The 137,841-nt window shown below is 35.9% G+C and overlaps 1 protein-coding gene and 1 pseudogene across 3 annotated transcripts; one reads left to right on the top strand and one right to left on the bottom strand.

Moving 5' to 3' along the window:
- Positions 1-12,261: 12,261 nt before the first annotated feature.
- On the bottom strand, positions 12,262-59,782 carry LOC132298825 (uncharacterized; annotated as a pseudogene).
- Positions 59,783-122,826: 63,044 nt separating this feature from the next.
- On the top strand, positions 122,827-137,511 carry LOC132300754 (SKP1-like protein 1). 3 transcript variants are annotated; one of them, XM_059797977.1, is made up of 5 exons: positions 122,827-123,241; positions 125,308-125,519; positions 131,814-132,016; positions 136,022-136,126; positions 136,395-137,511. In XM_059797977.1, exons 1-2 carry the CDS (start codon positions 122,942-122,944, stop codon positions 125,467-125,469), a joined length of 462 nt encoding a protein of 153 aa, XP_059653960.1. In that variant the 5' UTR covers positions 122,827-122,941; the 3' UTR covers positions 125,470-125,519; positions 131,814-132,016; positions 136,022-136,126; positions 136,395-137,511. The 3 variants fall into 3 exon arrangements, with proteins under 3 accessions (XP_059653960.1, XP_059653958.1, XP_059653959.1); XM_059797975.1 differs by having other exon boundaries at positions 136,022-137,511; XM_059797976.1 differs by lacking the exon at positions 136,022-136,126.
- Positions 137,512-137,841: the final 330 nt, after the last annotated feature.

Raw genomic sequence — 137,841 nt, forward strand, 5'->3', positions numbered from 1 at the left:
GAATTAATTAAATAATTATTGAATTAAATGTGCTCCGAATATTATTAAATTACAAGGAAGAGAGGTTTCATAAGACCTACTATCTATCACAATTGCTTTGCAGATGTGGACTCAAAATTTTGTCATATTTAAGAAGAGATTTGAGAATCTCAAAATTTTGAGAGTCTATTGGAGAGCCTATTTCTTACCTCCCTCTTATATTTTGAGAATGAGAGCTCATGTGAGAGCCCATTGGAATTGCCGTAAGTGGCTCTTGTATCATCTATTGATTTACGGTTTATCCAACTGTCTGTTCATCATGTAGTCTACTTTGTCCATATTTGAAATTCATGTTATTCAGTAATTAAACTAGTCCCAAATGTTACATCCTCTTCCTAATGTGTATAAATGTTTTCTTATTTTGAATTGTATTAGATATGAGACTCTGGACTGTTAGTACAACGTATATCTAAACAGACGCATTTATATTCAATACTAGTGGGTCTAGATTTAAAATAACATGAATTTAACATGTCACTTAGAAATTTAGAATTACTTGTTGGATATAGCAACATATAAATATTGCAACTACACTTCTTTATATTATTTTAAAAGAAAATTCTATATCTGAGTTACAAGTATCTTTTCTTTCTAGGAGCGTAGTCCTAGAGAATCTCTAGAGAAATAAAATAATAATGAGACTGAGGATGTCTTATTTTTCTAGAAGCGTAGTCCTAGAAGTGTCGAGGGGAATGGGCCTAAGCCCCAAGGAAGTCACCTTCGAAACTAACCCGTCCTTTGTGATTGGAGATCCCATTAATTAGGTTCAACGGGTAGAAACAACCCGTATTATGTGACTTATTTAGAACACTTTCTTATTAGGAGTTTTCTCATGAAGATCCACTTCTACCCATTCCTATTGCACCAATGTTGTTTAGTGTGACGTTAGGAAGAGCATTGCCTTGAATGAGCTCGAGGCAAGCAAACTCTTGCAAGGTATTGGTCAAATGTACCTTTGGAGGACTCATTTAAGTGAGAGTAGTCGTGAGGCTGCGACTATGAGAATTGAGCTATTATCTAGTAACTCTCATGAGAATCAAGATACCAGCACATGACCATGAATAGCGTTACATCGCTAATTGAATGATTTCTATGTAAATTGGTTGATTGCATTGACAGAAAAGATTACAATTTATAATGTTTACAAAGGTATAGTTTCCTATAATTAAGGACGTATAATTGGAACCTGTATCAAAATAATTAGGGTAAAGTACAACAACACCTCCTGAGGTTTGCCAAAAAGACATACAGATGAAACTTAGCTTATTTTGGGACAAAGACACCCCCTTAAGTTTGATATAGTTACCAAAGACACCCCAATGGTGATGAATTGACATTTTTGCCCTTTGACTTTTATATTGACCAATTTTAATATTGAAATGACGTTTTTAACCTCATACACAAAACCATTTCTATCCTTCTCTCCTCTGCTCTCTCTTCCTCCGCCCCCAAAACACCAACACATACTCAGTCTGTCACCCGGATACACACACATATAAATATACACACCCATATATATATATATACACACCTACACACATATATATATGTATATACAGATATATATACATACACACACACACACACACAAGGCGATGACGGATAGCTACCTCTCCTACACCGTTGACCGACTCTAGATTCGCAGCTCGCCTTCGATTCCATCGTTGTCGTCGCTGCATATTGCCGACCACCATAACATCGCTGTCGCAAATCGCCGCCACCATGGCAGACCGTTCCCAGTGCTGCGATCTTACGCTGATCGTCATATTGCTTTCACGATAGCCTTTGCTGCTAGATTGGTGGTTGTGGATTTTGGTGTGGTGGCTGCACCAGTAGATCTGTGTCCGGCCTTCGATTCCGTCGACCCATCAGGTTGTTTCCAAAACCCACTATGTTCTTCGTCTTTCTCTACATCCTCACCATTAATTTTTCTCGCTAAAAGACACTGTATTGAGCTGCGAATCCGAATACCCATTTGAGATTGAGGCCCCTTGTTGAGGAATCGAACATGGGTTTTGCGAGAATGGAATCAGGGGATCTAGATTGAGACCTATCTTAAAGAACATTCTGAGAAAACCAAAGAGAAAGAGAAAGAAGAACTAGAATCTTGGGTTCTTCAAAAGCTTCGCCTTTGAGCTCTTTGAAGATTTTTTAGGAAAGAGAATGAGAGATTGAAGCAAAGATAAGGAGAGAGAGTTGATTATCTGAGAGGGAACTGAAATGTAACATTGCTTCTTTGACTTTGCCATTTCGCACATAGAAAGAGCTTAGGGAGAGAGGCTCTGTTGGTGATGAAATTGTGATGTTAGAAAGCTTTTAGAGAGAGAAAGTAACGGGTTTAGAAAGAGAGAGTAAAATGGTGTAGGCGGTGGGGATGGTGGTGGTTTTGGGGGCTTGTATGCGTTGGTGGTTGTGGAGATTGGTGCGGCGGCGGCAAAATCTGGTTAAAGGAGTGACTGGGTGCTTGGAGGATAATTTGGTCATTTAATTATTTTGATATTTTATAGTTAAAATTAATAAAATAGTGAAGGGTAATGTTGGCTTTTCACATGTTTTAAGGCTCTGTTTGGCTTGCAAATCTCATCAGGGGGTGTCATTGTCCCAAAATAAGGTAACTTGTATCTGAGTGTCCTTTTGACAAACCTCAAGGGGTGTTGATGTACTCTACCCAAATAATTAAGAAGAAACATCAAAATAATTAAGAAGGGATTATAAAGAGATATGGACAAAAAGTTAACTCTATACAGCCTGTACTTTCCTAAATTGGTGCTCTATTATGCCCCATAAGCGCAAGGATCCAAGAAGGATGCTAAGCTTGGGCCGATGAAGCTGAAAGACTTTGTGAGTAAACGGCTTTGTTAAGGAGTCAGCGAGTTGATCGGAAGTGTGAACATGAGAGACTCAAATCAACTTGCGAGCAACTTGATCACGAACAAAGTGAAAATCAATGGCGATATGCTTCATGCGAGAGTGGAAAAACCGGATTTAAGCATAAGTATGTGGCACCAATATTGTCACAGTAAATTGTTGGTGAATAAGAGAGAGATATACCAAGTTCACTAAGAAGATTGGTTACCTAGTTGACTTCAGCTGTGGCAGAGGCAATGGCCCTGTACTCGGCCTCAGTAGATAAATGGGCAATTGTAGTTTGCTTCTTGGAGCTTCAGCTAATGGGATTGGAGTCGAGGAAAACAATATAAGCTGAGGTGGAGTGGCACGAGTCGGGCATAACTAGCCCAATCTGCATCCACAAATGCATAAAGAGAGAGAGGAAAACGAGCAGAAAGGAAGACACCAAAGTGAGCAGTACCTTTCAAGTATCGAAGAACTCGTTTTACAACATTCCAATGAGAAGAGGAGAGACGATGCATAAACTGAGCTAACTTGTTAACTGCAAAACTAACATCAGGACGAGTGAGAGAAAGATAATAGAGAGAGCCAATCATTTGTCGGTACTTAGTTGGATCATGGCTAGGAAAATCGTCATCAAGCTTGAGTGATTCAGAAGCAGATAGAGGTGTATTGACCTACTTTTCCTAATGCATATTTGTTTTATGATGAAGGTCAAGAGTATCCTTTCATTGGGACAAGAAAAGTTCAAGAGCAGTTCGAGTAGTTTCAACTCTTAGAAAGTAGCCAAGTGCACCAAGATTTTTTAATAAGAATCAAGAAGCTAATTGGTAAGTAAAATTTTGAATAGCAACAGAATCACTTCCAGTAATAACAATGTCATCGACGTACACAAGAAGATACATGGTATTATGGCCGGTGTGACAGATGAAGAGAGAAGCATCACTTTTAGAATTGAGAAAGCCGTTGGCAAGAAGAAAAAGAGCGAAGTTATGTATACCATGCTTGGGGAGCCTAACGAAGACCGTAAAGAGCCTTATGCAATTTACAAACATAAGTGGGTTACTGAGAATCAATAAACCCCTGAGGTTGCTGCATAAAGACATGGTCAGATAAGGTGCCTTGCAAAAGTGTTATTAACATCCAACTGATTCAAAACCCAACCACGAGACACAATTAAGCTAAGAACAAGACGCATAATGGCAGGTTTAACAAACGAGCTAAAGGTGTCAGTACAATCAATGCCCGGTCGTTGATGAAACCCTTTAGCTACAAAGTGAGCCTTGTAACGAGCAATGGAACCATCAGGATTCCTTTTGATTTGATAAACCCATTTACATCCAACAATATTTTGTGTGGGAGAAGAAGGGACTAGGGATCAGGTTTCGTTTTTGTGGAGAGCTAGAATTTCTTCCTTCATGGTGTCACGCCAATGAGGATGCTTGTTGGCTTGGGTAAATAAGGTAAGTTCAGTTTGAAGAGAAGATGTGGTGGCCAAAGCAGTGGTATGTAGGTTAAAAGGAATTTTTGGTTTGCGTATATTATTCTGGGCATGGGTAACCATTCGGGTGGGTGGTGGCGGATTGGGAGGTTTGGGAGAAGGAGATGGTGCAGTAGTAGGAGAAAGAGGAGTAGAACTACTTCCTTGATTAGGAGAAGCACTAGGAACACCTATGTTTAAAGCATGAGTAAAGTTTTCTTGTGATAAGCGCTGAAAAGCGCGCATTTAAACCCCTTAAGCTTGAATATTCTAGGACCTTATTCTATCTTATTTTCTGTTTTAGTCTAATTTTATGTTTTTTACCTTTTCAGGCACTTATCCCCAAAATAAGTCAATTCAGCTGAATTAGAATATTAAAAGAAACAATCTCAAGCCTAGTGGAAGAAAGGAGCAAAGTGGAAGCAAAGTGGTGAAAAAAGCATTCTTCGATCGATCACACTGTGATCATTCCAACCATGCCATGATGGATTGAGGCCTTTGTCCTTATCCTCAGGAAAATTTCCTATTCGATCAATCCAACTTTTCCTTAGATCCATCGCTCTTATCCTCACCTACCATTTTTGTCCTTTTCCAAAAAATATCCCAGCCTTGTCATTATCCAAAAAGTGTGCCGCCATGGTTCGATCAATCCGAGCAACCTTGTGATTGATCGAACTGCCTCAAGTTGCATGAAAAATAGAGTTTAAACCAAATTAAAGGTGTGCTCGTGGTGCAATCATTTGGAGGTCCTAGTGCACGAGGTCTGACCATTAGGTGTGACATTTGAGCTACCTATATAAAGATTTTGGCTATTTTGAGTAAAAGAGGTTGGTTAGGTTTTAGCAAGAGGTTAGTTAGAGAGAGACTTGGCTAGAGATTAGAGAGAAAAATACAAAATTTGGGAAAGTTCTTCCACTCATTTAGGGTTTCTACCAAGAACACAAGGGGAGAAAGATGAATTCTACTATGGAGATAGCCCTTGAGGGTTGGATGACAACATCAATGAGTGGCTAAACCATTCTCTTGGGGCTAGAGATAGCCCTAAGCATGCCTCTTAGACTTTAATGTTTCGTAATTAATGGGGATTTGTGTTGTAATTCTTGTCTTGACATCTTATATATATAAATCTTGTTTCTACAATGATTTGTGTGGTTTAATACTTTAAATTGATCATTTAATTATATTCATATGTCTATGTATGTTAGAATGAATGTTCATGTGTTTATTTCTAGATTTTGTGACATTGATGCATGCCTATGTGTGTTGATATTATGAATCTAGTGATGGTCAAGACATGGTGCTTAAATAGATTACTATTGTGGTTTATTTGATGGTTCACACTTATTTCTTGATGGATTGTGCCACCTCCTTAGTTTAATTAGTTTAATTTTCATGTCACTAGCTTAGTTGTAGTGTATTGCCTTACTTTCTTAGACATGTAGACAATCCATTCTTTTTGTTTGATGTTCTATGCTTATGAATGCAAGTAGTATATTTCTCTAATTTAATGAGTATGCATTAATTGTGGACTTATAGAAGGATTAATGACTTAATTTTATTTAGCTTTTCTCTTACCCTCATCAAGCTGTGCAACAGCTTTAACAAACTTCGAAACAGCGCATCTGTGCCACGCACCTGGATGAGCAATTTTATTGGCCTTTCTCTTCTCCTTTAAAGCCATACCATTAAGAAACAAACATCATGCATATAATATTTTTAGAGAACTTAGCCATAAAATTACATCATTACAACGAAATATAATTACCTTCTCTTTTCTGGGAGCTCTTTTTTCTGGACCGAGCTTTTCATACTCTTCCATTAATCTTTCTTTTTTCCTTATCCACAGTTCTTTGTCACTGGCCTTCATACCATTCCATGTCATTTGGCAAGCATTGTGCACTGCATTCATCTCAGCCTTTAACATCCTTCCAATTTTGTTATTCGCTTTCCGATACTTTGCTATATAGTCAGACCTGTAATCATAATAAAGAATTTATTATCAACTTTTTAGACGACTCAATAGTTATTCAATGAATGTATATTGCATCAACAAACTAACTTTCCTACCATGTCCAACAATAGAAGATAATATGCAATACAAATTATCTACTAATTATGTTTTAGGCCTACCTCTGCGTTCTTCAGGTCTTAAACGGAATAATTGTAAAGATCTAGTTGATAAGGTTATTAAACAGATTTCTCATTGGAATACAAAGCTGTTGTCTCTTGCTGGTAAGTTGGAGTTGATTAAAACAATGGTGAATCCTATCTTTCTTTACTGGTGTAGCAGTTTTAATGTCCCTGTCACTGTGACAAATCAAATTCAATAATTATGTACACATTTTTTGTGGGGGAGTACTGCTCATGCTAATAAAATACATCTGCTGAAGTGGGATATTATTACAAATACAAAAACTAAGTGAGGTTTTGGCCTTACGAAGCTGTCTGATCTTGAAATAGTGTCTAGAGTTGTGTTGGCTTGGCACTTTTTACTCAATAAGGATAGGCTGTGGGTGTCTTGGTTTCGTCATAAATATTGTGCTAACTCATTTGTCTGGAATGTGGTACCGACAAGTTCTAATTCTGTCATTTGAAAGACTATTGTGGAGGCTAGAACAACTATGTTGACATTTGTTTCTTATCAAGTTGGAAGTGGCTAACAAATTATATTGTTTCTTGACCCTTGGACTGAGGGGTTAACAATTACACTAAAATTTGATCATACGCTGCCTAGAAGGTTATGTTTACACAGGGATGTTTTAATGCGGAGTATTATGCTGAATGGAGGCTGGAATTTTGCTCTGTTGGAAGATGATTTGCTTCTTCCTTTCAGGGCTTATCTTGACTCTATCAGTATTCAGTCTAAACCACATAAACTGATATGGATTGCTGAAGTCCTGCATTGGAATATGGAATTGTTTACAGCTGTTAACACAGTTTAAGAGCTTTTTCTCTGGTTTAATTCTCAGTACCAGAGTTCAATGGTTCTGAAAAGTTTATTTGCAGCATCTTTGTGGGCTATTTGGAAGGAAACAAATGCTAGATTACATTTGGATGTTTGCACTCTTTCTAATTTAGTGGCCACACACATGTTTTTTGATATTGTCACAGTACAGAATGCTAGTTAACAAGATATTACTATATAAATTGTGGTTTTTTGTTGCTGTCTTTTGTTTGTGCTTTGCTGAGGTGGACATTGTAGGGGACCCTATTTTTTGTTGCTGTTTTGTTACCATGAACTGATTACAAGGCTTTATAAGTAAAATTTCTGAGAATGTTAGTAAAAAGTTGTGATGGTTTATTAATAAAGATGTTTACACTTGTTTTTGAAAGGTTATATTTTTTAGTTAAAGTATGTTTGGATATATTTTGTATGACATGTTCGAATTAGTGGTGCCACATGTTGGAAAAGTGTACGAATGTGTGGATGTGCATTATATTACTCTGTGTTAAAATCAGGTGAAGATGTTAGCTTAAAGATGTGATGTTTTATTTATTAAACTGTTCATACTTCTGACGTTTTGTTACCATGACCTCATCACAGGGGTCTGCATTTTCTGTTTTTTGAGTTGTTATTTTTGGATTCATTGGTTTGCTATCTTAATTTCCATTTGACAGCTTCATTTTTCATTTCATATTTCTAAAAAAACAATAATCACAAATTCTTTCAACATTTGTGTATTATAAATTGCATAGTACATCAACAAACCTTCCTAACATGTGTATCTATATTATACTTCTTATTGCAATAAATAAGATACACTTCATTTTTTTTTTTCTTCATATTTCTATAAAAATAACAACCACAAATTCTATGAACATCAATGTTTTATGAATTGCATACCATACTAACATGTGTATTTACAATTATACAACTAAAATTAACACAATGTGAATTTCCAGTTCTACAAATATAATAAAAAACACTAATTTAATCAATCAAATTTTATATAAACAATCAATCTTTGTAAAACCTAAATACTAAAATATTTACCTATACATCACGAAGACTGTGGCAGGCCGTTTCACCAATGTCTGCTCCCCACCTGCAATATCTTCTTTGTTCATTGTTTTAGATACCGATTTCTTTTCCAATTTCTTCTTCGCTATAGTTTTTTCCTCGCCATTATATTTCCCCAAATGCTTAAAACCCTTGCAAAATCACAATATAAAACCCTCGCTAAATCACACGATTTCTTCTTTGACGGAATATGATGCAACAACAACACCAACTGAACAACAATAACTGCTTATAAACAAATGAAAGGGAAGACGGACAAACAAAAATACGATACCGCCTCGGAGAGAAAACGAGACGAACCAGAGGACGGAGGGAGGATGAAGGAGGGAAGACAAGGTCAAACAAGAACAAGATAACTGAAGCTGAGGAAGTAAAGTAAAAACTCAATGACCAAAGGGAAGCCGCCGCCGCCGCACGGTTCGGACGGAAAACCAGAGGACGATGAAGGAAGATGAACACTCGAAGAAGAAGAAGAAGAAGTAGAAGAAGAAGAAGAATATGAAGAGAAGAGAAGACGTGAAAGTAAAAAGTGTAATTTGGGCCCACGTAAAATTTTTCGGAGGGAAAACCAGTAAGGAAGATGAAGAAGAAGAATACGAAGAGAATTGAAAAAGTGCAAGTAAAAAGTGTAATTTGGGCCCACGTATAATTTTGGTATATTGTATTCGTATATGGTATATATGTATTTTGTCTGTAGTATTTGTACATGGTAAAAAAAGTAAGGTTAAAAACTAAATGCTGACATGGCACTTCGTCATCGCTGACAAGGCAATAACATGGCAAGATAGACTGATGTGTCTTCATCCTAGCCCTTGGATCTGCCATGGACACCCTCCAGTGAGAGGTGCCATGGAGAGGAATTGAACCGTGGCATGGACAATTCTTGTTGGTTTTTATTTTTATTTTTTTTAATAATTGATACTCACGCATTCTTCTTAAAGGATTGTTTGTACTTGAGAATAGTTGTCCTTTAAACATGATTATTTTTTTATTCAACATAATTTTTTTTTTTTTTCGGCCGATGTAAAAAAAAAAAAAATTTTATTTAATATATATATATATATATACACTTTTGGTCTAGACTTCACGAAGAAAAAAAAAAATCAAGATTATATTACAAATGGTAAATATGATGTCGTATTTCTCCGTCAAAGTCACTCTTTCTTCTTTTTTTATGCTACTTGTCAACATTGAAACCCATAAAAGTAGTTCTCCTCTACAATGCATCAGACAATTCTTTAAGAGATACAAGCGTAATCCAAAATTTTGGTGTTATAATTTCAGACTGATACATAAGAATTATTTACATATCATTCACACTGTGTTCAAGTAAAAATCTAGAACTAAGCCATGTGGTTGCCGTTCCAAAAGGAAATCTAAGAATGATCTGAGTGAGCGTTTTTCTAATCTGGCTCCGAGAAGGAAAACTAATTATGCCACGTGATAAAATCATGACTCCTAAAATATTAAGGATTAGTGATAAGGACAGAAAATCTAAAATATTAAAGATTAGTGATAAGGACAGAAAATTTGAAAGGGCAGTTGTGTCATTTAAAATAAAATCATCATTTACTTGTAAAGTTAGGATTATAATTGCCATTTCATTTAAGATTGTAGTGTAATTGGAGAAAAGTGGAGTACGAATATCGCCTGCCTAACATGAATGTTGTTCATGTTATTGTGCCATCCGTTTGTCATAACTGTTTTGCTGGACATGATTCAAATGATCATTTGTTTTGCTTCTGTCAGCTATTTGGAGAGAGATTTTTGAGCTATTACAGATTGGGTGTCCAGGGTTCATTTCTTTGAATCAGGGGGTGGAGTGGTTCAGTTAGTAAATCCATTAAGTCCAGCATTTTAAGTGGTTTGTTTGCAGTGACAATTTAGAAGATTTGGTCCTATTTTACACAATGGGATTCGAGATCAGAGTAATCAGGCTGTCCAGGCTATTGTTTGGGATGTAATCACATATCTAAACATTAGTCTTGCAGATTTTATGATTGTATTTGGATATTAATGTAGTTGGATAAGTTTTTCATTTTCTTGGAAGTGGATATATTCCATTCCTTGATATGTATTGGACGTATGCCTCCTTTTGTAATTGTATTATTTTTATTTATTTTTATAAAATACTCCATTCAAGGAAAAAATATATATATATTATTCTTGTTTTTCTAAAATTTTATATTATTTTTAATTAGCTCGTCATAAAATAATTAAAAATTTCATTAGAACCTCCTTTTTCTAAATATAATTATAAAATTATCTTGCCCAAATTAGAAGGAAAAAAAAAACATTTAATTTGCGTATAATGTTACATGCTCGTAATGTGTCAAGTCTAATGATATGGACAAGATATGCTTTGTTTTCTAAATTGTCCTAAAACTTAAATTATGTCTAATATCATCTTTACAACATCAATACTAAGGCCATGTTACAAATCATAGCCTCAAGAGCTGCAATTTTTAAATGGTCTTGGTGACGGCTGCCTCACAAATCTGACATAAAAAATGAGAAATATGTCTCGGCACACTAGTTCAGAGGAATGAATAGTTTACCAATAAGCAACAACTTGATTTTTAATCTGTTTTTATATTTGTTAAAATTAAGATAAAATTTCACTCTCCCTCGTTAAAGTTTATTTTATTTTATTTTATTTTTATTATTTATAAATCCTTCTATTATTTTTTAACCTCTTGCCATCATCCGAAGCTTTTTGTTATTGGTAGTTCAAAATATCAAACATTGTCGTAAGTCATAATGGCATGGCTGTAGATAGATGTGAAGAAATGGGAGGGGCATTGATTTAAAAAAAAATATATATAAAAATAAAAATAGATCTAACTTCACCCATATGATATTCCAAGACCAAAACAAGCCCCCACAATACCTTAGCCGAATTCAATAAAAAAAAAAAAAGTGCCCAATAAAAAAAAAAAAAAAAAAAAAAACATTATCACCGATCAATATGTCCACATAATTAACAATTAACTACTTCAATGCACTATATATACTAGATTAACTTTGGGTGATGCAGGGGAGGTCATTCCCTTGCTAATAAATGCTCTGAAATTACATTAGTCTTTCTAATTTATAAATACGAAGATCAAATATTAGGAGTATTTTGTGTTATTTAAATAAAGAAAAGACATAAAAAGCAGTATTATGAAAAATGAAAGAACTTTCCATGTGTGGCTTCAAATTAAACAGATTTAGAGACTAGAGTGAATTCACGTGAATTTAAATTTGGATCCATATTTCAATATTGGAAATTCATACCCAGAATTCAAATGGACATCATCCATATCTGATTTATATTGAACAAAGGAAAATATACTTGATCTGGGTCAAATTACATCTTTCAACGAACATCCACACCCGATCCATTTTGAATCAAAAAACAAAATTAAAATCCAAACCTGTTTAAAAGTGTTTTTCATAATACAATTCCCATTTGTATAACATTATCTTCTCATGTATAGTAGTACATCGTTGTTTCTCTCTAGTGGAAGGGCTAAGCAAAGCACTAGCAATTTGAATTGTCATTTTCTAATTCCCAAAGCGGTTAGTGCAAGGAAACAACTTCTGATTACAAAAAACATCTTAGAAATGGCAACATCTATGAGAAGACGACGAACGTAATCGCCATCAGGCTCATCACATAGGATGGTAACAAACCCTACCTACATCAAACAACATGAGTAAACAGCAGGTACAGAGTGTTGTGTAACAAAATATTTGCACTTCCAGCGTGGCCTTAAAGAGAACACATTCGAACCAAAATACCATAGAAAACACTACAGATAGTAGAATAAAGAATGATACGAAACAGATTCTCCAAATGAATGGCTGTCATGTAATGGCTCGTTATCAAAATAGGCTTCCTCTGTCATTTGCATTTCGAGACATGCTTATCTAAAAATGCCTGTGCTAGATTACTGAAGCTTACACTAACTGCGCCAGCTGCAGCGTACCTTTCAATGACATCCACCACCTCTGGCTTCAAAATCTCTTCCTTGTTGGATGCGTTACAGAGATAATACAGAGCTCCAAGAGCATAATTAACCTACCAATCAAGATTTAGTTCAATGTAAAAAAGTACCCATGAATCTAATTTTATATGCTACACCATCAAAATATGTATAGCAGAAGAGCCCATACAGAAACCAACAGGCCTGTGGCTTAACGGTACAAGTCTCCTACTTCCCAAAAGGAGGTCGGGGTTCAAACCTCAGTGGAGACAGTGTGTGTGAGTCCCAACTAGGAAAAAAAACGATCCCATGCAGAAGGACAATGTCATTTTGATAAGCATCAAAATTCCAGTGCCCTTTCCAGTTATGTTGTATGAAGTACAGAAATGCACAAACAAAGGTATAGAAAGGGAAGTGTAATTACAAAATAAAATAATTTGCTGAAATAATGATTGGAAAGGTCATCATCATAATTACATAAATCACAGATGACATATATTTTACATGCGATTCAAAAAAGCCAACATGGAGGACCCTTCAACCACCGGTCATATCAAATCAATTAAATAGACTCCCAACTCTCTGTTGGCTTCAACATTTGATACGCATTCACTGATTAATCAAGATTGGACAATTTGACAACATAGAAAGCAAGATACTACAGAATTGACAATAAAACGGTTTCTTATAGAGGGATTTTTACGAAAACTTGAAATAAAAAAAGTAATGTGATAATTGGTTATCAATTGAAGGACTCATCTGTGTCATCTCAGACAAAGTGAGCTTAATGCACATCAATCTACAAAGTTATGGTGGTAATTTTGACCCAAAAAAAAAGTTGTAATTGTTTCATTTTCCCTCAAAATTCTAATTGTGTTTATTAGGCCTGTGGTTCAATATGCCTCCTGACCTACGTTAGAATACCAACAATGAGATGCAAGGAAGCCTAGAAATTGGAAAAACGGATAACGGTAAATATGTTGAGTGTGCGCAGCGGAATGGTTGTGAAATATATTATATGGATAGATAATCTAGAGAGATGGTAAATAGTTTCAACTTGCTCTTTTATTCAATTTTTACTTATTTTAATTTTACCGAAATAAAACTAAAATCAAACCACAAAGCAAAAATAAAGTGCAAGTAAAGTAAATAGAGTTTGAGAGATGACACCGGGATTTTATCGAGGAAACCCCAATTGGTAGAATAGACCAATTTTAATAGGAAAAACCTCGTTGGACTTTGCAGTCCTGAGATAAACCATCCACTATGTTTGAAGCAAAGTATACCGAATTTTGACTCAGTCTCACACCCTATCGTTCTACCAAAAACCAATTGCTGACAATCCCTGGCTTTGCGACTCCCCCGTCCAATAGCTCTCGACCTCAGGCTTACTCTCGATCTCTGTAGAAGAGTTGCAGGTAGATCAGACAACACTCCACGAATGCTCTGACCCCTTCAAAGTGTGATCGTTTCACCCCTTTTCTTCTAGATCTGAATTTGACGAAGAATGAATGAATTCTGCTTTTCCGGAATTTCCGAATCTTCAATTATGCTTCAATTCCGATGAGATAGAGAACAATACTCCTAAATCACTCTTGTGTTTATGTGTGTGCTCTCAAAAATAAAATAAAAAAAATCAAATTGATTTTCTGAATGAATAAAAAATATCTCTCAAAAGGCTCTCTCAAAGATCTGAAATTTTGTATGCAAAAGCTGTGTCTAAACCAATGTGTATGACAAGGTTTATATAGAGTTTAGAAAGTCCTAATCCCTCAGAAAATATGATAAAATTCGTGCATAGGATTTGGAAGGAAGTTGGGATTAAAAAGGAAACATTCAGAAGAAGGAAACTGAAGTTAGAATAGTACCAGGACTTCTTGAACCTATTCGATAAATCTTGAACCGGTTCAAGATGGACAGACTCTAAAATCGCCACTCTGGTGAAGTTGAACCTATTCGATAAATTTTGAACCAGTTCAAGTTGAACCTGTTCGATTATTCTTGAACCAGTTCAAGATGGACAGAATGTAAAATCTTGTTCCGAACAAAATAGAAAGTGTAGAATGTGTCCAACCTTTTTTAGAATCTTTCCTAAAGAATTGTTCTTACCTGTCTCGAATGATCTCAGTCATGGTAACTTTGAACAACCTTCCAATTCCGCAGTTGCTGTCGATCCGGATATGGTAACTTGAATTACAACTCGACAAGGACTTGTTTTGACACTGAAAGTTGCCAATTACAGAATATATATTTTTTACAATCTTCCCAATATATATATCTTACAATCTCCCCCTTTGGCAATTTCGTAACAAAACCCTAAAAACAACATGTAATCTACCTAAGCAGAAAAAACAAATTACAATGATTGTCAAAGAAATAAAACGGAACTCTTTTTGAACATCATGAAGCTTCAATACATGTAGCAACCTATAATCTGCACATTAGCTCAACAAAACTACCCATGAAGCGTAATCAAGAAAGATAAACAATCAACATATATCAATATGTGAATATCAATATATATGTATCTTCCTCTCAATTCTAGAAACTCTCCCCCTCAATTATGCACATTCTCCCCCTTTTTGTTACAAAGTAACAAATAAAGCTCAACAAAGAAGGAAAAGAAATAATGTAAAAGAATTAACAAGACGAGAGATCAAAACTATCAGCCATGCATAAGATATTGCAATGAGCACAAAAAAAAATGATGATATATAGTAGCAATGGAACAAAAAACAACTATCCAAGATAACACTTGTTCCATCCAATAAAAAAAACAAAAATTCCTAATGAAAAATAAAAAGGAAAATCTTTTTGGATTTTTTTCATTTTTTCAAAAAAAATTTCATTTTCCTTAAACAAAAAATATGAGATAGCAATTTCCATGAATTTCAAGCATATATGAGATCCAAAAAATTCTGAAGAATTCAAGAGAATTTTAAAACACAATTTTTAGACCCCACAAATTATTCAATTAAATCAATTCTCAAGCATGCAATCACAACATGAAATTCAACTTGCAATTTTTATAAAAATTTAGAAATTTGTTTAGCAAGTTCACATGTGTGTGTGTGCAATCCAATCTCATCAAATTTCAATCAAATCACATTGGCCAACTGTCTAAATCATATTGATCGAAAAATATCAAGATAAGATTGTTTTGAGCAAACTTTTCTAAGCACGACGGCTTTCACTCTAAAGAGTAGACAACAATTCCTTATTTTGACTTGTTTCCTCCTTTTTTTTTTACTCAATTAGCTCCTCTTCAAAGTCTAGTAGGAGCTTTCGAACTAATCTCAATAGGTAGCCGTTTCCTTACCAAAGATTTTCAGCATTCTTTTGATTTTTTTTTTCTTTTTATGCTGAAATTTTTCATTTGTTTTCCTCAAACACATGCTCTATAATTTTTTTTTTTTTTAAACAATAACCTTTATACCTTTTATGAGCAATATGACCTAGTCAACTTCATAACGATTTCCAATTAAAATTCTCAAAGTTGGACTAGTGCACAAGAAAAATATGAACTCAAGAGACTCATCTCTAAAAAGAAATAAACAAAGCAAATTGTCTTTCAACATATAGATTACACATCAAGAACTTTTTTAACAAATAATCATGTGTCCCCAATTTGCATTCAAAAATAATTAATTCAAGAGAAATAAGTATCACTCATGCATTGACAAGAAAATATGATCATCACTTTCTTATGAAAGAAAAAACAAGATATTCATCAAAAGCATAGTCCCTGACCATAAAATTCTTTAGGACTTAGTTAGGGGGATTTGCACCCATAAACCTAATAAGAACAAGTCCCATAGCATCAACAGGTACATAATTAACCAAGTCTTCCTTTTTTATCCACACAGTCTTTACATTTAACTTTTGAAAAGACTTTTCAATTTCAACCTTTTTCTTGTTTGAGTAATTCTTAGTATGAGAATTTTTGGGTTGATTCACAAAATTTTGCTTTTTAACATGAACCTTATTCTTAGCACAAGAACTAAAAGCATGAAATTCAAAAAAAGATTCTCTTCTCTTCCTAAAGCAATAATATTGGTTATGTCCATTCCTACCACAATAAGTGCAATGCAAAATAGTAGGCATATAAGACATATTAGCATGTGATGAATCAACAACCTCAAATTTATTTTTAGGCACATTCAAGTTAGTGGGTTTCTCTTTACTACATGAAGCCTTATTAAAACCTAAGCCAGTTTTATCATTCACATTCTTACCAACATTAATCATCTCATCAAGTTTAATCTGCCCAAAAGTAAAAGCAATTAATTTCTCTTCAGACTTTTTCAATTCAAGCTCAAGAAAATTAAATTTGGCAACAAAAGATTCTCTAGCAGAATTAGCTTGACTTACCTTGCTCTCAAGAATTTTTACTTGACCTTGAAGATTTTGAAATTCAACTTTGTTCTCCTCAAGCAATTTCTGTTTTTGCTTATTCTCTTTCTTCAGGATCTTATTCTCCCTTTTCATCAACTCTAGTTCCTCAGACTGCTTCTGACTAGCCTTTAACATTGCCTCAAAGATTTTCAATGTATTGCTTTCACTTGGTTCTCTTTTAATTTTCTTATCATCCGAATCATAAGAACCAACCTTGCTCAATGTCCCAAATTTGGTAGAATCTCCTACACAAAAAGAAGAATTATTAGCAGTATCATTGTCAACATGAGCAACAAAAGCAATAAAAGCTTCTTTCCTATTTTTCTTATCTTTCAATTGAGAAGGATCTCCTTTAACAAAATTTTTATTTTTTCTACTTTTAAGGAGTCTTTCATATCTTTTAGATAAACGAAAAAGTTCCTCATCCGAACTTAAATCATTGAAAACAAGATCGGAACTTAAACCATCAAAAAGAATATCCAATTCACCCTTATTCATAGGATTTTCCATTATGAATTTTTGAAAACAAAAATAGTTATATTTTTTTTAAAAAAAACTTCCACAAGGATTAACTCAATATACGTATAGAGGATGGCTCTGATACCATTTGTTGAGTGTGTGCAGCGGAGTGGCTGTGGAATATATTATATGGATAGATAATCTAGAGAGATGGTAAATAGATTCAACTTACTTTTTTATCCAATTTTTACTTATTTTAATTTTACCAAAATAAAACTAAAATCAAACCACAAAGCAAAAATAAAGTGCAAGTAAAGTAAATAGAGTTCGAGAGATGACACCAGAATTTTATCGAGGAAACCCCAATTGGTAGAATAAACCAATTGTAACAGGAAAAACCTCGTTGGACTTCGTAGTCCTGAGATAAACGATCCACTATGTTTGAAGCAAAGTATACCGAACTTTGACTCAGTCTCACACCCTATCGTTCTACCAAAAACCAATTGCTGACAATCATTGGCTCTGCGACTCCCCCGTCCAACAACTCTCGACCTCAAGCTTACTCTCGATCTCTGTAGAAGAGTTACAGGTAAATCAGACAACACTCCACGAATACTCTGACCCCTTCAAAGTGTGATCACTTCACCCTTTTTCTTCTAGATCTGAATTTGACGAAGAATGAATGAATTCTGCTTTTCCGGAATTTCTGAATCTTCAATTATGCTTCAATTCCGATGAGATAGAGAACAACACTCCTAAATCACTCTTGTGTTTATGTGTGTGCTCTCAAAAATAATATCAGAAAAATCAGATTGATTTTTTAAATGAATAAAAAATATCTCTCAAATATCTGAAATTTTGTATGCAAAAGCCGTGTCTAAACCAATGTGTATGACAAAGTTTATATAGAGTTTAAAAAGTCCTAATCCCTCAGAAAATATGATAAAATTCGTGCATAGGATTTGGAAGGAAGTTGGGATTAAAAAGGAAACATTCAGAAGAAGGAAACTGAAGTTAGAATAGTACCGGGACTTCTTGAACCTGTTCGATAAATCTTGAACCGGTTTAAGATGGATAGACTCTAAAATCGCCACTCTGGTGAAGTTGAACCTGTTCGATAAATTTTGAACCAGTTCAAATTGAACCTGTTCGATTATTCTTGAACCAGTTTAAGATGGACAGCATGTAAAATCTTGTTCCGAACAAAATGGAAAGTGTAGAATGTGTCCAACCTTTTTTAGAATTCTTCCTAAAGTATTGTTCTTACCTGTCTCGAATGATCTCAGTCATGGTAACTTTGAACAACCTTCCAATTCCGCAGTTGATGTCGATCCGGATATGGTAACTTGAATTACAACTCGACTAGGACTTGTTTTGACACCGAAAAATGCCAATTACAGAATATATATTTTTTACAATCTTCCCAATATATATATCTTACAAAATATACACGAACAAGTTTCTTCACACACCGTGTTTCTAACAGGACTTGATGAACATTGAATGATGAGAGGGATTCCATCACACTGACTGACAATTGCAGCATTTGCTGGGTCTTTGGACAAAAATGGTATTGGTTAGAAACCCAATATTTGGAGAGTAGCAAAAAATTGTTCCAAGAGAGAGATGACTAGTTTAGAGTCAATATTATAATATTGTGCAGAAGGTTTAGATTGTAGGGCTACCAACACAAGAATTGCAGATCCCTCCAACGCCAAATTCCACTAACTTCTCATTTGGTTCCGTTATGCCATCGAGGAAAAGTTCCAAAACGTTGAGCTGTTTAAAATAACAAATAGATGTCGTTCTAATGTGGTAAGACAAGCTCAGGAATTTAACTACTTAAATTAATCTAACACGCATTTAAGGATTTCGTACCTCGCGCAAGAATGTATAATTGTAAGGATCATATGCAAAATTCGCCAAATTAGCAACAATCTTCTCTTTTGATTCTGTAATCACGAGCAACATCAAGCAACTTTAATAGAAAAAGGTGAGGTTTTGATGCCCAAGATCATGTAAAAAAAAAACTAGTAGCAACCTGATTCACTTATTTCACTTATAAATCCAAATAGGAATATATGTAACTGTGCACGATATATAGGGTGTGAATTTATTGTCTAACACAGAAAACCCTGTATATTGCCAACTGTTGTATATATTTGTCCAGAGATATGTAATATGCTAATATATCACACGAAACAAGTGTACAAATAGAAAAGATAAAAGGTACATTCACTTTCTTTCTACTTCAATAATTGTACATGATATATGGTACACATGTTGCTTTGAGTTGCGCTTCAAATAAAAGAAATTCGACAAAACAGTGAACATATACTAGAGGAAGCACAACACCTCAGAATTTTGCTTTAAAAACTCGATCATGAACACATAGAAGTGAGATGAGAAGGTACGACATTTTTTTTTTAACCCAGAATATCTTTTTTTTTTTCCCTAGTTGGTACTAACACACATATACCTTCACTGAGGTTCAAACCATTGACCTCCTTGTGGGAAGTAGGGACCTGGTATCGCTAGACCACGGGTTTGTTGGTCACCCAGAATATATTTTTGTACTCGGTTACAACCATAAATTTAGCCAAAAATGATGACCTGGTTTGAAAATGCGTACACATTTCTTCTTCTTTTTTCTAAGTGAACAATGTATGCACATTTCAAAACCACATAAGTGGAAAAGCACCTAATCCCTAAACATAAAACCATATTGAATCCAAAAGAAGCACAGATTCTCATCCCTCAAAAAAAAAAAATATATATAAATAAATAAATTTGTTGGTAAAGTCCCCTAGGAAACAACAAAAAAAAAAAAGGGGGGGGGGGGGGGGGGGGGGGGTTGTCATTGATTGTAATTGGTTATCCTTAGTTAACATGATCACCTGATCGCCCCAGATTTATCATTATGACATAATAAGATAACGAGTGAATACAAAAGGGGTGATTATTTCTAGCATGTAATCAGATAATCACAATCTGTAATCAAAACCAAATTTTAACTCTTCATAGATACAAATAGAGATAAAGCAAGCAATTGCAAAGGATCAAACCAGGTCAAAACCCAAACCCTACAACCACACTGCTAGAACTGAAAGATACTTTCACCCATTGTTTTAAGAATTCTGAATTCCCTATGTGAATTAATACTCATGAGCCACTTGAATAAGAAAACGCAAGCTAATCAACTATTTCTTTTTAACTCTTTTTTTTTTCTTCCTAAATTTCTTTTTAACTCCACTTGTGTTATTTACATAGCCGGTCCCAAGACCGGATAAAGGAGGAGGGTTGAATAAGGCAGCTTGACAACCGGCATAAAACTTTATCATGATCAATAAGAACATGACTTATGAATACATGAGTAAATGCAAGGGCATTCCCCTTAAGTGGTGTGTTGCATCAGCTTCTGGATGCTTCGAAAAATGGGTGTGGTAAAAAATCGGCAAGGGTTAGCATTTTTCTGGACGAGCGCAGGTAAAGAAGTTAGACCAGAATAGTAGGCTTAGTGTGAAATTGTGTGTATGATAGAGATAGAGATAGAGATAGAGAGAGATTGAGAGAGAATATCATTAGAGGCGCAGCCCTCTATTCATTATATAGCTTCACCCTAAAAACATAAGAGGGTATTTATACAATACAAGAAAGGCCTATTTACACTATGGCCACAAACCCTATCTCTAATTATAATAGGACCCCAGCATAAATACATATATACATGTAAGTGTTCAAACACTTCCCCTCAAACTGGAGAATATATATCATATAATCCCGGCTTGAAACAAATCGTTTTTAACCGATTATGACCAAGAGCCTTAGTAAATATATCAGCTAATTAATCTTCAGACTTCACGAATGGAGTAGAAATGTTCCCACTCAATATTTTCTCTCGAGTGAAGTTACAATCAACTTCAATATGCTAGGTTCTTTCATGAAATACCGGATTGGAAGCAATGTGAATAGCTGCTTAGTTATCACAAAATAATGGAATAGGAGTCTTGACTATTAACCCAAGTTCTTCCAGAAAATGTTGTATCTATATTAACTCACTAAAGGTATGGGCCATCGCCCTGTACTCTGCTTCAGTGCTAAACTGTGCTACAACTATTTGCTTTTTACTTTTCCATGTAATCAAATTTCCACCAACAAGTGTACAATAGCCTGTAGTAGATCGCCTATTTGAGGGAGAACCAGCCCAGTCAGCATCTGTGAAACCTGTCACATTGAGATGACCATTAGATTTATATAGTAATCCAAAACATGGAGCTTGCTTGAGATATCGAATAATTTGAAGAACAACATTCCAATGTGGTACTCTAGGAGCACTCATGAACTGACTTACAACACTAATTGCATATGAAATGTCAGGTCGGGTGATAGTGAGATAAATTAATTTCCCAGCCAGACGTCGATATCTGTCATGGTCGTCAAATAAATCACCCTCATCAGATAATAATTTTATATTTTGGTCCATAGGAGCATCAGCAGGGCGACTACCTATTATACCTGTTTCTTTTAACAAGTCCAACGCATATTTCCTTTGAGATAGACTTATACCTTCCTTGGATCTAGCAACCTCAATACCCAAGAAATATTTAAGTTTGCCTAGATCCTTCGTGTGAAACTGATCCTGTTATAACAATATCATCTACATATACCATAAGAAATATAAAGCCAGTTTTAGTATGCTGGTGAAATACCGAATGATCTGTCTGGCATCTGTTAAGGCCAAAGGAAAGTGCCGCCTCGGAGAATTTTCCAAACCAAGCCCTTAGAGATTGTTTCAATCCGTACAGGGCCTTTTTAATACGACATACAACATAGCGAGACTCCCTCTGAGCAATGAATCCAGGTGGTTGCTCCATATAAACCTCTTCATGTAAGTCACCATGTAAGAAGGCATTTTTCATATCTAATTAAAACAACGGCCAATTACAATTGGCGGCAATGGAAATAAGGCTTCGGATAGAAGAAATCTTCGCAACAGGGGAAAAAGTCTCATCATAATCAATACCATAGGTTTGGGTGTATCCCTTTGCAACAAGGCGAGCCTTCAATCTCTCAACAGACCCATCATGGAGATATATGACAGTGTAGACCCACTTACAACCAACCGTTTTGGAACAGGGAGGTAAGGGAATAAGATCCCAAGTTCCATTATGATGAAGAGCATCCATTTCATCTACCATGGCTTTGCGCCAATCTGTATCAGACAGAGCATCCTGCACAGTCTTCAGAACAGCAGTAGCAGATAATGTGGATAAAAAAAATAAGAAAATGACGGTGATACATTGTTATAGGAAACAAAGTTAGATATGGGGTGTGTAGTGACACAAGAGCGAATACCTTTACATAACGCAATAAGAAGATCATCAGTAGTAGGAGAAGCCTCAATGGAAGTAAACAATTGGGGGGGTGCTACTTGTGATCGACGACGATACACTTGAAGTGGCGGTGGCACTTGAGGTGGTTGTGGTGGGTCATAGGGTAATGAATGTGACACAATAGGTAACGGAAGCAGTAGCTCGGTATCTAAAGATGAATCATATGAAGAAAAATATGGAGTATCCTCAAAAAAGGTAACGTCCATGCACACAAAAGCACGACGAGTGCTAGGATCCCAACATTTATAACCTTTTTGAGTCCGAGAGTACCCAATAAAGGCACACTTAATGGCCCGAGGAGACAATTTATCAACGCAAGGACGTAATATGTGAGCAAAACACACACACCCAAAAACACGAGGCGGCAATGCAAATAACGGCCGACTAGGAAAAATAAAGGAATAAGGACATTTCCAATTAAGAACGGAAGATGGCATATGATTAATTAAATAACAAGCAGTTAAAACAGTATCGCCCTAAAATGCTTTTGGAGGATGCATATGTATCATCAATGTCCGAGCTATTTCAATTAAATGCCTATTTTTCCGTTTGACTACGCCATTTTGTTGAGGAGTATAAGAACAAGAAGTTTGGTGAAAATACCACAAGAGTTGCAAAAACTAGAAATAGCACCTTTGACATATTCCATAGCATTATCAGATTGTAAAGTACGTATAACACAACCAAATTGGACCTCAATTTCTTTTAAAAATATTTGAAATATGGAAAAAAGTTCAGAATGGTCTTTCATTAAAAACAACCAAGTCATCCTTGAAAAATCATCAACAAAGGTAACAAAATAAGAAAAACCTGAGTGACTAGTGTGACGAGCAGGACCCTAAATGTCCGTATACACTAATTCAAATAAAGAAGATCAATGATTAACAATACGAGGAGGGAAAGGCACTCTATGGTGCTTACTTAGCTGACAAGACTCACAATTTAAAGTAGACAACGACTCAAGGAAAGGTAAAGCAGACTTCAAATACCTCAACGAGGGATGACCTAACCGATAATGCCACTGGTATACAGACATTTGGGAATGTAAAGCAATAGCGGAAGGTTTGCAATCCAAATAGTATAGGAAATTTTTGTTAGTGCCCCCACCAATCGTCTTCTTCGTGTTGAGGTCTTGAAAGACACAAAACGAAAGGTAAAATGTAAATCAGATGGGTAGAAGCCCCGAAGTCAATAACCCAAGGGGATGTTGAAGTCTGTAAATCAGATAAGCATGCAATATTACCTGATTGCACAAAATTTACCGCATCATTAGAGTTGGGATGTGTCCGGTTGACCAAGGCATTGAACTCAGCTCGTGATAGTGATAGTGTCACGTTGTCACTAGTAGATGCAGGTGATGGTAATACAGAAGTCTGACTAAGAGACGGATGAGACCCAGCAAGGTCAGAGGAAGACACTGCTTGATTTGCCTATGCTGGTTTCCCATGAAGAGCCCAACAATGCTCAACATAATGGTTAGTACCCTAACAGTGGTTGCAGAAATGAGTATCAGTACGTCTACGGCCACAACCACGGCGACTGCGACCTCTATCACGACCACTACCACCACGAGAACTACTCTAATTTCCACCACCCTCTGTTGCTATTAGGAGTATCACGACCTCTGAAGGATTGTGGAAAGATAGAAGGAATCATTTGTGATACCCCTCGATTCTAGAACCATGGGTGATCAAGTCCGGGCACAGATCCGAAGGATACCAGACAATCAATATATAAACAAGCAGGAATAAAACTGAATTAAGAATAAAATAATGATATGCTGAAAAGAATTCTAATTGTAAAACCTCCAAAAATAAAAGTTTTAATATAAATTAACTTTCCAATCCGTACAACTCGGGAATCCAACTAGTGGACCCCTAGTAATCTCAACTGATAAAACTTTACAGAATAAAATCCAAAACTAAAACCAAAAAGAAAAATCCTATTTAGTCGGAAGAGTGAGTGACTGTATCTGCATCACCACGATCAAACCCTAAGCCTGGTACTCGCGAACACCTGAAAAATAAAGGTGGGTCAGGCCCACATGCAAGTTCCATCCTACTACAATCCGTACATAAACCCGATACGCAGATACATCCTAGATAGCTCGGCAATATCTATAATAGTCCATAGATATATAAATACACACTATAGGATGCTCACTAGCCTATAACATAGTTCAGCCTGGGTAGAAGGTGACATATAAAACACGCTTTTCAGTGGCCAAGTACCTAGACCTACCAGGGAATATTGGCTATATCTAGCTACTCAACCTTTGCAATATGCGCACCCTAACCGTGATCAGGAGACTCAAGCTCGTATCACGGTACCATAAATATATATATAAATTCTTTCCTAATGCAGAAAAATAAAACAAACATCCGTTATGTCGTTCAACTGTTTTAGTTGACAGGACATGCATCCATGTAGGATTTAACTATTTTAGTTAATCCATTCCGTATGTATGAAAGGGGTAGGACTTAACTTTTTGATCTAATCCATCCCTGATATGTCACCATCCCATACCGGTACATATAATGCATATGATCCACACATGATGCACACTCAAAATGAACATCAAGTATATCCAGAACCAACATAATAGAAATCAGATATAGATAAACTCCTATCATGCATCCAGTATATGATTATATTCATAGAACCTCCTTTTAAATTGTTAAAATAAGAATAAACAATTTAAACCATCCATTTCCATGTAATTGACAGAACAGAAATTAAGACAGTTCAGCAATTATCCTTCATAACATAATATAATGAATATCAGAATTTTAAACTGCACATTATACTAGAATTCCAAAACAACACATCCATATTAGTTCGTTTAAAATGTTAAAATGATGACTAGCATTTAAATCCTCCCATATCCTTTACGGCATACAAATTTATAATTAAATCTCCTGGCATCTATGTAATTCCCCATTATAAATTCTGTGTCGGATATAATGACACTCCAAAGTTTAAGTACATCATATGAAACTTCAAAAAGTATTTTATACCAGTTTCATTTAATTTGCTAACACGAAACTAGCAACTAACCTTCCACTACTCCCGACAATATACAACTTATTAGATACGAGTACATGACGTCATAACCAACATTCCTGGAACTGAACTATGCTAAATATATCATTGATATAAATTCTAACAATAATTACAATGTCAGTCCAAATTAAGTTATCAAAACAACTTAGCAAAACAAGCATTCCTCCTTCCTTGACAGTAGGCCTATTATAACCTTATGTTTTATGACATGCACTTAGATTTAGCACCTTAGCATAAACCAACTATTTGAAGGCTTTAACAAGTTAATTTTAATCATTTAAAACCCCCCATCACTTTCCAGTAATTACCTTTAAGCCCCTGAACTTTAGAAAAATTGCAGAAAACACCCGTAGGGGTTTTTTCCCATGGGAGCCGGCTCCCCTTTATTGGAGCCGGCTCCTAGGCTTCTAGTTCTGGCTCTCCCTCATGGAGAGCCGGCTCTCTCTTCATAGGAGCCGGCTCCCACCATTTAGGAGCCGGCTCTCACCCCTGAGAGCCCCTCTCTGCTTCACTGCTTCGTCTTTGCTTTCGGCAGAAGTTCCAACTGTCTGTCCTAAGTTTCTTAAGGATTTTAAGAGTTCAATTTAAGCCCTAATACTCCTAGAAACTCCTTTGATTTCCCTAAGAATAGTTTGGCAAAAATCTAATTTGAAGACAAAAACAGTTTATGCAAACAACCAATTCAATTCTTCTTCACTTCCGGCGAAGTCCAGTGTCATATCCCAAACTTTTGTAGCATTCTTTGGATTCTATTTAAGTTTTTATAGTCCTAGAACCTCTCATACTCCAGTGTAAATCAAACGATAGAAATTAAACTCACAACAGAATAGTTTAAGCAACAACGGGTTTAAACTTTAAAAACATAGAACAGATTTCAGAAATCATCTAGCAATGCATAAAATCCGTTTTTAATAGTTTAATTAAGTTCCTGGAGTCTATATAAGATGCACAGAACACAAGTTTATGGGGAAAGAGATAGTCTGAAACTTGCCTATAAGATTTTGAATTAAAACCTCTACGCCGTCTCTACGTTTCAGAATTCCCCAGATTGTTTTCCTCCTTTGATAAACCTTCTATTCCTCTGTTGCTTCTTGACTTACCCACGAGCAACTCCTCTGCTCGTCCTCTATCCTTCCTCCATTAGCCTCACAGATTCTCTCAAGAACCCTCTCTGTTTTCCACTCAAAATACTATTCCGTGAATAGGGTTTTGTTTTTGTTTCTCCAACCCTAGCAGACCATACAGTTTTATATATATAGGCTATTATTTAACCTATATTTAATTCAATTAAATTTACAAGTCGGCTACACCCATGAATAAATGAAACCCTAACTTAAATTAAAATAACCCTAAAATATAAACCATAAACAAGACACGTCAGTTAAAACCAATTAAAATAAAATAAATAAATAAATAATTTAAAACACCAATTCAATTAAACAATTAATTTAAAACCAATAAACAATTAAAATAAATCAATTAATCTAAAACAAATAATTCACACTTAATCAATTAAACAAACCAATTCACTATATAACAATTAAATTAAATACACACAAATAATAATAAATTAACTAATTTAACCAAATAACAAATAAGTCCAATAATTTAACTAAAAATGAAAAACAAACCAAAATATTCCTATTTTATCCTTTTGAAAACTAGGGGTATTACATCATTATAGTTGAATTTTCTTGCACAGTGGGCGTCACATGTGATTGTTTTGAAACCCGAAGTAAGCAGGCATAAATGTTACCCAACGATGGGAGTCCTCCATCACCATCAAGTATTTGATCCCGAATATTCTGAAGGCTGGGGCGCAAATCAGCAAGAAAAATAGAAACAGAAAATTCCTCACGTTGTCACTTGAGAACCTCAGGATCAGTAGTCAAGGGATGGTACTAATTCAACTCATCTAACAAGCTTTTGAAGGTACTGTAATACTCACCGATGCCTTAAACAGAGGGATCAGATTGACAAAAATGGAATATCTTCTCAAACAATGAATATATGCGAGAAACATTCGTGTCCATAGAATAGGTTTCTGTAACGGCATCCCATATTCTCTTTGCAGTGTTGACAAACATAAAGGTGGATGCAATGGAAGTTTCCATACTATTCCACAACTAGGACATAACCATATAGTTATCACTTTCCCAATCATCATATGCTACTGATGTTTTAGATGGAGGATCGTCTATAACAAACTTCAGCTTTCGTCAAGCACTTAAAGAGATCTTCACTGCTTGGGCCCATAGTAAGTAATTGAAGTTACTTAATTTCATCGATGTAAGTTGCTGTGATACCCCTCGATTCTAGAGCCACGGGTGATCAAGTTCGAGCACAGATTCGAAGGATACCAAACAATTAATATGTAAACAAGCAAGAGTACAAAAGAATTAAAATAAAATAATGCACTGAAAAGAATCTAGATATAAAAATCCTCCAAAATAATAAATTAATAAAATTTAATCTTTTCAATCCGTACAACTCGAGAATCCATCCAGTGGACCCCTGATAATCTCAATTGAAAAATAAATTACAGAACCAACGTCCAAACTATATTATAAAAGGAAATCTTATGTAGTCGGAAGAGTGAGTGACTGTATTTGCTTCATCACGATCAAGTTCTAAGCCTGGTACTTACGAACACCTGAAAAATAAGAGTGGGTCAGGCCCACATGCAAGTTTCATCCTACTACAATCCATACATAAACCCGATACGCAGATACATCCTAAACAGCTCGGCAATAACTAAAATAGTCCATATAGATATAGATACACACTATAGGATGCTCACTAGCCTATAGTGTAGTTTAGCCTGCATAGAAGGAAACATGTAAATCATACTTTCCAGTGGCCATGTACATCTCTTGTCAGGGAACATCAGCAATATCCAGTTACCCATCCTTTGCGATATACGCACCCTAACCATGATCCTGAGACTCAAGCTCATATCATAGTACCATAAATATATATATAAATCCCTCCTAGTACAGAAAAATGAAACAACCATCCATTATGTCGTTCAACTATTTTAGTTGACAAGACATGCATCCATGTAGGATTTAACCATTTTAGTTAATCCATTCTGTATGTATAAACAGGTAGGACTTAGCATTTTAATCTAATCCGTCCCTGATATGCCACCGTCCCATACCGGTGCATATAATGCATATGATCCATAAATGATGCACACTCAAATGAACATCAAGTACATCCAGAAACCAACATAATAGAAATCAGATATAGATAAGATTCTATCATGCATCCAGTATATGATTATAATCATAAAACCTCCGTTTAAATTGCTAAAGTAATATTAAACAATTCAAACCATCCATATCCACATAATTGACAGAACAAAAATTAAAACAGTTCATCAATTAACATCCATAGCATGGTATAATGATAATCCACGGTATTAACTGTGCATATCAAACCAAAATTCCAAAGATACTTTCGTACCAGTCCATGAAATACACTAGGCAAGACTAATAATTTAAACTTTCCATAATCCTTAATAGCATGCAACTTATTATATAAATTTCATGATGTTCATTAAATTCCTAATTATGAATCCAAAGCATAATATATTGATGCTCAAAAGTATAAACTGAGCACCTACACTCCCATCCTGAAATACATTTCTATTAGTCCATTTAATTTATTACAACGACCACTAGAAATAAAACTTCCATACTCTGTGACAACATGCAAACTATTATCAAATTTCATGGAGTCCACTAACACAGTATAAACCAACATTCCTGGCCTTCATTAAATTATATATATCCTTACAGTAAAATCCCAAAACATAACTTTCAAACCGGTCCATTTGGTTTGCTAAACAAACTAGAAATTATGTCTTCCTCCTTCTTGGACAACATGCATATTATATGTTTATATTTCATGATGTCTCTTAAGTTTAGCACACTAGCATATACTAACTATTTTAAGGGTTTAACAGGTTAATTTTAAGCATTTAAAACCCCCTCCTTCATTTTCCAGAAATCACATTCAAGCCCCTGGAACCCAAAAACCTTCCGAAAAACCCCCGTAGGAGTGAACCAACAAGAGAGCCGGCTTCCCCATCGTGGGAACCGGCTCTTAGGCTTCCAGAGCCGGCTCTCCCTCATGGAGAGCCGGCTCCCTCCCTTAAGGAGCCGGCTCTCTCTCCATGAGAGCCTGCTCCTCCGCCTCTATTCTTCTTCTTTGCTTCTGGCGAAGTTTACTGTCCCTGTCCCATTTTTTTTTTAAACATTCCTAGGGTTCAACTTAAGTCCATTCATTCCTAGAAACTCCTCAAATTCCATTATGAATTGATTGACAAAAGCTTAAACCATGATCGAAACAGTTTATGAACAATACAGTTACAGTTTAAACAAAGGCATACAATGGATTACAGTTTTATTTATCATGCATAACAAATCCGTTTTAAATGTTTAATTAACTTCCTGAAAACCATATAGAATGCACAGAATACAAGTGTACAGGAAGAAGATAGAATGAAACTTGCCTTTAGGTTTCGGTTTGAAACCTAAACCACCGTCTTTGAGTTTCGGCAACCCCAAATGATTGTTCCCCTTCACTGACCACTGTTCTCTTCCTGTGTTGCTTCTTGGTTCAACCCACGAGCAACTCCCTTTATAAATTCCTTGCCTCTCTGTTTATCTCTCAAGACCCTCTCTGTTTTGCCTCTCAAACCACTACTACGTGATAAGGTTTTCTAACTCTGGCAGACATATATTGTTCTATATATATAGGCTGTTATTCACCCTACTTCTAATTCCAACGAACTTATACGTCAGCTAATCCATCGTCATAAAAGAAACCCTAAACCTAAACTATATAAAGGACCATAAAATATAAACCAATTAAGTCATATAAAACACATGTCATTTAAACCACCAATTTATCAAATAATTAAATTAATTCACAAATAACAATTAAAGTAAAACAAATAAACAATTACAATTAAATAATTAATTTAAAACAAATGCATAATTCCAATACACAAGTAATTTAAATAAACACAATTAGACACTTAAGCAAACAAGCACATACGTCATATACTTAAATAAAAACGCAATAAAATTCAAAATCATTAATTAAATACCCAGACTATCCTTTCTAAAATTAGGGGTATTACAGTTGCAGCCCGACATTATCAACATGTGTTACAGAAGATTTAATTCCCTTAGACTCAGAGCCAACAGTTGAATCTTCTAACATGTACTTAATGCCAAAAATAAACTGTTGGAACAAAGTAGATGAATATGTAAATTGAAAAAAAAAAAAAAAAAAAAAAGGCTTATCTGCCTCAAGTTGTCATACTGATGCCAAATCTATAGCAAGAAGAACAGAAGAGAACTAAATCGGAAACAGAAGAAGAAGATCCGGAGCCAAATCGGGTCGGAGCCAAACCGGTATCAAGATAGTATATCCTGGTTTGGGATAGCCTTACACTTGCAACCAAACACGTCTCTTCTTCTCCGCGATCACCACCGATGAGAACCAAAAATCTGCTCCTGGCGATAAACTCCAGCAACCAAGGTTCGCAACGGAGGATCGAGGCTAGTATATACCCTAGCCCTTATAGCGGCAACGGCAATGGCGATCCAACACAAGAAGCGTCCTAACTACCGAGCATAGATGGTTCGCGATGATGGAACCTCTGTTTTGACAGCCAAGACGGTTCCGGCCAACAAAACGAGCTTTAAATCTGAGACCAGAGCTTCGACGAAGGACAAATTCAAAACGAGCTTCAGATCTGAGACCAGAGCTTTGGCGAATTTAACCTTGATCTCGATTTTGATTTGTATAAGAACACAAAGATGCAATCACAACCACAATCTTAGTTTCCCATTATTTCGTATGGCTCTGATACCATGTGAAATTGTGTGTATGATAGAGATAGAGATAAAGATTGAGATTGAGAGAGAATATCATTAGAGGCGCAGCCCTCTATTCATTATATATCTTCACCCTAAAAACATAAGAGGGTATTTATACAATACAAGAAAGGCCTATTTACATAATAGCTACAAACCCTATCTCTAATTACAATAGGACCCCAGTATAAATACATATATACATGTAAGTGTTCTAACACTTAGGATAGGGACCTGGAACATAGGAACCTTGACGGGTAAAGGAATGGAGTTAGTAGACACTATGATTAGAAGGAAGATTAATATTTTATCTACAAGAAACTAATGGGTTGGTGCAAAAGCAAGAGTGATTGAAGGATATAAATCTATTATATAGGAAAGACTAGATAAAGAAATGGAGTAGGGATAAATCAGCTCTTGACGAGAAAGTAGCTCCAAAGTTAACTCAAGCAGAAGCAGTGGGTCTCTTTCCCAGAGTAAAAAATGTGAGCATTAATAAGAATTTAAAAGAAGATGTGGTAAGAGTTTTCCGGCGACTTTACGGCGACCGGAGATCGCCGGCAGCAAGAAGTAGTGCCAGAGGAAGAGGTGGGATCCGGTACGGCGTGAGACCATGCAACCAGATCCACAGTCGTTGGATCAAGGGCTACAATCCAGTGCAGCACCAAAATAATACACCTGGCGCGTGAGGAGCACGCGCCAGGGTCAATAGCTTGCTGGCGCGTGAGGAGCACACACCAGCCAAGCCAACTTCTTCCACGCGTGCGTGCAGGGCGTGAAAGCGCATCCATGCGCGTGCTACGCGCTGCTGCACCCCTCAGGCGCGTGCCAGCATGTGCGTGGTCATCTGGGCGCGTCCAATGCATTGTTTTACCTCTTCAGGCGCATACCAACCTCCTGCAGGTGTTTGCAAACCGATGAAGAACTCTCGCGCAATACTTAGCGCAATTGAATGTTAAAAGCTAAATCCATTGGCCATTTTTATTTGTTTTATCTGTCATTTATTGATGTATGTGATGCATGGAATAGATAATTGTTTATTAATTATTATTCATGCATTGGATCCATGATATTTAATTAAATGACTTGATTTATATTAATTAAATTATGAAAATTAATTGGATTTGATTACTAATTAATTTGAGGGCATTTATTGGGAAACGAAAAATTATTTTTGTAAATTATTTTTTTTAAAACGTGCCTCAAATTAAATATTAGTTAATCATTTAAAAGTTTAGTTATTTTCTAAATTAAATAAGATTAAAATCAAAACGTTTTGCATGCATTATATTATGGATATGAATAAATGAAAAACTCTGATTATAAATGATTAAAAATTGAGTGGGAGCGGGGATTTTTATACATTACCCCATAGCTTTCGTTATTAAAATCATTGTAATTAGATCTTCAAAAATAAGGCCCCACGCATGATTTGAAGAGTCTTAATATTACAAAAATGGTTGTCTCATGAAAATAAAAATATTAAATGTTCATTGTAATTAGATCTTTAAAAATAAGGCCCTACGCATGATTTAAAGAGTCTAGATTATAATGACAAGATATTTAATATTTTATTTTTCGTTAGAGCATTAATAATGTTATACACTCAATCTAAAATCAATAGTGTTAGCTCCCCAACGAAGTGGTCTACACTAGGTGATTTTAGAAAGGCTAAACATAATCGGGAATCATTTCATATAAATAGACAAGGATTGTCTTAAGAGATATGGAAATGATGGGATTTGCCCGCCAATAGTAATAATGAACTTCGCCAACCGAATAAGTTATTGGCGTATTGGTTATCTGATTTTTCATGCAGTGGTTAAGGGACCCACATATTATTTTAATGGAAGTGCTCACCGAATAGCAAATGAATCCCAACAATAGTAATAGTGAACTCCTCCATAAGGATAAGTTATTGACATATTGATTGTATGATTTATTATGCTACGAAGTTGAGAACCCGCATTAATTAAAAGGGATTGTTTACCAATAATGATAATGATCTCTTATTCTATTAAGATTTATTATATTTTGTGGTTAACAAATTATTTTAATTTTAAATATGCATGATAGTATTAATAACTCACCTTGCATATTGTATGAATGCATTTATATTCAGATATTATGTCTAATCTATTTTATCTGCTTGCTTACATATTCAATATATTTGGACCTCATTTATATTGACTGGAAAAAGGAACTTAGATATTTTATTCACAACGTAGTGGTACAAAATATATTTACTACTCCTATACCTAATTCTTTTACTTTAAGATACCCAAGAAAACATTAATGCTTTTAATAAATGAAATAAGGCAAATGATTTGGTTCGGTGCTATATTCTAGAACTTATCTTGAATACGTTCCAAAGCTATTATTTGCACTATTTTCTTCAAGCATCATGTTAAATATCAATGAGATGTTTTGCTAAGATTAGATAGAGTATATGCCTAAGTACTATGTCAAATTTAAATACCATCAAGATAGCCTAATGAACTCTAGTATGAGATTGGATTTTGGAAAATGATTGTTTATTTATAAATTAAAAAAAAAAAAAAATTGAACTGGAGGTCAAAAGGGCTGACTTGGGTGGTAAGTTTGAAGTTGACATAATTATTGCCTTATTACCAAACTCATTCGACTCTTTTAGAGTGAACTAAGGAACCTGTTTGAGTTCACACTCGCTGATATTCTTATAGAATTGGTAACAGATAAAGGAATAATCAAAAGTATGGGCATTCCTATCAATCTAACTTAGTCTATACCATCTTCTTCTAGGCCCAAGTGGAAGGGCAAAGGAAAGGAGAAGGATGATAATAGGACTACGCTAGCATAAAACATGGGTATCCAAAAGTTTAAAGGGAATAAGGCAGTGTATGTTGAGGGCGAAAGAAACTGTTTTTTTTGCCGCTAACTAAGACACTAAAGGACGAACTGTCTAAGCAATGATGTGGCATAGGAAAATGTATATTTAATCATTGAGCCATGTTATGTGGTTGTATCTATTAATTCCTGAGAAATGCTGCAGGTGCATTAGTCGTCCCAAACGGCATAACTCGAAACTCATAAGAACCATATCGCGTGAGAAATGATGTCTTAGGAACATCCTGCTCCCTGACCCTCAGCTGATGATACCCAGAACGCAGATCAATCTTGGAGAAATATGTGGCTCCCCTTAACTGATCAAACAAGTCATCAATCCTGGGCAAAGGATACTTGTTACGAATCGTAACCTTGTTCAACTCCCTGTAATCTATACACAGACGAAGCGAACCATCCTTCTTCTTTACAAACAGAACCGGTGCTCCCCAAGGTGATGTACTCCTACGAATAAAACCCTGGCTGAGTAACTGCTGAATCTGATCCCTCAGCTCTCTCATCTCTACCGGTGCCATCCTATAGGGTGCCCTAGCAATAGGCGCAGTGCCTGGAGCCAAGTCTATCACAAAATCGATCTCGCGACTAGGTGGCAACCCTGGAATCTCCTGAAATACATTCGGGAAATCCTGTACAATCGGTATGTTATCCAATGACACAGTAATCCCCTCCTCATTTTCCTCCTCCACATGGAACAAATAGGTGCTACCGCCCCCTTTAGAACGTGGCATAGCTACTTCATACATATCCTGACCAGGTATGGTAAAAATAATAGATCTATCAAAACAAACAACTTGGGCATGGTAGTGAGACAACCAATCCATCCCAAGTATCACATCATAAGTGTGCATATCCAGGACCAATAGATTGGCTAGAAATCTTAGTCTGCCAATATCTAGTGTCACAGGCCCATCACTCTCATGTATAATAGCTGTATCACCCAATGGTGTAGAAATACCCTGAGGTCTAGTGCATACCCTTGTCTTCATCCCAGACAAAGCAACAAAAGTCCTAGCTACAAATGAGTGTGTAACACCCGTATCAAATAAAACACGTCCATGCAAATCATGAATAAGAAACTTACCCTCAATAGTCTGAGGTGCTTGAACATCCTGTGGCATGGGGTTATACACCCTGCCATAGTGCAACTGTTGTGGTGTCTGTCCCTGAGTCTGCGGCGGTGCCGGTAAAGCCAGATGTGTCTGTCCCTAAATCCGTGGAACCTGTGGAGCTGGTAAAGGCACTGGCGCCCTCTGTCCCTGCTGCACATACTGTCTCTGTCCCTGTCCTTGTCCTGCTTTAGGACACTGCTGATCGGTTGATCGGTTGATCAACTAAACATCAACCTTCGCAATAGCACGAATCATTGTAAAATAGGGCTATTGGTCGGGTAAGTCGAACCACTGGGACTGCGCTAGTCTATGGCAACCTAAGTGTCTAGAATTGTTCTTAGAATGATAATGGGTTTATAGAGGGTTTTGGTTGTTTGTCACTTAAACTTAGAACTTAGAATGCATAAAATAGTAGTGCTAGTAAATGAGAGTTAGAGATAATAAAAGGGGAAACTAGAGAAGTGAATCCACCTACGCCCTAAATACATGCTAAATCAAGACTAAATTGGGGATAAATACTATATAAGCAATGATCAAGAATTATGTAGCAACACATAGTTGCTTCATAACCAATAAAAAGTTCATGAGATTAAAACAAGAATGGTCTATCAAAAGACAACACATTTGGACTACCTAGACTAGGGTGTAGTATCAAATACATTAACTTAAGCAAAAGACCATCAAGCATTCAATCAAATGATGAAGCACATGAAAGTAAGAATCAAGCATAGTCCATCAAAGGAGGTACCTAAGCAATGGAATATCAAGTTTCAAAATTAACATGCCTTGAAAACCATTCATAGTTAATATCTTCATTGTCACTATGAAAATAAAAGCAATAAGACTAATGTAAGAATCATCAAGACAAGCTAAATAACTCACATCAATCATTTAAACATGAATATTCATTACAAGAAGTAATAAGCTCTTAAACTATGAAAAGACCAAAGTTTATACATTATAATCCCCAAAATAGAACCTAATCTAGAACATGAACATAAGGGGAGGCTTCATCACCTCCCTAGATGAGGTTTAGTTACCCATGAGTGAGCTAGGAGAAGGAAGAAGCTTGCCCTTTTCCTCTATTTTCGAGCTCCCTTCCTTTTGCTCCAAGAACTCTCTTCTTCTTGATCTCTTCTCTCTCCTTCATCTTGCTAAAAATCAAAGATTCCTAATGTGTGGCCCTTGGGTAGCTTTTTATGCTCCAACAACACCCTCTCTCCTCCAAGGAACACCTCCAACCACTTCATAAAGAAGGAAGATGGCATTGAGGAAACCAATGTGCAAGTGGGCTGAAGTGAGCCATTTCCGAAGGGCATTCTGCCTGATTTTCGAGCACTCGCTTGGTGATCTCGAGCACTCTAACTTAGTGCAATGTGCAACATGCTCCTCTTGCTCAGCGCTGACCTATTTTGGGAAAACTGCTATAACTTTGTGCCCCGAACTCCGAATGATGATCTGTTTGAAGATTTGGAGATCTGATTTAGTGCTTTAAAAACTTTGTGTTTTGATGAAGACCCAATTCTCAAGTCTGGTTGGTCGAAAATGGGGAGAAAGGCAGTACATCAGTGCTGCCAGGCAGTTCTGCGCACCTCTGTTATGAAGATCATAACTCTCTGCTCCAAACTCCGAATGATGAACCACTTCAAGATTTGGAAAGCTGATTCAGAGATCTAAATCTTTCATGTTATGATGGAAGTCTAGTTCTTGAGTTTTCTAGGTCGAAAATGGTGACAAAAGTCAGGATCACTGCTGCCAGAAATTCAGAAATGGCATCCTTTTTGTTCAAAATTCCACAAGGCCTCATTTTTGCTTCCTTTTTGCACTTCAACCTGAAAATGCATAAAAACATGCAAATGGAGTTAATCTACATAAAATAATTAATAACTGGACTTTGTTAATGTAATTTAGGGCGCTTGAATATACAATATTCGGCGCTTATCACACCCCCAAACTTACATTTTGCTAGTCCCTTAGCATAACTACAATGAAAAACATAATGAAAAGACAACCATGGGCATGCTACTACAAAAATATCATCCATGGTAAAATGAGATAGATACATAGTTCAAATACAACTTGAAACAGACAAAAACTGGAGATGGGGTCATTGGGAAAACTACCTTGCATATATGAAGCATTGATACAAAAAATGGGAAAAACCATTTCAACATGCATGCATCAACATCATAGTCCATATAAATAATTCAATTGTCATCTCTTAATTGGAAATAACTCAAACTCCAGTGAAAGTGAATTGGATTCTCAACATGCGGCTTTTACTTTCTTGTCCAATTCCAAGGCACAAGTTTTCAAATCAATGAATTCCCTTTTACATGAAGTCCCTAAGGCATGATTTTATTTTCAAGACAACTTTTGTTGCTTGTTAACAATTTATTTCAACACATAAGCGAAACATAGAATGGTTGTGCAATGCTAAAGTCCCTTAAGCTTTCTAACCAACCTATGTAGCAAGCGTTAGGCCAACAACTCCCAAACCAGACGGCTTTAGGGTGTTAAGTGTAGAGACACTCCAAAGGACTTAATAGCTCAAGTTGGAAAGGCTACGAACTTCAGCTAACTATGTTTATTACAATTTTTTTTGAATGACCGTGCAATGTTTAAGTCCTTTAAGCTTTCTAACCAACCCTTGTAGCAAGCGTTAGGCCAACAACTCCCAAACCAGACGGCTTTAGGGTGTTAAGTGTAGAGACACTCCAAAGGACTTAATAGCTCAAGTTGGAAAGGCTACGAACTTCAGCTAACCATGTTTATTACAATTTTTTTTGAATGACCGTGCAATGTTTAAGTCCTTTAAGCTTTCTAACCAACCCTTGTAGCAAGCGTTAGGCCAACAACTCCCAAACCAGACGGCTTTAGGGTGTTAAGTGTAGAGACACTCCAAAGGGCTTAATAGCTCGAGTTGGAAAGGCTACGAACGTCAACTAGTCATTTTTCATTTTTTTTTTTTTTTTTTTTTAATGACATAAATCATGCCAAAGATATTCATCTATCAGGTCCATCAAATCAGATTAACTAGGCCAATGTCAAGGTTAATCAGCTGCATGCCTCACAGTTAAGTTTCCAATGTGCATCTGTGCATTGTGAAGCTTATAAGAGTGTAAATCCAACAAGAATCTAATTGAAACATTTATACAGACTAGTTTGAATCTACATGATCATTTCAACTCAAATTTTTCTTTATTTTCAAAAATTTCAATTGCTTCTATACACAAGGTATTAAACATATGTTTCATCTCCGACAAGTGTCAAGTTATACTATCATTGCTTAGCAAAAATTATGGAACCAAAAATATGCCAAGAATGCTTTGATGCACCCCCAAACTTAAACTACACAGTGTCTTCAATGTGGGACATGGATGCAAGTTAGAGACAAAAAGGACAAAGAGTATAAAAGGAACAACAATACCCAGGGGGAGGGAACGGCATTTTGAGACAAAAACCCCCAAACTTGAATTGGACTGCGCAACCTGGAGAGCAACATGAAGAACAAAAAGAAACAACCACAAACAGCATTAATAGCATAAGCATAAATACAGAAAAAGAATGTAGCGAAAGTTAACAGAACATAAAGAATTTGCATTGCAAAAAGAGTTTACATGATGACAAAAAGAGCTGTACAGGGATCATGTCGACCAGAGCAACCTATACATAGCAAATTCTTACAGTTTAAAAGGAAAACAAAAGATACAAGAGAAATAGTTACAGATGAAACAAAAAGAGAAGGTCCACACTCGCAACAAGCTACTGTCCAGAAGGTAAACGGGCGAGGATGGAATGGAGGAGAGATTGAGTCTTACGCCGTTCAGCGGAAGCCAAACGACGGTCCTCAGTAGCGACACGGCGGTCTTCAGCAGCAAGACGACGATCTTCTTCAGCACGTGAAGAAGTCTCACACAGAGTCTGAGTGCACGCGGACAAAGAATTCTCAAAACGATCTAGTCGCTCATGAATACCGGCAATGGAAGCCCGGATGAAAGCCTGGTCCTGGTGAGAGTCGACCGGAGGCTCTACCCTTGCAGCAGCTGCGGCGGTGGAAACCGCCTCAGTTTGAGGAGGAGGTGGAGCGTGGATGAACAGGGGGGCAGGAGGCGGAGGGGTACTAGAATGGCTTAGAACATTGATCCACCGGCGCTGGGTAAAAATTTTAATTTTGTCACCTTTTGGTTCATGGGGAGGAACAACGAAACCCTTGTGCTGAAGGAGCCGAGTGATGAAAAACGGCAAAGGCAATTTCCGATTTTCAACTCGCGGAGCCCGTGTATTATGAGCATCATGCCAAAACTTCATAAATGTGGTCCAAATGAGCTCTGGGATGGAGAACCATTTGCCTTGGTCCATGGCATATAAGGCTTGCAGAAGGAGGCCCCGACGCTCGGTGCTATGCACCAAAGGGCAGACATTGTGCTTGAAGACAGTGTCAATGAACCATAGGCGTTCCGGAAGATTGGTTTTGCGGATAAAAGACCGGGGCCGAGTAGGATCGTCAATAGTGCAAATGGTAGCGGCAATCTGCACCACAGTTAATGTATCCGGCTCCTCATATAAAGGGAGATTCTCACGATTAACAATGTCATCGGGGCACTCAATAGGGCAACCAGAAACCTGAATGATGTCGGTCATAGTGAAAGCATAGACGGTGCCATCAATGGATGTAGTGAGAGAAATGGGTGGCTCTTCAGGGCATTGGAGATTCTGGTAGAAGAGGCGCACTACACGGGGGTAGGCAACCCTGGCAAGGGGCGCACAAATGTGCTGCAGACGCCGGTTAGTCAATTTGGCTACAGCCCACGAAGTAGTGGGTAGAATGTCAAAGGCATCCGTGAGCGGAAAAGAAAGCTCGTAGTTGAGTTGTTTGCCAACCCAAGGATCACGTGGTCGTTCACGATTGACAGCACGGGCACCTGCAGAGGGTCTAGGATGGCGAGAAGGACCGGCACGAGACATTTAGAGAGGTGGACTTGGTTCAGGAATTTCAGCGAACACCTGGCGTGCACCACAAAAAGGAAAAGGTGAAAGTGAATGGGATGGAGGAGCAAACCCAAAAATTTTGGCAAGAAAACAAGCTCTAGCTACTCCCAAACAATCACAAATCTCCATTACATGCAAGCCCCTCCTCCATTTATACCAAAAATGTGAAAGAGAATGATAAAGAAGAAACTTACCAAAAAATGGAGAACCAAAGGCCCTTTGTGCGTGGGATAAGTGGTGGTGATGGGTAGGAGGTGAGTGATGGTGCTTAGGTTTGAGAGTTGGGCTTGGTAATGTGGTGGGTGGTGTGGTTTGAGGTGGTGGGTGTTGGTGGTCGAATGGGGTGGTGGTAAGGGTGGGTGGGGAGTTGGAGCCAAGAGTGAGAGATGAGGGTGGCCTGGGGTGGCTGAGGTGGTTTTTTAAAAGAGAAGTGGCTTGGTTCGAGCACTCGAAGTATGCCTTCGAGTGCTCTAAAATGTGGCAGTGGGCTCGGGTGGTTATTGTGTGAGAACTTAAGCAATGGCGAGCACTCGAAGCTTGGCTTCGAGTGCTCTAGAATTTGGCAGAGAGGTCGGTTATGGGTGGGTGTGGGTTTTGTAGTTGGTGTGGGTTGGATGGTGGGGTGGTTAAGTGTGGAGGAAGGAAGGTGGTGGTTTCGGGTGGTGGGGTGGTTAAGTGTGGAGGAAGGAAGGTGGTGGTTTTGGGTGGCATGCATGCATGGATGGTTGATGGGGTTGAGGGTGAGTTGAGGTTGATGCATGCAGGAAGGTGATTGTGGGGGTGGTGTATGGTGTGTGAAATTGAAGAGAGAGATAGAGTGAGTGTGGTGGGTTGGTTCGGAATGGTGGGGTGGTGTGGGTTGGTGATGTTGGGAAATTGGCTCGTGATGGGGTTGGATAGTTGTTGGTTTGTGGGTTGCATGGAGGGATGAGGATGGTTCGAGCAATAGGCATGGGGTGGCTGGTTGGGGTTATTTTGCCGAGAGTGGTTGTGTGTTAGGTTTAGGTGGGTTGTGGGTGGGTTGGAGGTTGGTGGAGAGGATGGGGTGAGGGTGAGTTGGTGAGGGAGTTTGGTTTTGCATGCATGCATGGAGCTTGCATGCATGCATGCATGCATGGATGGCATGGGAGGTGAAGGATAGGTGGTGGGGAGCATGCATGGTTTGCATGCTTGGGTGGGGAGGGGTGGGTTGTTTGGTGGAGAGTGGAGAGTGGAGAAGTGGTTGGGGGGGGGGGGGTTGGTTGAGGGGCATGCATGCATGCATGCAGAAGGGTTGAGGTTGGTTGCAAGTGGGTTGGAGTTTGAGGAGATGGGTTGGTTAAGTGGTTGGCATGGTTGGCTTGAGAGGGGTAAGAGGGGCATGCATGGGGTGGCTGAGAGAGGTGGTGCCGAGAGGTGAAGAGGTGGTGATAGCTAGAGAGAGATGGTAGCATGCATGTCTTGGGGATGGGTTGGGTTGGTTGAGAGGAGGAAGAAAGGTGGTAAGGTTGGTGGTTCAATGAATGGTGAAGATGGTTGGGTGGTGTGGCTTGGGTTGTGAGTTTTGGTTGGGTTTGGATGGTTTAGGCAAGATGCCGAGAGGGTGATGTTTGTGGTAGCCGAGATTGGTTTGTGGTGGCACCTGCATGGTTGCATGCATGCATGGTGTGTGGTTAGGTTGCTTGGGTTGCATGAGGATTGCATGGTGGAGAGGGAAGTTGGTTTGTGACTCGGTTGGATGCATGGTGATTCATGCATTGTGGTTGCTCGGGTTAAGAGAGAGAGAAGAAGAAAGTTGGGTGGTGAGAGTGAAGTTGCGAGAGAGAGAAGGTGAGGGTTGGTTTGGTGAGATGTTGGTGAGGCTCGAGCACTCTAAATGGGAGCTGGAGTGCTCGAGCTCTGGGCAGTGAGATTGGCCAAGATGTGGTAGGAATGTCGAGCACTCGAAATGCCAATTCGAGTGCTCGAAATTGGATCAGTAAGCTCGGGGAAATGAGGAGGATTGTGGGATGAAATGTTGAGCACTCGGAATGGGTGCTAGAACTTTCGAGCACTCTAAATGGGTGCTAGAGCTCTCAAACTGGAGGCAGAGAGCAGGCTATTGACGCATTGAAATGGACTTATGCAACATTGAGATGGAAGTTGTAAAGTGAGGAACATTATGCAACATAGCAACATTATTCAAATTGGATGGAAATCCCAAAAATGAAATTTTCAAGCTTCAAAACATTGCAACCTTATGCAAACTGGATTGAATTTGCAAAAATGAAATTTTCATGCATAGAGAATTTTTGAAAATGTGTATGTCAGTCCTAAATTCAAGCCATGCATGGAAAATTTGAAACTTTGCACATTATTCCAATCCAATGCATGGATGGATTTTTAGAAAAATTTTGAAAACTTTTCAACTTCTTTCCAATGCATGGGAAATTCTCAAACTTTTGAACTTCAATCCATTCTAATGCAAGGAGGGAAAAATTGAAATTACATATCATCTTAAATGCATGGAAATTATTATTATTTTTTTATTTTTTTATTTTTAAAAAAAACTTTGCAATATCTAATGCATGGAAAAAAAAAAAAAATGCCAACTTTCAGAACATCACACAAAGCATGGGTGGATGTAAGAAAATTTTCAAACCTTTGCAACATCACACAATGCATGAATGAAATTTCTGGAGAAAATTTTTAAACTTGCAAATTCATTCCATTCCAATGCATGGGAAATTGTGAAAGTTTTGTTTTGAAACCTTGCAATTTTTTAACTTTTTAAACATCTCAAATGCATGAAGAATTTTGAGAAAATTTTCAAACTTTTTAGTAAAAATGAGAAAATATGCACATGAGTCGCATTTGAAAAATCAAATGAAATTGCTAGAAAGCGATGGAGACTTCCGGGAATGAAAATTAGAGTTGAGAAGGTCTAAGAAAAATCAAATTTTTGGCTTTTCTAAACCGTTTCCCAGAAATTTTTTTTAAGGCACGAGCAATTTCAAAGAGAAGGAAGCTTGGAACATCGAAAGAATTTATTCCCTTGCTTTGCTAAATTTAATGTCGATAGCTAGACCAAGCTAGAGCAGGCACTAATCCTCATAAATTGGATCCGTCAAGAGGACTTCCTCAACTTTTCGGGTTAGAATTGTGTCGTCAATGCAAGGCTTAAGCCTTTGGCCATTTACCTTGAAGAGTGATCCACTTGCAGGGTCATGAAGTTCGATTGCTCCATGAGGAAAGACGGTAGTGACAATGTATGGACCATCCCGTCTTGACCGGAGTTTACCGGGAAAGAGTTTCAAGCGGGAATTGAAAAGCCAGACCTTTTGTCCCGGGGCAAAAGACTTTTTGACGATGTGTTTGTCATGAAAAGCTTTAGTCTTTGCCTTGTAAATTTTTGCGTTTTCATACGCGTCATTACGCAATTCCTCAAGTTCATTTAATTGCAACGCACGATTAGAGCCGGCTTGTTTGAGATCAAAATTGAACCTTTTTATGGCCCAATAAGCACGGTGCTCTAATTCTACCGGGAGATGACATGCTTTGCCAAAGACAAGTCGATATGGTGACATGCCAATGGGTGTCTTATAAGCTGTCCGGTAAGCCCACAGTGCATCGTTTAGCCTTAATGACCAATCTTTGCGGTCCGGTCTAACCGTTTTTTCTAAAATGTGCTTAATCTCCCGGTTAGAAATCTCTACTTGACCACTCGTTTGAGGGTGGTAAGGTGTAGCAACCTTATGAATGACTGAATACTTAGCAAGGACGGATTTGAGATAACGATTTCGGAAATGAGATCCGCCATCACTAATGATTGCTCGGGGCGTACCAAAACGACTAAAGATGTGAGATTGAATGAAATGGATCACGACTTTATGATCATCGGTTTTGGTAGCCGCGGCTTCAACCCATTTAGACACATAATCCACCGCTACAAGGATGTACTCATAGCCATAAGAAGATGGAAATGGTCCCATGAAGTCAATCCCCCACACATCAAAAATTTCAACAATTAAAATGTTGGTGAGGGGCATCATGTCTCTTCGGGACATGGATCCAAGTTTTTGACATCGTTCACACGATTTGCAAAAATTGTATGCATCCCGGAACAAGGTAGGCCAAAAGAATCCGCTTTGAAGGATTTTGTTAGCGGTCTTTTTGGCACTGAAATGGCCTCCACAAGCAAGAGTATGGCAAAAATTTAAAATGCTTGTGGCCTCGGTTTCAGGAATACATCGCCGGATGATTTGGTCCGGGCAATACTTGAATAGTTCCGGATCTTCCCAAAAGAAATGCTTGACTTGGGAGAAAAACCGGTCCCTCTCTTGTTTGGACCAATGAGCTGGAATTTTGCCAACCGCAAGATAATTGACAATATCCGTAAACCATGGAAGAGTAGAATGTGAAACTTGAAGAAGTTGCTCTTCCGGAAAGGAATCACGGATGGCTGTAAATTCTGAAGATTTCTCAATAAGTAAGCGAGAGAGATGATCGGCGACAACATTGTCGGTCCCTTTTTTGTCCCGGATGTCAATGTCAAACTCTTGAAGTAAGAGGATCCATCGAATTAAGCGGGGTTTTGTCTCTTTTTTCGCTAACAAATGCCTAAGAGCAGCATGATCTGAAAAGACGATGACCTTGGAGCCAAGAAGATAGGAGTGAAATTTATCCAAGGCGTACACCACAGCTAGCAATTCTTTTTCAGTGGTGGTGTAGTTCAATTGGGCATCGCAGAGAGTTTTGCTAGCATAATAAATGACATGCGGAAGTTTATCCACACGTTGGCCCAAAACCGCCCCTAATGCATAGTCGGATGCATCATACATGATCTCAAAGGGAAGAGACCAATTAGGGGGTTTCATGATCGGGGCAGAGGAGAGGAGAATGCGAAGTTTGATGAAAGCTTCCATGCAAGCGTCATCAAAATTGAACGGAACATCCTTGGCTAAGAGATTACACAAGGGCCGTGAGATTTTGCTAAAATCTTTGATGAAGCGACGATAGAATCCGGCATGGCCAAGAAAAGAACGGATTTGACGAACGGAATTCGGAGGAGGAAGATTAGAGATTAACTCAACTTTGGCCTTGTCTACCTCGATTCCCCGCTTAGAAATAACATGTCCTAAAACAATGCCTTCTTGGACCATAAAGTGGCTTTTCTCCCAACTTAGATTGAGATTCGTCTCTTTGCATCTTTGGAGCACAAGAGATAAATTTTTGAGACACAAGTCAAAGGAGGAGCCAAATACGGAAAAATCATCCATGAAAACTTCCAAGAACCTTTCAACCATATCGGAGAATATGGACATCATGCACCTTTGGAACGTTGCCGGTGCATTACATAGACCAAAAGGCATGCGTCGATAGGCAAAAGTACCAAAGGGACATGTGAATGTTGTTTTCTCTTGATCTTGGGGGGCGATGGCCACTTGGTTATAGCCGGAATAACCATCAAGAAAACAATAGAAGCTTTGGCCGGCTAACCTTTCTAGGATTTGATCAATAAATGGGAGTGGGAAATGATCCTTCCTAGTTGATGAGTTGAGTTTACGATAGTCAATGCACACACGCCACCCGGTGGTGGTTCGTTGTGCACGAGCTCGCCCGCTGAATTTTCAACAACGGTGAGCCCGGATTTCTTGGGGACAACTTGTGTGGGGCTCACCCACTTGCTATCAGAGATAGGATAGATGATTCCCGCATCTAGCAATTTGATCACCTCTTTCATGACCACTTCCTTCATGTTTGGATTTAACCGGCGCTGGACCTCTCTAGTAAGCTTTGCGTCATCCTCCATATGAATGCGGTGCATACAAATGGAGGGGTCAATTCCTTTCAAATCCGCCACTGTCCAACCAATAGCTTCTTTATGCTCTTGGAGCACCGCTAAAAGGTTGGTCTCTTGGTCTTTTTGAAGGTCCGAGGCAATAATGACCGGAAGGGTTTGCTTTGGACCAAGGAACACATACTTGAGATGGGCCAGGAGCGGCTTAAGCTGAAGTTGTGTTGGAGATAACAATGATGGGACCGGAGGAGTGGTGGAAAGTTGGGGAAGTGGTTCTTTTGGAATTTTCCAAGGAGGTACATCCATGATAGCATTAATATCAAGCAAGGAATTGACTTCTTGAATGGCTTGATCAACATCAAAGTTTGAGAAGTCAAAATGGGACATGCAAGTTTCAAGGGGATCTTTGCTTAGGATGAAGGGGAGAGATTCTTCGACCACTTCATCGATGACATCCACAAGAAAACAATCATCCTCATTGGAGGGATGTTGAGTTGCATGAAAGATGTGGAGTTTGACTTGCATGTTTCCAAAAGCAATGTCCATCACCCCGGTTCAGCAATTAATTGATGCATTAGCCGTGGCTAAAAATGGCCTACCAAGGATCACGGGAATGTGCTTTTTTGGGTCATGGACTGGTTCCGTATCAAGAACCACAAAATCTACCGGGAAGTAGAATTTGTCCACTTTGATGATAACGTCCTCAAGAATACCTCGTGGATGCTTGACCGATCTATCAGCAAGTTGCAAAACCACGGAAGTCGGCTTAAGATCTCCCAAACCAAGTTGTAGGTAGACCGAGTATGGAATTAAATTCACACTAGCTTCTAAGTCAAGGAGGGCCCTCTCGATTTTGCTTTCACCAATGACGCACGAGATTGTGGGGGCACCCGGATCCTTATACTTCGGGGGAGTGCTGTGCTGAATGATAGCACTAACATTTTCAGTCAACCTCACTTTTTTTGGCAAATGATTTTTAAAAGTGCGCTTTTGAGTGCACAAATCTTTGAGAAATTTTGCGTAGGGAGGGATTTGCTTGATAGCATCCAACAGGGGCAAGTTAATCTTCACTTGCTTGAAAACTTCCCACATGTCTTGAATTTTACAATTCTTGTTCCCAAAATGTGTCGACTCTTGAAGACGTTGAGGAAACGGAGCTTTTGGCTCATAAGTAGTTTCCACATTTGGGGAGACATGTGTGGGATTTCCGTGAATGGTATTGGGACAAGAATTTGGATTAGAAGAGCTTGAATTTGGATTTTTCAACAGAGAAACTTCCTCACTTTTGTCTCCATCGACCTTGTTGTCAACCACTTTACCACTCCGAAGGGTGGTGATAGCTTGAACTTGTTCATGAGTCGGTCCACTCGGAGGAGGGGTTTCGTCAATCACATGCATTCCTCTAGGATTTTCAAAAGGTTGAGAGGGAAGCTTGCCCTTGTCCTTTTGAAGCAATTGATTCACCGAGTTAGCTATTTGGCCCACTTGATTTTCGAGATTAGCTATGGATTGAGTATGAGAGTGAACCATTTGGAGAGTAGGCTGCATGGATGTCAAGAGTTGCTTGTTGGCATCCATTATTTGCTTATTTAATGATTCCATCATTTGCTTGTTTGTAGCTACTATCTCGTCAGTTGGACACACAGGAGGTTGATTGGAGACATTTGGATTGTAAGGAGGACGGTAGCTTGAAGAGGCTTGGAAAGGTCTACCTTGATATTGAGAAGAGGGCTGATTTTGCCGCCCTTGGTTTTGGAATTGGGAATTCTGTGGGGCTTGTTGCCGCCACGAGAAATTCGGATGATCTCGCCAACCCGGATTGTAGGTGTTGGAATATGGATTGTTCCCGGGCCGCGAGAACATGGCATTAGCTTGCTCTTAGTTGGGACTAGGAAATTGCTCCGGTGTGGGGCAATCTTCCGAGAGATGGAATGGACTAGTACAGGAAGCACAAACTGAACTTGCCGAATTTTGAGACAATGAAGGAGGAAGATGTGGTGCCATCAATTGGTAGAATTTATGAGCGATGGCATCCACTTGAGATGATTCCTCCCGTATTGACTTTGGTTGACAAGGGTTGGTGTTATTTGGAGTGGTTGCGGTCGGAGCCCTACAAGAATTGTGTTGAAGTGAATTTTCACTCAAATTCTCAAGTAAGGTCCAAGCCTCATCCGCATTCTTGGACATGAACATCCCACCACAAGAAGAATCAACCATGAATCTATGGGTTTCGGTCAAGCCAGCATAGAAAGCTTGCACTAATTGCCATTTTGGGATCAAATGATGAGGACATTTTTGAAGAAGATCTTGTAGCCTTTCCCAAGTCTCGTGGAGTTGTTCTCCATCAACTTGAGAAAAGCTTAGAATGGAACGCCTCATTTGGTTGGTTTTACTCACCGGATAGTACTTCTTAAGAAATTCTTGTTGCAATTGAGCCCAAGAAGTAATAGAGTTGGGAGCGAGGGAGTTCAACCAATATTTTGCCCTATCCTTTAGGGAGAATGGGAAAAGATGGAGATGAAGTGCATTGTCCGGAAAACCTCTCAACCGGATGGTCGAACAGATTTCAAGGAACTCATCAAGATGCTTATATGGATCTTCATTATCAAAGCCATGAAATGATGGAAGCATTTGAATGGTACTAGACTTGATCTCATATTGAGCTGCATCGATGTTTGGCATCACTATACAAGAAGGAGAAGTATAGGTGGTAGGAATGAAATGATCTCTAAGAGTCATTGGTTCTACATTAGGAATTTCAACGCGTTCATTCCCCGGATTTCCTACGTTATCCCCCATTATATTGAATTCAGTTTCAAGGTCCCTTGTAAGAGTGGGTTCCCTAAGGTTCCGTCTAAGAGTTCTTTCAAGTGAATTTATATCAATAGGCGAGTCAAGTGTGGGAAGAGAGAGTGACCTACGGCCAAACATCAACAATTCACAACAACAGCATCACAACAAATCTTTATCATCAACTCCACATACGATGTTCCCTTTCTCCTCAATTATCAAGACAGAAAATAAATGGCCACGACAAGGACCGATGCTTGAACACAAAATTAAAACAATAATATAGCCTCAACAAGGGCTTGCAAATAAATTAACTACTTCTAAGCTTAACACATGCACAAAATATAACCATGCGAAACTAAAAGGTCAAGAAGCTTACCTAGGGTCCTCTAGACTTACACTTTGCTAGCGTTCCCACGGCGAGAGTCAAGTCCCTAGAATCTTACAACATAAAAATGGTTAAACCACACGAGAAATATGCACAAAACACAATATTAACAATCACACTAAGTTTAACCCTAGAACTTTGGTCGCTAAACCGTTTGCAATCCCCGGCAATGGCGCCAAAAATTGATCGGTTGATCGGTTGATCAACTAAACATCAACCTTCGCAATAGCACGAATCATTGTAAAATAGGGCTATTGGTCGGGTAAGTCGAACCACTGGACCTGCGCTAGTCTATGGCAACCTAAGTGTCTAGAATTGTTCTTAGAATGATAATGGGTTTATAGAGGGTTTTGGTTGTTTGTCACTTAAACTTAGAACTTAGAATGCATAAAATAGTAGTGCTAGTAAATGAGAGTTAGAGATAATAAAAGGGGAAACTAGAGAAGTGAATCCACCTACGCCCTAAATACATACTAAATCAAGACTAAATTGGGGATAAACACTATATAAGCAATGATCAAGAATTATGTAGCAACACATAGTTGCTTCATAACCAATAAAAAGTTCATGAGATTAAAACAAGAATGGTCTATCAAAAGACAACACATTTGGACTACCTAGACTAGGGTGTAGTATCAAATACATTAACTTAAGCAAAAGACCATCAAGCATTCAATCAAATGATGAAGCACATGAAAGTAAGAATCAAGCATAGTCCATCAAAGGAGGTACCTAAGCAATGGAATATCAAGTTTCAAAATTAACATGCCTTGAAAACCATTCATAGTTAATATCTTCATTGTCACTATGAAAATAAAAGCAATAAGACTAATGTAAGAATCATCAAGACAAGCTAAATAACTCACATCAATCATTTAAACATGAATATTCATTACAAGAAGTAATAAGCTCTTAAACTATGAAAAGACCAAAGTTTATACATTATAATCCCCAAAATAGAACCTAATCTAGAACATGAACATAAGGGGAGGCTTCATCACCTCCCTAGATGAGGTTTAGTTACCCATGAGTGAGCTAGGAGAAGGAAGAAGCTTGCCCTTTTCCTCCATTTTCGAGCTCCCTTCCTTTTGCTCCAAGAACCCTCTTCTTCTTGCTCTCTTCTCTCTCCTTTATCTTGCTAAAAATCAAAGATAATGTGTGGCCCTTGGGTAGCTTTTTATGCTCCAACAACACCCTCTCTCCTCCAAGGAACACCTCCAACCACTTCATAAAGAAGGAAGATGGCATTGAGGAAACCAATGTGCAAGTGGGATGAAATGAGCCATTTCCGAAGGGCATTCTGCCTGATTTTCGAGCACTCGCTTGGTGATCTCGAGCACTCTAACTTAGTGCAATGTGCAACATGCTCCTCTTGCTCAGCGCTGACCTATTTTGGGAAAACTGCTATAACTTTGTGCCCTGAACTTCGAATGATGATCTGTTTGAAGATTTGGAGAGCTGATTCAGTGCTTTAAAAACTTCATGTTTTGATGAAGACCCAATTCTCAAGTCTGGTTGGTCGAAAATGGGGAGAAAGGCAGTACATCAGTGCTGCCAGGAAGTTCTGCGCACCTCTGTTATGAAGATCATAACTCTCTGCTCCGAACTCCGAATGATGAACCACTTGAAGATTTGGAAAGCTGATTCAGAGATCTAAATCTTTCATGTTATGATGGAAGTCTAGTTCTTGAGTTTGCTAGGTCGAAAATGGCGACAAAAGTCAGGATCACTGCTGCCAGAAATTCAGAAATGGCATCCTTTTTGTTCAAAATTCCACAAGGCCTCATTTTTGCTTCCTTTTTGCACTTCAACCTGAAAATGCATAAAAACATGCAAATGGAGTTAATCTACATAAAATAATTAATAACTGGACTTTGTTAATGTAATTTAGGGCGCTTGAATATACAATATTCGGCGCTTATCAACTGCCTGGTGGTATGACCATACTCTCCACAAGTGTAACAACTACCCTGGAAAGTACCAAATGGCCTCCTCTGTCGATTAGCCTGTGGCTGACCCTGTCCTACCTGTGGTCCCCCATTCTGTTGCCTCTGAATAGGTGTCCCATTCCGGTGAGCATCTGAACCACCTTTGTGCTTCTTCCAAGGCTGTTGTCCTTGGAACTTGCCTTTGTCATTCTGCCGGTGACCATTGCCATTCCCCTTTTCAGCTGACTGATTAGTAGAGTCTTTATCTCCCCTCTTCTCACCACGAGCCTGTCTGATGTCCATAGTCAACTGATACTGTTGTAGAGCGGCGTCTACCACCTGAGCATAGGTAGTATAGGCTGGACTACCTGTAATAGCTCTCTTGATAGACCACATCAGTCCCTTGACAAAACTGTTGCGCTTCTTCTCCTCTGTATCCACCTCCTCCGGTGCAAAGAGAGATAAGCGTGTGAACTGCTGCTCATACTCCGCCATTGTCATGTTTCCCTACTGCAGACTTAGAAACTCGGTCTTCATAGCTGCCCTGACTGCATAGGGAAAATATTTCTCATCAAAGTGAGCACTGAACTCATCATAAGACAATGTCATCCTCTCCTCTGAGGTGGTAACTGACTCCCACCACTGTAGTGCATCCCTAACTAGCTTGAAAGTAGCAAGCATCTGCTTCTGAACCTCCGTGCACTGAACCAAACGAAGATGACGCTCAATGTCCTGTTTCCACTAGTGAGCTGCTTTCGCATCGGTTGAGCCTGAAAATACAGGTGGACTCCCCTTTGTGAAAGAGCTCCTAGCCTTTCCCCAAGAATTCGTCTGAACCACTGGTGCTGGTACAGGTGCCGGCTGTACCTGAGGCTGATTCCGAAGTGCAGCTGTTACCCCAGCCTCTATAGCCCGAGCAACGAGGTCATTGAGGTGAGGAGGAATCTCTGGATCTCTGACCTGGTCCAGAGTCTGTTGAACATTCTCCTGTTCCTCCTGAAACTGATCCATGTCATCTTGAAACCCAAGCCTTTGCTGCTCTTCCTCCATTTGCTGACGTCGTAGGAGATATTGTTGCCTACGTTCCGTTCTCCTTTCCTTCCTAGTTCCTTGCATGTTCTGTCCATTTCTAGCGTTAACCATTTGTTAACACGAAAAGACAGACGTCAGTACCCTTTCTATACGAACCATAAGGAATACAATGAATCCTAACTTAAGCTCTATTCAAGAGAAAACGCTACGCGGAAGACTTAATACGAAAATATCCTAGAGACACTTGAATCTGGAGTGCTCTGATACCAACTGTGATACCCCTCAGATCCGAGACACGGGTTGATCAGGCCCAGGCCCAAACCCGAGGGAATATCAAACAATTAATATTTTATAATGAACACGGAATACAAAATAAATTAAGAAATGAAATTAAAGCTGGAAGGAAGTAAAAATAGAATCCGCAAAATATTATAATTATTAAAATCCATCAAACCCAAACTCCAAAACTCCATCAGTTTACAACTTGGGAATCCATCTCTAGTGGACCCCTATTAAACATCCAAATGGAAGATAGAACAACTGTAATAAACGTCCAGAAATAAAACTATAGAGAGAGCCCTACATCGTCGGAAAAGTGAATAGAGACCTCTGCTCAGCACGAACACGTCTAAGCCTGGAACTGTCGTATACCTGAAAAATAGAAGTGGGTCAGGCCCACGCGCAAGTTCTATACTACTACAATCCAAACAGAGGCCCGATACGCATGTACATCCTAAACAATTCAACAATAGCTAATAGTCCGTAAATATATATATAGTCACACTAAAGGACTCTCACTGGACTACAGGCCGGTCTCAACCTGAATAGAGGTAACATGCTAAAACGTACACGAAGTGGGCATATGTACCTATACCTAATCAGGGTACACCTCCAACCATCGTAGCCAGCTACACATCCCGATGCATATACGCTCCCTAGCCATCGGTCCTGAGGCTCAAGCTCATACCGAGGCACCATAACAGTACATATATAAAATCCATCCAAAATCCCTGGTATTGCCGCTCAACAAGTGGTTGCCATGACAATACAAATCCACGGGACTTAACTTTTAGTTAATCACATCCTTATTCCAAGTAGGTGGGTAATGGTATTGATTTAAAAACCAAACCCATCCTCAGTATGCCACCGTCCCATACCGGTGCCTACTTTCCAATCCTCCAGTAGTCAATAATACCAATAAATCAAGTATATATCAACTAAATTCCAACATCCAACATTCAATGTTAGCAGTGATAAAATAAGCATTGATAAACAGGGTCACAACAACAACGTATACATGCCCAATTTATGTTGTTCCTTTTAGTCTGATATAAAGACAGAATTAATTAAAAGTTCCATTTAACACCTTACAAATGACATACAGATATGTAGGGTATGTATCACAAAATCCTAACCTCCACAGTTGATACTAACTGTGATAATGTAAGCATTAAAACAATATTCACAGTATGTATGTAGACATGCTCAAATTATAGTGTTCCACAAAACCGATCTAGTGTTAAACTCAAATCCTCCTAGTATTTAAGTTCCAACAGTTGCTATTACAGAAGTTAAGATAGCTATCATCTAGACCCATCCTTCCAATAATTTATACTAGCAGTGGTAAGGAAAAACGTGAACCACAGAACCACAATGCATCCACAAACATGTTTAGTCTAGGTTGAACAAGCATACAACACTACTGTAACTACCAGTTTCATAGCAAAACAGATATCATTTTAGTTTGGTTTAATCTTTATTAATCCTAGAATCATTTAAGAGTGCAAAGAGTATGAAGCCTAAGGGAAAGAGTAAGGATAGAATCTTGCCTCAGAAACTTTTGTTCAAAGTTTCAACGTCGTCTTCTTAAAAAATCCCGACTAGTTCCAAAACCCGGTTACTGTTCACGGGTACGAAACACTATTCCTGAACTCAAAATCTGATCTCCACCGTTCAGATTATGCGACACTGAGTCATGAACCTATCCTCCAAATTTCAGCTCGATCGGACCACAGACGAAGCAGGATCGGATGTTTGATGAAATCTGGGCAGAATGGAAAAAAAAACCTGTGCGACCTGGTTACTGTTCACGAGTACGAATCACTGTTCCTGAGGTCAAACTCTGATCTCCACCGTTCAGATTATGCGTCACTGAGTCGTGAACCTCTGCTCCAAATTTCAGCTCAATCGGACAATGGACAAAGCAGGATCGGAGCTTTGATGAAATCTGGGCAGGATGGAAAAAACATGTGCGACCCGGTTACTGTTCACGAGTACGAATCACTGTTCCCGAGGTCAAACTCTGATCTCCACCGTTCAGATTGTGCGTCACTGAGTCGTGAACCTCTCCTCCAAAATTTAGCTCGATTGGACCACGGACGAAGTAGGATCGAGCTTTGATCAAACCTTGGCAGAATGTGAAAAACTGCGTTTTTCCTTCTCCACTTCCACAAAACGTGTGCTTTGTTTAAAAAAAAACCCTACACAGACGTCTACCTTATACTTATAGAGTTTTCCTAAACCCTAGGTTTATTTAAGTCCAACTCACAATCCTAACCGGCCCATCCAATTAACGTAAAAACCTACGACGGCTATAATATAAAACCCTAATTTATACTATAATTAAAACCCTAGTTAGATGTATTTACCTATTTACCCTATTCACCATTAAATACTTAACAAATAATCTAATTGAACAAAATAATAATTAGTAAACCCAATTAAACCAAATAAGACACAAATAGAATAATTAAACCAATTACACTTAAACCATTAATGCCAATTAAATAATTAAAACACTAACAAGTAATTCCAATCAAATAACTAAACCAATTACACTTAAACCATTAATGCCAATTAAATTATTAAAACACTAACAAGTAATGCCAATCAAATAACTAAAAATAAATATCATTTAAATAAATAAAATCACCACAAAAGAAAACAATTAAGCACCTAATAAAAAAAATAATGACACATAATCAAATAAAATGCACTTAAATAATAAATTAAATACCATTAAATACCAGGAATATCTTTTTTTAAAATTAGGGGTATTACAGAATCTATGTATTCTAATAAAATCTGGAATCTTGTAGAACTTTCTAGTAGGGTGATACCTATGGAAGGCAAGTTAATCTACAAAAGAATACCAGAAGATTTCTTGGTAATTAAATCATGAGTGTACAAAGGAATGTCATTATTTTTCTAATTCTATATATATTGATGACATCATACTCATTTAATATGATATGGAAAGTTTTGTCATCAGTAAAGAGATAGTTGTTCAATTATTTTGAAATGAAGGATTTTCAAGATGTAAGTTATATTCCTAGGATCAAGTTTTTGCAAGATCAGGTTAAAAGGAAAATAGGCTTATCTTAATAATCCTACATTGATAAATTTTTGACCAGGTTTGGTATACAAAACTCAAAGAATGATTATTGCGTTATTGACACGGATTGCTCTCTTTAGTAAGTAGTTTTCTAAGACTATCAAAGGAGATTGAGCAAATGAGACTGAAACAATATGTTTCTGCAAATGGGAGTCTTATATATGCCATGGCCTATACCAAACAAGACATCCGCTATATGGTAGGGATAGTCAGTAGATATCAGTCCGAACTCGGACTTGATAACTGGGTCTGTTGTAAAAAATATCATAAAGTACCTTAGAAGAACCAATGATCTCATACTCATTTATAGATGTGATGATCTGGTTCCAGTCAGGTATGATAGTTCTGTTTTCTAATCAGAAGTAGATACTATAAGGTTCATGACTTAGTGTATGTTCACTCAATGAAGGAGAAATCAGTTAGTAGATTGTTGAGCAGATTTCAACTGTTGACTCAAACCTGAAGATGGAGTACATTGCAACCTTAATGGCAGCAAAAGAAGCGTTTTGGTCTGATCTCACTGATTTAGAGGTTGTGGAGCATATTAGCCTGCTTATTGAGCTATATTACGACAATAGTGCAGAAGTAATCCAAACCAATGACCCAATGTTCCATAGAGGAACAAGGTACACTGAGAGAAAAGTATCATATCCTACATGATATTGTCCGGCAAGAATATGTACTCATGGCTAGGACATTGCATTGGAATACAACTTTATTGATCCATTTATAATGGTGTCATCGATCAATAATTTTGATCAACACCTGGATAACATTAGAGTTAGATGCAATTTGAATTGGCTATGAGGGCAAGTGGGAGCTGTTGGGATTTATATACCCTATCATAGCAAATTCCTATCTGGATTATTGTGACATATGTTCCTGACATATCTGAAATATTTATGATTTATATAATTGATGAATTCAATGTATTATGTTCGATTCATTATAGAATTAATAGTATCCACTTGATTACAAGAGATATTTATATATGTATGTGATGGCGATCAATACATGAATATAAATAGTAATCATATATTGTTCATAGTCGGTAATTATGGATGGACTCATAATTAATTAAGACTTCAACTGGATCCGTGTTAGGTTGAGCTATATTGCGAGAGCCGTCGTATGCAATTGCTCCCTATCACTGTCATGGCTTTTGACTCTTAAGCATGAGAAAAGTATAAACTCTTTTATTAATTAATAATTACTTTGATTTATTCGGCAGATACATCGGGATCCTTAGACCGACACTTTGGGTAGTTATGTAATTAATAGTTAAAGGGTTATATTTTTAATATTTGCATCATTGTTACTTGTATTTATTTTGTATCGATTATGGTTGATCACAAAGTAAATTCGAAGGCCTTCGTGTGTTTTTAGACAAAATGATTTATTATAAATTTATTTATTTAAATTATTATTTTTGTCAAACAATTGTTTTATTGTGATCAAGCCAAAAATAATCAATGGTACCGAAATAAATATATTAATTAAGTAGTCGGATTGATGGCTTTATTTATCCAATAACTAATTATGCATAGAGGGGTCAAAGTGCAACATTGACTTATAGGTTATTTATTATTTAATTGGAGTTCAATTAATTTATTTTAGTGGAGTAGAAATTAATTTATGAATTAATTGAATTGGGTCCATGGACCGGGCCAATTATTAATTCATTGTAGCCAATAAAATAATAAGCCCAAAGGATTCTCACTCATAGCCCAACTTGATATTAGAATCCTATTAGATTTGAGACATGTGAATTAGAGATTGAGAAGGATTTATTGTTTCCTTTTTTTTATCTTTATGTTGCCTATATATATACATCGTCTATGTATATTTTAGGGGTGATTTTAGGAAGAAGGAAAAAGGAATACATATTTTCTCTCTCTAGAAAATTATGGTTAATGTTTTAATCTAATGGAGGCTCCCACAAGCCTAGTTTTCCAAGGTCATTCATGGAGGCTTATGGGTGATTCCTAAAGGCAAAAGTATTACCAAGAAGATGGAAATCCATGGAGATGGCATCTAACAAAGGGATCTACAATAAGTGAGAACATTCACTTTAGAGGAGAGATCTAAAGTTTACTCAAACCTTTGATGTAAGTATTCAATCTATTAATTGAATAATACATCATATTTTATTTTTGCATAAAACTTGTCTCTATGTGATGAATCAAGATCTATGAATCAAAATCTCTCGAAAAGTTTTTAAAACTAGCATGTTTCCCAACAACAAGAACACGACACGCTTAGTTAAACGGATTAATCGGGTTATCAACGGGTTGGCATGTCAGACAAAACACGACACATTTAATTACTACATCACTTATCCCATGTGGTGTTCAAGTCATGTTAGCGTGTTGTGTCAACTATTGCCAATCCCTTTCCCCCTTATGATTAAAAGGAAAGTTCTATAAAAACAACTATTAGACGAGCCATATTTTATGGTACCAATGTTGGGAAGCTAGGAAACAACATTTACATAATGTGACTTGCAGAAATACAAATGCTGAGACGGATATGTGATAAGACTATAAAGGATATAATTAGAAATGATCACATTCAGGAGATGGTTAGAGTAGCACCAATTGGAGATAAAATAAGATAAAATAGGTTAATATATCTTAGACATGTGCAAAGAAGATCTTTAAGTGTGCCGGTTAGGAAAAGTAACATGGTGCACATTGAGGGTAATATTAGGAGAAGAGGAAGACCAAAGTTAACATGCGTAGAGTTAGTAAAGAAAAATATGATAGCATGTGAATTGACTGAGGCAATGGCCTTAAATGGAGCGGAATAAACATGGGATTCATATAGCCAACCCCTAACGCAACATACCTTCACTAGTTGTATTCTGAAATTGAGTAACCAAGTCCTGAAATTGAAATATACAAAAGCCATGAGAAAATATAAACATTCATATCCTTTTTTACTAGCCATGATAATAAATTCTCTTTCACATCAAATATAATGGGCTCACACTCCAAAAGGAATCAGTAAAAAAGGTGGATTTTGAAATTATGATTAAGGATGATAAAGAGGCTATAAGTCTGCATCGTGATTACCATAATTTCACTATGAATTATCAACTTTCCTTGAAGTTTAGCCGGGCAGTACAAGGAGATTGACTTCTCAAGAGATTCAGAAACACAAATGTATGTATAAATAACTTCACCACACTCATTCCCATATTAAACTTCTTTTTCTTTTAAAAGTGGTAGTCCATTGCAGGCTTTGGGAAAGTAAGATGTACGCAACTTTACCTCTGCATGCGAAGAAGCTAACTTATTTTTTCCCCTTCTTTTACTTGAATATATATATATATATATATATATATATATATATATATATATCATGCTAGTAGAGCTTATTATAAATGCAATAATGCATGTCACTTCAATAACACATGAATAAGAGATAACAAAAGCTAAGAGGTCACCCAGTTATCAATTTCATAATATACATTTACTACCAAGAACAACATTTTCTCAAACAAGAATAACAAAATCAAGAAAGTATAAAGCTGTTGGACATTGGCCCGAAATCTTCAACATAAGCTAAAGGCCATTGTAATTACCCATTTAGTTACACGCGCGCCCACGCACGTGCGCGCGCGCGCACACACACACACACACACACACACATATATATATATTTCTTTTCATCGCCAAGAAATTCAAACACCCATTTGTCCCTATGGAGACTTTAACTCTCACAATCCACTTTGGGAGGTAGAAGAAAATTACCACTAGGCTAAAAGGCCCTTGGTATTTAGCAATATATCTTTCTTAAACTTCTGGGAAAAACAAAAGTATAAAATGGATTAATTGGAAATTAGATTGTCGAAGTTTACAAAGTGCACCTGAAGATATTTCACCCTTAGAGTTCCCTATTTTCTAGCACGCTCTTCTTGCATTTGGCTATTGGTAAACATTTAAGCTACGACAACAAACAACAACAAAAATTTCATTCATAAAATTCAAGCTGCAAAATTAAGTGGATTGTCCTGACAACAATAAATTTGTAGAATCCTTAAAAAATGGTACAAATAGAAAGAAAGTTGAAGGGGGTTGAACAAACAAGGAGGTTACATCATCACGTTTTAAGAATTAACTTCCCCATAATTAGTGTTATCAAAGACGCGCCTAGGCTCCAGGCTCATACAGGCGCAAGACTTGTACTTGTTGTGTGCCCAAGTGCGCCTTTGACAACATTTGCGCCTTTTATATGGAATATAAATGTTTTGATAATAATTTAATTTTTTCCATTATGCACCTCACTTCACTTAGACGTACGCCTCACTTTGAGCCTAGTGTCACGAAGTGATTCCTAAAACGCATGGAAGATGGAAGACACGCATGCTGGTTGGCAAAGAGCAGAGTTTGACTGGGAATGGTTCCAGGGAAGGGGAGTACAAGAGCACAGGATGGTACCTCTTCAGAGTTTAGGCAGGTCGACTCGGTTCAGTGCGAGGAGCTTGTCGCTAGTCGTGGACTTAACTATGAAGAAAGGAGTTGGCCATCCCTGCACAAACTGGTCAGGAGCTGGAGTCGTTCCCCTGATGAGACCAAGGCAGGTCGAAACCAGTCAGCATGTATCCTTGGGTGGGCAGGTCATGGTGGCTGACCAGGGCGCTTGCGCGAGCTGAAGCAATTCCTTGGTGCCGCACGGGCTATGCCGCTGCGCCAAATCTCTAGGCCCATGACACTAGGCTCAAGAGGATGTGCGCCTAGGGGTGGCAAAAATCCCCAATCCGGTGGGGAACCGCCCCGCCCCCGCCCCATTTAAAGCGGGTTTCGAAAACCGTTTACTTAAATGGGGTAGGGATGGGGATTAAAAAAAAAAAAACCAGCCGGTTGTGGGGCGGGGGCGGGGGACTAAGATCCCTGCCCCATACCCGCCCCATAACCGCCCCGTTTAATATTTTAAATTATTAATTTATCCTATCATGTTAATATATTTACCAAATTAACCTTCACTCTCTCTCTCTCTATATATATTGGAAACCCTACACTTAACACTTCCATATATATATATGTGTGTGTGTGTGTGTGTGTGTGTGTATGTGTGTGTGTGCTATGATTGTGTTTAAATAAAAATATAATCGATTATGGGGCGGGTGATAGGGTGAGGGCGGGGCAAGTGGGGCGGGGGCGGTTATGGGGATTAGAGGCAAAAAATTAATTGGTTATGGGGCGGTTTTGGGGGCACCAATATTAAACGGGGACGGGGATGGGGAATGGAAAACCCGCCCCAAACCGCCCCATTGCCATCCCTATGTGCGCCTCGCTTTGAGCCTAGGCTCAAGAGAACCTCTAGCGCTGGTGTGCGCCTTGGGCTTTTGATAACACTGCTAATAATAGAAGAATTGCATAATGCTCTAGAAGAAAGACGAAAATTTAAATATCTTTTTTTTTTTTTTTTCTTCCTTGGCAAGATACTTACACACCCAAATTTAAATATCTTTATCTATAATAAAAATAAAAAGAAGAAGAAGAAGAAAAAAAAAAAAAAAAAAAGAGAAGTAAAAATTTTCAATCCTAAAAGTTTTATTATTCGGAATCTGGGAGCAAATTTTCACTCAAATCAAGAGTGCCTAATATTAACGATTGGGTTGAGTTAAGGTTCACTTTAATTTATATTGGACCTATGAAATATTCAGTGTGGGAGAGAGAGAGAAAGAGAGAGATAGCAGATCGAAAGAGAGAGGTAGCAAATGGAGGCGTGTTCTCTGCTTACCCTAAAATGGGTAAGATATGTATATATATACAAATACAACAATTCAAAATTACAAATCGACTCCTAACTATATGTAATTACACTTTGACCAAATATATATATATATATATATATATATATATATATATATATATATTCTAACACTCCCCTTCAAGCTGGAGAATATATATCATATAATCCTAACTTGGAGCATATAGTCTTTAACCGATTATGTCCCAATACTTTGTTGAACACATCAACTAGTTGATCTTACTTCACAAATGAAGTGGAGATGCTTCCATTTAATATTTTTTCTCAGATAAAGTGACAATCAACTTCAATATGTTTGGTCCTCTCATAGAACACATGATTGGATGCAATGGGACGGGGCGTTCCATTGCGCTCCCAAGCATACATTTCCTAGCAATCTCCATAAACGCATTCAAAGAAAGAGGTGATATATTCCCGCTCAGATACGGACTAACGATTTGTTCCACTGACCCCACGTTTATGTACTCTATGGCCCACTGGCTTAGATTACTCCTCTCATGACGATCCTCCTCCATAAATAATGCTTTCCTCCTGCACAACACTTCAAGCAACATAACTTCGAAAGAGTACACATCAGATTTTTCCGTAAATCGAGCAGTACAAAAGCACTCTAGATCAATATAGCCACATGTACCCGCAACTCCTGTACAAACAAATGAGTCATCCTCGGGAACCAACTTGGATAAGTCGAAATTTGAAATCTTTGCAACCAAATTTTGATCCCAGAGAATGTTCCACGACTTCACATTACGATGGAAAATTCTAGGCCTCACACCTAGATGAAGGTAATGCAGTCCTCATGCAACGTGGATGCAGATTTTGAACCTTTGCTTCCATGAAAAAGGAACGCAATTGCAAGGGTCATGAAGACGATCGGATACATTCCCAATGGCCATGTATTCCTGCACCAGGATCATCTCATGCCCTTCATAGCAGTACCCAATCATGGACACCACATTTATGCATCGAAGTTGGAAGTGCACCTCCAACTCCGAGCAAAACAAATTATGATAGAAATTATCTTTGGTGAAGTACCGTTTGATAGCGACATTCCCCGTGTTTTCTATATAACCTTTGTAAACCTTACGTTCACCACGATTTTCTATTAGTAGGCCATCATTGAAATTGTTGGTGGCGGTTCGAATCTCTGCCAGCATGAAGTGACTAGAATGTACTTCTGGCGGCCAAAAAGCTTCTCTCTTTGAACAGATGGTCCATTATTTGTTCTAGGTGAAATACCATCTCCCAACAAGGTATCATTCCTTACTTCTATAGGAGGTACACTGTAATGCTCAGACATTGGGGAAGAATCGTCCGACGTAATACTATATTTAGTGTGCTCGTCAAAAGTCCCTCCAATGCTGTTGATCTCTTGCTCTGTATAAGAGTCGACCCTCCCCTGCAACTCCAATGTAATTAATTCGAGTCCTTCCACTATTTCAGCCATTGTAGGGCGTTCATTCGCTTGATTATGCAAGCATTTGTTAGCAATATCGGCAAACCCCTGGTGAGATTTGCTCCTTCATGCTGGGATCAACGAGCAGATCAAGTGTTCCATTTTGGACGCATTTTAGGGCCCAAAATGCTAGACTATGCTGCTCCTCCTCAAGTGTTAAACCCAAAGCCGGCCTCCCACACAACACTTCAAACAATACCACACCAAACGCATATACATACGATCTCTTAGACAGTCTTTGAGTCATGAAATATTCTGGATCTAGATACCAAATGTGCCTTTAATCATGGTGCTAATGTGGGTGTGCGTTATGCTTGCAGTGTCCATTTTGGACAACCCAAAATCAGAAATCTTAGCTACCCAATTTTCATCCAACAAAATGTTTGAGGTCTTCACATCACGGTGTATGATTCTATGGTGGGCACTGCTACTCGCATGCAAGAAGCCCAACCCACGTGCAGCACCAATACAGATGTTGAGTCGTTATTCCCAGGAAAGAGGATAGTTACCACTACCATTTCTATTAGCTTTATGGAGATGGTCAGCAAGGGTCCCATGGGCCATGTACTCGTAGACCAAGATCATCTCCTGACAATCATCACAGTGGCCAATTAGAGAGACGAGATGATGGTGCCGAATCTTGGAAAGGACATTGATCTCAGCCCGAAATTCGTGAGTTCCTTGTCCGGATTCTGAATTCAACCTTTTTATAGCAACACACCTGGTCGGGTCGATGAACCCTTTGTACACATTACCAAATCCACCTTTACCGATTACTAGTCCATCATCAAAGTTGTTGGTGGCCAATTGGATCTCAACAAGTGAAAAGCATCGGTGCAACTCCTCCTCATCCAATAACGATGAGGTGTTTATTTGAGCAGAGTTTGATTCCAAACGATTTAAATGGTAAACAATGAAATTCAATAGAGCGAGTACAAGAATTGTACCCGTTGCAATTGAATTTATACTGCCAAAAGCTAAAACTAATTTACGGAGTCCTGAAGTCCTAGATATCGCAACATGTGCTGTGAAAACAGGATTCACACCGGCGAGATTGTTGTCGGGGTTGCTCAACTTAAATATCTCAATACCTTCGAGGAGTGCATCAACTTCCTTGGTGTTTGACTCATACTTGAAACGCAGAGCTATGATTCGATCACATCTACCATCCATCCGGTCTCCTTCCATCATGACCACAAAGTCCCTGTAAACTGCAACCCCATTTCCACCGCTCCATTTGATCACATCTGCATCACTCTCAATGATCTTATTGTTTATTTGAAGATCAAACTGTTTTTGGCCGCTCTTAGTGATGGTTGGTTCAAGCTCACAGAAATGGAGCCTAACCAGATATCTGAATCCAGAATCTACTGGTAATTTCCATGTGAAATTATACACTTGGTTCGTTAGTTGGTTCGAACCTATTGACCAAGTTGTTTGATAAACTTTAAGTGGTGCAGAATATATGGGTATGTTTGTGTATGTGATCATATTGCTTGAACTGACTCGTAAAATATTCGAACCTATTGACCAAGTTGTTTGATAAACTTTAGAATTGAAACTTGTTGCCAAAGACATGAGCACCCAAATATCCATCTGGAGTGTAATAAAGACCGGCGGGCATGGAGACAATCTCAATTCCGTTGATAAAAGCATAAGCATCACCACCATCTGAAGAACTACGACTTTTAGATGGAGAGAATGTTATGTTAAATATTTGATTTTCTTCGATGTTCACACAGAATTCTTCTGCAAAATAACTTACACCCAAAGCATCAACAGTAAGGGAAGTGCTGAAGTTGCCAAGGAGGGTATAAGCCCCAGCTTTAACTGTAAAAAGAGCCTTAGATCTTTCAAAACCAGGGTATGAAGCCGGATAGAAGTGCAGTCGAATGAATTTTTGACCTGGCCTTAGTTGAAATGCATAGGTGAATTGAGCACGAGAGATCAGGGAGGCCATGTAGGGAACAGGATCGGCCAAAAGTGATTGGTGGACAGTTATTGATGAGCTTATCGGTTTGCCTTTTGGGTGAAGTAAATTCTGACCCCATATCCCCGATCCATTCCCGGCCATCAAATGCAGATGAACTACCAGAGGAGCCACAGTTAAGGGCAATGTCATCTACTGGGTAGTATTGGAAAGGCGAGTTACTCACGCCGGTAAATACAAGAAGGTGGACGAGATAGGCAGTGATAATGATTTTAAGATGAGAAAGGTACATGATTCTTTTGGTGCTGTTGGCAGACTCAAAGGGACAGTAGTTCCCATGGCTAAGGGAGGATGTGTTGGAAATAGTGGCCTAGTTACACACACAACACTATACTATTTGGAAGAGAATAGAAATGGAGGAAAATACTTTTTATTTCACTTGATAGAAAATGAGTACAATGCATGGGTTTATATAGGCTTCAAAACATAAATGTAAATGAAACTTAAAACCCCACTAACATATCATTTAGTAGGCAAAACTCCCATTAACCTACTAACATGACCATTTACTAGTTATAACTCTCATGCCCCCCACTAACTCCAATAAAAAACTCACATAAATATAAAACACCAAATAAAATAAAGTTTAATTTCTAACACCCCCTCTTAAACTTGATTTTTTTTCAACTCCAAGCAAACTCCTAAACTTGTGAAAATCTGCAAACTTGAGGGGCTTGGTGAAAATATCCGCAACTTGATCTTGTGACTTGATGAACTTGAGCTCCACCTCCTTCTTAGTTATACATTCTCTAATGAAATGAAATCTTGTATCAATATGCTTGCTTCGTTCATGAAACACCGGATTCTTGGCCAAAGCAATTGCTGATTTGTTGTCCACAAAAATCTCCGTTGACTCTTCTTGTAGCATGTGTAATTCCTTCAACAAATTCCTCAACCAAATTACTTGACAAACACATGAAGTGGCTGCAACATATTCTGCTTCACAAGTTGAGAGGGTGACAATGGGTTGCTTCTTTGAACACCATGTAAAAGCAGTATTTCCCATAAAAAAACAATAGCCCGAAGTACTTTTTCTATCATCCAAATCTCCGGCCCAATCGCTATCACAATAACCCACAAGCTTGAAATCATTAGAAAATGAATAGAATAACCCAAAATCAAGGGTACCTTTGATGTAACGAAGAATCCTCTTAGCCGCCTTGAAATGAGTTATGGTGGGTCTTTCCATAAACCGACGAACAAGCCCAACCGCAAATAATATGTCCGGCCTTGTGCATGTTAAGTATCTCAAGCTTCCAACAAGACTTTTGAAAAATGTTGGATCCACCGTCTCTCCATCTTCATCTCTTGACAATTTAATTCCAACTTCCATGGGCGTGTTCACCAATTTACAATCTTCCATTTTGAATTTCTTAAGAATTTTCTTAGCATAGCCTTCTTGGTGAATGAAAATTCCATCCTTCATTTGCTTGACCTCAATGCCAAGATAATAAGCCATGATGCCAATATCTGTCATCTCGAACTCTCGAGCCATAACCTTCTTGAAATCTTCAAACATTTTTGGATTGCTACCTGTGAAGATTAAATCATCCACATACAAGCAAACAAAAAATACATCTCCATTCTCACTTACTTTGGAGTAAAGAGCATGTTCATATGGGCACTTTGAAAAATTATTGTCTTGAAAATATTTGTCAATTCGCTTATTCCACGCTCTTGGTGCTTGCTTCAAGCCATATAAAGCCTTCTTCAATTTCAAGACTCTGTTTTCTTGCCCCTTTACAACATAGCCCATGGGTTGTTGAACATACACCTCTTCTTCAAGAAACCCATTCAAGAAAGCCGATTTCACATCCATTTGGTGGATTCTCCAATTGTTCTGGGCTGCCAAAGAAATTAACAATCTAATTGTTTCCAAACGAGCTACGGGTGCAAATACCTCATCATAGTCAATTCCGGGCTTTTGGTTATACCCCTTGGCGACCAATCTTGCTTTATATTTTTCAACTTCACCATTTGCATTATGCTTTGCTTTATACACCCACTTGACACCAATTGCCTTTTGCTCTTTTGGAAGTGTAGCAAGCTCCCATGTGTCATTCTTCTCTATAGATTTAATTTCTTCATCCATAGCATTTCTCCATTTTTTGTCTTGTGCCGCCTCTTCAAATCCTACGAGTTCACAATCCGCAAAGAGACAAAAAAGTGTTAGATCACCTAACCTTTCCGTTACCTCATCTGTTTCGTCATATATGTCACGAAGACTCCTCATGCGAAGTGGTGGTGTGTCACTTGAACTTGATGATGATGGAGTTGATTGATCTTGAATTGATGGCGGTGGAGGTGATGTTGGTGGAGAAATGGGCTGCTACATGCCTTCATTTTCTTGCTCCTCATCAGAAATTGAAAAAATATTATAATCTTCATTTGGAGTGTTCCAATCCCATGTGGCTCCCTCTTTGAATTCAACATCTCTACTAATGACAATCTTCCCATTGCTTGGATTGTACAACTTGTAGCCTTTGGAATTTGCATCATAGCCAATGAACACCATTTTTTCACTTTTGTTGTCTAACTTGGTCCTCCTTTCATCCGGCACGTGCACATGGGCAATGCTCCCAAAAACCCGCAAATGAGAGACACTTGGCTTTCTTCCGCTCCATGTTTCTTGTGGTGTTTTGTTTTGCACACTTCTAATAGGACACCGATTGGACAAGTACACCGCACAATCAACCGCTTCAGCCCAAAATTCTTTAGGCATTTCCTTACTTTTCAACATGCTTCGAGCCATATTGAGAATGGTTCTGTTCTTCCTTTCTGCAACTCCATTTTGTTGGGGCGATCTCGGAACCGTTAAAGGATGGTGAATTCCATTTTCTTCACAAAATTTTTTGAAATTATTTGATGTGAATTCACCACCTCTATCGGATCGAAGAGCCTTTACATCATAGCCACTTTGTTTTTCAACAAGTGCTCTAAATTTTTTAAAAATTTCACACACCTCCGATTTTTGTTTAAGAAAATACACCCATATTTTTCGGCTAAAATCATCAATGAATAATAAAAAATAATTATTCTTACCAAATGATGATGGAGAAATTGGACCACAAACATCCGAATGGATAAGTTGTAGTGGCGCCGTAGCTCTTGTGGTAGCTTCTTTAGGAAAACTTTTCCTTGATTGCTTTCCAACGAGACATCCTTCACATAATTGATTTGGATTGCTAATGAAAGGCAATCCCTTCACCATCTTCTTTTTGGCCAACAACTCTAATCCTCCAAAATTCAAGTGCCCAAATCTCAAGTGCCAAAGCCAAGTTAAATCATTAACACAAGCCTTCAAACATTTAGCCTCGTCGGCTTGAATATTTAGTAAAAACATCCGGTTCTTTGTCATTGGAACCTTGGCAATCAAATTACCCAATGGGTCTCTTATCGAAAGACTACAATCCTTCATGGATATATTGTAGCCTTTTTCTAAGAGTTGTCCTAAACTCAAAATATTGTTCTTCATATTAGGCACATAATAAACATTAGAGATAAATTGATGATGCCCATTCCTCAAACGAATCAATATTTTACCTTTCCCTCTTACCGGAATTTGTGATAAGTCTCCAAATGTTACCTTGCCATTTATTGATTCATCAATATCAACGAACTTCTCTTTGCTACCACACATATGGTTGATAGCACCGGTGTCAAGATACCACACATCTTCTTGATCACTCCTTTCACATTTGTATGCTAACAACAAAGTAGGCTCCACTTCTTCATCAACATAATTCGCCTTTTCTTCAACATCGTTAGCAACATTTCTACATTCCGAAGCATAATGACCATACTTTTGACAATTATAACATTGAATTTGAGACTTATCATACCTCCTTCCATATGACCTTGAGTAATTTCCTCTACCACGACCTCTTATTTGTTGTGAGTCATGGATTTTTTCTTCATTGTTGGTTGTGTGTTAACCGCTTCTTTCTCCTCTTTCACGGCCTCTTCCTCTTCCTCGGCCACGTGCATTTCCACGTCCTCGGCCCCTTTGATTTCCTCCATGTTTTTCGTCTCTTTCGTTCAACGAAAACTTTGTTTGTAGCACTTGCTCCAATACTTCTTGTTTCTTCACCACCTTTTCTTCATGAGCTTGCAACGAACCCATGAGTTGATCAACAGTCATGGAATCCAAATCCTTTGACTCTTCAATGGCTACAACAATGTAGTTGAATTTGGAATCCAACGACCGAAGGATCTTTTCAACGACCCTTGTATCAGTCATGGTGGTTTCGCCATATCTCCTTAGTTGATTTACAATAGCCAGGACCCTCGAAAAATAATCTGAAATTGATTCAGATTCCTTCATATGCAATGCTTCAAATTCACCCCATAACGTTTGGAGGCGAACCTTCTTCACTTTATCAACTCCTTGGAAGGAATTTTGAAGAATCTCCCATAGTTGCTTTGCATTTTCTGCACTAGCAACTCTTTGTAGCATTCCATCATCCAAACATTGATGGATGGTCATCACCGCCTTTTGGTCCTTCTTTCTCATGGCTTGTAAAACATCTTTTTCGGCTTGAGACAAAGTTGCCTCATCTTCTAGCTCATCATAACCTTTGGAAACAACTTCCCACACTTCTTGTGGTCCCAAAATTGCCTTCATACGGATACACCAATTTTCATAGTTATCTTTGGTGAATCGAGGCATTTGAAATGGAACCGAATTGTTTGCCATTTTTTCTCTCTCTCACAAACTAGCTCTGATACCACTTTGTTGGAAATAGTGCCCTAGTTACACACACAACACTATACTATTTGGAAGAGAATAGAAATGGAGGAAAATACTTTTTATTTCACTTGATAGAAAATGAGTACAATGCATGGGTTTATATAGGCTTCAAAACATAAATGTAAATGAAACTTAAAACCCCACTAACATATCATTTAGTAGGCAAAACTCCCACTAACCCACTAACATGACCATTTAGTAGGCAAAACTCCCACTAACCCACTAACATGACCATTTACTAGTTGTAACTCTCATGCCCCCCACTAACTCCAATAAAAAACTCACATAAATATAAAACACCAAATAAAATAAAATTTAATTTCTAACAGGATGAGAGAGAGACAGAGAGTGTGTGTGTGTTGTGTTAAGACGCGTATAGGGTATTCTTTGGCATCACTGTCAAACTTCACTGCACATAACGTACGTTCTTGTTTTGGTTGCTTTCCGCATAATGTTTTTAGCCGACTGCTAATGCCTTGGATGTTTCTTTGCCACTGGCCGGCAGAATGTTTTACTTATTGTTTCACCATTTCTATATACATCAACGACCAGCTAGAATGACGAAAATGTAATGAGTTGGTTATTTCCATTAACTAATATTATTTTGGTAATTCCTTTTTTTTTTCCTAGGGGTACTAACACACTCCCACTCCAAAGATTCGTTTGCACCTAGCCAGAATCGACCTGATGTATTTTGGTAATTCATTTCCTTAAAATAATACATTAAATGATTGCCATAGTTCTTGAAGATAATCAGAGTTAAGCAAGTTTTTGATAGGTTTGGATATGAAATGATTGCCCTCCTTGATCATTTTTACTTCTTTTCATATGTACTTCTTGATTATTTATTTGTTAATTTATTTCTATTTTTTTGGGGGTAAGTTAAATATAACTAAATGAAAAGAACACAGATACAAGCTCCTAGGAGCATCCATACAGAAATATGCATATACAAACTAGAACAAACGGTCAATAAAATCAGGGCAGAAACTGTCTAGCAGCAGGAAACAAAAGCCCACAACTCTAGAACCAAAAAACTAAAAGATCACAAACCAATCTGAAAACAATTTTTTTTAATGTTTAAGAGTACTGAATCTGTTTGGGCTTAGCCCAGTATACAGTCAAATGTACGCAGCTTTACTCAGCATGAGGAGAGACTATTTCCGTGATTGAACCTGTGGCCGATCACAATGGAGAAATCTTACAGTTGGACCAAATTTCACCCTCAAATTACAGGGTAATAAATTTTTTATAAATTTTTTGGTTCAGAACTGAGTTGTGGTCACAGTAAAGTACAATTTATTAATTCTGTCAAAAAAAAAAAAAAAATTGAAATTGAAATTCAGTAAGTGTTAAGTTGGAAACTACTTACTTTGGGAAGCTTTGTGTATCATGTGTGTTCAATTAAATTTTTGGCAACAAATCCTCTTCTCCTCTGGAAAAACATGAATGACGTTATCGACTCCACAAGGCTTCGACTTTTCTCGATAAAACACTGTAAATGTCCCTAATGCTGGACTGTATGTTTATTGCTTTTAAACCAGTCTTTTCTGTTTTCTAACTTGGGCTGGCCCAAGCTTACTTACATTCTTTTTCTTATATTATTAATTTTTCATCTTTATTATTTAGATTTCATTTCTCACATATTTTGAATTATATTTTTCTTGATACATATACCAAGACTAATATTATACGTATATAGTAAAAATTATGCTACAATAGATTCCAAATTTTTTAATTTTAATTACACAGTTTCATTTCAAAATTCCTGGATCGGTCCTACATAAATACTTATAAGCTCAAATACCACAATTACCCTTTTAGTTATAGAAATATATCTTTGTCTCACTCTCTCTTCCCAATTTAACATTTTGGGTATAAACTCTCTCAATTATTTCTCCTACTTTGTATCAATTATGTGCCCTCTTTCCATTAGGGTTTAATATTAATCTTTGTATGTAACAATGGAATATTAGCACATGAAGCACGTAAAAATTATCAAAATTTCATGAGCTATTCAATACCATCGATGATAATGGTGATGGTAATTTTTTCTTTTATTTTTCTTTTCGTATTATGTGTTTTGAGTTTAATTTTAATTTTTTTTCCTTCTTGTGATATTTAGAATTAAATTCACTGCAACAGAATTCTTCAAGAAAATTATTTTATAGAAAAAAGAATTTTAAGCAAAAACATATTGTTTAGAGGAATAACGAACATAGAAAGAAAAATGGTGAAAAAGATGACGATGAAATGATAGTTTTAATATGTCAGGTAATATCTAAGGAAGACAATAACTTTATGGATTTAGATCCTCTAAGTTAAATATTTTCTAAGTTATCCTAGGTTAAATTCGCTACAGATTGACACGTGACATTTAAAATCTATCCACTGCTGGTATTAAACCACGTCAACTAATTTAAAGAAAATTTGAAAACTGTACCGTTTCGAGATAAGAAAAATTTACCAAAATTTAAAAATTGCACCATTTTTAATTAAGAAAAATTCACCATACTCTAACGACGTTTAACGTCATTATCTCTCCCTCATCTTTTCCAAAAAAAGATCCTCCCTCTCTCTCCTCTCTAGACTAGGAGCCTCTGCAATAAATGAGTCATGTTGTACCCATGTTGTAGTGTAAAAAGGAATTTTTTTTAAATGGGTAACTTTGGACATTAAAAAAAAAAAATCGAAAACTACCAAAAAAAGAAAAAAAAAAGAAAAAAGAAAACAAGATATCCTCTTCTGCTTCAGTGCCTCCCTCCCTCGTCACCGTCCTGTCCGCCATCTCCCCCTCTCTTCACGGTTTACCTCAAACTAGCATACTTCTACTAGGTTATTCCGGCATCACCTCATCGTTGCCTCACGGCTGTATTATCAGGTACTCCCCCTTTCTCTCCTCTTTCCCTTTTCATAAACCCAAACTCTCTCTCTCTCTAAAAATCACACTGAAGTCATTTCTCTTTGATTTCAATACCAATTAGAGGTATATCTATGAATCTCTGTATATATATATATATAATATAAGATGTTTGTTTGTATTAATTTCAATCACTACTGTATTATATGATTTGATTCATCATCCATGGCTTCTCTTCATGTCATTTTGGGTTTGTTTTTTGCTTTTTTATGTGTTCATGCTTGTTTCGGACTTATTGATCTTTTATTTTATGTTTGTTCCTATGATTAGATGTGCTTTTTTGGCTATTTATTATCCATCGATTTTTTTAGTTTCATATGATTTAATCATTGAAAGTCTGCTCTCTTTTTTATATATAAAAAGTTGACAATTAGCAAAATTTAAATGGTCACAGAGGTTAGGATCAAAACCAAGGTCCTGCATCTCAAGCTTACATTTTGAAATTACACATTATGTTTTACATTATATGTTGCCTACTATATTGGGTCAACCAAAGTGATGAAAGTTCACCTGTAGAAATTAACTCAGTTCAGGAAACGTGATACAAAGGGTGTATTGGGTTCAGTTAACCTGATCTAACTTTTACCAGTGTTACGAACATTATTAGTTCGGGAACTTCTGAAATATGTAGCAGCTTGGACTACATTATGTAAGTTAACTTTCTGATTCTGACTTTAAGCTGAAGAACTTTTCATACATCCACCATCTTGATTGGACTAAGACCAGCGTTACAAACAATTTATTTTTATTGTTAAATTTATAGTTTCATGATGGGATGTTCAACTGGTGTAAAACGAAAACATCAAGCTACTTCCTCGAGTCCTGCAGACGTGGAAGATAATCCTGTGACGACCCTGGTTTTTAGGCCAGCATGTCTTGTGATGAACCGTAAGGATGATTCGATAACGGATCCGAATGCGGAAGCGAAAACAGAAAACAAGACTCTAAGAAGTCAAAGTGACCTTCCATGAGGTCGTAGAACTCAACAAGAACTGATGCGGAAGCAAAAGATCGAAAATATGACAAATAATCCCCCAGGGGCAAAATAGTCATTTATAAAAACTATAGATTCGGGTGCCACCAAGCACACTGCTGGAAGGACAACAAAAAACTAATCAAGATGGATTCAAGAATCGCATGATTCAGAGTCCGGACGAAGGTGAAACGACATGACGAAGAAAAACGAGCACTTAAGGCAAAAAGGGTAAACTAGTAATTATCCAGGAAGAACCGGGTGCAACCGAGCACACCGTTAGAAAGACAGCGAAAAATTGGTCAAATTCAAAAAAAAATTCACTTGAATCGGAGTCCGGACGAAAGAGAAAAGCCCAAAAGAAAAGTTGATGTCGCGGCGGCCCGATGAAGGCCATGGCGCACACGGCGCCCATGCACGAGCCCACCGGCCCGCATGCTGGGGCCCAAAGACATGGCTGGTGGCAGCCCTTGGCTGTTGCTACATTTTTTTTTTTATCTGCCCAGAACTGAGGCTTGAAACGGAGGTCAAGACGAGTTTTTCTGAAAAAATACGAAGAAGAAACCCCTTCCTAAAATCGAGTTTTCTACCCGACTTCGAGGACGGAATAGAAAAAAACTCACTGTGAAATCTCCAAAATGCCCCTAGATCAGAACTGAACAAGAGGGTTAAAAGTTGTTACAGTAACTGTCTGCAACTGAGAGCGAAAACGGGCTAGAAGATGAATTTTTCTAGAAAAACACAAGAAGAAACCCCCCTCAAAATTGAATTTTCTACGTGACTCGCGAAAGAATTCAAAAAAAACGTAATGTAGAATGCCCGAAATGCCCCTCCATGAAATCTGGTCATGGAGGTCCAAAAAGCTGCTAAGTTGGAAAACTGAGAGCTGAACTTCGTAAGCGATTTCCGATATCAAGACGACATTTTCTGGAAAAACACGGAAAAGAAACCCCCCTTAAAATCATGTTTTCTATCCAACCATGTTGAAAGAAGAAAGAAAAACCACCGTCAAAGGTCCATAATGCCCCTAGATCAGAATATGCAAAAAAAATGCGAAATAAATTCACAAGAGGCTCAAAACACAAACGATAAGGTTTTGCCCGGAAACGACCATGTACGCAAACGCAACTTACCTATTTGGACGTGCGACAATGGTCCACGACTTAAATATACCACCGATGCAAAATCTGACCCTCCAACAGGCAAAAAGGCAAAAATGGAACTTGGAATGAAAACTCGGAATCCAAAAATACAAAACAGGATCAAATGACCATTTGGCCCTTGGCCACACTTCATACAAGATTAATAAGACCCTATGAATGAATGAAAATGGAATTCCCACACCCGATGTAACCATGGTGAAGCAATGATTTGCGATTTTTCAAGATTTTCACAATATTTCATGAAGTTAAAAAGTACATAGAATACAATATAATGGTCATTGGCCTCCGGCCTCATCTCTTACATATCAAATACATTGAAAGGAGTGTACTTAAGTATACATTACATACATGGAATCAAATATACATATTTTGACATATAAGTCTACAAAATGACATTTCATGCTAACATTTGCTTGAAACTTAAAAGCTACACGACATCCAAGGAATGCTAGGCGTCACGAACCAAGTCTTCGTACCTGAAATATGCCCCAGTATCGTAGGGTGAGTAACATAAAGCTACTCGTAGGAGATGAGCATGCATCGACCTAGCATTTTACAAATTTATCACCTTAAGGTGAAACATGTTAAAGGGGCTCATGCCACCTAACGTCTATGTCCAAGTGAGACTCGGGGAGCATCCTAAGCTACCTTAGAGTCTAAGCAACAAGAATCATGATATACATACGTGTATGAAACAAATCATGGTTGGGATAATCCAAAGAACACGACAAGAAGAATGCTTGAGCATAGATTAACATGAATTGCATTTTCAATACAATTGAACTAGGTCTAGAGTAATCCATACAACATGACAAAAGCATATTTGAATACAAGTTAACAAGAATCACATTATCCATGCAATTCAACAACAAAAGAGCATGTCATACAATGCAACAAGGTTTAAGTTCTCAAAACAATCAACTTAGAATCTAAAGCACAAAATCAAAGTAGTGGTTCATGCCACCTAACGTCTATGTTATAAATGAATCAATAGGATCAATCCTAAGCTTTATTAGAACGTCAAAACACGATTTTCAATATCGATGCAATTTAACCAACATTGGAACTTCCAATACAACGCATAAAGCACAATTTCGCAAAGTTAACATCCTGTAACTTAAAATGGAACGACAAATAAGAAACAACAAGTTACAACATCATCTAGTTATCAACTTGAAAATGAAATGCGAAATCAAACAAAGTGGATACTCGGACGTCACGCCGGATCAGACTGACAACATAGTTACTTTAGGGTTACTAGCCCATGGGTAACCTCCCTATGTGCGCACTAGACAATATAGAGGGACTATCCCCAGTATTAGAACCACGTCCTAGCCATAGTCAAACAACGACATCCCCAAGTTTCCAAAATCAACAAGTTGTGCAACAACGCATATATCAACAGGAATATGCAAGATAATTAACTATCTACTAAGCACAACCAAATTTGGAAACCTATACAATACATGCTCTAAATCCACAGCTAATATGATATGATGAATGTCGAATCTTCAGTTTGCGATTCGTTACACGCTATGGATGAAAGATGTTAAACACGAAATATACAAATCATTACACAAGGTAACAATATATTCAATAAGGAAAACATATTATCACGAATACAAACATAGCAAGTATGTTATCCAATGTTCAAAACATAACCAAATGAATATACAACAAGTCTAAGTCCATGATTTGAATATAGAAACCACTTCTAAAACACAACTAGATCATCACCTATATCCATTTCAACTAGATCATGGAACAAATTGATAGAATTTAAATAGATAAACACAATTAAATTCTCTAAATTTTCGATTCAATTTCAATTAATCTCAATTTAATACATGTTAAAGGACATGGCAAGGTCATCACCTATATCCATTCTAAAACTCAATTAGGTTGTTAGAACAACAAAGTAGAACTTTAATTAAATCATGCTAATTTAAATCCCAAGGTTCTAAAACAATTTCAGATAGTCCCAAATTAATATATACCAGTAAACAAGTCATGGCCAATACAAATATCAAGTTAAAACCTTAATTAAGCTAATGGTACCACAAAATAGATTTTAATTAATTCTTTTAATTAAAATCTCTAAATTTTTAAACTTAACCAAATGCTCTCAATTTAACATATCTTAGAGAATATGCCAAGGACTAATGTAATATCACATTACAAGCTTATTTCATGCAAGTTACACCTATGTAAATTAAACTTTCACTAAAGTTAAATATAAAATAAAGGTTGCAATTCTCATGCAATTAATCCCAATTTAATATATGTGAACAACCACACCAAAGCTTAATTTTCTAGCATGCCACAATTCAATTCCAAGTTGTATATCACCATGAGAATTAAATCTTAAACAAGGAAATTAATTAAATGAAAGGTTTCAAAACCTCACCGAATATTCTAAATCAAATATATGTGAAGCTATATGGCATGTAGATCAAGAATATCAAGTCAGAATTCAAATGGAGTGAATAGTGCACTCGGGGCAAATTAATTAATTAAATTAATTAAAAATTACTAATTTTCAAAACACCTCCAATTACTTTCAAATTCAACTATGTTGAAGAGCATGCTAAGGCCTAATATAATATGCTAACACATATTAATTTCAAACTAGTTAAGGCCATGTGAATTAATCTTTCACCTAAGATAAATATTAAATAAAATCTTTAATACTTATTCAAATGTTCCAATTTTAATACACGACAATGAGCATATCAAGGGGCAATATAAAATCATGCTACATGTTTAAACCAAGTCATGAGCAACCGGGAAAATTAGATCCCGTACAAAATAAATAAAAAATAAAATCTCTAGATTTTATATTTAATCATGCAAACAAGTAGTATAAGCATCACAAGCATGCTATATAACAAGAATTTAAACCTAGAATATCTCCTACCTCAATTTGAGATGAAAATCCCAAAGGCCCACCAAAATAAAAGTGCTCCGAATTCGACGATACCGAGAGGTTTTGTCGGGGACAACACCGTGAATAAGAATCCGCAAGAAACCCCATGAAAATCTCAACTTGACTCCAAACCCGAACTCAAAAAATCGTCGAAAATGGATTCTAATAAGGGAGAAAGGTAAAGCACGGCGAGGGGAACAACAAACGTTAAAGCCGAAAACTTTCCATCAAGGAAAAGTGAACCAAAAGAGGAGAGAGAAGATGGCAACACCCCTTGGGCTGCCATGGGAACTCCAGGTCGTGATGAAGAGGGGAGAAGATAAAAATTGAAATATCTCAACCCCCTTTTATAGAAATCTCAAAAAGTGCCCCGAACGGGCCCCATCGGGTCCGAAAAAGTAAAATTTGAGCAGACGCGCTCAAATGGCAAAACTTTTTGAACAAAAAAGATTCAAAATGATAAAATATGAACAACGGAAGAAACTGCATCGAAAACTGAGTCTCGAGCAGAAAGTTATGCCCAAAACAAGTTTGGCGCAAATTGGGGCCAGAAACCCTGAAACTAGAAAAAAATGACCAGAAGGAAATTCTAAGAGTCCACGACTCGACGAAATGTGAAAATGAATCCTATACGAGGATCTAGGCTCCAGACGAGACATTTTGCAATAACTTTCTTTAATTGCACAATGGCCCCTACAAAAAGGGTTAACTGCGAAACTGCCCCAGAATGAAAATATCTTCCAAAAGATATTTTCTTAGATGCCCCTGAAATAAAATATCTTCAAAAGATATTTACGAAAAACACCCCAAGAAATGAAAAAGATTCTAAAGAATTGTGCATCCATGCCCCTGTGGGCACCGGGAACAACCAGAGTACTTTCTTACAAAAGTAAAGATACGTATTTCGAGAAAACCACTCAAGATGTAGGCACATGAAGTCAAAAACCAACTCCGAGCATGAGAAGTGAGGTTGTGCCAAAAACTGACAAACGGAGATAAGACGAAATAGGGAAAATGACAGAATAGGGAAAAGACGAAATAGCGCATAGTGTCCAAAAATGAAAAATGCGAAAATGACTCGGTCCTCAAAGGAAGTTGTCAATTCACATGAAAGAGTCTCATAAACCAATTCCGAGCACTCGAGATGACACTAAGCGACACGAAACAGAGCTCAGAAAAGAAAACTAAACGAAAAAAATTCATTCGTAAAATTTCAGGAAAAAAGAAAGGAAGGCAAATGACCGGGTCGTTACAAATCCACATAAGCTGGTCAATTGCTACTTATTATACAGGTACAAATTTTATAAAATATTACTTTGTTAAAATATTTTATGTATATATTTTGTTGTTCTTAATATATTTGATTTTATGTCATGTTATTAAAAAATAAAAATAAAAAATTGGTACAAATGTGGTGGGGCAAAACAAGAAGTATTCAAAAGAATGGAATTCAATGTCGGAAATTAATAAATAAAAAAACCATTTAGAGATCAATACAAAAAGAATATGGTGTCTTATACTAAGAAAAAGAAAAAGCAGAAAAAGCCTAAGGTAAGAAATTCTACATTGTAGGGGTAGTTGATAGTAATATTCAAGGGGTTATAGTTGATTACAATTTTTTGAAAACTGTTATGTATTTTTACAATGTGGAGCCTTTTAACACTTTGAAAAATAAAATAACGTCCCCTTTTACAATTCTTTGAAAACTGTTTTGTAATGTTATATTTGGTTTTCTCTCATCATTGATTATTAATATTATAAATTTATTAGGTAGTACATTTATCAAGAGACAATTTTTTTACTTATTATTTTGTAATTTGTTACAGAACAAAAGAGTAAGCACAATGCCGGTGAAGATTTTTTTTTGAACTATATCTAGTTTTAAAGAAGACCAGATTTCTGCTGTTTAGGATATAGGTTTTGGAAATCTTCTTGAGTTGAAGTGTACTCACTTAAACCAATATCTTTGTCAGTACCTGATAAAAAAAATTGACGAGCGCGGATGCGGTTTGAGGCTTTGTGATAAACTCATTCCGATAACAGCGACAGAGGTGATACCTAATGGTCACTTAGTAATGGTGAACTCAGAAGGAGACAAGGGTATGACCAACTAGAGTTGGGTGAAAGAAGGTAATTTTGTAATGACCCGGTCATTTTCCTTCCTTTCTTTTTCGACAATTTTCTTTTTTCGTCTTTTTCCTATTTTGTCTTTTCCTTATTTCGTCTTTTCCCGTTTATCGTTTTTCCTTGCATAACCTCACTTGTTGTGCTCGGATTTGATTCCGGTTTTGCATGCATTCACGATATTTGATTTCCATGACATTGGTATTCTTACTTTTGTAGAAAAGCATGCTAGTTGCTTACTTTTCTTGTAAAAGGCATGAATGCATACTTTATTGTAATTATTCATAACTTTTGGAATTTTAGTGTAATTATGTAAAATAATTATTTTTCATTTTAGGGACCTTTTTGCAATTTATATTAGAAGATATTTTGAAAAAGGACCATTTTGCAATTTTTGGAAAGTGTGACAAGTGTCACACTCTCATGGAACCATTTGTTGGCATTTGGGTGAAGAGACTTGGCATCATAACTTCTTGACATTTGGACGGTGGAGATTCACCCACTTGTTGGCCTTAGATTAGTGCACATGTAGCCATTGAATTGTGACAAGTGTAGGCTTAGGATTAAGCCTAGGGTGGAGCATTAGATTAGTGGCAAGTGTAGGATCAAGATTTAGTCTTGCATTATGTATGTGTGAGAGGTAGTGTAAGAGCACATAGTGAGTGGAGGATTACTAGACCCTCCACTCACCATTTTCACTTCACCTTCTTCATTTACACTTGTTCTTCATAACTCTAGCAAATCCACCATTGAAGGAAAGCTTAGTCCATAGCTTATTCCTTCATTTTGGCTTCCTTCCACTCACCTTAGAGCATAAACCTTGGGAGAGAAAAGATTCCTCTCACTCTCCTCTTCAATAACCCCAAACTTGTTTTACATTTTGAGCTTGGTTGCTTGGATTATAGAGATTCGATTCTCTATTGAGGTAGGGGTGGTAGTATGTTTATATTCTAAGTGTTTTATAATCCTTGAGATTTCATATATATTGTATACATGCTTTTAATATGATAGTCTTGCATATTATAGGAAACCCTCACTTCTTGACTTAGAGTTTATTGATTTAACCATGTATGATATGTATAAACCATGTGTAATTTAGTGGTGTGCTAAATTCTAGTAAATTCACATATGGTAGTAATATAGAACTCTAGTAGAATTATTAATGTTATATGCAATTTCTATTGACTTGAATTGCTATATTGTTGTGATAATAATTTTATATTCTTGTAAATTACAAATTGTGATTAATTTAGAAGCTTATTGCTAAAATGTTGATAATTAGTATGTAAAGCTTAATGTTGAGGCATGATTTATATTGATAAGTAGGTGATATTGTATTGTGCATAATATCATGATGAAGACTTGTCATTTAGCATGCCATTCTAGACTTGGAACCCTAAGATATGGTTTGTGTGGTTTCAAAGTACTTGTGCTTGTAAGGTGGTTGATATGCCTTGTTATCTATATATAAGTTTTGAACTTGATATATATATTTTGGATTCTTTTGGGACATTGTTTAAGTGACATGGCTAAAGTTTGGCTTTAGTGCGGGAGGTATGAGTTCTCCCCAATTGAGATAGTGCGCACTAGGGTGGTTTTCCTAGTGGGTTAATGCCCGGAATAACCATTTTGTTCTTGGTCTAGTCCGAGACGTGATGTCCAAGTATTCCACTAATTGATTTCGTATTAAATTCCAAGTTGACAACCAATGCTTAATTGTAACTTGTAATTCTTGTTATTAGCGAATTGATGTTGTTAAGTACATTGATATTGATATGTGTTGTTAAAGAATAATTTAAGTTAGCTTAAGATGATCCCTTAGAACACCTTGAACATAGACGTTAAGTGAAATGCTCCCTTGTATTTATACTGATCTTGCAATGATATTGAAACTTTAGGGTATACCCATATGCTTCTTCCTACGAGTAACTTGATTACTCACCCTAGTGGTTTGGGTTATTTTTCAGGTAAAGAGACCATGTTCTTGGATGCTTATCATCCTTAGAAGCTTTTGAGCTATTTGAAGCATTTTTGTATATTGACATGCAAGTGTTTAGAATGTCTTTCTTTTGATATCATATTTTGAATGCCATAGGTGTATGGTACTTTTGGAGCTTTAGTAGCTTTCTTGATATGTAATGACACTCAAATAATTGTTTTTGACATTATAAACATGTATGTAAAGAGGCCAAGGGCCAAACATGTTTGCTTTTGCATTTGTACTCTAATGGCATCAAACTTTTGCTTCAAAATGTATTAAAACTGATTTTGGAGGTTTGACATACGAAAATCTTGTAGTTGATGTGTATGAGCCCATGGGCCATCATTTTACATTCATGTACTCATATCAAAGTTATTGACATGTTCACATTCTCAAAACTCATGAAAAAATCAGTTTTGCACATTCATTTTGAACCAATTCATGAAGGGATTCAAAGTAGAGGTTGAACCTTAGCACCCTGGACTCATAGCAGCTTTTTTAGTAGCTTTTCGTGGTGTTTCGGTCGACCAAAACTCTATTTCAGTTGACCGATGGCAAATGGTTTTGTCAATGCACAGTAAAACTCCATTCCAGTAGCCAATTATACTGTTCAAGGGTCATTTCGGTCGACCGAACATTTATTTCGGTCTACCGAAGCAACAAGAACCTTTTCTTCATGATTTCAGCTCTTAGCATCTTCATTTCGGTCGTCCAAAACTCTATTTTGGTCGACCGAAATAGCTTGATCCCGAGCCTAGCTTCTGTTGAGTTTCAGCACTGATCTTCCAACTTCAAAGGGTCATAACTTCTTCGTTTCTAATCCAAATGGGGTGATTCTTGAGCCTAAAATCAAGAATTTTGAGTTAGCTTTCCAATGGTACTAATGCCATTCTCATATTCCAAACACAATGGAAGTTATTAATATTTTAGTAAAGTAGTGTCAGTTTTCACTTCAACCGGGATAGGACATTATGTGGAATTCTTAGCCAAAGTTCATGAAACCTCTTGGAATGTTTCAAAATGATTAGATTAGGTTGTATACACCTTGTTTGACTTGTTTAGAGCCAACTTTCTCTCTTTTGTTGTGAATTGACCATTTTGCCCCTTTGATGACGAATTTTGTCCTTTTTTATATTTGTTTCCGTTCTTACTCTCTTTAAGTTTCATGATCTCATGAGTGGTCATATTTGTGTCTTAGGAGTGACTTACATCTCTTAAGACCTTTGTTTATCTTTTTCTTCTGCATTTCGGATCCGTTATCGGATTAACTTTCGGATCATCACTGACGCACCAGGTTGAAAAACTTTGGCCGCCACAAATTTCATGAAAAAAAAAAAGAGTTTGAAGGTTGCCAAAATTGGTGAGATGCTTCGAAATTGGGGTGATCGACTCGCTGATGATGATTTTAAGCGACCTTTTGTACTCTATGCATGTGGATGCATATTGTTTCCAAAAACCGCTCATGCCGTGTCGAAAGACTTTTTTGGAATGGTTGATGATGTAAAGAAGATCAACCAATACAATTAGGCAAAGTGTGTGCTTATTGATTTGGTAAAAAGGGTTAATAAATTGAAGACATATAAAAAAAGGGTTACAATGGTAGTCTACTTTTTTTAAAGGTATGCATAACCCAAGTATAATAAAATTTAATTTAAACTATCAGTTGCATTAATTTATAAGTGGTTTGTCAATGTACATGCAGTTGTTTTATTTGGTCCGTGTTGATGTCAATTGTCCAAAACCGAACAAGTACCTTAATGTTACTAGTGATTGGCCTAAACCATTAATTAATGAGCGCCTAAAATATGAAATGTCTGAATTAAGGTGATTTGGACTCGAAAAGGTAACCTTAAGTTTCTATTCCATGTACAAATGTTTCAAATTGTATGTTTAATTGCATGATTTCATATTGTCAGTAGATTATACCACAAGAGAAGAAGGATGACGAGAGGGAGGAGGTAATTAATTGTGAAAATATATATTACTTATCATAAAATTAAACCTATATAATATTATGACACTACAATTTTTTTATTACGCTAACTATCTATGTTAAGATGGTTAAATTTCCTTTGATTTGAGGAAACCTTTTATTTGGTTAGCACTTGTTACAATTATTTAAATCAACTGATCTATTCCTTCTAAAAACCTTGTTATATTAATATTTTTACACAGGTTTTATTAGAGAATTTGGAAAGGGACTTCCATCAAGTCCATCAAATTCAAAGACGTATGAGGACAAACATATCAAAAATTCGCTCAAAATTTGGGAGAGCGAACAAAATTGCTGCCTCACCCCGATTTGATGGATCTCTTAAACAAGAAGGAGGCAAAGAAAGTGTACATGTCCAAATGAAGTGTCCATCAAATCTCGAGGCACCCGATAAATAAGTGTAAATGTTAAAATATGCAAAAAGTCAAACTTTATATAATAGTTATCTAATTTAAATTTTTGTCTTATATTCTTAGGGAAATATTGGTGGATATTGACAATAATAAAGATAAAGAGATGGAGAAAAACATAGAGAAAGACGGAGGTGATTTAAAAATTGAGAGAGATATTCAAAATGATAAGGAGATTGAGAAAGAGGGGCAAATAATACAACAGTCTGGTCGTATTGTAATAGATCTTTGTCACATAGAAAACTCTCCAGTAAAGCCTTCTAAACTGGTACGTGTCAAGCAACCAAGTCTATTCATAAAATCTCCATTTTACATTGAATCGGTTAAGAAGCGTACAGTTTTCTCTAACAAGTATATGAGGAGAGTATTGAAGTATGCATCAACCCTCCACACCTGATGAGTAAGTATACTTGTTGACATTCTCGTGAAAGTGTTGGTCATTAAAAACAATCAAAAGAGATACTTCTTCTTTTATTCTTCTATTACGGTAAATCTTTTGTATGAAGTGTTGTTTTATCAATGATTCAGGCATTTGTTGTTGATGTTGCTTTGTACATGTGTAGTCATCAATTTTACAAGCTAGTGGATGTAATGCTATTAAGCGTAGAGTTATGTTGAATGATGTATGGAAGAATAGCTTGAGGGTCTTTAAAATAAATAAAGATGAAATTCTAAATTGTAGATGAGTATGTATGATTCATTTAACTATTAATGATTCGTTTCATTATCTATTGAGGCGTGTTCTATTTTTTATATTTATAATTATGATGTTTTCCGGTTCTTTTTCCTTAAGTCAAATTACAAACATTGGTTCCTTTATGTTATTGATATTAACGAATTAACCATTTACTATCTGGACTTCCTTAACAACAAGATTAGAAGAAAATACGTTTACTTACTGGTAATGAAGTTTTAATGAACTTCTGATTAGAAGTTTCAATGTATTTTTTATGTTAGTTTTGAAGTTTCAATGTTATTAACTAACATGTATAAATATCATTTATAATTGCAGAAGGAATTCATGGAAGTTTTATTCAATAAAGATTTCGGAGAATTCAATACTGTTGATGTGAAAGTCCCAAAACAATCTGATGGAAAGCTGATTGAAGATTATATATGATGTAAAGCTTCATAATACAAGGCAATTCTTGAAAAATGTACAACTCTTCAAGTACACAAAATGGTGGTTCTAATAGTGATTTCCTTCTTTTGATTAAACAAACCCAATATTATCTTGATTACAACATAAAATAATAATAATCATTCAACTCTAGTGACTTGTTGAGTTACCCGCGCCATCTGAAAATTTCAATGAAATTCTTCTGTGGTTCTTGGATGTAATGTTGAATGAGTCTCTATAAACTTGAATGGAAGCCAGGGATCCTTCTTATTCTCATGACAATTGGATGATAATGCTCACCATAGCTGCTTCATTGCGAAAACTATCATTTGCTTTCTTTCTATAATTTAAGCTTACCGAAATCAACTTTTTGAATAGGATATGTATATGCTTCATTAAGGACGGGAATTCATGCTTAAGCTCAAACCATCCATCTATAGAGAATCTTGAGTAATTTTTTAGTCCATAAACGTAAAAGTTCATTGAGGAGCACGGAATCACCATCGTCCACTCAAAAAAAATAAAAGCATCACAAATCCTAACTTAAAGAATCCTTCAAAAGAAAAAAGATGGAATGTTTGGTCCACTGCAAATATAAAGAATAGCCCCACGAAATTCTCAGGTTTTTCCTAAGTTTCCATTTCTAATTCCCTACACAAGTCCTTTCACAAAATCACTTTGAAATTTGACTACTTGTTCCCCAACTCCTTCTTTTCTAAGCTGAATTGGAATTTGAAATGCCAGAATTGATAATATAGTAGATTTCTCTTCGACAAATGCATATGAAATTTCAAAGCACATGAAATAGTTGCCTAATAAATCATCATGCCAATTGTAAGCAAAACAGTACATATGAGCAGCATGCCTGAGTTTCCAAATAAAAACTTACTCAGTACAGATGAATAATTGGAATAATTCAACGGGATCACAACTTTTTGTATGCCTCTCACAAAGTATGACTATTCTAAACCAGATTACAAAGTATGATTCAACAAAACAATAACAATAATTCCCAAGGGAAGTAAAGTAAAAGCAACTAGGCAAGTTAACTCTCAATAAGAACTAAATAAAAAAACTCAACTAGGCAAGAATTCTCAAGGGAAGTAAAGTAAAAGCAGCCATCTTCAATCAAGCTAATTAATTCTGGTACCATCTACTTCATCTACAAAATTATGGAGAGTGAACAAAGACCAAATTGGCAAATTAAAAAAAAAAAAAAAAAAAAAAAAAAAAAAAAAAAAAGCCATATATGTCTTCTGAACTACAACTTCAAAAGTTTTGATCCAAGGGCTGCATTTAAAAAAAAAATACAATAAATAAAAAATAAAATATGTATTTCCATCAATAAATAGCCAATTATGATTATAAAAAATAAATAAATAAAAGAATAAGCTTACCCAATCACCACTTAGATTTGCTAATGTTGTCTCTTTAGCATGATTGGTTGTCTCATTGACCTGGCAACAAGCATGTTGTATAAATAATTGTCATAATTGTTTAAACAAACCAAAAAAAAAATTACAATATATGAAATAGGTAATAACCTGCTTGAGAAATGGACAATAAGATGATTGAGAAACAATATTCACTTCTGTGGTGGCTTGTGACAAATCGTAGTTCAATATTTCTGCGCTTGTTACACTACCTTTATCACACCGATTAAGAAATTGAAGCCTCTGGTAGTCGTAACTCCTTTTCAAGTCAGGGCTTAGGGGTGGACTAGGTGATATGGACATCCATGCATATATATATATTAAAATGAAAATCCAATAGTAGTCAAATCGGTATGTTTTAAACATTTGTAACATATTAGAGTGCTACTCACCTTATACTTCACGTATGATTGAACAGGTTGTTTCAAAGATTTTTTTCCCTTTTTTGTATCAATTTCAAATATTTGTTTGAGTCTTTTTTTTTTGCTGCCCTCTTGATGTGTCCCATTTTTTAAAACCATTTATTGTAATGTCATGGCCACTTTGCTCGTAAGTGATATGAATTTGATGTCAATGACGAGTATTCATCATTACGTTGCACCCGTTTTTGCCTTCTCATTTCTTCAAAGCTTAAGCAAATGTTTCCTGTGGATAATGGATAAATTAAAAAAAAAAAAAAAAAATCTTCTCCCTCTGATGCTAACGCGAATGAATATATAACACATGTCTTTATATCTTTGTCGTTGTTACAATTTAGGATCTATTTGCACTTCACGACCAATGAAATCCAACTCTGCCCCATCTCTTGCCTCTCGCGTCCACCATTTCAGTATGTATTCTCTAGGTAATTCAGTTTTGTGTAGCACTTCTCTCATGACCTTTAACATGTGTGAACACGGAATACCATCCATTTCAAACATCCAATAACTGCATGTCAAATAGTCATCTGTTTTCCTTTTTACACGTCATTCTTGATTATGTTTTTGAAGCGAGACCATTTTGTGTATAACTTCTCCATCCTGTTGAATTGATTCTTTGAAATAGAATCCAACTGTAGTTTGAATTTCTTTTTGAAATAATTGAAATATTTTTTTCGTGTAAATCTCACCAACTCTGACTACCATCGTGCATGGAAGTTTAACATTCGGCTCTTGGTGAGTCAAATCGTACTCTGCCTTTAGTTCAATATACCTTTTCTCTGACCATCCTATCAAAGTATTTGAAAAAATTGAGAATATTTTGGTCAGATTTAGCGAATTTTTTCAATCCGAAATTGAAACTTTCACTGAATTGAGTGCTATGCATACCGGCACACCAATGATTTTTCATAATGTCTTTGCCCATTTGGTCCTTAAATTATACGTTTTAAATAATTATTTGTTGTCACGAACACCACACTCGGTTAGCATGGATTCCCAACATATTTCAAAATTATTTTCATTCTCATATTTTTTCATAAACTCAGATAAAATGTCTGTTATACCTACTGGACCCTTGATAACATTGCCTAAAGGCTTTGTACCATTTTGCATAATAATCCATATACAAAGATGGAGGTGTGTCTCCGACATTATCAATGCTAATGTTTTTCTAATAGCCGCATCTTGGTCACTTATAATTGTCTTCGAAAATTTATGAGATATTACATTAAAAAATGTCTCAAACAATCACACAAATGAATCCGTTGTCTCATCATACATCAAAGCACCTCCAAATATAACTGTTTCTCTGTGATGATTCAGACCAACAAAAGTGGCAAATGGTCGATTCACATTACACCTTATATGTTGTGTTGAACGACACAATATCTCCAAAATGACCATGGTCAATAATTATCCTTCCATCAACCCAAAATATATTGGTTATCAAATCATCTTTGTCCAACTGAATCACATGAAAAAATGAGGAATTTTCCAACATCTGGGATTGAAAATACTCAAATATGGATCCAGCCTCTCCAGATTGAAATTGCTTGTCTTTTGGTTCTCAAATAATTTTTTTGGTCTACTTTTGTAAACCCAAGCACTTCTCTTGCCCCGAATTGTCGTCTCATTAGGTCATATGAAGAACCAATTGGAAGTCCAGAATCATCTGCCAAATTAATGTCAATTGCTTGAGGTACAGAGATGTTTAGTTGTGAAGGCATCAAATGAGTGCAATCTTTTCTAATAAGTTTATGGTTGTGCTTCTATTCAAATCAATCTACGAAATATATTCCTTCATCCCTTTCAAATTTTATATGCATGGCTGCACCACATCCAACCCTTGTTTTTGCCCTAGCTTCTTTTGTAAGATGGTCCCTTTTGTCGTTTCCCCTATAACCCTCCTTGTAACATACAAATTAGGCAGAAGTAATTTCTCCAGTTTTATAGTTTTTATTGGAATAATCCCTTCTCATACTAAATCCAACTTCACGCCCATATGCATTATAAAAGTCATATACATTTTCACCTATAACAAGATAACAAAGTATCTTAGAGAATACAATTTCTCAATAAACATTTACTATTGTAAATATTAATAATAGTAACCAACAACTTATATATGGAAAACACATGGAAACATCAATGAAGGAATTGGAAATTTTGATTCAAAAAGGGAATCTAGAAAGGGATGAGATAGAAAACATGCATGCTTTGATGAAGATGAAAGCAGAGAAGTCAATAGAGGAATTAAACATTTTGAGGAGTCTAAAGGATGAAAAAGAGTCAACAATTGTAAAGCTGCAGTCGGAGTTAGAAATTTTGAATGCTCAATGTCACGAATTGGAGCATTCTTTGTTAGAGGATGATTTAGAGAAAGAGAAACTTATGAATCAGGTATTGTAATTGGAAGGTAATCTAAAGAAGAAGGAGGATGCATTCAGCAGTATTGAGAAGAATGTGAAGGATAAAATGAAATTTTCTGAGGTAAATTATCTATTGCATCTTGTATATTAAACCAGTTGTTACTTGAACATGTTAGGTATTAATGATAAATTAGATGGACTGTGTACAAGAGTAAATAGATGATTAGGCCTAAAGATTTTGTTGAACCCCAAGATGGTTAAAATCCTGATGTTACTAACCATTATAATTGGAATCATTCAAACATGATTTACATTTTAGAATTTTTTAAAATGCTTTCTTGATGTGTTAATAACAGTCGTGATTGTAGCTTAAATATATATGATGTTACCTAATATGCTGTATTGACTGTTTTAATGATCAACAGGATCAGATAAAGCTCAAGGAAATGTCTCTTGAAACATTTTAAAATTCATGTTTGGAGGTGGAAAAAGATCTTCAGATCAAAATCGAAGAGTTAGAAAGAAGATTGGAAGAAATCGATCACAACAGCATGAGCCGTTGTGAATATGAATTCCAAAAGGTTAGCAAAAAAATCAATGGATGATAAATAAATAACCAAAAACACACATCTAATCACAGGAACAAACATAAAATAAAAAATCAACAAGTCTGAAACTAGCATGAACACATAAAAAAAAGCAAAAAGGAAATTCAAAACAGTATGAAGAGAAGCCATGGATGATGAATCAAATCATATAATACAGTAGTGATTGAAATTATTACAAACAAACAGCCTATACTATTTATATATATATATATATATATATATATATATATATATATACAGAGATTCATAGATATACCTCTAATTGGTATTGAAACCAAAGAGAAACAGCTTCAGTGTGATTTTTAGAGAGAGAGAGTTTGGGTTTATGAAAAGGAAAAGAGAAAGAGAAAGGGCGAGTACCTAAAAATACAGCCATGAGACAGCGACGAGGTGATGCCGGAACAACCTAGTAGAACTATGTTATTTTGAGGTAGACCGTGATGAGGAAGGGAGATGGCGGACAGGACCGTGACGAGGGAGGCATTGTAGATCACGTATCCTGTTTCAAGTCCGTATGCGAGTTCTCCCTTTTCTATGGATATCTGACAAGCCGAAGAGGATATTTTGTTTTCCTTTTTTCTTTTTCTTTTTTCTATTTGGTAGTTTTTTTTATGTATAATATTTTGGTAATATTTTTACCATAACGTAAAGGTCTCTTTTTCCCCCAAGTATTGTGGGCCCTTTTTCCGTTTAACTTTAAAGTTACCCATTTTTAGAAAATTCCTTTTTGCACTACAACATGGGTATAGCAGGACCCATTTACTGTAGAGGATCCTAGTCCCTCCTTTTTATTCCTATTTTAAACAAGTCGTAATGGTCTCTGTTTCTCTTTTAACCTGACCGACGTTCTCTCTCATCTTTTCTATATATAGGGCTTTTGGTTATATTTTTCTAACTCCATCGCCTTTATATATATATACACATAATTTTTCAATCATTACTATTACCAATAAAAGTTACATGTCTTGTAAACATATTTTCTAGGAATGAGCAAGAGGAGAGAGAAGGAGTATCTTTTTTGGTGACGTTAAACGTCGTTAGAGTATGGTGAATTTTCCTTGATTCAAAATGGTGCAGTTTTAAAACTTTAGTAAATTTTCCTTATCTCAAAACGATGCAGTTTTCAAATTTTAGTTGACATGATTTAACACACGACAAATAAATTTTAAATGTCACGTGTCAATTTGTAACGAATTCAACTTAGGATAACTTAGAGAATATTTAACTTAGAGGATCCAAGTCTTTAGTGTATTGTCATGTTAAATTATAATTTTGGAGTGAGTAAAGAAGGTAAAAATACGAAAGTTTATAGTGCAAATGATAGTTATGGTATAATAAAATAAGAAATGATGCTTAGGGACTTTTTTGTCACTCACATTAAAAAAAAATAAAAAATAAAATAAAATAAAAAAAAAAGGTTGGGAAGGTGGGGTAGAAAAGTGGAGTGCAAATATCGCCTTCCTTTTTTCTTTTCTTTTTTCTTTTTCTTTTTTTAACTTATTTATTTTAATTCTAGGTAAGAATAGAATGGATATTACTTAGATGAAGAAGAGAAATGATCATCCCACATTTAATATTGCATATCAAATAATAATAAATAAATAAAGGAATCAAAAGGCTTTTTTTTTTTTATTTTCCTACCACAAAGCCGTCAATCCAAAATCTACTGGAGGTACTAACTCACTGGGCTATCGAGGCATCTGCCTTTTTTTACCGTACTTATTATACTTAATATCGAGGTGGTTAATAAGGCTAAAAATATAAACGTGACATTTTAATATATAATATATTAGTATAAAAAATTAGCTAACTCTTTTCATATAAAAAATATCCTTCTTGATTTTATCAACTTTAAATTTAAAAACTCATTTTTGTTGCAGCAACGAGGTATTGTCAATAATTATAACATTTTAATTGTAGTGATATAAAAAATATAAAAAGATTTTATTGTCATACATTTGTCCCTACTCTAACTCTCACCATTTAATGGTAAAATTGAAGAGATAACAATATACTACAATTTTTGAAGGATTCTAAACTTTGAGATGCAATGCATGTTCAAATGCCCCCTAAAGGTTGGGTTGTTCCCTCTTCCTTTTCCTCTCTAATAACTAACTGCCAATCCTTGACATTCTTATAAAAAAAATAAAATAAAATAAAATAAAACTCAAATTATTATTATTATTATTATTGAAAATTTCAATGTTATGATATTATTATTAAATGAAATTACCAATCCTTTTCCTGGACCCCAAAAAAGAAAACAAATCTTTTCGAGTGTCTAAATAATTATAAAATTCCTACCGTTTTGAACAAAATTAATAATGGTCATGCTGGTAAAATAATGATCAACCATGAAAGCAAGAGTAAGATATATATATATATAGTTATATACACACACTCCAGTTTATACTTCAATTTTTAACCCTGAAACGATACAGTTTTTCTTATTAGAGAACGAAAGCGTATGTAAGCCAAACTCTAAACCCTAGCCCTTTCTGGCTCGAAAATAAATAAAAAAAATTCTAAACACCCTAACCATATAGATAGACCTCGTCCAACTTAACTTACCAGTCATTGAAGTAAATTCCATTCCAGTTTCCAACTCTTCTATTTAAGTCCATGGTTGCTATTTTGATAGATTCCAGTTTCCATAGGAATAAATACAAATATAGATATATATAGATCTGTGGAGCAAAAATGTATCATATACTATAGTATAATTTATTTAAATATTATTTGTAAATATAATATTTATTATAATAATCTATATATATTTATATAGTTTAATATCAAGAAAATAAAACTATAAAATAAAAGAACCTGTTAAAGTCGAGGCTAGAATTTAATTCTATAGCCTTAAGACAGATACGCCCCGCTACGGTGCTAACGAACTCTTCGGCGTCTATCTCCCAGGATACAACAACTTTTCTTCCTTTGGTAGTAGCACTTCAAACCAATGGAATAGGCAAACCGGCTCGGTGTAGTACTCTCAGTTGAACTCAGACTCGGAGACCAGGATTGAACCCTAACTTGGAAACCAAGATTGAACCCAAACTTGGAAACCAAGGTTCGAACCCAATCCAAACCAGTTTAGGTTGAACCCAAACCAGTGGCTGAACCGAACAAAGATGAATCAGAAGAAGAGAAGAAGATTTCTGAATTGGTGTGTATTGAAATGAACCCAATGATGGGTATTTATAGGCTTGTTGGTGCCTATTTTGAATGGGTGCACCCATAGTCCGAATGGGTGCAACCATTGTTGACCAATCAAAATTAAAAATCTGTTGGTGGTTTTTAATTTGTAAAGGGTGCAACCCTTGGTTCAAAAATAAAACTGATTTATGGTTTAAATAAACCTAAACCGTTTTAATTCTGATCCAGCCCAGCCCTTTAATTTTGTCTAATCCAGCAAGCAAACAATCCAACTCGGCGGCCACTAATTCAGCCCAGTAAACAGGCCCATTTTGATAAGTCCAGCAACAAAATAAAATTCAACCACACAGGCGGTTCGGATCCAGGCTAGCCTAGGTCCTCCCCCTCTTAAAAACTTGGGTGCCCTTGGGCCCAAACCCAAATCCCATACTAGACATATATATACTCAAGGTTGCTTTGCTACTTTTTTGATGTGGGACAAGCATTTCCCACTTTATTCACACCCATTTAGGCTTTATAAATCACTTACTTTGGAGCCAATTTCTCATTCACCCGGAAACGGATTTGAGAAAATAAATATACCACGTTTATCTCCTCGCAGAGAGGAACGCGCTCGTCAATAGATTCGCAAAAAATTCTTAGCGGAATCTTTTAAAAATCCTTCCAAAGTTTGCATTTTCTAATGTCGTTTCCAATAATCCCCCACGTGAATGAAAATTTGCGCAGATTACAAAAGGAGAAGATACAGACACTATAGAGAGTACTATTGGAAAGTTACTGCATCGGGATAGGTAACTTTTGGCCTTGAACCTTCCCTAGTGTATTACTATCAGATTTACTGGCTAACCAGTGAACATGATGTCTTGAACTGTTCAGCCGTTTATGTAAACCAAGACAATAGTAAACACAAAATTCCTTCCCGTACAGAGTCGGTTCTCATGGTTGTGTTCATATGGCCTGAACAACGCCTGGTATTTCATGAGAGCTTTAGAAAACTTAGCCTTAGAAGTTTTCATAGAAGCGGCCCCACTTCACACTCATATAGGTGACTTCTTATTAAGAGTATCCTACCATACCCCACTTGAATTTTCAAGGTATAAGAGTCATTAAAAGCATAGCATATCCTACTCATCGCTGTAGGTAACACTGTCTCATCATAGAAATGGGTAGAAGATTACATCTTCCTAGTGCTTCTGGTGAGCCATTCAGAATTTCTGTTGTCCCTTTGAACCTAGATCTTGGGATCTCCAGTCAACTAGGTTGGGTTTCCATTAAGATGACTCGTTAGTTTTTGGCTTTAATCCCATTCCCCTCGATGAACTATACACTTGCTCTCTTGTCAAACCTTTTGTAAATGGATCCGCTAAATTATCTTTTGACCTGATATAATCTATTGAGATTATCTCACTTGAGAGCAATTGTCTAACGGTATTATGTCGTCGACGTATATGTCGAGACTTACCGTTGTACGTATTACTTTGTGCCCTTCCAATTGCTGATTGACTATCACAATGTATACATATAGCGGGCACCGGTTTAGGCCAATTTGGAATATCTTCTAAGAAATTACGAAGCCACTCAGCTTCTTCACCAGCTTTATCCAAAGCAATAAATTCAGATTTCATAGTGGATCTGGCAATACAAGTTTGTTTTGAAGATTTCCAAGATATGGCACCTCCTCCAATAGTAAAGACATAGCCACTTGTGGATTTAGAATCTTTTGTATCTGATATCCAATTAGCATCACTGTATCTTTCAAGTACTGCTGGATATCTAGAATAATGTAATCCATAACTTATAGTATATTTTAAATACCTTAGAACCCTGATTATTGCAGTCCAATGGTTCTTTCCTGGATTACTAGTATATCTACTCAATTTATTAACTGAGTATGCTATGTCTGGTCGTGTGCAATTCGTCAAATACATTAAGCTTCCTATAATGCGAGAATACTCAAGTTGTGATATGCTAGCACCAGTATTTTTCGATAAATGAAGATTTATATCAACAGGAGTCTTTACAAGACTACTATCCTCTTTATTAAACTTTTCTAATTTTTTCTCAATATAGTGAGATTGAGATAATACTAGACCATCTGATGTTCTAGAAATCTTAATTCCTAGTATGACATCAGCTATGCCTAAATCTTTCATATCAAAATTTTTTATCAACATCTTTTTAGTAGTTTTGATTATAACATCATTACTACCCATTATTAGCATATCATCCACATATAGGCACACAATGACATATCCATTTTGAGTGTTTTTCACATACACACATTTATCACACTCATTAATTTTAAAACCATTTGACAACATCACTTTGTCAAATTTTTCATGCCATTGTTTAGGTGCTTGTTTTAATCCATATAAGGATTTTACAAGTTTGCACACCTTCTTTTCTTTTCCTGGAACTATAAACCCTTCAGGTTGTTCCATATAGATTTCCTCTTCTAATTCACCATTTAAGAAGGCAGTCTTAACATCCATTTGATGTATTTCTAAGTTTTGCAGTGTTGCAATAGCTAGTAACAATCTAATGGATGTTATTCTTCTGACTGGTGAATATGTATCAAAATAATCCAAGCCTTTTTTTTGCCTGTATCCTTTAGCAACAAGTCGGGCTTTATATTTTTCAATTGAACCATCAGGCTTCATCTTCCTCTTGAAAATCCACTTATACCCTAAAGGTTTAGTACCAGGAGGAAGATCTACCAGCTCCCAAGTATGATTTTGCATGATGGATTCAATTTCACTATTTATGGCTTCTTTCCATAAATGAGCTTCAGGAGAAGACATAGCTTCCTTGTAGCTTTATGGCTCATTCTCCAATATATATGTCAGAAAGTCAGGACCGAATGACTTAGACGTTCTAGCTCTTTTGCTACGTCTAGGTTCTTCCTCATTTTCATCATCTATAGACTCTTAGTCTATATTCTCTTGTATATTGCTATTAGCAGTATCATAATTTCTTTTAAGAGGATTTTTGCATGGAAATATATCCTCAAAGAAATAAGCATTCCTTGACTCAATAATTGTATTGACATGGATATCAGGAATGTCTGATTTATGCACAAGAAAACGTTATGCACTACTATTCTATGCATAGCCTATGAAAATACCATCAAAGGTTTTTGGTCCTATCTTAACTTTCTTAGGAGTAGGAACCGCAACCTTAGCTAAACACCCCCACACTTTTAAGAATTTATAGGAAGGTTTTTGACCTTTCCATAATTCATAAGGTGTCACATTTGATTTCTTTTGAGGTACCTTGTTGAGAACATAATTAGCACAGAGCAATGCTTCCCCCCACAAATTCTGGGTTAAACCAGAAGTTATCAACATAGCATTCATCATTTCTTTTAAGGTACGGTTTTTGCGTTCAGCAACACCGTTCTGTTGAGGTGAATAAGGAGCAGTAGTTTGGTGAATAATACCATGTTCTGAGCAAATGTCAGTGAATGGTACTTCGTATTCACCACCTCTATCACTTCTAAACATCTTTATCTTTTTTCCAAGTTGATTCTCAACCTCATTCTTGTAATGTTTAAACATTTCCAAGGCTTTATCTTTACTACTTAACAAGTATACATAACAATATCTTGTGCAGTCATCAATAAAAGTAACGAAATGCTTTTTCCCACCTCTAGTTGGCACAGATTTAAAGTCACAGATATCACTGTGAATTAATGCTAGAGGTTCAGTACTTCGCTCTATGGAGTGAAATGAGGTTCTAGTCAATTTTGCTTCTACACATGTTTGGCATTTTTAATTTAAATCAATATTAAATTTAGGTATATATTCCATGTTAATTAATCTACGAATAGTATCATAATTAACATGTCCTAACCTACCATGCCATACATCAGATGAGTCAATAATATAAGCAGAAGAAGCACTAGCTTTATTATTATCATTAATAGCTTTGGGTACAACAGTCATTACATTGAACTTAAATAGTCCATTACTTAGATACCATTTGCCCACATACACCCCATTCTTAGTCAGCACAAACTTATCAGATACAAAGACCAGCTTGAACCCATTCTTGCTTAGTAGTGACCCAGAGACCGAGTTCTTCCTGATGTCTGGTACATGCAGCACATTATTAAGAGTGAGCTCTTTCCCTGAGGTCATTAGTAGCTTGATCTTTCCTTGTCCTTCAACCTTTGCAGTAGAAAAATTCCCCATGTAGAGTTGTTCTTCATTATCTATAGTTTCATAGGTAGTGAATATCCTCTTTTCAGAGCAAACATGACGAGTAGCTCCTGTGTCCACCCACCATTCTCTGTTGTTGCTTACCAGGTTGATTTCAGAAACTACAGCTGAAAGATTTAACTCTGATACATCAGCTGTCAACTTATCTTCTTCAGCTATGTGCACCTCAATGGTCTTCTTCTTGGGGTTATGCTGTGTTTTGCGGCTACGACAATCTTTAGCTCGGTGTCCTAGCTTGCCGCATATGAAACACTTCCTAGTGAACTTCTTGTAGTTTCTTTGGCTAGGACCTTCTCCAGAGTGCTTCTTCTTCTTATTTTTCTGTCCAGCTTCCACTACATTTGCCTTTGACACCATTGAAGAATTTTTGGCTCTCTTTTCAGATGTACGGTTATCTTCTTCAATTCTCAGCCTTACAATTAAGTCTTCGAGCCCCATTTCCTTGTGCTTATGCTTCAAGTAATTTTTGAAATCTTTCCAAGTAGGTGGCAGCTTTTCAATGATTGAAGCTACTTGAAAGGATTCACTCAATGTCATCTTCTCAGCATGTATCTCATGTAGGATCAGCTGGAGCTCTTGCACTTGGCTCACGACTGTCTTGGAGTCTATCATTTTGAAGTCCAGAAATCGTCCAACCACGAATTTCTTCAAGCCAACATCCTCTGTTTTATACTTTTTGTCTAACGACTCCCCAAGCTCTTTAGCAGTATTTATTAGACTGTACACATTATATAAGGTGTTGTCCAATCCATTGAGGATGTAGTTCTTGCATAGGAAGTCTCCATGCTTCCATGTATCAACAGCTCCAAGCTTGGTAATGTCTGTATCACCCTCATCTAACACTGGAGCAGTTTCAGTCAGATACTTGCTTAGATTCAGAGTTGTAAGGTAGAACATCATTTTCTGTTGCCACCTTTTAAACTCCGTCCAGTTGAATTTTTTGGGCTTCTCCCCATGACTGACGGGAACATTAGGCACGGTAACACTCGTACTTGCCATTTGTCTGTTATATATTGATATACAGACCACGAGTCAAATTATAATAATTATAACAACAATAATAATTAAATAATTATTACTATAGTATAAAGTTTTCTGTCTTAAGATTGTGGAACAAAAATGTATCATATACTATAGTATAATTTATTTAAATATTATTTGTAAATATAATATTTATTATAATAATCTATATATATTTATATAGTTTAATATCAAGAAAATAAAACTATAAAATAAAAGAACCTGTTAAAGTCGAGGCTAGAATTTAATTCTATAGCCTTAAGACAAATACGCCCCGCTACGGTGCTAACGGACTCTTCGGCGTCTATCTCCCAGGATACAACGACTTTTCTTCCTTTGGTAGTAGCACTTCAAACCAATGAAATAGGCGAACCGGCTCGGTGTAGTACTCTCAGTTGAACTCAGACTCAGAGACCAGGATTGAACCCTAACTCGGAGACCAAGATTGAACCCAAACTTGGAAACCAAGGTTCGAACCCAATCCAAACCAGTTTAGGTTGAACCCAAACCAGTGGCTGAACTGAACAAAGATGAATCAGAAGAAGAGAAGAAGATTTCTGAATTGGTGTGTATTGAAATGAACCCAATGATGGGTATTTATAGGCTTGTTGGTGCCTATTCTGAATGGGTGCACCTATAGTCCGAATGGGTGCAACCATTGTTGACTAATCAAAATTAAAAATCTGTTGGTGGTTTTTAATTTGTAAAGGGTGCAACCCTTGGTTCAAAAATAAAACTGATTTATGGTTTAAATAAACCCAAACCGTTTTAATTCTGATCCAGCCCAGCCCTTTAATTTCGTCCAATCCAGCAAGCAAACAATCCAACTCTCCGGCCATTAATTCAGCCCAGTAAACAGGCCCATTTTGATAAGTCCAGCAACAAAATAAAATTCAACCACACAGGCCCATCCCAACTTTGTGTAAAAAGTTAAACCCATTTCACAATCAAGCCCCGCCCCGCCCTAGCCCGGACCGGGTCGGGTCGGGCGGGCGGCGTGCGCGTGTGTGGTAGTTGGTTCGGATCCAGGCTAGCCTAGGTCCTCCCCCTCTTAAAAACTTGGGTGCCCTTGGGCCCAAACCCAAATCCCATACTAGACATATATATACTCAAGGTTGCTTTGCTACTTTTTCGATGTGGGACAAGCATTTCCCACTTTATTCACACCCATTTAGGCTTTATAAATCACTTACTTTGGAGCCAATTTCTCATTCACCCGGAAACGGATTTGAGAAAATAAATATACCACGTTCATCTCCTCGCAGAGAGGAACGCGCTCGTCAATAGATTCGCAAAAAATTCTTAGCGGAATCTTTTAAAAATCCTTCCAAAGTTTGCGTTTTCTAATGCCGTTTCCAACAAGATCTTCCACACACACAATACACACAAAGATGGAGGAAATTTAGTTATGTGGCTATTTTTATACTTGCTGTGATATTTAGCATCGATTTTTACACAGGTATATATCTAAATTGATCTACATGCTTTGCTACCCATAATTCATTGTTAATCCGCAACAATTTAATCTTTATCGTCTATGGGTTTTTTTTAACTAAATTCATGTCCGAATTGGTGCTTTAAATTTGAAATACGAGGGAATTTAGTTCAAAATTTTAACTAAATTTCTGCCAAATTCAAATTCAAGTCTTGAATTTGGTGCTCTCAAACATAGAATGAGAGTGCGGAAAGAAGTAAATAGACATCTTGACATCGGTTTGAATTTTTTAAACACAGATTAATCAATTCTTGATAGAGTTGTATTTCAATATCAACATAGCTAGAAGAAAACGCACCAAATCTTATGATTTTTTTTTTAAATGATAGAATATAGTGTGTCACATAATTTTTGCAGATATATTTGAAATTTTGGTGGGAGTTTTTAGCCAGCAGGCAGCATTCTCTTAACAATAAAAGTTGGTGATTATATTGAAAAGAAAGCCAAAACTGATACTAGTACTAGTTTGAAGAACTTGAAAGAGCTGGAGAGTTGGTACAGAAGAAAAGGAGAGAGAAATTGGGAGGAAAAGATGCATGAAGCAACTAGCAAGATAGAGAATAAAACTTCCTCAACTCTCTCTATGTATAGCTAGAGAGTTGGTACAGAAGAAAAGGAGAGAGAAATTGGGAGGAAAAGATGCGTGAAGCAACTAGCAAGCACCAACTCTATGACCAATAACCTCTTTAATTAAAATGAAAATATAAAATCCTACAAAACTGGACATATATAGGAAAAGATGCATGAAGCAACTAGCAAGATAGAGAATAAAACTTCCTCAACTCTCTCTACGTATATGTATATAAAAGATGCATGAAGCAACTAGCAAGATAGGACAAGATGCATGAAGCAACTAGCAAGATAGAGAATAAAACTTCCTCAACTCTCTCTATGTATATGTATATAAAAGATGCTAGTTGCTTCATGCATCTTTTCCTATATATGTCCAGTTTTGTAGGATTTTATATTTTCATTTTCATATACATATTCTTTATCTTGCTAGTTGCTAGTTACTTCATGCATCTCTATGTAGTTGCTTCATGCATCTTTTCCTATACATTTATTCTCTATCTTGCTAGTTGCTTCATGCATCTTTTATATACATATACATAGAGAGAGTTGAGGAAGTTTTATTCTCTATCTTACTAGTTGCTTCATGCATCTTTTCCTATATATGTCCAGTTTTGTAGGATTTTATATTTTCATTTTCATATACATATTCTCTATCTTGCTAGTTGCTAGTTGCTAGTTGCTAGTTGCTTCATGCATCTCCATGTATTTATTCTCTATCTTGCTAGTTGCTTCATGCATCTTTTATATACATATACATAGAGAGAGTTGAGGAAGTTTTATTCTCTATCTTGCCAGTTGCTTCATGCATCTTTTCCTATATATGTCCAGTTTTGTAGGATTTTATATTTTCATTTTAATTAAAGAGGTTATTGGTCATAGAGTTTGTGATTTTTTCTCTTTTCAACTTTCACTCTCATATTTACTTATGGCATCAACGACCACTTTGAAAGAAAATAATCAGTTTAATTATACATGTGTGTGAGCATATAATATATTGTCCTTTTTTATTTGGGAATTGGGATTGCATTATTGTCCATGTTCCATTCATTATTTTTGTAATTATATACTAATTTTATTTTAAGAAAAAAAGGAATGAACCGCTTTAGAATAATAGTGGAGCGGCAATATCAGTTTTAATATTAAAAAACACAGGTTACACAATCGAGAACGAAAAGGAAAAATAAATCTAACCTACCTTAACCTAACAACAGAGGCAACTAAGTGTTGTCCAGTCGCCAGACCTCTTCGACTTTCGAACGATGATATTTCCATTAGATAAGAATGATAATATTTCATTATCAAGGATAATGAAATATGACGTGGTTCAACAAGGTAAAGATAACCTTGGCACAATTTGAGGAAGTCAAAGGGGTAAATCATATCCCCGACAAATTTGGCAACAAACGGATCTCCTCTGATCTCGCACAAGCGGATTTCCTCTGATCCTGCAAATGAACTGAGGGAGAGCGACTATAAGAAGGAGATCCTACCAGTCAATAAAGGTACGACAAAAAATGATTATTAAATCCCTGCCTTTCTTTTAGACCTCCGGTGACTAACTTGATCGTCGGAGAGCTCTTGGCAAGCACCACACCGGTTCCGTCAAGATTCATCGATCTTCTACTCTCTTCTTTGTAGGAAGATAATGTCGTATCGGACCGCGTGGATTTTTCCCCCAACAGTTGGTGCCGTTTGTGGGAAACGACGATTCCCTTAAATCAATTACTCGGTTGGGTATATGCACTTGCGGTCTGGTATGGTAACTGGAATAGAAACATCGTTGTAGGGATCCAGTCAAAGAGAAGGGTCGGGAGAACACCCAGACGTCCCGAATGACCAGAACGGCTTGCAGCGTTAGAACTACAAGTCCAAACTCTGAATCAGGGTTTGGACCAATTGATCCAAAAAAATGCAGAGATCTTGCAACATCTTATCCTAGCGGGACCACCACCTCAACAAGAATTATCCAACCCATATCCTCCCAATCTGAATGATGGGGGACAACACAAGGATGACCGAGAAAATGATCCTCCTCACAAGTTCGAGGCAGAACAAAGCCAAGTCAGAAACCGACACAGAGAACCTCCTTCCCTGCCTCCGCGGAATCCCCAGCCTCAAACAGGCATAACCTTCTGTGTTAAGGAAAAGATAGAGAAAGTTACCTATTTCGACCTACAGATAGAGGATCTCAAAGCGAAAATGGAAGATGTAATGCAGGCTATGAAAGGGAAAGGTCCTGCCACCATAGATAACCTGGTACAGAGGACTAACTTGCCGTTCAGCCCTGTCGTTATGAAATGCCCCCTGCTTAGCAAGTTCAGGCTACCCTCGTTCGAAAGCTTCGATGGGACCAAAGATCCCCTCGATCACCTGGAGACTTTTCAAGCTCTTATGCATTTACACGTCATGCTAGATGAAATCATGTGCCGAGCTTTTCCCACTACACTAAAGGGATCGGCAAAAGTTTGGTTCAACAAGCTGAAGCTAGGAACCATCAACACCTTCGAAGAACTGAGTAAGCAATTTGTGAGCCACTTCATTGCAGGTCAGAGGCATAGGAGGCCAGCCACCTACTTGCTTACTGTGAAGCAACAGAAGGGAGAGCCGATCCGGGAATACATCACCCGATTCAACACAGAGATGTTGGAGGTAGAAGAGGTGGACGACAAGGTGTCTTTGACTACTTTCATAGGAGGACTCCAAACCTCCAGATTCTTGTTCACCTTATCTAAAGAACCTCCCACAAGCATGGCAGAGTTGTTGATCAGAGTGCAGAAACACATGAACACTAAAGACGCCATGAATGCATGGAAGGGAAAGGAAGGAGAGGACAAGAAGAGGTCAGCCTCTCTCACCAGGATAAAAAGGATACCAGCTATAAGAGATCATTCTTCGGCCAAAGCGATAGGACATATCGTGAGAAGGACTCAGATAAGTTTTACGACTAACAATTGTCTCACAGCTGGAATTAGCCTTATCAAGTCATGCAAAATAAAGATTAGGGGTATCTTAGTTCATCATGGAGGGTAGCTCCCTCACGTGTTATTTTGTTTTCCAATAAAGTCAACATCACCAATGAGATGGATGACCCTCAATTTTTACGCAATAAAATATTACGTTTTCAGTTACCTACCTATGTAGTAATATTAAGCTCATAGTAATTTACTTATCGTATTAAAGGGATAAGAGGCTAATTACACCTTATTAAAGGTTTTCTCATTAAAGGGACCAAAGGCAAACAACACATTCTTCCCTCATTAAAGGGACAAGAATCCGACTACTCCTTCACACAAAAGGGTGCAATAATTAAAGCTTCCTTCATTTACTAGAGAGACAAGACGACTACCCCTCGTATTAAAAGGGTCACCCTCCTTCAGACTAAACCTCTTTCCCCCATAAAGGAACGAAAGGTCAACTTCATCTTCTTCCCTCGGTAAAGAGACGAGGGGTTAACTACTCCCTTATTAAAAGGTGAGCTCACAATGCTCGAGCAAATCTACTTTCCTTATTAAAAGGGGCAAGAAAGTAATCATCAAGTATGCTTAGCTTAGTAGGATTTGGCATTCCCGACGCTTGATAAAAATTTAATTCCCTTACTAAAAGGATGAGCTAAGTGAAGCTCGTAAAACTTAATTCCCTTACTAAAGGGACGAGCTGAGTGAAGCTCGTAAAACCTAATTCCCTTACTAAAGGGAGGAGCTGAGTAAAGCTCGTTCCCTTATTAAAGGAGTGACAATCTGAGTGAAGCTCGTAAAATTTATTCCCTTGCCAAAGGGATGGGCTGACTGAAACCCACAAAGTTTACAACTAGTATATTGGATTTTCAAAAGAAAAATTCAGTTTTACATCACTAAGAGTCATTGACCATGGGTTTGAATCCATGCCCTTTCAAAATAGTACCTTGATTTGGTATCTGTATTAATTCCACCGTTGGGAATAGTGCCTACGGGAATAGTACCCAAGGGAAGATTACCTAAGAGAAGAGTACCCAAGGGAACAGAACCTTGATTTGGTATCTGTATTAATTCCACCATTGGGAATAGTACCCACGGGAATAGTACCCAAGGGAAGATTACTCAAGGGAACAATACCTAAGGGAAGATTACCCAAGGAAATATTACTCAAGGAAACAGTACCCAAGGGTAGATTACCCAAGGGAACATTGTCCAAGGGAAGAGTTCCTAAGGGTACCAAAAAAAAAATACTATTCCCAAGGGAACAGTACCCGCGGCACTATTCCGGAGGGAACAGTGCCAAGGACAAAAAAAAAATTTACTATTCAAGTGAACAGTACCGCTGGCACTCTTCCCAAAGGAACAGTGCCCAGGGCAAAAAACAAAAAACAAAAAAAAGCTGTTCAAGTGAATAGTACCCGCGAGCACTATTCCCGAGGAACAGTGCCCAGGGCCTAAAAAAAAAAAAAAAAAATTACATTCCCAATGCTAGACGAGCAAGCTTGGGAATGGGGGGCAACTGATAGGGAAAAATAAACCTAACCTACCTTGACCTAACGACAGAGGCAACTAAGTGTTGACCAATTGTCAGACCTCTTAGACTTTCGAAAGATAATATTTCCATTGGATAAGAATGATAATATTTCATTATCAAGGATAATGAAATATGACGTGGTTCAACAGGGTAAGGACAACCTTGGCACAATTTGAGGAATACCCGACAAATCTGGCAACAAACGGATCTCCTCTGATCTCACACAAGCGGATCTCTTCTGATCCCACAAATAAATTGAGGGAGAACGACTATAAGAAGGAGATCTTACCAATGAATAAAAGTACAATAAAAAATGATTATTAAATCCCTGCCTTTCTTTTAGAACTTCAGCGACTGATGTGATCGTCGAAGAGCTCTTGGCAGGCACCACACCGGTGCCATCAAAATTCATCAATTTTCTACTCTTTTCTTTGCAGAAAAACGGTGTTGTATCGGATCGCGTGGATTTCTCCCCCAATAGTGTGTGACATAATTTTTGCAGATGTATTTGAAATTTTGGTGGAAGTTTTTAGCCAGCAGGCAGCATTCTCTTAACAATAAAAGTTGGCGATTATATTGAAAAGAAATCCAAAACTGATACTAGTACTAGTTTAAAGAACTTGAAAGAGCTGGAGAGTTGGTACAGAACAAAAGGAGAGAGAAATTGGGAGGAAAAGATGCATGAAGCAACTTGCAAGATAGAGAATAAAACTTCCTCAACTCTCTCTATGTATATTATATATGTGTGTGTGTGTGTGTGTGTGTGTGTGTGTGTGTGTGTGTGTCCAGTTTTGTAGGATTTTATATTTTTATTTTAATTAAAGAGGTTATTGGTCATAGAGTTTGTGATTTTTTCTCTTTTCAACTTTCACTCTTATATTTACCTATAGCATCAACAACCACTTTGAAAGAAAATAATCAGTTTAATTATATATGTGTGTGCGCATATAATATAATGCCCTTTTTTATTTGGGAATTGGGATTGCATTATTGTCCTTGTTCCATTCATTATTTTTGTAATTATATATTAATTTTATTTTAAGAAAAAAAAGCAATGAACTGCTTTAGAATAATAGTGGAGCGGCAATATCAGTTCTAATATTAAAAAACACAGCTTACACAATTGAGAAAAAAAATAAATAAATAAAAATGTTATACAACCCATTTAATTTAAATAGATTAATAACACCATCATTTCTCATTATTCCCAGATAATACAAATATCATCATTACTAAACCCCTTAATCATGTTTGTTCCATTAGCCGAAAATAAAACATATGTGTTGAAGACTGCATAAAACAAATTAGGATTTTTTATAAAAAAAAAAAATGAAATCGAGAACTAAACTATAATACTGCATTTGGTACACAGGAATGGAATGAAATATAAATAGAAATGGTCATTGTCATCTTATTATTTGGTTGCAATAAAGAAATGTGCAGAAATAGAATGATAATAGTAATCATTCTAGTGTTTAATTGGATCAATTTAAAATTTAGAATGGAATGAATTTCAAAATATCCTTGTTAGTGACAAATAAATTAAATTAACAAGATAATATATTTTTTTATATATAATTTTTTAAAAAAGAAATTGGTGATGGCAATGACTATGATAATGGAGGTGGAAGGCGGCTGTGGTAGCAGGGGTGGTGTTAGAAGGCAGCGATGGTAGTGGTGGGGGAAGGTGGCAACAATTGTGGTGGTGAAAGGTGGCAGTGGTATTGGTAGAAGGTAGTGGCAGAAATAGTGGCGGTAGTGTGGAAGGCAGTGGTGTGGTAGTGGTGGTGGTGGTGGTGGTGGTAGAAGGCATGGAAGTGATGGTGGTGGAAGTCAGTGGCAGTATATTCATGGAAATAAGTATTTGTAAGTATAATATTATTTTTTATTAGAAGTTAGCGATTAAAAATAAGAACACTTGCATTTTCTTTTTCTCTTTTTGTCCTAGTTGGTAATCATAATTCATTGGATGCAGAAGCTTATCAAGATTTTGTGATTACGGTCAAACTTACAACTATTCTAAGAAGTCTAAATTCCCTATTCGAGTATCCAATTTAATTAAGAGTTAACTTTAGTTACACCCCTTGAGGTATGTCCAAACTTCAAAGAGACCCCCCCACATTTGCAAAAATTCAGTCAGACCCCCTACTTTTTCTGACACACATCAGTCACCCCCCTCAGTTAACGGTCAAAGCTGGTCAAAGTTACTTTTTGCCGACATCAGCAAAAAAAGAGCTTTTAATGCCCAGATTGCCCCTAAACGGTTCTGTTTGGCTACAAACATTAACGGTTATGTTTGGCTTTAGGTTATAAAGCAACTTAAATGTCCATATTACCCATGAAGTCCATGTTAATGCATAGATTGCCCCTCAACTCTCCAACGGTCATGTTTGGCTTCTATAAATAGGAGATAGCTGGGCATAATGTTTGGCACTTCCTCTCTTCCTCTCTTATATTCTCCTATTTAAAGTGATGTCTTAATCAAGCGTAAATAGTCGTGAAGGTAGAGACAGAGGCGGTAGAGGCTATATACAGTATATGAACAAGATTTGTCGCTGTAGGGATTTTACTATAGTGAAGGTTACAGAGAATGACAAAAATCACAACAAATGAAGGTTATATTATACTTGTGAAAATCAAACATGTAGTTTTTGGGAATGGTGTAACCCTATAGATGGTTCTATTACTGCTGCTGTTACTAGTGTTGGTGCTGCTGAGGAGTATTCACCTGCAAATCAACTTTTGCTTGAGGTTGTTGCTGAATTGAGGTTGTAGAGACAAGCTATGAATTCAAGGTCACAAGTTGTTGAAACGGTTATTTTGTATTTGAAGATAGTTGTATTTACTTGCTTCTTGTTATCTTTTTTTGCTATTTATTTCAAATAAAATGATGCAATAAATATTGACCTATATTGAGTACATTTACCATAGAAAGCATCATTAATCTATTACCACTGCACATGCATTATAACCACAAAGCAAACATCACTATTACTGAGAAACCACAAAAAAACATAACCAGTGTTAACCATAACTTACAAGTTTCAAGTTTCAAACAAAGCAAGTCAATATTTAATACAAAAATCCTAAAACCATTAAAACATTGGAATCAAAAACATCAAAAACTAGCTCACTGTAGTGTGGTGAATAAAACCCAAAGGAGTCCCCAACTGCTAACAGTTTGTGTTTCTTTCCTTGGTACTGCTTTTGCTACCCTCTCTGTAATTGAATGTCAGGATTAAAATACTAATGCAACAATAAATTAATATGTATAAGGATAAATATTAGGTAACTTATTGCTTACCCATGGTGGAGGATTAACACCAATACCACTCTGACTTGGCTCTCTTCCACCTCTGCTGCCACTCTGGTTTGGTTGTCTTCCAACTTTGCTACCACTATGAATTGGTTGTGAACAACTTCTCATATTCATATTTGGTTGAGAAGCACCACCCATGCCACTCACAGTTAGTTGACAAACACCACCCATGCCACTTACAGTTGGTTGAGAAGCACCACCCATGTCAGTCACAGTTGGTTGAGAAGCACCACCCATACCACTCACATTTTGTTGAGAATCACCACTAATGCCACTCACATTTGGTTGAGAAGCTCCTCTTGCACATACATTTCTTCCACCTCTTGCACTTACATTTCTTCCACCTCTCGTAGCAGTTTGGGACTAGAAAAAATTTAAACAAAAAAAATTAGTTAAGTACAGTATTGGGTAATCATAGAATTGAAAATTTGTTATAGTGAACATAAATAAGGACTTATACTTGTTGTGTAACACCAGAAGTTCCTGCTCCTTCTGATCCTTGAGTTTAAGAATTTATGTTTCCCTAAATTAACAATTAGAAGGTATATAAATCAGTAATAAAAGAAAATTTTGAAAATATAGCAAGTTTAAAATTGACTGAAACACTCGTTGTTGCTGTGTGAGCTCTTCCTCTTGCACTTGCAGCCCTCCCTCTTGCTGATGCAGCTCTTTCTCTTGCTATTTGAGCTCTCTGGCAAGTCCTCCTATTATGACCAGTTTGTTGGCAATACTTGCATGTTACAATTGATAATCTCTTAGGTACTGCACTTGCAGGGGCAGGTTCACCTTGTTCCCTTCTTCTATTTTTTCTTGGTCTACCAGGTAATCTTCTTGGTTTAGGAGGGTACAAGTCAATTAATGGAGTTTTTGGCCATAACTTCTCATCCATCAAAGGATGAATCATCCCACTGTAGGTAAGTAGATATGTGTCCTTGGTGTAACAAGGATCACAAAAATGCTCAGGGTCCTGACTATTCCATAAAATAGCACCAGCTGCATGCCTACAAGGTATCCTATATGCCATGCTCTACATGAGCAAGTCCTCAAGTATAAATTAACCACACTTACTCTCACTACTTCATGAACTTCAAACTCGTCCCTCCTCTACACCCTCTTGATTCTTGAATGGATTTGTTTAATTTTTTCAAGGCATTTGGTGTCAAATTTCCCTTCCAAGCTAAAGCTTTGTGATACCTTTTTTGGATTCTCACCATTAATTTAATCCTAATCCACTCGAGCATATTCAAGATTGGCTTAGACCTATAATGACCAACCCAGTTATTAAAGGATTCAGTCAAATTATTTGTGATATGGTCACTTTTTGATGTCTCATTATACCCCACCCTAGATCATATTTCCAAAGGCTTGTCCATTAGCTAATCATGAGCTTCTGTAAAAATCTCATTCATGTGATTCATTGTATCATTAAATTCAAGTTCATTGCATGATCTAGCAGCCTTCCAAAAAAAAAAAAAATTTCAACAACAAGCCAGAATTATCCTTCCTAAAACTGTTAAACAAGTGCTTACAACATATCTTATGGCTTGCCTCAGGAAACAAGTTAAAAATTGCAACCTCAAGACCCTGAAATGCAAAATAAAATAAATTAAAAATAATAATGAACAATTTAATAATAAACTGTGTAATAATGAACAAGTTAAAGAAAAAAATTATACCTTTTGCATATCAGACATAATTGTCCAATGTCTGGCTTGTGCATCTACACCAAGAATATCCTTCAAATTATCTTAGAAAAAAGTCCATGTCTCATTTCCTTCACTTTCTACCACAGCATAGGCAATGGGGAATAAACCATTATTGCCATCCAAGGCCACAGCTGACAAAAACACTCCACCATGTGGGCCCTTTAAAAAACAGCCATCCAACCCAATGAATGGCGTGCAGCCTTTTATAAACCCAGACCTCAAAGCATCAAAAGCAATGAAAATCTTTCTGAATCTATTGACTCCATTGGATTCAGCATTATAATAATCAATTGTGACCAAACTGCCAGGATTTGTCCTTCTAATTTCATTCCTATATGAGGGCAGCAAACTGTATGACTTCACATGGTTACCCTCAATTACATCCAATGCCTTTCTTTTTGCCCTATAACATTATTGTTTCTTTGCCCTAATGCCATATTTTTTATGCAGTGAAGTTCTCAAACTTTCAACTGTCATTTGTGGGTTTTTTTTGAGTTTATTAAAAAACTTCTTTGCAATCCATGTAGAATTGGTTAATGGATTTTTATCACCCCTCACACAAGAATGATTGTCATTGTATGTTTTTATCATGTAAGTCTTACAAGGCAGTGGGGAGGCATGGATCTTCCATGGACAACCTTTGGCTTTGCAAACACAAGTTACCCTTGAACTCTCATTTTTGGTCTTTCTAATTTGAAACCCTTCTTGGATTGTATAATCTGTCAACACCCCTCTAAAATGTTTCACATTTTGAAACAACAAATATTGTTCTAGTTTTATAGGTTGTCCTTTCACCTTTACATATTCCTTCCCTTTGATTTTTTATCACAATCCTTACTCTTTGATCTATTTCTCTTTGGATATTTCACACCAATCTCTACACTTGAATCAGAATGTGCTTCATCATTTGACTCATAATCTGACAGGCCATCTTCACAGTCCACATTGTAGTCTTCATCATTGTATTAAAACCCTACATACTCATCATCTGAGCTATCAGTGTCAGTTTCAACATAATCAGTATCACCTTCTGTTATCTAATCTTGATTCTTTTTCCTAAAATCATACACATCATCTTTCTCCACATCACTATCCTCTTCCCCATTGTTTTCATCACCCACTTCCTCATCATTTTCTTCACTCAGTCCCTCACTATTTTCAGCATCCACTCCATAATCCATATCAGTTGATATATTTAAAGGTTTAACTTCTTCTATCTCAACATACACATTAATGTTAATTCTTTCACTATTTAAGTATAACATGTCTAATAAATCAGCTTCATTCTTAACTAACATCTTAGAATAAGAACCAAGAACATCACAGTATATAGCATAGGTAAACCCCAAACCCCCAGGATAATCCTCAAGAACAGCTCTACTTATGTGTGACGACCCTAGATTTTTCAACCTAGTGTGACCTATGATGACCCGAAGTGGATCCAAAATGCGGAAGCAAAAAATAAGACAACGGTGACAATGGTCTCCCAAGGTACAACACACCTCTAAGACCCAAAGATGACCTTCCATGAGGTCATGGAACCGAAGGGTATAAAGTGCGAAAGCAACTTGAAAACAAGTCCATAGAGATGTACGTTATCCTTAGGACGCAAGAATGGACTTTGAAAGAGTTTCGAGGCTCAACGGAAGTAAAACAAAGATAAGGGTATCAAAACCCTATCGAAAGAAGACCAAGGGTAAAATGGTCATTTTACCCTAAGAGGAAGGAATTTGACTTCCAACAAGTCCAATGAGATCTAAAACATCCTTTGGTAACTTCACATGAAGTCCGAAGGCAAAAGGAAGTGAAATCCTAAAAGAACCCTATCCTGGTTCGAACTAAATCCAACACCCTCTTATTAAAACAAAGATATCTCGAGCTATGAGAAGAATCTAAAACTAAAATTTATACCATTGGAAAGCTTACTTTGATGCGGTCCGTTTGGACTCAAGACGGACCAATTCGGAGTTGAAACGAAGAAGTTACATCAATTCAAAGTTGGAAGGCCAAAGCTGAACCTGCAAAACAACTCTGGACGACTTGAACCGGTTCAACATTCTTGAACCGGTTCAACATGGACAGTACGTCCATGCTGGACCAATTTTTGCACCTTGAACTGGTTCAAGAGTGTTTAACCGGTTCAACCTTGACAGAAAATGTAGAAATGCAAAAAATTGAGTTTGCAACGCGGTTTTCAAGATCAAGATGACATTTTTCAGAAAAATGTCGTGAAAAAACTCCCCCTAAAATCACATTTTCTATATGACAAAGTTGAGAACGGAAATTATTTCCCAAAGAAAATTCCCAAAATACCCTTGAACAAGATTTTTCAAAAAAAAAAATGCAAAATGAGTCCACCGGAGACTCATTTCACCAAGGAAGAGGTTTTTCATGAAAACGATCATGCACACAAACGTAAATAGTGATTTTGAGCGCATGGGAATGGTCCATGGCTCCCAGAAATGGCTGAGTCAAAATCTGACCGCTCAATGGCCAAAAAGGAGAAAATGAACTTGAAATGAAAATTTTGAAATCCAAAATTATAAAATGGAGTCAAATGACCGTTTGGCCCTTGGCCACACTTCATACATGATTAATGAGACCCTATAAAGGAATGAAAATGAAATTCCCACACCCGATGCAAACATGGTGAGACAATGACTTGTGATTTTTCAATATTTTCATAATATTTCATGAAGTTAAAAGTTACATAGGATACAAGATACATGTCATTGGCCTTCGGCCTCATCTTATACATGTCAAATATAATACAAAAGATGTATTTATGTACACATTACATATATGGAATCAAATATACACATTTTGACATAAAGGGCTATAAGTGGCATTTCAAGCCAACCTTTACAAGAATTAAAACCTTCAAGTTTACAATCATCCAAGCAATGATGAACATCATGAACCAAGTCTTTGTACCTGAACAAAACCCCCAGTAACTTCGGGGTGAGTAAATAAGTTTACTCATAGAGAATGAGCACGCATAGACTCGATTTCTTTAGAGATTTTTACATTAACTTGAAACAATTCAAAAGGGTCATGCCACCTAACGTCTATATCAAGGTATGACTCAGGGAGCATCCTAAGCTACCTTAGAGTATAAATCAACAAGAATCATGATATATAGACATATATGAAACGAATCAAGGTTGGGATAATCCAAAGAGCATGATAAGAAGGATACTTGAATATAGATCAACATGAATTGCATTATCAATACAATTAAGCAAGGTTTGGAATAATCCATACAACACGATGATAAGAATACTCGGATGTAAATTAATAAAAATTATATTATCAATGCAATTAATATGATTGGGACATTCCAATTAACACGACAAGAGTTATACATGAAATCAAGAATAAGGCATAATATCTATGCAATTAAACAAGGATGAGATATTCCACAAAACACAAAAAGGCAAGTATACGAGACACAAGTATACTAAATGGAATCTAGATACAAGGAGCAAGTACACAGTTTCAAGTATGCTGAATGAGGTCTAAATACACGAAGTAAGCAAAATGTCTATGCAATTAAACAAGGTAGGAAATACTCCATATATCACGACAAGGTTCTTAGATCTTCAAGAAATAACACTTGAAATCTAAGGGTTTAGAGATTTTGCATACTGATACAAATCATTATATGTGGTCCATGCCACTTAGAATCTAAGTCAAGTTACATGTATAGGATCATTCCTAAGTCACGATAGCATAAAGTAACATGAAATGAGATAACTAAGAAAATTAACAAGATTGAAACAATTCAATTAACACGATAAGGACAAGGTGTGAAATCAATGATAATGCATAATATCTATGTAATTAAACAAGAATTGAACATTCCACACAACACGACAAGTTTAATTACACGAAATCAAGAATAAGACATAATAGCTATGCAAGTAAACAAGATTGGAACATTCCAATTAACACGATAAGAGTTATACATGAAATCCAAAACAAGGCATAATATCTATGCAAGTAAACAAGGATGGAATCTTCCATACAACACGAAAAGAGTCTTAAATCTTCAATGAATACAACACTTGAAATTTAAGGAGTGAAATGACGGATGAAACATAAAATCTATGCAATGAAACAAGATTGGCGCATTTCACATAACACGAAGAGTTTTAAATCTTCAAGGAATAACAATTTGAAATTTAAAGAGTGAAATCAACCAATATGGAAACTCAGATTTCGTCCAGATTAAAACCGTACTCTTGGGATCACTTTAGGGCTACTAACCCATGGGTACCTTCCCTTAGTGCGCACTATAGTATAGGGAGCTCTCTATCTCCCTTACTAGAACCAAGTCCTAGCCATGTCAATTCTTGATTGATATCCCAAGTTCCAAAATTAACAAGTTGTGCAAGTCAAGATAGTATCAAGATACAAGAGATGCATTAACCACGTTTTATACACAACCAAGATTTTGGAACACGCAAGTCATGCCCTAAGTTCCAACTATAATGGCATGTGAAATGTCAAGAAATCATAGTATGCATCCACATAGACTACGAACTATGATATATAGCACATATAATCCATTGATGTAAATATACCACGAGTATAAGATTAATGATTTAATTACTTATTTAACAACTCATGAACAATTAAATCATTACAATGCAAGGGTGCAAGTTCATTAACCACATTAATGAAGCTAAGATACAATAAGTCATAATACACGATAAAAAAGGCAAAAGCCCCATGAGAAACGTGTCCAATTCATTAGAACACTAAGTAGAAATTAATTAGCCTAATTAATTAATTTCTCTAGAAATCAAAGTTGTCCAAAAATTCTCAAAATAATATACGTAAATGTCCATTTCATGATGATTGCAAATATCACATCAGTTTCACAAAGTGAGCAAGATATAATCATGTGGAATTTAATTAATTAAAATTAAATAAATCTCTAGATTTCAAAAGTTGTCCAAATGATCCCAAATAAATATATAATAAGGATTAAGTCATAGCCATGCCATATATCAAGTCAAAAATGGAGTACAAGCAAAGTACAATTAAGTAGAATTTAAATTAAATTAAATCCATTAAATCTATAAATTTGAAAACTCATTCAAATGGCTCCAAATAATTATATAATAAAGATCAAGTCAAGGTTATGCCATATATCAAGTCTAGGATGAGTTATATGCAAGCTATGATATATCATTAATTTCTCAAATTAACAAAAGATATGCATACAACTTGTATTTCATACAAAAGCAAGTAAAACCACTTGAAAAATAAATTATAACACCTCCTACCTCACTAGAGAAAAGTCTCTCTAGAATCCAAGGCAAATCAATACAAAATGGTAAACCCTTCTAGGGTTATGAAAAGGAGAATGAGAGGAACAAAAAATATTCCAAACTTCATGGTCTAAGGTGAATGGAAGGGCCTCAAAAATTAAGGTCAAAGCTTAAGGCTTTAAGCTTCATCCATGGAGGCTAGGGTTTTCTTTACAAGAGAGGGAGATGATAAAATCAAGTGTGAAAGAATGTGAGTGGAGGAAATAGAAATCCTCCACTCACTATGTGGTCTTATACCAAGGTCAATACACACAAGTTTTGGTCAATTGCACAAAAACCATTCTTTAACAATATAATCCTAAAGTGGCCTAAAAATAATTGCAAGACTAAATTGTGAGCCTACACTTGTCACAAATCTAAGGCACATTCTTAATCTTAAGCCTATACTTGTCAATTATCCAAACCAACAAGTGCACCTATCCTAGGCCAATAAGTGGGTGAATCTCCACCCTCCACATGTCATCAGCCAATGCATCAAAGTGTTTCCACACAAATGTCAACACACTTTCCGAAAATTGTAAAAAGGTCTTTTTTGAAAATATCTTTCAAATTAAATTGTAAAATGGTCTCCAAGACAAAAAATAATTACTTTAAGTAATTACACAAGTAACCCCCAAAACAAGAAGGTTCCAAAGAAAGTGTGCATCCACACCCCTAAGGAAGAAAGTGAACAAATGGCATGCATTTCTAAGAAAGTAAAAATACACATGGTATGGAATTTAAATATTATGAATACATGCAAAACCGGAATCAAATCCGAACATGAAAAGTGAGGTTGTGCCAACAAAGTGACAAACGGGAAAAAGACAAAAAGTGAATAGTGTCGAAAAAATGAAAATGTGAAAATGATTCGGTCCTCAAAGGAAGTTATCAATCCAAACGAAAGAGTCTCATAAACCATTTCCAAGCACTCGAGACGACACCCAGTGACGAGAAACAGAACTCAAAAAAAGAAAATTAAACGAAAAAATGACCAGGTCATTACATTATGTCTTCCAGGAAATCATACAAACCATACTTATCAGGGTCTACATGATTAACAGTTCTACATTTTGACTTGTAGTGCACGTAAAAATTATGATAAACATCTCCCATCACTGTCAATAATTCAAATAACAAGAAATATATATTAAAAAAATGGCATAAATAAGGCACTAGTCAATTGAAACAAAGAAATTACAGACAAATTGGACAAATTCATGCATTTTCAAATTACAGACATTTTAACATAAATTAAACAAATTCATGCATTTTCAAATAAAACGCCAAAATCGAACAATTTACAAACAAATTGAAAATAAATCAAGATCCTAAAATTACAGACAATTTACTGACAATCGAACAATTCAACAAATTCAACAAACCCAACAAACTAACCCTAAATCCCCAGATCAAGTTCCTAAATTACAGATATAAATTTAACAAATCCTAAACCCCCAAACCAAAACAACCTAACAAAGAAACACTAAAAAAGAAACCCATTTTTATAAATCCGAAACCCCCTATCAACTAAAACCAAGATCAATTTTTAGAAAGACAAAATTCATACCTCCAAATCGCGATTTTTTCTCAACAGCTTCAAATCAAACAAATGCTTCCCCTTCGACCTCAACTATCTGCAGATATGTTGTTTGATCAAGCGTATTCGGTGTATGTATCAACCAAAATCGATGTCTTCACATACGAACCTAGGGTTATATCTCTCTGTTATCTCTTCTCTCTACATCTCTATCTAGGGTTAGTCGACAAAATGAAATTGCAAAACCTAAGTTTGGATTAACGACGTAAAGTGGATTCAAGTGTTTGCCCACTATAATTACAAGATGTTTGGTTCACAAGATAAAGCAAAATTGGGTTTAAGTTATACAAACTTTGGTTTGGTTAAGTGTATAGAGGAAAACGATAAAAAGACAATTTAGTCATTTCATTCACTTATTATTTTTTGTCAGCCGACAATGTCTGACAGGAGGTCTGACTGAATTTTTGCAAACATGGGGGGTTTACTTGAAGTTTGAACATACCTCAGGGGGTGTAACTGAAGTTAACCCTTTAATTAAAAACTCATTCAAAGTTGCTAGAATTTGGATGGCCATAAATTGGATCGTTTCATGGGAATTGATCTTCTAAATCTCTTTATGAATATTATCATATGAGTCGATGAACATGATCATTTTTTACTTAAAATACTATTTGCACTATGAGGTGAGTAGCCAGAGTTTATCTGGTACCTACAAATTCAAAAGGCCGGTAGTTGCGAGGTTCCCACGTCATCCAAAACAAAAAAAACGACTAGATGCTACGAGTCTAAGTTTACCAACTATTGCTTTGAACACCAGAGTCTTAATGCTAAATCAGCTCCCTAATCACAAAATCTTTTGTTGATTGGCACCATAACCAGACCCACGTTCATATCCATCCTCGGTGATCCTCCTTGCAACTAGCAAAAGATGTTGGTTTAATTATGGGTATTTTTTTGTTTTTAAAATATTTATTTTCCTTTTTTTTTTAAATTCAATTTCATTATTATGGATATTTATGTAATTTTATTTCATTCCTTAACGGCAGGCAGTTAAGGCTCCGTTAGCCAAGTAGGGTAGGTTGCAACAGTTACTAAACAAAAAGGTTGTTTGTTGCCACTGAAAAAAAAAGGAGACCGGTATTATGCAACCCTTTAAAACTAGAGGGGGGGTTTAGTGCACAAGGCCTGCGATAAAATATAGTTTTCAACACAATTAAATTAAGTCAGAAGTAATGTGTTTCGAAAGTAATGGTATGTTGAAACACGTTTAAATTTTGTTTAGTCATGTTTTAACACCATTACTTTTAGGTTGAACTAAATGCTAATGTTTTAACACCATTACTTTTAGCTTAAACTAAATGCTAAAATATGATTTAATTAGGTTGAAAGCGTACGACGGGTTATGACAGAGAACTCGCTTAGAGAGGATCCAAATCTGTAATTGTAATATCAAACTAATGTGTAATTGTAATATCAAACTATTTCTTAAGTGATATATAATAGGGTGAATTGCATTAAAAAAAAAAAAAAATGCGACTTATAACATTTGGCAATAAACTCCTATTTTAATTTTTTTTGGGTCACAAAACACCCTTCAATTAACCAAACTTTGCTCCGTTATATTTTTTTTGAGATGAAAATGCCCCCTTGCACATTGTGGAAGAGAATATCAACACAATCCAAAGACTTTTCCTACAATACAATAAGATGTCATTTTAAATGACACCCATGTAATGCCCATCGAGAATGCTTTTACAATCAAGATAACAATCTTACCGAGTTGTAGAATATTGCATTAATGACAACTAAAATTTTTGCCTGCCTCATATATTGACTAAGTCCTCGTATTTATTGCAATTTTCAATTGGTTGCAAAGATAAAACTTATCTCCTTTAACTACTCTTTGAATGTCGTGCTTATCTTGAATTATAGATTTCCCTAACCAACAATGTGCTGTAATTCTCATCTCTTATAAACTTAGGACTAATTTGGTATGGTGGAATGAATTGGAATGGAATAAGAATAGATGTAATAATAGATTATAAACTTAGGACTAATTTGGTATGGTGAAATGAATTGGAATGGAATAAGAATGGATGTAATAATAGAATGCGAATCGAATTGAATGGTCATTCATTTTGTTTGAAGGTAGAATGATTCTGATGGAATGATCATTGTCCAAGAATAGTAGAGAATAATAATTCTAATTTTAAAATTGGCACCAAACATGAGAATGGAAAAAAAATCATTCCATTCTACTTTCTTTTATTCCATTCTACTGCAACAAACTAGTCCTTAAATTCATTTACTAACCACATCTTTATCCAGATTAGTCAACACACTTGGTTTAGGCAAAATAATTTTCCTTATCACACATTAAATAAGCCATGTTACTATCTGATGTTACTATTATAATATTATAATGGATTCTAGCATCATTATATATACTACCTCCGTCTCTCTTTAAGTATTCTGTTTTGGCCGTCCCACTTTAATTATTCTGTTTTGTCAAAATAGAAATGGGGCGGAGGGGTATTTTTTTTTTTTTTTTTACAATTGTGGGTGTCCGGGCCAGTTTGCGCACACCTCGACTAATCTCACGAGATCCTAAAACAGAACAATTAAAGTGGGGCGGAGGGATTTTTTTTTTACAATTGTGAGTGTCCGGATCAGCTTGCGCGCACCTCGACTAATCTCACGATATCCTAAAATTAACTACCAAATAAGCCTCCAATAGCCCTGAGGAATTGTTGTAAAACCAATATGACTCACATCATTGATAATATTATCATGGTATATCTCTCTAATGTTTATTTAGTTGTATCACAATTATATTGTATTACTTTCTCATCATTTGACTTTTTAACAAATTAAAATATAAACTTACTCTACTTCAATGTGGTATTGATTTTCACAAATTAGATTACGTATTTTTGTTAAACTCTATTTGCGCATTAGTTCATGGAATGTCGTTTGTAAAAGAAACATGTGATAACCCTAACATGGACTAATCACACTCAAACAAGCGAATGAATGTTTTTTTAAAACTCTGCTTACGTATGGGCTCTTGTGAACCAAACGAGTCTTAAAACGTACCAAATGGAAAGGTTTGAGGGATAAGGTTCCTCCAGGAACATGAATATGCCAAGTGTGTCCGTTCGCTTTAAAAATAATAAATAAATATTTTTTATTATATTAGTAGTAGGTGAATTACCAATTTAATTTAAAATTATTTACAAATATTGATCTAACTCTTTATATTTTTAATAACATAATATACTAAAATTAATATGCAATAAATAAATTAATTAAATAATTATTTACATTTAACTTAATGATAGAGTGGGGATTTGAACCTGACCACAAGGAACACATGCCCTACCACTGATATCACACCACATCCAACTCTTTATACTTTTAATAAAGTAACATAGTATTAAAAATAATATTCAATAAATAAATTAATTAATTATTTACATTTAACTTAATGATGGAGTGGGGATTTGAACTGGGCCTTTGGCCACAAGCAACACATGCTCAATCATGACTATCACACCACATCCAACCCTTTATACTTTTAATAAAGTAATATAGTATTAAAAATAATATTCAATAAATAAATAAATTATTTACATTTAACTTAATAATTGAGTGGGGATTTGAACCTAGGCTTTTGGCCACAAACAACACATGCCCTACCATTGGGCTATCACACCACATCCAACTCTTTATATTTTTAATAAATTAATATAGTATTAAAATTAATATTCAATAAATAAATTATTTACATTTAACTTAATGATGGAGTGGGGATTTGAACGGGGCGTTTGGCCACAAGGAACACATGCCCTACTACTAGATTATCACACCACATCCAACTCTTTATACTTTTAATAACATAATATAGTATCAAAATTAATATTCAATAAATAAATAAATAAAATATTTACATTTAACTTAATGATGGAGTGAGGATTTGAACCTAGGCCTTTGGTCACAAGCAACACATGCCCTAGCACTGAACTATCACACCACATCCAACTCTTTATACTTTTAATAAAGTAATATAGTATTAAATTTTATATTCAATAAATTAATTAAATAATTATTTACATTTAACTTAATGATGAAATGGGGATTTGAACTAGGACCTCTTTGGCCACAAAAAACACATGCCCTGTCACACCACATCCAACTCTTTATACTTTTAATAACATAAAATAGTAATATACTTTAAAAAAGACTTCTAGTTATATATATATATATATATATATATATATATATATATATATATATATATTATTATTATTATTGGTAAACTATATTTACGTATCATTTCTATCTGTATTAATCATATCTACTTTTCTAAAATATATATATTAAAGGAGCATTTTTGTCTTAAAAAAATAAGCTAAGCGAATTTTAATGATTAGAGACGGTTTTGTAACAAAAAAAATTTTAAAAGAGATTTTGTTAAATCCTTACAAGTTAGGAGAGTTTTATGCAATTAGCCAATTTTATTTTAAAAAATAATTGTAAAAAAATTAGTGTACATTTTGCAATAACACGAAGAGTGACCCTCGTAATAAATTCGCGAATGATATCTAAATAATTAAATAAGCGAATTTTACTACCAACCCAATGAAATGATTTTAAACCAGTCACTGTTTAATATGTTTTCTTACATCCCGTTTTGGTTTCTCAGTGCAATTCTAATTCTATATTTTTCTCAAATATAATTTTATTTTTCTTCACTAAATGCAATATATTTTTGCAGTCCAAGGCGTAGTCTTCAATTAAGTAATGGAATATACATGAACACATTTTGTGAAACATAGATACTTATAAATCTTTGTAGATATCTTTTATTTTTTAAGGTCTTTTAAATTTTGTTTGTAAATAGTAAATATTTATTTTATTTTATTTTGTTTTTGGAATTTTATAGACTTTTAGTGATAAAATGAATTGAGATCATTTTTAAGATTTAAGCATGTGAACAGAACCATTATGTGATATTCTAATCTTTTTAAATTTGAAGTTTTAATAACTTATAATTATATGTTTACTATATATATATATATATATATTGGTTATGAAGAAAAGATGGGGGAAAAGGAAACAAATTTTATTTATTTTTAGATGAATAAAGTTGATTATTTAAATTATAATATTTTATTTTATTAATTCTTTGAATGAAAATACCTTAATCAAGGTTACCTTTGAAGTCACTGCAGTATTTTAATATATAAATATTGAATTTTTGAATGAATACAAGACATTTGAATCTAAACTTAATGGAGTTTATTTGAAGACACAGTAAAAATCGAATCTTGTAATTATATTTAAGAGAGGATAATGTAAGTTTGTGTTTGGATAAGTTAAGTGAAGAGATAGGGAGAGATAAGGAGGGATAGCTATCCCTCTTTATCTTTTATTTGCTTTCTCTTCAATTTTAAAAAGGTAGAAAGAGAAAGCATAGTAAGTGATATTTTGATAATACCAAAATTAATCTCCATAAATCAATATATAAATTTATTATTCCATTTAAGTCCCATAATTATGAAAAGGTCAAAAAATAATTTGTCTAATATTTTTTATTTTCTTTTGTCTTCTCTATCTTATCTAAATAACAATAACTATCCTTTCTTTTATTTCTTTTCTTATTTATCTAAACATATAAATTATTTCTTTTCATTTCTTTTCTCACGATTACTATCATTTCTTTTTGTTTTTTGTTTTTTCTCCACGTGCCTATCCAAACACACCCTCTGCATCTCTCATTTTCTTTCAGTAGGTAACCTTTTTTTTTAACCTTTTATTTTCTCCTTTTCTTTTCTGATACACCTCCAGGCACATGGCGACTTCGAAGACGATCACATTGACGAGCTTGGACGGCAAAACCTTCGAGGTGGAGGAGGCGACGGCGAAGGTGTCGGAGTTCCTGAAGAACCTGATTGAAGACTTTGACCACGGCGATCACAAATTTCCTCTGCCCGTGGACAGCGAAACCTTGGCCAAGGTAATGGAGTACTGCAAGAAGAATGCTGAGACCCCAAACTCCGGTGATAAGAACGCCGTCGATGATGAGCTCAAGAACTTTGATGCCGATTTCATAAAAAATATCGACCTGGATACCATATACGATCTCGTCCAGGTTCGCTCTTCTCTGTGTGTGATTCCGTTGATGGTAACTGTTTCAACCTCTTGATCATCTGATATTGCACTGTTTGTTGTTTGCCATCTTCACATTCAAGTTTATATATATGTGCGTGTATTTGAATTTTTTCTTAAAATTTTTTCAATAATGAAACTATGGGTGAGAAAATTGCAATCGAAGAACTAGGTGTGTTATAATTTAATAGTAATTTGAAACAAGTGGATTATGTGATAAGTAGGTTTGTTTGTGACATTGACTTAAATACACATGGTATTGTTAAATGTATGATATAAGTTGGGGAATTCAAATATTACATGTATTGGTGATGATATTATGTTTGTTCTTTGTAAGGTTGTGAGAAAATTGGGGTTGTGCTAATTGTTATCATTATTTTTATTCTTGATGATGTTTACTATATTTGTCGGTAATGTGTGTGATATTCACTATTAGTGATTTTTATGCTCTCAAGCTGTCTCCATACTGGTGTGTGGTGTTTCTCTTTTGGTCTCTGTATGTGTTATGTTTGAAAATTTCTGTTAAAAATTTGTAATTGATGAAGCTATGGGTGAGGAAACAATGTATTGCAACTGAATAACTAGATGTGTTTTATAAATGATAATAATTTGAAAGAATGAATTATATAAGGAGATAAATGAGTTTTCTTTGTGACATTCATTTAAACATGGAATTATTGAATATTTAATATGAGTTGGGTATTTTTTTAGGTAATGTTATTATTTTTTTCTTTGCAATGTTGTGAGAAACTTGGGTTATTGTTTTTTACTCATTATTGTTATTCTTGATGATGATGTTGTTTGGTTTTGTCATGTAACCAAATAAATATATGTTGCTGATTGATAATTATTTGGGATAAAACAAGAATTGTGGAAAGAAATTTGGGATATGTTATCTCTATGATATTTGGAGTGAGTTACTCTGGAACTATTGTGTAATTTATTTATTTATTTTCATGAAAAGATTGTTCATGCTCCTCAGTTTGTTATTTTAGTGTGTGGCTCTGTAAGGCAAAAAATTTGTATTGTCAATGTCAGGTTGCTTGGATAGGCGTGTGACTTTGTCCAGTTTCAAAGTTGATTAAGGAATAGTTTAGTTCCAATGATCTAATATTTTCCAACTAAGTCTGGATACAACTTTGGTCCATGCAGCAAGAACTGAAACTTTAGGTGCATGTCTGGTGTTGAATAATAAGGGGGAAAAGGGAAACTATGTTACATATTTAGTTCGTTCTTGATACTGGAAAGCCGAGTAACATTTTAGTGAAAGTATGAAGCAGATTATATTTTTGGAATTAGACCTTTCTATAGAATAGCGACCCTCGATTTGGCAAATAAAACATATGGGTACTCACCAAAGATTTATTAAATTTTTTATTTATATATTTATTTTTGATAATTAAAGAATTAAACTCAACAAAGATTTATTGCAATTATCTGGTCAATTCTTTTCTTGTATATTAGTATTAGATTGTGTAGTACTCTAAGTTGTAGTATGGACTTCTGATGTACATCTACTGCTCGACTCAACTCGATACAGATTTATTCCAAGTATATTCCGTCAGTTATATGAATACTGATTTTTCCATTTTTTATATAAGTTCAGCACATGCTATTATATTTTTCCTTCTATTTTTTTTTTGATAAGTCATATTTTTCCTTCTATTTTAATGCAAATTAATTTGATCTTTGTCTTTAGCAGTTGTAGCTGTTTTCCAATGGTGTGATTATTGGCATTTGTGTGTACATAGCCAAAACATTTTTTCAATACTTTATTTGACCTCATTGTTGGTCTTTGTGGCATAAGTCCAAATTATTATTGGTTTTCTGTTAATTTGTTAATTATGGCTTTACCATTATAGTTCCTTTCATGTGCTGGTTTTTCCCTTCCATTTAACAAAGCCATTAGTGGCATTTTGGTAGGCTTTTGAGCCATAGCGTCTATTTCTGATTCTTTAATTTTTGCTCGGTATTCGTCTTAATTTTTTGGAGAAGTTTTCATATCTCACTATTTTCGATATACTGATGTTTGTTTTATCCTTTTTTCAGGTAGCTAAGTATCTGGTCATCAGGGGCCTGCTAGATCTGACCGGTCAAGCACTGGCGGACATCCTCAAGGGAAAGACTCCGGAGGAGATTCGCAGGACATTTAACATTAAGAACGACTTCATTCCAGAGGAGGAAGACGAGGTCCATGAGGAGTCTGATTGAGCGTCCAACTGATACATAAAACGGCTATGCAAATATCAACAATATGATAGGTTTGCTTTGTCATAATATGATACAAGGTTTTTCATATGGTTCTTGTTTATCTTTTTATTGGTATGAATTTTGTTATAAACTTAGTGCCGGAAAGTTGGAAGTCCTTATTTCACATTGGACAGGTCAGAATTGTTAGCAAATAGAATTGAAGTTGGCATTGCATTTGACATGTGATGATTGATGTCTTGCCTTGTTTTCTCATCTTTCATACAGGTCTTGTTTATTTTCAAGTTTTACATTTGCTTATTTGTTTCCTGGATAATATTATTACAATTTGTTTTGTCTACTTTGAACAACATTGTGATAATATTGTTCTTTACATTCAGGAAAAAAAAAAAGTAATATTGTTCTTTATAAATTTGCTTAATGGAGATAAAAATGTAAAAGTTAAGTATAAAGATAAAAAGCCAGGAGCTGTGTGCCTGGTTCATGTAATTTGACCAATTCTGTTTTTATTATATAATTAGACCAATTTGTAGATTTCCTATTTTTATTATATCAATTAATAAATACTACTATATTTGAGTACCTTATTGTTTCTTGAATTTCACGTTGAAGTTTGCTTTCCGTAATACTATTTAATTATATTGCAGTGTAGGACCATCTATAGACTCCTTTTTTTATGAGAAATTATTAGATAATTTTGAATTATCTGTCACTTGGTGGTCCAATCCGGTCAAAAACTAATGTTCATATATATATATATATATATATATATATATATATATATCTTATTACCTTATTTTTAGAAATTATTAGATAATTTTGGACTATCTGTCACTTAGTGGTCGAATCCAATCAAAACTAATGTTCATTTATATATATTTTTGTAATATCTTATTGCACCCTTGTGAAAGTGTTTTGGTTGAACTGGACCATCAAGTGACAGATGGTCTTATCCCTAATGTTTGTACGAGGCTATGAGCCATTTTGGTGCTCTAAAAGGGTAAAATGATTCAAACGTATAATACTAGAAAGTCCTCCTTGGAAAAAAAAAATTAGTTGTCTTGTTAGACGGAACAAAATGAACTTTTAAAATGGCCTGAAGTAAACTTCAATCTTCTGAAAACTATTATCAGAAAGTCCAATGATAACCTAAAACTTACTGGCATTGTTTGAAAAGATCGTAACAAGTTGATCTCTTCAATACAATTTGCAATAGGGGTTTAGACTAGTTTCCTAGATTTTACAAAACTCAAACAATAAATCAAATTCACCTCTAACTATTATTTGACTTAATAATTCTAGACATCTAAAGGTAAAGAGTTGTTTGACTTGTGAGATGATGTAACCAAACATAATTTATTTGATTATGATTGAAAAATTCATTGAACAGACAATTTTTATTTCTGAATTTCATTCTAACGATAAGTTGTCATGAAAAAAATGCTTCGCAGGCTAGGTCTGCATGCCACGACTTTTTTTTTTTCTTTTTATTTTTTATTTTATCATGCCGTGACTAGATATTTATGAGATGGTATCGTTAAGATTCAAATGAATGTATCTATTAGTTATTTGTCTTTCGTATTGTTTACTTGGTTACATTTTCAACTTGTGTAGCATTTCTATTTGGTTCTAGCTTTAGTAATAGCGTATGAATTATGCAAATATTTTTCCAATTAATATCACTGCTATCCTGAAATGCGATAAAAGATAAGAGTTTTGTTTGAGGAGTCATAAAAGTAGGTAAAGTTGTTTTTTGCATTTCAATTATGTGATCATGTAAGGAAAGGAGCAATTACCTATCTTAGCCACTCATATAGAGAACAAAAAAGGGGAAATTAGAATTTGGTGACCAAAGTCACCAAACCTAAACAAAATTGCTCTAATGTGATGCCAAAGTCAACAAAAGATGAATAGTCACCAAATTTAAAACTTAAATGAAGTGATTAATTGAGGGTAATTTGGTCAAAAACACTAAAATTGTATATTTAAATACTGAAAAATTATTTTAAGAGGACTACTAAATTGTTCCTTGTAAGTCTTTGGGGTCATCCTTCTCTCTCCTTATTAATTCTCCCCTCTTCTTCCTTTTTCAGTTGTAGTCCACCGGCCAAAAAAATGGATTTCTTTATCATTCCAAGTTCAAATTCATTGATGCAACTTCAAATTTAACAAGTTCAAAAAATAGATGTTTGCCAAGCAGGTGAAAACGAATACAATTAGCAAAGCGATTCATTTGTAAACCCAAAGAAATTTATTTGATTAAACAACACATAAACCCACCACCATCTCCCAACCTCCTCTCTCTCTCTCTCTAACAAGCACCAAATCAAGTGAACGTTTCAAGTTGTCATTGGTGACAATAGTACTGTTGTCACGAAGTCTGGAAATTCCTTTTGTCACCAAAGACTCTCATGTTAGTTATCAACAGTAAATGCATAACATGAGGGCATCAGTATTAGCAGATTGTGTTTTTCTGATATGGAGCAAAATTAAGATGGATTTGACAAATGGGTTTTCAATTTTAGGGGTTTAAATAAGAAAATGCAAAAAAGAATTCAGAGTAAATTGCATTTGGGTTGGTTGGGTTAGTGGATATGAGGCAATGGAATTATCACATCTCATGTATCTTCGTCTTCTCTTGCAAGACCCACCCTAGTGCTATAATGCGCCGTGCTTTTGATTTGGTTCTTTGTTTTTCTCTTGGGATGCGTTCCCCTTTTGAATGCTTTCTAATACATTTTATTTATCAAAAAAAAAAAAAATGTGCCGTGCTTGTCAGACTGCAACATGAAGCAAAGAGTGTTTAATTGAGTTTAATGTTTTAGGGTAGTTTTGTCGAATAATAAAATAATTTATAGATGGATATTTCTGTATTAAATCATTAAATGGTCATTTGGTAGCGTTTTAAGTTATAAATTTGGTTACTATTCATCTTTTCTTGGCCTTAGTATATTGCATTTGGGTTGGTTGGGTTAGTGGATATGAGGCAAAGGAATTATCACATCTCATGTATCTTCGTCTTCTCTTTCAAGACCCACCCTAGTGCTAGAATGTGCCGTGCTTGTCGGACCACAACATGAAGTGAGATTGTTTAATTGAGTTTAATGTTGTATGGTAGATTTGTCCAATAATAAAATAATTTATTATAAGATGGATATTTCTGTATTAAATCATTAAATGGCCATTTGATAGCATTTAAAAAAAAATGGTTACTATTCATCTTTTCTCGACTTTGGGGTCACTTTCGAGCAATTTTGTTTAGGTTTGGTCACTAAAAACTAATTTTCCCAAAAAAAAAATGTAGGGGAAACCAGAATTATGGAATCTCCAAACAGAATCTCAGTTAATATCATATAATTTGTTCTCAATAGGTATATCAATCAAGAATACTATGAATGTTGCATGGATATACTTTTTGTTCATCTTCTTTTTATATGGTTTAGTCACTCGAAATTTTCAGCTTAAATAACATTGCTCCTCTTGTAATTGTAGAGTCCGGATTTTCTGCAGTGCACTGCACTGCACAATGCTGTAGGAGCTTTCAACACAATTAAATTCAGTTTGAAGTAATGTGTGGAACTAGATTGGAAGTAATGGTGTTGAAATTGAAAATGTAAAACATACTACAGCAGAAAACTCGCTACAACAGAGAATTCGGACGCATAATTGTAATATTAAAATATTTATCAAATGATATAATACTATATGAGTTTTCCAATAAGTATTCTAACTAAAAAGGGTCCAATAAGTCTACTAATCAATACAAAAAGAAACATAACCAATAAACATTTATGAGATGGTATCAATTAAGATTCAAATGAATGCATTTATTAGTTATTTGTTTTTCTTATTGTTTACATGGTTACATTTTCAAATTGTGTAGCATTTCTATTTGGTTCTAGCTTTAGTAATAACATATGGATTGTGAAAATAATATTCCGATTAACATCACTGGTATCCGGATATCCAATAAAACATAGTGATAATGTGAGGAAAGGGGCAATTACCTACCTAGCCACTCATATAGAAAACAAAAATGTTAGGGAAACTCCAAGCAAAATATAAATTAATATTATATAATTGTCCATTAACTCGATGGGTATATCAATCAAGAATACACTTCATTGTATAACAATTTTTTTTTTTCAAAGTGGAAGACTTAAATAGACTAATCAATGAAAATAAGAAGTAATCAATGAACACTGAAAAGATGACATCATATGAATGTCAATTAAAAATACTTTTTGTTCATCTTTTATTTATTTATTTTATATTGTTTAGTTTCTTTAAATTAAAAAATAACATGTCATAAATTACACTAACCTCTTTTTATTTTGTTTAGCTGCTATAAATTTTCAAGAACAACATGTAATAAAGTGAAAATGATTTTAAATAGGGTAAATTACAATGAGCTCCCCTGTAGAATGCCTAAATAACAGTGACCTCCTCTCTAGTTTAAAAAATAACAATGACCTCCCCTATACTTCTGGAGTAACACTGATCTCCCCCGTCATAAAATCTGTCAATGTTGTTTGTTGAGGTCATGCTTGAAAAAATTTGAAAACCTCATTTTGTCTTTGGAACGCTTGAAAAGGCATTTCTGTCCATATGTTGTAATGGTAAAAGTACAATGGGTATAATTATTCAGTTGCATATAGAACTCTTGAACATTTGATAATTATTTAGGATAAAAAAAGAATTTGGAAGAAATTTGGGATCATCAGAATTGTTTATGATATTTGGAGTTACTCTGGAACTATTGAATAATTTATTTATTTTTTACATAAAAAGATTGCTCATGACTTCATGCAATTGTTTTTGTGTTGTTTAATGGACTTTTTTATTTATTTATTAGAATGATGTTTTCCCCCGCCCCCTTGCAACGTCATGTTAAAGTGACAATATCACAGACAGACACAGTAAATAATTAAGTTTGTGATTAAGTGAGTGGCTCTGCAAAATTTTTTTATTGTCATTGTCATTGTCAAATTGCTTGGATACCCTGGAAGTTCTTGAAGACAGTTTTCCCGAGCCTAGAAAAGGTAGAAACACCAAATTTATGGCAGTCAAGTTAAAATGTATGATCTTTTCTTGAACGGATTATCTCGTGGAACAATCAAAAAATTGCGAATATGGTCCAAGTAATAAATGCCAAAGTATCCTTTGGGTCCCAAAAATATGAGCTTGTTTTATAGCAGTAGTAATTAATTGTTGTTTTTTCAAGGTCGAGGCTTGTGACTTTGTTTAATTTAAAAGTTCATTGAGGTATAGTTTAGTTTCAATGATCTAATATTTTCCAACTAAATCCCAGGTCTGTATACAACTAGGGTCCATGCAACAAGAACTGATACTTCAGGTGCATTTCTGGCGTTGAAAGGGGAAAAGGGGACACTATGTTACATATTTAGTTCTGTTTTGATACTGGAAAGCTGAGTAACAGCGTGTAGTGAAAGTATAACAGATCGCATTTTCAAAACTAGACCTTTCTATAGGATACTGACCCCTCGTTTGGCAAATAAAACATATTGGGTAATTAGGTCTGCAGCGAAGCCTATGTGATTGATTGATATTTTGTAACTGAAAGGTCTCCACTTAGGCAGGCTAGGCTTGATTTGAATTGTTATGTGATTACCTACGCACGGTAGATAAAATCATAAAAGTATACAGTACTCTATGTTTTATGTGCTTCTGCTACTAGATTCAACTTAACAAAGATTTAATTCTTTATTTATTTATTTATTTTTATATTTATTTTTGATAAGTAAAGAATTTAACTCAACAAAGATTTATTCCAATTATCTGGTCAAATCTTTTCTTTTATATTGTGGGGTTCTTTTCTGTTGTACATCTACTGCTCAACTCAACTCAAAACAGATTTGTTCCAACTATGTTCTGTCAATTATATGAATACTGATTTTTAAATTTTTTGATATAAATTCAGTTAATGCACATGCTATTATATTTTTCCTTTCTATTTTAATGCGAACTAATTTGATCTTCTTCTTTGACAGTATCATGTAGCTAGTTTTCAATAGTGCGATTGTTGGCATTTGTCTACATGGCCAGAACATCTTTTTTTTATTTTTTATATGACCTCGTTGTTGGCCTTTGTCGCATAAATCCAAATTATCATGGATTTTTTATTAATTTGTTAATTTTGGATTTACCATTGTAGGTTTTCTTGTATGTGCTTTTTTTTCCTGCCATGTAACAAAGCCATTAGAGCCATATCGTGCACTCCTGATCCTTCAATTTTTGTTTGGTATTCATCTTAATTTTTTTAAGAAGTTAAGTTTTCATATCTTGCTATATTTGATATACTGATGTTTGTTTTATCCTTTTTTCAGGCGGCTAAGTATCTGAACGTGAAGGGCATGCTAGATCTGACCTGTTAAGTAGTGGCAGACATTATCAAGGAAAATACTCTGGAGGAGGTTCGCAGGACATTTAACATTAAGAATGACTGCATTCCAAAGGAGGAAGATGGGGTCCACAAGGAGTCTGATTAGACAACCAACTGATACATAAAACTGCTATGCAAATATCGATGGTATGATAAGTTCGCTATTAACATTTTCTTTAGATTAGAAAATATATGGTTTTGCGTGGGCATTCAAGTGAAACATAAGTGGCAACAAAATGTCAATACTCTAATAGATTTTCTGTCTTACAATATATGCTGCGCACATTTTCTTTAGATTGGTAAATATATGGTTTCTCATTGCTTTATAAAAACTTTTGACTTCCTAGCCATGGAATTTAACAAATATGAACATTCTTTTTGTCATAGTTTGAAGCCCTTCTTATTTCACATTTGTTGGATAGGACCGAATGGTTAGTAGATAGAATTGAAGTTATCTTGCCTTGTTTGTCATCTTTCATCTTACTTCTGGTCTTGTTTGTTGTCATGTTTTTACATTTGCTTCTTTGCTCCCTTGATAATATTATTACAACTTGTTTTGGCTCTTGAGTCTTGAGGCACCATTCAGTTCTATTGATCCTGTTGCTTTACAATGTTGTGTTTGTGCTCCTTAACTATGAGTTAGGTTTCAAGGCTTAAATGAAATCACATAAAATTGATCAAGGTCCACTTAAATGTTTCGTGTCGACACTTCTTAAGATAGTTATTTGCTTTAGCTACTAAATTAGGTCAGTCATCTGGGTTGCTTGATTATTTTGCTGTAATGTTATGGAGAAGGAACAACATTTGCTTTGTAAACAATACTTCATGTTATCTCCTCCTCCCTAAAAGTAAATTTGCTTCAAACCAATCTATCTCTTATCCACCTAACCTCAGTACTCATCTTTGTTTCCCTCTTCAATGTTACATGCTCTTTTCAGTGCTTTTCGTGACTAATTGACCCAGATATTTAGCCTCAGTTTGTTTCAATGTAAAATGTTTTTCAGGAATTTTTTTATTTTTATTATTTTGGTGTTTGGTTGTCTTAAAAATAAGAAAATATTTTAATTGAAAAAATCTTTTACGGACTTGCTAAAAAAAGGAGTTACCAACAAAATTTTGGTAAATCATTTTCCACCCTCATATGCCATCGTGGATTGACAAAACCCTAGACTTAATTCACGTTTGGAGAGGTTGTCGAGTGAGAAGAGATGTTCGCGATTTTTGGAGAATTGTACCACATTGTGTATGGTGGTGCATTTGGAAGGAGAGAAATAGCAAAATGTTTGAAGGGAAATAGTCGCCCACGGCAATGGTCAAACTTTACATTCTTCGTTCTCTTTTCAATTATGTGAAGGGGAGCTTTTGTTCTTCTTCTGATGATTTAATTACTTTCTTGGATTCTTTAGGGCCTTAGCCCCGGTTCCACTTTTGTAATTGGGACGCGTTCCCCTTTTGAAATCCTTTTTTAATGTTATTTTTACTTATAAAAAAAAAAAAAAAAAAAAAAAAAATGAGGTATGAATCCATTTTCTTGTATATCCACACATATATGTTTTCTCTCTATTTAGCAATTAATTTTTTGGTTTCATTCTAAAATTCCATATGGTTTGTTGTTACTTTTGAGTTTCAGAATAGTAGAATCAATTCTAGTTGCCAATCTTCACCACATTTGATCTCTGTTCCTCTTCTCTTTCGTGTGACAGCTTCTAATTTCTCTGTAAATTTATGTGTGTGTAAATATATATTTGTGTAATAAATTTTTATTTTTATTTTTATTTTATATTGATATGTGCCATTGGTTTATAGTTTCGGAATTGGGTACGTGTTTATGATTGATTGGTTGCATCAATTTTGATAAATAGCTTTTAATCTGTTGCTTTTTTTTTTTTTGGGATCAGTTATATAGATCTATATAATGGTTATATATTATGGGTTTGTTCCCATTGCACTTGTCAAAAAAAAAAAAAAAAAAATTATGGGTTTGTTCCCATTGCAGATGCAAATGTTGCAATTAATCTTTGATTCTGTTTTGCTGATTTTGAAAAACTCTCATATTTGGTTCCTTAATATATCTTATCTGTTCAATTCTATGAATAAGGCTTTTAATTGGTTTGTACCAGTATGAATGGAAGTTACACCTGTTAGCTGGGTTTCCATTTGTCTTAGTATTTGTATCAGATGTTCCATTTAAACTAAACAAGATAAGATGTGAGTTTGAGCTATGTTGTCTTTGACATTGTGATGGCTCATATACGGAAACATGAAATTACTACCATTCTGTTTGTTTAGGTAGTTTGACCATCATAGTATTCGATTAGGAAATGATATAATTATTTTCACATCCCACATTCTGTTTGTTTCCTCTTTAATCAAATGAGGTAATTTTTTTGTTTGTTTTTACAATAGTTTTTTAGTGTCTTTGCCGGTGCGTTGGATTTGAGATCCCTATTTCTATGGTACAAATATCCTTTCTACATTCCTATCAACAAGTTAAAATTGAAAGTTAAGAAATGATACATGATTAAATTAATCTCACTCCTCTCTGATACTTTAATATTCTAATAACTGAATTTGACATCTTAAAATCAAGGTAAAGGGTGATTGGTGAAGAGTATAATTGTTAATGACAAAATATCTTTACAATAAAGCTTTTTTATTTTTTAATGAATTTGGGAATATTGCTCAAGGTAACGATTAATGGTCTATGACTTTATGATAAAGAGGGAATATATATGCTAAAAGCGAACAATGCAAGGCATGAAGGTAGTTGCATTCCTTTTTTCCCCCCCTTAATTGCACCTCATTCGACTCGTACATTTATTATAATATATTGTGATAAAGTGCACTATTTAATACATGTCAATATTGCCAGAATGCGTAGAGACTTGGACTTATTCCATTGGAAGCTTTCTGTTTTGTATAATCTCAACTTGTTCCAACCCAAACTGATATTTGTAATTATTAACTAACTGCTGCTCAAATAAGAGCTTAGAAAGCTTCATTCATATTTAAGTTTAGCTGCAACTTTATTCTGCAAGTAATGTGTGGTGAAAAAATTACAGAAAATAAATCAAACACACACAAGAACACACAGATTTTATGTGGTTCACCCAAAAACTAGTGTTACGTTCACGGGTTGCAGAGATTTCACCATATTCAGAAAAACGACGCACATTACAAAGAGTGTAGAATGAATTAAATACCCTCCACTAGGGCAACATAATAAGTGCGGAATATACCAAAAGACCCCCCAAATATTCGTGTAAGACCCCGAACCCCCACCTTCGGGCTGGGGGCACCGCTCTACCACAACCAACTTACCGTGAAGTTAGGCTAAGGTGTACAGTACTTTTCAGGCTCCACACTCCCCATCACAATATTCGTGCAAATAGCTACATAAATGAGGAGTATCATTTCCATTAACTAGTTACTTGCCTATTTCATCTTTCTGACTAGTATACTTTCTTATTTTCAGTTTTTTCTTATTTTTTTTTTGGTTTGATTTTCAGTTTAGTGCTAGGCAAGTATTATTATTGAATCATCTTTGTAGCGTGAGTTGATTTGAGTCTGATCTAATCTGATTTATGATTGAAAAACTTAGCTTTGATCCTCATCTCATTCGTTTCTCTGTTAGGTGGTACTTTTAGTGTAAATGCAAACAAAGCACAAATTTTAGCTAGAGATGAGTCATAGAATTCCTATAGCTTGCTCTTTCCATATTTGTTTTGGTATGTTCAGTTTAGCTATTGCATAATGCTCCAAGTTGTATATATAATATACATGTGTGAGCCAAGCAATACCCATTAAGAAGGTGGACATTTAAACTTTGGATTATAAACCCTTTTGATTCCAAGAAAAATGGAATAACCCCCCCCCCCCCCCCCCCCCCCCCCCCCCTAATATGAAATATTGGCATTGATTGGATTGGGTCAATGGGTCTTAATCATTTCCTCTTTGAGTACATACTAATCTGTTCGGTTGGTTGGTACTTTATAGTTTATGGTTTCTTGATCTGGTTGGTGTATAATAAGCCGCTTCTTGGTTGTTCTGTTGGTTGATACTGGATAGTTTATGGTTTTGTGATATTAATATTATGAGTTGGGTTTTTGAACAAATTTGTCGAAGGTAAATTGTCAATTTTGATTGTTTCAGGTAGTCTCGTTTCTAAGATATCAAAATTTTCAACAAATCAAGTTACTTCACCGAGCTATTGCTTGCACTAGTTGGCCTCTCACCTGATTTGGGCCTCCTGAAAAGGTTATTTTGAAGACATTGCCTACACTTGAATCCTTCAGCTAAAGGACACAATTAAACATCTTTGCAAAGATTTTGATTTTGATTTTTTTTGCTAATACTCGCTTTCAGTTGTCAAATTTTAACTATTTATTTATTTATGTAAATATTTCTATCTTTGCTTTGTATTGCTTTGATTATTTTTATTGAGTGTTGTGTTTTTTCTTTAACTTTTCAAAGTTGACGAATTTTTGCACTTACTCTTTGGCGCTGTCTGTGGGAATACGTATAGAAATATACCCCCACACGAGTGCAGTAGATCAACAGATGGAATTGATGCAGAAGATGCGTGAAGAGTTTATGCAACAGTTCGAGACGCTCCGACAAGCAAAAGAAGCCAGCACGGCTCAAATCACGTTGCTTCAGTAACGAAATGATGCTTTTCAGACAACTATAGAGTAGATGGCGGCACAGCCACCACCAGCTAATGCTAACCTGCTGAACGAAGCCCAAGGAGGTCTCCCGAACCCCGCTATACCTCTAGGGCGGAAGCCCAAGCCAGCGAGGGACAGAGGGAGCAGAGGCGAGAACGTCAGAGAACCACCCCCACCAGCGTGAGCATGACGAACAGGCCGAATTCAGTGGCAAACTCACAGTATGGTCCAACGGCATCCCAGATCCCTTTGACGAAAGAAGGATGCTGAGGGTTTAGACGCCAGGAGAGATGAAAGAATTAGTAGTATCAGCATCTCCATGAATATGAATGCAAAAAATGGTGTCCAGGGTCGAAAAAGATGGTGTCCGAGGCCGTTCGGTGGCAGTCTTCTCGTGAGATGTGATAGTGATAGGCAACATTGTTGTTGAGTAGTTCAAAATCTTCGGTGATTACAAGGTTTCGTGGGCGATCAACGTTGCTGGCAAATTAATTCTCTAAATTTGCAGAGCACTGACGAAGTCTAGAATTTGTTGGTTATTTTCCGATAATGCTTTGGACGATGTAGTTGTAAGCTTTCTTTTCTATTCTGGTGGTCCCATATCATACCACACCCCTTTGGAGACACCAGTTTTTTCTAGATGGTTGGTTGTAGATATTGTTGGAGTCACCAAACTCGTTTTGTGAGATTGGCTTTTTTTGTGATCGATAATGAATGAAATGTTGGACTTGGCCAGCGTCGACGACAAAGGCCAAGAACACGAACACCATTATAGATCAGATTAATAATTTCTAGGTTGTAATTTGTTGGGACTAGAACACGTTTTTACATAGACGCAACGGTCGGAGATTCCTGCAAGACGAGAAATAACGATTAGCGTGGTGCCAACTGGATGCACTTTAACGATCAAGTTAGTACTTATTATGAATATTTTATAAATGATTAAATATAAAATTTATGCCTTATGTTTTTAAATTGACTGATAACCCTTTTTTTATAGAAACATTTATAGTAGTGTCTTATTGTGAAACCTCTTCTTACCCCTAACAAATTGTTTGGATCGGTGGTTTGTTACCTCCACTACGTTTTAGCCCCTTTTGGCTTGTATGTCGGCTGAACTTTCTAGGTTTATTATTCCGTACGCATACTAATCAAAAAAATTGTTTGCATATATCAATATAATTAAAAAAAAAATGTGTTTGTATGTATTAATATAAATATGACCATATTGTTATACATATATATATATATATATATGTGGGGACCACAATAAAGTTACTCATCAACCACTATAAAGTTAGTCAT

This window comes from Cornus florida, unplaced genomic scaffold, assembly GCF_030987335.1.
Source record: "Cornus florida cultivar Cherokee Brave unplaced genomic scaffold, ASM3098733v1 CherokeeBrave_3.0.0_Hap2_Chr03, whole genome shotgun sequence".
NCBI lineage: Eukaryota > Viridiplantae > Streptophyta > Magnoliopsida > Cornales > Cornaceae > Cornus > Cornus florida.

Bases quoted from the DNA above. Each gene is read 5' to 3' on its own strand.
- LOC132300754 (XM_059797975.1), top strand. From the start codon at position 122,942: ATGGCGACTTCGAAGACGATCACATTGACGAGCTTGGACGGCAAAACC. The intron at 123,242-125,307 runs GTTCGCTCTTCT...TCCTTTTTTCAG, and splicing joins CCATATACGATCTCGTCCAG to GTAGCTAAGTATCTGGTCAT.